General features: G+C 53.8%; 3 protein-coding genes and 1 long non-coding RNA gene across 8 annotated transcripts; 1 reads left to right on the top strand and 3 right to left on the bottom strand.

Moving 5' to 3' along the window:
- Positions 1-5940: 5940 nt before the first annotated feature.
- Positions 5941-9949, bottom strand: LOC125925379 (uncharacterized). The gene is made up of 3 exons (XR_007458818.1): positions 9238-9949; positions 8413-8536; positions 5941-6591 (listed from the first exon to the last, which is right to left on the bottom strand). It is a non-coding gene; the product is annotated as an uncharacterized LOC125925379 (long non-coding RNA).
- Positions 9950-10055: 106 nt separating this feature from the next.
- Positions 10056-56678, top strand: KIF21B (kinesin family member 21B). 4 transcript variants are annotated; one of them, XR_007458816.1, is made up of 36 exons: positions 10056-10408; positions 23619-23841; positions 24171-24353; positions 26713-26862; positions 26946-27080; positions 27479-27646; positions 27986-28101; positions 28617-28812; positions 29951-30140; positions 31623-31686; positions 31793-32011; positions 32349-32430; positions 32882-32999; positions 33877-34068; positions 35882-36081; positions 39283-39390; positions 39856-39924; positions 40337-40569; positions 40940-41087; positions 41333-41527; positions 41627-41728; positions 43012-43177; positions 43388-43439; positions 43625-43682; positions 44450-44655; positions 44734-44808; positions 46571-46684; positions 48418-48456; positions 50425-50561; positions 51503-51683; positions 52848-53012; positions 53348-53465; positions 54312-54482; positions 55022-55221; positions 55743-55926; positions 56362-56678. XR_007458816.1 is itself a non-coding variant. In XM_049634323.1 (35 exons), the coding sequence occupies exons 1-35, from the start codon at positions 10368-10370 to the stop codon at positions 56414-56416; spliced, it is 4869 nt and encodes a 1622-aa protein (XP_049490280.1). In that variant the 5' UTR covers positions 10058-10367; the 3' UTR covers positions 56417-56678. The 4 variants fall into 4 exon arrangements, 2 of the variants coding, with proteins under 2 accessions (XP_049490280.1, XP_049490281.1); XR_007458817.1 differs by lacking the exon at positions 48418-48456 and having other exon boundaries at positions 10057-10408; XM_049634323.1 differs by lacking the exon at positions 55743-55926 and having other exon boundaries at positions 10058-10408.
- Positions 56679-64392: 7714 nt separating this feature from the next.
- LOC125925806 (maestro heat-like repeat-containing protein family member 7) lies at positions 64393-78061 on the bottom strand. The gene is made up of 11 exons (XM_049635055.1): positions 77975-78061; positions 77299-77471; positions 76650-76787; positions 76461-76575; positions 72318-72458; positions 71606-71782; positions 71101-71259; positions 69922-70023; positions 66402-66504; positions 65925-65984; positions 64393-64595 (listed from the first exon to the last, which is right to left on the bottom strand). Exons 1-11 carry the CDS (start codon positions 78059-78061, stop codon positions 64447-64449), a joined length of 1404 nt encoding a protein of 467 aa, XP_049491012.1. The 3' UTR covers positions 64393-64446.
- Positions 78062-98204: 20143 nt separating this feature from the next.
- INAVA (innate immunity activator) lies at positions 98205-117349 on the bottom strand. Of its 2 annotated transcripts, XM_049634322.1 has the most exons (10): positions 117162-117349; positions 110776-110924; positions 109901-110025; positions 109273-109389; positions 108326-108548; positions 103832-103885; positions 102788-102998; positions 102390-102563; positions 99878-100535; positions 98205-98543 (listed from the first exon to the last, which is right to left on the bottom strand). In XM_049634322.1, the coding sequence occupies exons 1-10, from the start codon at positions 117320-117322 to the stop codon at positions 98451-98453; spliced, it is 1965 nt and encodes a 654-aa protein (XP_049490279.1). In that variant the 5' UTR covers positions 117323-117349; the 3' UTR covers positions 98205-98450. The 2 variants fall into 2 exon arrangements, with proteins under 2 accessions (XP_049490279.1, XP_049490278.1); XM_049634321.1 differs by lacking the exons at positions 108326-108548; positions 109273-109389; positions 109901-110025; positions 110776-110924; positions 117162-117349 and having other exon boundaries at positions 102788-102996; positions 103832-103870.
- Between the last annotated feature and the right edge of the window lie 3057 nt (positions 117350-120406).

The raw sequence follows: 120406 nt of genomic DNA, 5'->3' as shown, positions 1-120406 counted from the left end.
TCTCAGCTTTGCTCTTGCTTCCTGCAGAAAGCTTTCCCCGGACACCCTCCAGACCCTCTGGAGGCTGGCCCAGAAACATGGCGGGCCTTTTCCTCGAGTGCAGTGGGGATCAAAACCGCTTGTTTATTGTTACCCTAGCCAGAGGCTAAGCTTCACAAAATCAGGAGCAGGTCCACTTTGTTCCAAGTACTCTACCTGGAGCTGAACACTTTTCAGCACAGACCAGTGGCTCAATAACTGTTAAATAAATGCAGGAAAATGGTGGGAAGTGTGGGCCCGGCCCTTCGCTAGCTCACTGCCCAGTGTCACCTGCCTCAGTTCTGCAACCTCAGCCACCTTGGCTGTCTGTCTAAGCCCCGGGGAGACAGGGAGGAGGTGCTCTGCCTCCAGGGGCCACACGCTGGATTTCACCTCAGCCCTGCCCACACGTAGCTGCCGGGCCACTCCAATAAAGCCTAAAAGGAACAAGTGTGGAAGGATGAGGACTGAGCGGGGAGTGAAGGGGACCAGACAGGTCTGGGGGGGGAGACAAGCCCCTCCTCTCAGCAGGACCATCTGACAGAGACCGGGTACCCATAGGGGCCGGTGGGGCCACCTTCTGTCGCCTGGGGGGCATTGGCCAGAAGCAGTGTCTGCTGGACCCCTATCTTCTGCCCGTGGTTCCCTGCAGACTTGGGGCCCAGCTGCTGGGTGCGGGGTCTGCCAGAAGGGGCGGGGCTGCAGCTGGTGGGAGGGGCTGGTCACAGAGCCTCATGCTGGCTGTGGGGACGAGAGGAGCCCTGCGCTCTGGAAGGTGTGAGGCTCAGATGGAGGACCCCTGGACACCGTGGAGGGTGGGCTCAGTTCCAGTCTATCTGCAGAGTGGGGAGGAGCTCCCTGGCTCTGGTCCGGGTGTACGTGTAGGCCCTGCTCTAGATGTGGCCGAGTGGCCTTTAGTAAGATGCTGTTGTTTTGATCCTGTCTGATGCTGGCTGGTGAGAGAGCTGGGCTTTTAGATGAGAGGACACTGAGCTCAGAGGGGTCCTGAGGCCACTTATTGAAAGCTGGGCGGGGCACCTGGGTGACTCAGTCTCTTGAGCTTCTGATTTCAGCCCAAGTCACGATCTCATGGTTTGTGAGTTCGAGCCCCATATCGGGCTCACTGCTGTCAGCCTGTCAGCACAGAGCCCTCTTTGAATCCTCTGCCTCTCCCCTGCTTGTGCTCTCCCAAAAATAAATAAATATTAAAAAAAAAAAAAAAAAAAAAGAAAGCAAGCAGGCAACTTGACTGCCAACCCAGGTAGCTCTGCATCAGACCCCATCCCCCACAGCCCTGCCAGCTCCCAGGACAGTCCAGCGATGGAGAAGCCAGCTCCTGCCTCTGCAGAAGCCACTAGAGAAGGCCCTGCCAACCCAGAGCTGATCTTGATCCCCATTTTTCTGGCATCTGATCCCAATGACATGTCACTCCTGTCATGAGGCTGACAGCTTATAGTGCCAGGTGACTCTCCCCACCCAGACAAAGAAAACCAAGACCCAGAGGAGGAAAGAGCCATATACACCCAACTTCCTGAATGAGTGGGAGGAGCCAGGAGGAGACCTCAGGCTCCCTGGGCCACACCTTAGAGCGGCCAGTGAAATGTGCAGGGGACAACAAGTCCTGGACGTGGAGAAACTTCCAGTTGTGTATTGTTTTCAAAAGCTCTCTGCCGTTGACTTCCCCCTCTGTAGAACCATAGTAGCCAGTATTTGTCAAGCCCAGGTCCTTAAGTGCCTTGCCTGCAACATCTCGTTTAGTGTTTGCCCTGCCACCTGTAAAATAAGTGTCATTGTGAATCCCGTTCTGTGATGAAAACACAACTTCAGAAAGACTAAGTTACCCAGAGTCACTTGGCCAAGAAGTAGTGAAGCCCAGTGTAGGACAGGAGCCGGGACACCATTCTTGAGCTGCTGACTTCTCCTATCTCTGTGAGCATCTCCCAGCAACGCCCCCTGACCCTCCGCCTCCCCCCTCCTCACCGCATCCCCTTCCCACAACCTGCCAAGCACCGCCCACTGCACTAAACTCAGCCCCACAGGCCACGCTCGTGCCCCCACTCGCCGTGCCTTTCCATGCCCAGTAAATGCCTCCGCACTCGGCCTTGGTCATCCCCGATGGCCTGGCTACACTCAGTTGCCTCTTCCGTAGTGTGTGGTAACTTTTATTATGGCATTTATTACCCTGTAGTGTGACTAGGAGTTTAAAGTTTTTTTCTACCGTGAGTTCTTCAAGGTCAGTGAGTTTCTTTATCAAGTTTGTATCCCAAGCTAGGAGAAGAGGAAGGAAGGGAGAAAGGAAGGAGGTGGGGAGGGAGGGAGGGAGGGTGAATGCACGAGACCACACCAAGTTCACTGCTAAACAACGTGTATTTGGTTGAATCATTTGAAATCACAGATATTTTATCCTTTTTGTCTATGAAACGGAAGTTTGATAATATTTAACCTACTGTGACGAGGGTGGGTTTCCCCACCATCCAGGGCCACCCCAATATCACCACTGCCTCTCTGGGGGGGGCAGAGACCCCACCTTTTGCTTTGGGTTAGTTTATACAAATCGGGATAAGGGTTCACTGAGGGCGGGTGTCCTGTGCAGGGCTATTCTCAGGCAGCGTGCAGACTTGAGGGGGGCCTTTTCTGCATTTGCCATAGGTGAGCTGTCCCCTCTGAGAGGGGGGGTGAGGGGTCACTATAGTGACCACAAGGAGTGGTCTACAGGTGGTGCCCAGGGGCCCCAGTGCCAGCCACTATCAGAGGTTGACTATCTCTCCAGATCACCCCACATCTGGTCTTTGGTCTTGGAGTTTGACCTCCCCCAAGGCCCGGGCCTCCCATCTCCTGGCTCTCCTTGGCTAGCCCCAGGGGCGCTGGGGCAGTCTGTGGTGGGGGAGGGAGGGATGGGAGACAGATTATGGCCTCTCCCTCTGGGTTCTTTCTAATTCGGGTTATGACTGCAAACTCTTCTTTGGCTCCTCCAACCTAGCTTGGGAGTTAAAGAGGAAGACAAAGTTCTTTTCATCGCTCTTTGCATCCTCCCCAGTCTCGTCTAATTCTCCTCAAGGCAGAGTGTCCTTTCTGTCAACTGGACAAGTGTCAGGAAGTACGGGGGTGGGGGAGAGGACACAGATTCATTTTTCAAGAGATTATGTCACCTCAGGCCAATGCAGGCTGTCGTGGTCAAAGGGGCTTTGAAATTCTCCTAAAATCATCCCAAGAGATTCAGCACATATGCACAGCCTGGGGTGCTGGCATTCATTACGGTCCCATAACATTCCCAGTCTGGTACATTGTTGTAAAAGAAGTGTACCTCAGTGGTTAATCTTGTGTGATCTCTCACCACCACCTCTCCAACACCTCTCCGAGTCTCCCAACACTGCCCCCACCCCCATTTTTAAAGTGTCACATGTTCGTTTGCTGACAGTTTGCTCTGCAGGGTCTCGCTGAAGCTAATGTCTATTAAAATCCAAGGAAATGATGCATCCTTGGGGACTGCAAATCAATAGCTCCTAGGCAGGGTGGGGCTTATTTGTTAATCGGAAGGAAGGGCCTTACTAGGGTGGCCCTAGTAAGAGAGAGGACCTGACTTCTCTGGGGTCCTGGCTAGGACTGCCTCGAAGGCCCCCTCCTCACCACCAGGTTTGAGGAGAGGGGTCTGCCCCCTCCCTTCTTCCTTCCTCGTCATCTCTTTTCTTTCCCCCTCTCTTTGGCTTTTCCAGCTTGACTCCCTGCTTGCTCCTTCTCCTTTTGTGTCTACTTCCCCTCTCTGTGCTAATTCCCCAGCACTGTCCCTTCTGGGGGAGAGGGGACCCCCAATGAGTGCACGGTCCACAGGGGGCGGGGCAGGGGGCTCAGCTGCCTTTTAGGTGGCCAAGACTCCAGTTTGCTGTCCTAGTGACGCAGGAAAAGTCACCAGCTATTCTGCATCCCTGTTTGACCAAAGAAGTTGGAGCAAGTTACCTTTTTAAAAGAGTTCATTGAGTTATAAGAAACTGGAAATATTCAAAGTGCACAATTTGATTATTTCTGAAAGATGTGTATACAGCCGTGGAACCAACACCATCATCGAGATAATAAATGTATCCACCACCCCCCAAATTTCTTGGTGCCTAATAGCGATCCCCCTGCCCCCTCTGCCCCTCCAAGTTCTGTTCACCGCCCCTTCCTCCCTTCTCTCGGGCCCCCCACCACCCCTGGTGCCCAGGTCTGGCTTCTTATACTCAGCATAATTATGTTGAAGTTCATCCATGCTGTATCATTGATAGTTCATCCTTCTTATTGCTGATTGTATTCTATTATTTGATATATACCAGCTTATGCATTCATCTGTCGATGGAAATTTGGGTTATTTCCATTTTGGGGCTACGAGGAATAATGCTGCCGTGAACATTTGCGTACAGGTCATTGTGTGGACTTATGAAGCAGGTGAATTCTCAAGGTGCTCTGCTCTTTCTCAGCTCAGCAGCTGCCAAGGTCTAGATCCATCCTTATTCTTCACTATGATGTGACACAGGATGAAACAGGAAATTGGCTTGCTTGGGTGGGTTCGACGCCCCCCACCCCCATCACTTGCCGCATGACCTTGGGCAACTCTTGGTGTCCTTTGTTCATATGGGAATGATAATTGTTCCTACCTCTTAAGAGTTGTTGTGAGCATTACATGACAGTAGGGATCTGAAGCATTTAAACAATGTTAAAAAAAGGGTAGCTCTTATTACTTTCTATGTGCCTCTGAGAAGATCTGTGGGATCCTCAATTGGCTTCCTCTAGGAGCTCTGGGTTGGGGTTAACACAGTTGTGTCCTGATGCCCAACTTGAGAGCTGTTTCCTAGGCAAGCGATGGGCAGAGGCACTGGAAGTCCCTTGGAACTGTTCTAATTACTTCTCAGCGTGGCCCCTGAAGACCCCTGAGAGATAGCACAGCTGACCAGAAGACTCGGAGCCCCCAAGGGGGTGACAGGAAACCATGCTCATTGAGGACCCAGCAATCCGGAAACATGGCAAAATCTTAGTCAAATCATAGGGAGTAGAAAGAAGGGAAGGCAAGACAGGCTCCCTGCCCTCTTCTCCTGCTCCAAAAGTTGTCCAGATCAGAAGCCAAAGGGGGCCTCTGTGTCTTAGACAGGCGGGTAGAGTCCTCGAAGGCACTTGGGCCCTTTGGGATCTTTACAGACCAGGGCTCTGAACTCTGGCTCTGCCCCTTCACTATCTCAACCAGGGTAGGCTAGGCTAGGCCAAGGTAACAAATCCGCCCATAATTTCGGTGGCCTGACACAATAAAAGTTTATTTCTCACGTAAACTCGATCAACAACGTGATGTAATGCGAGGGCGCCAGTAGCTCAGACAGCTTCCACCTAGAAGCGAAATGTGTCCGTTCCGCCCAAACGTCACTGGTCAAAGTCAGTCACGTGGCCACAGCTAACATCAGAGGACACGCAGTCCTGCCTTGTGACGGACAGCGGAGAGCCGGAAATATTTGGTGCACAGCACTAATGACTGCTACACTAGCCGAGTGACCTCTGAGCCCATTTCCTCTTCTGCAAAATGGGGACAATAACCGTGTTTACCTCAGCGATTGTCGTGAGGATGAAATGAGAAATCCTATGTGGCGTCCTTGGCACAGTGTGGCACATGGGGTGAGTGAAATAAAGTTGAGATGCCCTCCAGATAACCCCCAGTGAGGCTGAGATCAGGAGTGTTTGTGCACAGAAGGGATCCAGCATACCCCAGGCCCCTTCCTGCCTCTGTGAACACTCACCCTGCCCACCACCCCCCCACCCTGGTCCCCACCACTGAGTGGCCAGCAGAGGCCTCCAAATAACTGCGAATTGGCTTCCTCCCACCTCCCGCATCAACAAGGAGCACTTGGGCCCCGCAAACCTCCTCACCTTGTCCACACCTCATTCACACTCACCACAGACACTCCCTATCCTGCAGATTTCTTTATGACAGATGTGCCCTTCTGTCCAGTTAGAGGGCAGAGGCCCATTGCAGAAGGGACAGAGAATCCACGGGAAATGTGAAGGAAATTACTATCTATTTTGTGCTGAGCATTATACTGGGTGCTTGGCCCAGGTTACTGCCTTTAACCTCATCCTGGTCCTGCGATGAGGGGAGTGTGATTATCCTCTTTTGGAGGTGAGGGAATGGACTCCTGAGGTAGTTACATAACTTGCCCAGGGTTACGTAGCTAGCGCGTGGCAGGGTGGGAATCTCAACCCGGATCTCTGACTTGGAACACCACACTTCAGCTTCCACCTGTCTCTTGTTATCTGGTACAGTCTTCACTTTCATCCAAGCCAGAAACTCACACAGGGCCCAGTCTTGGATGTTTAGCTTCTGGGTCCTTCCATGCTGCTGTGGAAACCGCCCTGCTCTGGACCCATGAGGACCACCCTGTTGGTCCCTGCTCACTAGTTTATTGTTCAACTGTCGACGAGTCTCTTTACCCGTCTGGGCTTCCGTGTCTTCACCTGAAAATGAAACTGTAAAACTCGATGATCTGAGCGTTCTTTTCAACTCCACAAAGGTTCTGTGACATTGAGAATTTCCCACACCTGCTCTTCCTGCTTTTGGCCCTGATAGGAAACATGGCAGAGCAGAAAGTGGATGAAGAGCCATGTCTGAGGTTATATGGAGTATTCATTAAATTGTCATTAACATTTGAAACCAAAAATAGTTGGGTTTTTTTTTTTTTTTTTTAGGACTGATGGGGTGTTTATAATCCACAGCAGTTCTCTCTCCCTTCTATTTATAACAAATTCTGGTTTCCTCTAAGGCTAAGTCTGTCTCCTTCTGTAACACAGGAAGTCAGGCTGAGCCCGCGCCTGATCTAAGGCCTCTGAATCTGCACCCAAGTAGATCCTTTCAGGGGTTCTGAGCTCCTGTTGGCAGGCAGAGCTGGGCTCCATATCCAGGTGGACACGGGAGGGCATGGCTGGCAGGACGGGCTAATGCCCATTGTCCCATGGAACCAAGCCCAGCTGCTGGGGTGGGGCTGACAGTTAGGCCTGGAGGTCCAGAACTCTATACTTTCCACCCCCGGAACTTTTAGGACAATGCTCAGATCATTTCTTCAAATGCCAATGTCTAGTGCTAACCCTAAAGAAGATAAGAGGGAACAGGTCTCAGGTTCAGACCACCTCTAGAGACATTTCTGGAGCTGAAGGGTATCTCTTAGGTATATTGATTTGTTACCGTAGGGTTGCTATTGAAAGCTAGGCTGTGCCTGAGAGATCTGGGCCAGATGGCTTCCTCAAGTTGCTGCTGGAGTATTTTAACTACAGGAGTGGGAGCTTCCTGCCTCAGAGAGGGTCCTCCACAGCTCCCCCACGTTCCCATCTGCCCAGACGCCCACGGCTCCTGTCAAGAGAAATGATGGAGGCCCCTAGACGCCTGACGGGGAAAGGCCTCAGCTTAGGACAAGAGCTGGGGCTCAAACTCCAGTCCAAGTAGTGGAATTAAGGACCAAACAGGAGGTAGTGTATATGTGTTTGCCCATTTCTGTCAGGCTGAGAGGAAAGGGGTGGGGGTTGGGAGGGCTAGGCATATAGGCAGCTCCTTGAGAAACTTCAGGGTTAGGGAAGGAAAGAGCAGCTGGGAGGAGGGAGAAGGGGTGGGAAAGGGTGGGGGTGGGAACAAGCCAGAGAGAGGAAGCAGAGTCTGTGCTGAAGGCACACAGAGACTGGAGAGGGCAGGGATTGTCCTCAGCCTCCTCTGACCCATCTAACCTAAATCTCCCCACGTCTCTTCCTGCCCCTTGGATCTTCCTCTGACCTCTGTGCCCGGTTTCCCTGCTCACCTCTGGGCAGCAGTGCCCAGGAGTCAAGAGTCTGGACATCTAATGGCCCTGGTGGTCCAGGAGGGAGCTGCTGAAGTGGCTGGCACAGCTGATGTGGGGCCCTGACCTCTAGGAAGCCAGAGTTTCCAGCACATGTGCCTCCCTGCTCCTCCTGGCTTGACATCCTTTGGCCTGGAGGGAAGGGGGGGGGGGTGCTTGCAGCGGCTCTGGCGCCATTTCCCAGCAGTAAAGCTGTGAGTCAGAAGGGTCACCTAATCTCGGAAGTCAGAGGGGACCTCCTGGAGGCAGGAAACCAGAGATGAGCCCCAGAGAAGTCCAGGGTCTAGTGGGCGGGAGAGCAGCTTTGCAAAATGCAGCATTATCATCCAGGAGGGCTAAATCTCCAGCAAAAGCCTGGGTCAGGCCGGCTCCCTTCCCTCTGGGCACTTGCTTGGAGGTGATCTGGGGAGTGTGGAACAAGATGCATAAATTCAAATCCTGGCTCCATTGCTCATATGCTGGGTGAGACTCATTCTCCCCCAACCGCAAAACTGAAAGAGAATAATAAAGCCCAGCTCACAAGGTTATGAGATTCAAATGAGAATATGCATAAAAATACCTGGTTCTCATGGATGGTCCATAATTGTTAGCCACCTCCCCATCTCTTATTTTGGTTGGAAGATGGGGAGAGAATGTCCAGGATCGGACTCAACACTCTGCAGGCCTACCGCTGGAAGGGTGACCTACTGGCCCAGAGAGAGCTTCCTCTAGGTTCAAATGCTAATAAAAGGTGCAGGATCCCACCAGCATCCCCTCCCTCTCCTCCTCCACCGTTGGGCCACTGCTGGTGGTGCCCTGTTTTGAATCAGGTTGGGGGGGAGGGGTGTTGATTTGCCCTTGAAATTATCATTGTTTGGGTTTGACTCATTAAAACCGGAGTGATCTGGACTACTGGACGGAGCAGTTATCTGTGGGGGTGAGTGGGGGAGGGAAGGGAGAGAGGATGGTACCAACAGATACATCCTCAGACCCTAACCCACACCCTTGCCAAAATCTCTGGCATAGTTTCATCATCATTGGAGAGTGATGCAAGAGGCTTGGCGTCTGACTCCCCTTCCCCCCTTCCCCCAGAGAGTATCATCCACATCTGGAGCTGCAGCTGGGTCCTCCTCTTGGGCTCTTTCCAGGGGAGGGAGCTGGTTGAAGTGTGGGAAGGGAGGGCAGCTGGGGAGGGCCCTGGGAATGGCCCCCATGTTGGGAGTTGGGGGACAGGGAGAGGGAGTCTGGGCTCAATGGGAGGGTAGGTAGAGTGGAAAGAGAATTGTGACTTCTCAGGGCATTGCTCTTCTCCATCTCTGCCCTATGTTTAAAGGCTCCGGGGCTCCCCTTGTCCTTTATATCCATGTAGAGGCAGCTGCACTGCTCTGTCTCCTTCCGCACCCACCTCTCCCCTCCAGCCTCTACCCAGGTGCCTGGAGTTGAGTGCGCCCTTTGTTGCCTTCTCTCCCAGTGCAGCCCAGGCCTCCCACGCCGACCCTCTGCCCCCACGGCCACAAAAGAGTGTGAGGCAAGCTCAGTGGGTCATCTGTGGGTCATAAAGGTCAGTGGAACCACTTCGGTCTAGCAGAGGGAGGGGCCCATCTGGGCGAGGAGCCTAGCCAGGAATCAACCAAAAGATGAACTTTAAAATGCTGCAGGATGGAGGTGAAGGGAATTTTGTTAGTCACCAGCAAGAATCTCGTTCAGTAAAGGTTGACACATTCACTGTCATAAATCAGAAGGGAAGCTTTCCTGGTGCTTTCAAAATATAAACCGCTAATCGCTGTGGGATGCTTTGAAGTGAAGCACTCTGCTCCGGAGACCTGGGTTCTTACCCCTTGCTTAGCCACCAAATCTGAGTGACCTTGGGTAGTTCCCCTCTTTGCGTTCCGGTTTCCTCATTTATGAAACCGGGGTCCCATCTAGGTTGAGATTCTGCCACTCGGGCGGCTGGGGGGGGCAGAGGCTCCGGCGTGGTCAGCTTCTGGGCCCTCCTCCTCCCCAGCCCTCCAATCCCGCCCGCCCCCCAGCGAGCGGGTGGACGCGAGCCAAGAGGTCCCTTTAAAGGCTCAAGTCCCGCCCCTGCCGTTGCCCGGGCCTTGGATTGGTGAATGGGGGGCGGGGCGGGGCCCAGTGCGGGCTCGGCGGGGCTCGGGGGCGGGTCCTGGGCCGGGCCGGCCCCCGCCCCCTTTGTTCGCGCTGCGGCGGGAGGTGGCTGCGAGGGTGGGAGGTGTGTGCGCGCGTGTGCCGCGCCGTGGGGAGCGGCGGGTCGCGCCGCGGGCTGTCAGCTAGCTGCGCGCCGTCGCCCGATGGCGCGAGGAGGCGCGCGGGCCCAGCCCCGTGGGGCCACCCCTGGCCGCGGGTGAGCCCCTCTGCTTGCCGCCCGCGAGCATGTCACCTCCAGCCGCCGCGGCAGATTCCGCCAGCAGTGCCCGCGCCCCCGCCTCCCGCAGCCGCAGCCGCAGCCGCTGCCTGGGGCATTGGCCCCCAGACCCCCGCCCCTGATCCACGCCCAGACCCTAGAGCCAGAGGACCATGGCCGGCCAGGGGGACTGCTGCGTCAAGGTGGCCGTCAGGTAGGGACCGGCGGCGGGGTGTGGGGGTGGGGGGGAGGGGGCGTGCGCGGATGGGCTCGGGCTTTGTCTCGCGTGGGCGCCGCTGGATTCGGAGCCCGCACTGCCGGAGGAGGGGTCGGCCTGAGCCGGGCTGGAGGGCGCGGTGAGCTGGACAGGCTGCCGCAGGGGATCGGCGGCCCGCGGGAGGCTGGAAGGTGGCTTTGTTTGGGTGGTAATTTCGGGCCCCTCTTGGGAGCCCTTAATGATCAGAAAATCGAATAAACAAGGAAATCCGGTATTTCACACCCAGCCCTGGCCCAGGCCGGAGCGTCTGTGTGTTTCCTCTTCGCCTCCCCTTGGGGCTGCTGTCTCATACTGGGATACTGGAGGGGGGAAATTTCCCTTCATCTACCCTAGTAGGCTACTTCTGTGCCCTTGGTCCAGCTGAGAAGGCAGCACACCCGGCCCCGGGAACCGGCTTGCAGACAAAGATCGATTGAGTGCAGGAACGAATGGAAGGGCTGGGATGGTGCCTTGGCCTTCCGTGGGGGGTCAAGGGCTTTTGGACAAAACGTGCTGGCCCTGTCCCCAACAGCTGATGGGGCTAGGAGAAGGAAGAGGTGTATCTGAGGTTCTACCTCTGAGAGGGCAGGAGGGTGAGACAATGATACCCCATCTTCAGGCACTCAGATAAAATGGAGGTAAGGTGGTGCATGGACTTAATCTGGGACTTGACGAGACATCCTGACAGAACTGAGGTGTGGAGAAGACATGGCTGGGGGGGGGGGTAGAGCTTCTGTTGGGAGGGGCACACAGAGGTGCAAGGCAGGGAATACTGCAAAGTTGAGCCATCTGTGTCCTTTGTGTTGGGTGGAGATGCTTTACATGAACACCACCTCTCCCTGTTTTTGTTTTACGTCTTTCTCTTTGAGACGGGGTCTGTTGGTGGGAGAGTGCCAATCTGGGACTGGTCACCAAGGCAGAGATGATGGAGAAATAAACCCATCTCTGCCCCAGCTCTGTGTGATGGGGGTGGGGGTATGGAGGCTAAGTCTCCAGGGTGGGTCTCTGAGACCGATCTCTAGATTCCCTAGGTTGTAGGTGACCCAGATTCCAAGAGCCCATGGAAGTCACTCTAGACAGGGCCAGAGAGGACTGTGGAAAAGCTTCTCCCTCCTTCCCCCCCGGGAAGATGCCCCCCAGGCAATCCGGCCAGTCCTCTGCAGCCCAGAGAGGAGGAGTGGACTGCTGATCTCGGCTCTGGGCTCAAGGAAGGGAGATTGAGGTGCTTCCCACCCGTGCATCAGGCAGCCTCAGCATCACTTGAACACAGCCTTGCTGGCCCTGAGCAGCCTGAGAGACAAAGAGGAGCCCTGCAGGTGCCTGGTGGGCTGGCCGGGGCGGGGCCTGGCTGCTGCTGGGGCTGACATTGCTGCAGGATCCTGTGGAGGTCGAGGGAGGGAGGGAGGAAGGTGGGGGGGGGGGTAGTGAGAAATGTAAATATGACATCTGTAGCAGACCGGGAGAGTCCGAGTACATCATAAAAGGGAAATGAAGCCCTGACCCCACTCACTGTGAACCAGGGCTGGGAAGGAAGGGACATAGGGTGCTCGCTCCTCCCATGGGGGCTTTCCTTTAGACTTCGTCTTATAGGAGAGGGCCAAACAAAGCCCCCTGCACCACCACCACGGTCAGCCTCCCCGGGCCAGACTGAGGAATGGTGAAGTGTGTGATTGGCACTTTGTGCAGTGGAGAGAAGAAGAGCTGGGGTTGCCTTCTTAGCACAGCCAACGGAAGGTTTCTGAGACCCTTTCCAGAGAAGGGAGTGTGCCTGCCCACTGCACCCAGTTCTTTATTTAGGGTGATGGACATCATCTCTGCTTCCCACTCAGATTGCTCTAGTAGTGTCCAGAGGCCCCCACTCCTTGCCTCGAGTTGCTGATCTCAGATGGAGGGGTGGGGAGATTTGAACATCAGAAGAGCCAGGCTAATTTAGGGGGCTCAGTCCACTTCTCCCCTCCCACTCCAGTGTGAGCGCCCAGCCTGGCACACGCCAGACCTCAATGGGCAGCCGGCCGTGGAAAGCAGACAATGCCTGGACAGAACCCAGTCTCTAATCAGAGAGCTGAGGGGAGGACCAGACTAGGGCTCCGGCCGGGACAGGGAGCAGATGGTAACCACTGAGGAGCTGTAGGGGAGAGTCCCCCATACTTTTGGATCCCCGTCAAGCTCCCATCCCCACCTCTAGAAGCCACTTGTCCCACCTAAAGGACTGGGTGGTGGGCTGGAGTAGAGTATTGGAGGAGGGCATTGCTGCGAAAGGCCAAGGCTTTGGAACTGCCGAGGGCCCAGCCTGGTGCTGTGTTCTGCTGTCTTTCTGACTTCCTGGAAGTCCTTTCTTGTATCTAACCAAAGTGCTTTCTGAGTCCCCATGAGAATATTATGGTGAGCCCTGGGTCCAACTCTTGGGACAGGGATGCCAAGAATGAGACAGACTTGGTTTGGGGTGTGTGTGTGGGCAAGGGGGGAGGTTCTGGCGGGGCCTTTTAGACTAGGTGAGAAGTGCCAGGCCCAGGGCTCTTGGCCCTATAATCTCCTTGGCAAGAGGATCAAAGCTGGCTGTCTGCAGATCTCTGCAGGGCAGGCCAGGGCTGGGGAAGGGCTATAGGTGGAAACTTTCAGGACCTGGGGCTGTGAGATAAGGGCAGAAGATCTAGGTGTGAGCAGACCCTATAAGCCCTACCCCAGGCCTCCCCAGAGTCTGGCCCATCTGTGTGCCCCTGAACCCAGGCTAGTTTTCTTTGCACCAAGGGATTCCCAGGCCAGCCCCTCCAGCCTGCCCTGTGATCCTTTTATCCATTAATCCCCTGCAGACAAGGACTCAGCTTCCTGGGCCTCTCTCTACCTGGGGATGGGTGGGGGTTGGGAGGATGGATGTCTGGGAGAGGTGAGGCTGAGCTGTGCCCTGCCCCAGGCTGCAACCCAGACCTGACTAATGTGGGGAGAAGGGGAAGGGGTGGCTGTTAAGAAATGCAAGTTGACAAAGTTGAAATTGGGGAAGGAAGCCAAGTCACATGGTACGTTTGTTTAAGACCCTTTCAAGCCCCACCATGAGGGGAGCCCTCAGTGCCCCTGTTATCTTTTCCTGGTTTCCTTTAGTTTCCTTCCTTTAGTGGCTGAGGAGAGGAGGTGCCTCTGTGGGTCCCGCATCCATCCATGGAAACTACAGGGTTGAGCAGGGGCTGGAGGCAGATGGGGGAGGGGGGCACGAGCCAGGGACCCAGGGAATAGTGTTAGATTGCACCCCTGCCCTCTCTCATTTGGGTTCTCTACCTGTCGTTATTCCTGTAGCTTCAGGCTGCCCTGAAATCTTGGTCGATGTCTGTATAAATGTTGAATCACAAGAATTGAAGGCTTGGGACAAAGAGACCGGAGAAGACGGAAAAGACTATGTGAGGGTGCCTTCAGAGTCCCCCTTCTCCACTCTGACAGCCCAAGGCCGTTCAGTGCCAATCAATGCCAGCTGTGTCCCATGCTGCCCAGGTTATAGATCTGGGGAACCCAGGCCCAGACAGGACCTCCTCTGCATGGAGACCTGGGAATCTTAGTGGTGGCCTCCTGCTGCAGAAATAGGGCTTATGTCATCACAAGGAAGTAGAGTGTAGTAACCACAGGCCCCGGAAACCGACCCCCTCCACCACCCAGCCAGCCTGCCTGACTACCTTGAAGCTGACTGGATCTCAGCTTTTGAAAACCTCAGAGCAAAGATGGGGTGGGGCAGGGGCTAAGGAAGTGGCAGAGGTGACATGAGCCTGGCACCCTTACCCTTCCAGTTCTGGGGGCAAAAGGCAGGACTGGGGCCAGTGCAGTTCACCCATTGGCTGGGTCATGGGGCTTTTTTTCTGTTTGTCCTTCTGGGCTTCGGTTTCACCCACTGTAGAACAGGAACAATTTGTTCATTTGTGAAGAGCAGTGGTTTGGATGAAGCAGAAGGCATGTATATAGCCCATAAAGGGTGGACTCCTGAGGAATTTTTCATGTGAATAAAATGTTTTGAAAATAAGTTTTAACTTAAAGCATACTTACGAGGTGTCTGTCTGGTTTGAGCTACAGAAAGTGTTCGGTACAATGAAGGGTTTGCCTCGAACCTCCTCCCCCTCCCTCTCTCTCCCTCCCTCCCTTTCCTTCCTTCCTTCCTTCCTTCCTTCCCCCATCCCTCCCTCCCTCCCTCTCCTTCCTCCCTCCCTCCCCTTCCTTCCTTCCTTCCTCCCTCCCTCCCTCTCCTTCCTCCTTCCTTCCACTTATTTATAGCAGAAAGCACGCCAAGGTGGAAAGGAGACTGAACTGGAAGGTGGCTAAGCATTACCTCTTGAACACATGCCCTGTGCCAGGCAGTGTGCCTACATTGTCCCACTCTCCCCTCCTGGAGCCCCACCAGCTGACTGATGTTTTTCTCATCTTATAGATGAGCGAACGCTCATAGCCAGTGAATGGATGAGTCTGGATCTGAACCCAGGGCACCCTCACTTCCAAGCACATGCTCCTTAGACTGCTCTGAGCCGCCTCCCAACACAGCTCTAATTAGCTCTTTGCCTCAGTTTCTTCATACGCCATACCGCGCCGATTGCCATAACCATAATGTGAGAAAAGTACCTAGGAAGGCATTTGGTACTATGCAGATGTGCACCAAGGGGACATGGTCTGGATTTCCCTTCCTGGGGTTGCTTAGCCTGGGGCTGCCTGTCCCCTCCATGTCCTAGCTGTTTACTCCCTCCATGTCCATGCTGTTCGTGTGTTTGGGGAGCTTCTCCCTTCCTGCTGGGTATGCCTCCATCCGTTCTCTCTTTCCTTAGATCCCTGCAGCGGTCCCTAGAATTTGTTTTCCTGCCTGAGTTCCATCTTGACACTCTCTAGGAAAGGAAGTTCTGGGGGCAGCCACATTGCCTCTTGCTACCCTTATACACCCCCACACCAGTCACAGGGCAGAACCTCAGGTGTCCTGGGTCTCTTCTCTCATTTTGCCTTCTAGACATAGTGGCCTGTTGAGGAAAGCCAGAGGGACACTGAGAGGCTGCTAGGCTGGGTAGGAGAGGATGCTTCCCTGCCCTGGGAGGGGAGCCAGGCTGGGACTGGTGGGCATTGGTCCCAGAGAATTACCGCTCCATCCCTATGGGCGTGGGGGCTGTGGAGCTCTGTGGGAGGGGCGTGGGGGCTGGTAGCCGTGTTCTGACCTCTGGAATACTTTCACCTCTGGCTGTTCTGGGCTGTGGAAGGGAGGCAGTGCCATGGTCCCCTGTCCCCAAATATCTGAGTCCCTATCCCTCTACCTTGCTGGGTAGAAGCCCACCATCAGAGCAGTGGTGGAGGCCACCTGTCCTTTCTCTAGGCTGGCTGGTCCTGCCTGAGACTGGAGTTAAGGTGCACTGAGGAGGGCCTGGCAACAGGGACTGAGGGCTGAGGACCGAGGACCAGGGACAACATGCTGGGGGAGAGGCTCACTGTGCTCCATAGCCAGCTGCTCGGAGGAGGCCAGCCGCCTGTCACTCCGCATTCCTCAGCAGGGGAGGGTCCCCAGGGCCCAGTTCACACTGAGCTGTCCTCCATGTGATGCACATGCCATCACAGCTCTGGGCTCTGGGCACTCCCCACTCAGCCCCACTCTGCAGAGTCTCCTGTCTCCTGGGAGGTCATGGGAAACCCCTGCCAGATGCCCTGAGAAGGGAGTGGACAGGGAGAGCCATGCTGGAGCGCAGAAGAGCAGATGTTCCCTGCGCTGCGCTCACCCCTCTTCCAGGGCCCCTGCAGGGGGTGGGGGCAGACCTGGCCCCTGGCAGGAAGCCCTGGCCACTGCTCACAGCCCAGCCTGTTCATCTCTCCAGCTCAGGACAGGGCCCGGCCCCCTCCCTCAGCTTCTCCTGGCATCTCCACTCCCCAGCCTCTGACACCTCACCCCGCTTCTGCTGGGGCACGGCTGAGATCGTGATGCCCTGGGGGCCATGAACAAGACTCCCCAGGTTCCCTCCCCTGTCAGACTGCCTGCCCCTGGTTGTTACTCAGAAGACAGTGGCCAGGACTTGGATGAACTAAAAGAGAAAGGTCAAGGACATGTGAGGAAGGAGTGGAGGCTGAACCCCAGGTGCCCTGAATTGACACCCCAAGGCTTCCTATAGGTTTTCTTGGAGTGTCGGCACCCTCTCCCTGTGCACTTGGGAACATATTTGGGGGCAGAGGTCAAGCACAGAGGGTTGACAGGCCCATTTCACCAGATCTGCTAGGGCCTCATGCTTTCTGACCCCACAGTACAAAGCCTTCTTGTTTAGGGGTTCCGTGTCTTCTCCCTGAGGGCAGTCTCAGGCAGTGCTGGGGGAGGGTCTGAGAGGCCAGGAGAAGGTCCAGTGACAGGGCGACGAGACCCTCTGGCAGTCGCAGGGCTCTGGTGGCCCCCCACTCGGTATCCCTGCAGCTTCAAGAGCCAGCACCCTAACTTGGGTCTCACCACCCTATTTTGGAGAGGAGTGGCCTCTAGGGGAAGACGCCTTCTCCGGGCTAAGTCAGCTAAAAGCCCCCGGGTGTCTGGGAGCCAGACTCCCCTGAGAGAGCAGGATTTTGCTTCCAGCCGCCTTCCCCAGAGCTGGCAGGCTGCCACGGGGAGGAGGGGGGAGAGGATGCTCATTAGAGTGGGGGTGTAGACGCCCTGTTTCTGCAGCAGAGGGGAGCTGCCTTCCTCTGGCAGGGAAGCAGCCTCCTGGGCTCTTGTCTCCATGCTTCTCCATGCTCTAGGCTTCGGCTTTCTTAACTACAAAACAGGGAAAAATGCTTTCCCAACAGACTGCTCGTGGCGCTGCTGGCAGCTGTTGGTAGGATCAGTCCAGAGATTCTCGGAGGGGATCATTTTTCTCCAGTCCGACCTCTCTCCTGCCCTGGTGCCGGGTTGCTCAGTAGATGCAGTGGGATTGGGCAGAGTCAGCTTTGGTTTGAATTTCATTTCCACCATTATGAATTGTGTGACTTTGGGCTTGTGAAATTTCACCTTCTGAGCCTCAGTAAAATGGGGGGGGGGGGAATGGCCCTTGCTTCACAGGGTGGTCCTAACACATTACATGTGTTCATGTATGTAAATGAGCTTGACACATAGGTTCTCAAAAAATGTTAGGGTTTGTTTGTCCTTATCAGACATGGCACGGAAGAAGCCACAGTGATACCAGTGACTATGATTTCGGAGCAAAAAGATTCCACAGACTCCCAGGCTCCCCTTTCCGGGGCTTAACAATCTTTGCAGGCAGGAAGTTCTTTTTGCTAACTTATCTAAATCCCTCCTGCTGTAGCTGAGGTCCCCTTTGATCTGGCTCTGTCACTGCTGAAGAAGAGCTGGTCCCCAGCAGGTCACAGCATGGCTAAGTGACTCCGTGTGCCAGGCAGACTAGGAGTCCCAGTGCTCTTCTCTGTGCACCCTGCCCCCCACCCACACTTGCACACAACAGCTCAGTTCCAGTTTACCCGTGCTGCCCTGTGGTTGGAGCCAGGCAGACCGCTTGGGGCTGGGCAGAAGGGAGGTTGTGGCATCTGCCCAATCTCAGGCTTGAGGGCAGCACACCTAGAGACCAGGCGATGAACTTCCTCGTTTCTGCATTTCTCCCCAGGCTGTTCCACTAGCCTCTGGGGACTGCTTTTCAGGATTCCAGAAGGGCATTAAGGGTCCTATAGAAGATAAAAGCAGATAGGCTTATTCCCCCTGGGGTCTCTTCCAGAGGGACTACTTACGCTGGTTATTTCGGCCATCTGAGGGGTGATTCCAGTCCAAGACCCTGGTTCTTCTCCAAGCGTTTGAGGCAGAGCCTGGCGGGAGGGTGTCTCCCAGCCTGGAAGTCCCCAGAGTGCAAATTACTCACAAGCATAGCTGCTAACATACTAGTACTCTCCAGCTCTCCTCCTGGACTGAATCTTTGGGGCTGATGGCTAGTAAAGGTAGTCTTCCTAGAAGAGCTTGTTCTTTATTAGCTATGTGACCTTGAGCCCAGTTAATTTCCTCTGAAGTCTCATTTGTAAATTAGGGGCATTAGGATGAAGAATGATCTAATGTGCAAAAGCATTGTGGGTACAGTGTCGAGCAAAGAGGCAGTCTTGCCCCATAGTATGGTGGTTGTTGCTAACTGGAGGAGTTGAGTAAGCGGCGATGTAAAGGGGTTCCAGGTGCCAGCAAAGAAAGGTGTCAGGAATCACAGACCGTACAATTGTAAGAATTTTCTAGCACTCTGGAACAGTTAGTTCTTGATTAGTTATTTTAATATCACCGGCTGTTACCTCTCAGGGACGAGACTCTTCAAATAGAAGGAACCTGGGGCTGCACCCTTAAGAGCTCGGGGGACTGAGCTCCTAACTGGGGGGCAATTCAAGTTAAGAGCCCAGGGAAGGGCCCTAGCCAGCTGATGGGGTGGGACTAATTTCACCTGAGATGCGGAGCCAACCCTTAGGAGCCCAAGGTCACTGGGCGGAGCCCCTGGGGGGGGGTGGTGATTGGCTGGCTCTGTGTGATGTCACTGAGGAAGGGGCGGGGGCGAGGGGAGCTAGCCTCATCCTCCCTCTCCTAAGCCAGGGGGCAGGGAGTGGGGGCTCCGGGCAAGCTACCCTTTGCCGAGGGAGCTTTTCTCCTTGGCAGTCTCTCAGCATCCCCCTTCCCCCCACCCCCTCGCCCGGGGCCTGCCTCCTCCCGGTCTCCTCTGTCCTCCCCTTCCGCCCCGTCCTCCTGGCTTCCCAAAGAGCTGAGGAACCGCTGAGCTCAGCTCTTCCCGCAGCTCCGGGCTCGGGTTCGCGGCCTTTGTCCCGCTGCCGCCGCCGTGGGCACCGACGGGTGGGGGCCCGGCCCCGAGCCGCCTGCGCGTCCCTCGGCCGGTGCACATCTCTCCGGCGGTGGGGGAAGGATATTTAAATACCCTCCCACATCACACCAGTCCCTGCTCAATTGTGAGCAGAGGAAGCCCAGCGGCCACGCGCCCGTGCCAGATCCTGCCTCTGAAAAGCCCTGGGCCCTTTCTCTTCGCTCTCGCGCCCGCTCCCACCGCCGCTCGGTCTGCGGGTTGCCAAGCGGCGAATAGACCCGGCTCTGTTCCGGGAGGTTCCGGGAGCCTTTCTGCGCGGGGCTGTCCGGCCCGCCCCCTTCCCTCCCTGCCCGGACCTTGAGAAGGGATGGAGCGAGGCTTTGTAGGGGTAGGGCCTGGGGTGAGGGGCTCCCTGGGTGCGCTTCTAGTGGTCCCCGGACAGAAATGACGTTGGATGTGTGGTCCACAAACGCAGAGCTGGCCCCGCGGGCCATTGTCTGCCGATTGGAGTTTCTCAAAGATTGCATTAAATTATAGTTTATCTTGATTACTGAGTTTTTTCATACCCCCTTAACTTTTGCACTTGTGGCGAATACCTCACTCACCTCATCCTACTCCTGGATCTGGTCCACAGCTCCTGGAGTCTGTAGTTTACTTGGAAGACCCTAGAAATTGGTTTCCATCCCCGATCCCCCTTCCCAAGCCCGCCAGGAGGAACAGGGCTGTGCCTGACTCCTATCCCTTCCACCCTGCAGTAACTAGAAAGCCTCCTCCTTCCCTTTATCTGGGGCAGGGCAGGGTGGAGTTGGCTAAGGGCAGCCCATAGAAGTGACCTCACCCAGGGTGGGGCCAGGAGGGGAGGCTGCTGGAGGGGAAGGTGATGGAGTTCTTAGAAAGTTAAAACTGGGAAGAGATCTTCTAGGTGACACAGGAGGAAGCAGGGGCTCACGAATAAGAAGAGAGTGGGGGCCGAGCCTTGTCAAGGACCTCGGACTCTATCTCCCAGCCCTCTGGTCTCCTACCTGTGGGATGTAGGTTTGAATGCTACACTGGGTGGTGAGGAGTGAACCCCCAGACAGCTGAGACACAATGTCTGCCCCTGCTGGATTGCAAGCCCTGAAGGCAGGGCCAGCCTGGTGCCTGGCCAGGGGCATGCAAGAGCAGATAGATGTAGCAGGATTCCTTCCAGAGTGCCTCCCTGGCTCTAATGGTGGTGCTGTGGGAGGAAGCTTATCTATTGATTTGGGGATTGAGAGTTTCCCCGGGCAGGAGGTAGAGAAGCAGAACAGACTGCAGGCTTCATAGTCAAGCAGAGCAGAAATTGGTACCCAACTTCACTGTATTTACTCTGTGTGTGACCTAACCACTTCAAGCCTCAACTTTCCTCTCTGGAAAATGGGCATTGAAATCCCTAGCTCATTGCATCACTCAAGTGAGCTAGTCTGTGGCAGGTGCCTGGCCCAGCTAGCATATATAAAATCTTAATTCTCTTTTGCTTCCACCTCTAGCTACCCATTCAAGTCCCATTCCTAGGACCAACACTGTCTCCCTCTTCTGGGTCAGTTGCTTTGGGAGTTAGTGACTCTTTCTGAGCCCATGTCCTCTGTCCTCCGCTGGTACCCTTTTCTCTGAGTAACATTGCTCACCATCTGCACCCTGCAAAGCACCCTGGTGCCTACAGGGAGCCACCCTGGGGCTGGCTGGCTGTCTTGGCCTCAGAGGACCCCCACATCAAGATGTGCTGGGCCTCACATCCCAGGATAAGGACCCCAAGGGAATGCCTCACTGACTCCATAATTCCTGGACCCCAAATTCTGGAACCCCTCTTCCACATCCTCTTTCCCAGACTGCTCTTCTGCTAGCTCTCTTGTTCTTGGCAGGTGGGCTCCCCAGTGTTCTGGGGACTGGTCGTTGAAGGAGAAACTGCCCCCCCCCCCCCACCACTGATGGGCCCTGACAGGCAGGGCTGCTGCTCCCCCTCCCCTGCTCTCACTGTCTCCAGGGATCCTGATTCGATTTCCTCCAATCATCAGCAGTGCCATCTGCCTGGAGTAATTAAATGGTATTTGAATTGGATCCAGAAATCCTATCACAAGCAGCCCACATTGTAGGGAGGGTGTCTTCCGGAGTTAGTGCTGGCCAGCAATGCTAGAGACTCCTCGGAGCCTTCCCAGGCCAGCCCCTGGGCTCACCTGGGAACATCTGGACGCCCTGGTCAGTAAGTGTTTGGTCCTGGGTCCCACGGGCCCAGGGGCAGAGCCAGGTCTGAGGGCCTGAGTCCCAGGGACCTACCCGGTGCCTTGTGAGCAGTGGCACTCCCCTCCTCTGGAGGTGCTATCTGTCTCCCTGTGTACCTGAGCCACTCTTCCCCCACCCCGGCCCTCTGAGCCCTGCCCTTACTGACACCGCAGCACAGCACGGAAGTGTTGAAGAGGCCATGCACACCCATGGTTCGAACCCCAACTCTGCTCCTCGCTGTCTGTGACTAGCTGGGCATCATGTTTCCTCCTCTACAAATGGGGATGGCGGTATTCACCTCGGATGTTCTCTTGACGATCAAGAGGTAGTAAATGTCCATGCTTAGACACCCCCTGGCATAGAGTGAGTGTGAATGCGTGTGTCAAGTGCCACCCTTAGTGGCCGAGGTAGAATCGCTGGCCCAGTCCTCCTCCTGGTGTGGGTCAAGTGCTAGTCTGCACGTCTAGACAGGATGAGCGAGTATCAGCTGCTCCCTTCTCAGTCAGAAAACAGTTCAGTGGGGAGACTGGGAAGCTGAGTTCTAATTTCGACTTGACCTGGAACAGCTGGATAGGGTGGACGAAGGTGGTAACCTTCCATTGCCGGCAGCCTCGGCGAGGGGAGAGCCGCTGGCCTATGAGAACCTGTTGACGCCTAAGGGAAAACACTTCTGAAGAAAACCCAGGCCACCATCTGTGGTGTGGACTGGGACTGGTGTAGCTAACTTCCCCACACCCTCCCCCAGGGAGCTACCCCGCCTCCTCCCAGTCCCCTTTGACCCTCTGGCAGCAAAGTGCAGGCAACAGGCTGACAGGAGCATCTCCCCTGGCCTGCAGCTCTGAGTGGGCCTTGGGGGCCGGGGCAGCCCTAGAAGGGACAGGATGGCGACTTGGTGGCCCTGGCTCTGTGGCTAGGCGCCCCTGCCTGGGCCCTGGATGCATGCTGGCCTGGCCCACTCATTCTTTTCTTCTCTTGGTAAATGTTGGCTTTGGAAAAGGGAGCCTGACAAGCAGCTCATTGTAAGCGCCTGGCTGATAGGGCTGGCTTGTGTGAGCCCATGAGCGACAGCGCCTAACCCACCCCCCTTTTACTTTAGGCATTTGGGAAGTGCTTTTCTGCCAGTCCCTACAGCGCATGCTCACTGACTCACACTTGGTTGCCATGGGGACCTTGCCATGGCAATGGCTGCTTGGAAGAGGGAGAAGAGGTGGCTGGATGGAGATAGCCCTATCTGTGGCTGGCTCCCACCCAGCCCTGGTGCCACTTTTCTTCCTCATTATAAGGGATCCCAGCAGGATCTGGGATTGGGATCCAGGCCTGTGGCAGGTCTAGTATCCCTTCTAGAGGTCTCTGCCCTTCTCAGCGGACTTTTGACTTGGCCTGCTCTGTCAGGGCTGTGTTTGGCCTGTCCCCCTTGGCTCCTGGAGAGGAACCAGAGCTGGTGCCTAAGAATGTTCTGCCAGGCTCTGGCATCTGAGAGGGGGCTCTGCAGCTGGAGGACTGTTGCAGCCCCTGCAGGCCTTGGCAGAGGCTCAGGTTTGCTCTTTAATTCAGTCCTGAGGGGAGCAGCCAGGCCTGTCCCTCCGGTCCCCACCCTGGTGCTGAGCCTTACCTCCCCAGCAGGGGGCAAGCTGTCTTCTCTTCCTGATCTGCGGGACACTAATTCTAGGGCTCTCCGCTCAATCAGGAGTGTGTGCTTTAATGTCGGACGTGGGTTTGGTTCTGTCATATCCCACTGGACAACCTTAGGCAAGTCACTTCAAGTCCCTCGGCCTCAGTTTTCACATCTGTAAAATCAGGCAGATACACACCTCACAGATTTATAGTGAAGAAGACATAAACTCATTTAGGTAAAATACTTTTAACACAGATCCAATATATACAGTGCTCAATAAGTATTAGCAACTGCTCAATAAGTGTTTGGGTGATATTTTTACTGATATTGATATTATATTTGATATAATATTGATATTATTATTACTATTGTGGTATTATTACAAAAGTTGCCTCCATCCTCTGGGGAGGCTCCTAAGCTTCCTTCCTTCTCCTCCAGTTTGTGGGGGCTGTGGGAGGGTCTGGGGGAAGGGGAGGCTTGGCAGGCAGGTGAGGGGAAGCGGGGGGCCACAGCACTCCCCTGCCGGCTGGGTCCGACCTGGGGCTCTCCCCGTCCCCGGCAGGATTCGGCCCCAGCTGTCAAAGGAGAAGATTGAGGGCTGTCACATCTGCACTTCTGTCACCCCGGGGGAGCCCCAGGTCCTTCTGGGGAAGGACAAGGCCTTCACCTATGACTTTGTCTTCGACCTGGACACCTGGCAGGAACAGATCTATTCGACCTGTGTGAGCAAGCTCATCGAGGGCTGTTTCGAGGGCTACAATGCCACAGTGCTGGCCTATGGGCAGGTAAGCCGCCTCCACTCCCACCAAGGGCCATTCTGACCCCCATCACCCCACCCGGTGGAAGAGAGAGCCCTGCCCCTCAGAGCAGTGGCAGTGGAGCCATGGTTTCGTCTGTTGTCTGAGGATGCTGCAGCCTGGCTAGCTATGGGAGGGAGGCTGTCAGAGGAGACTTCCACAGGGTGTGGCTGCGGGAGGAGGGAGGGGCCAGGAGGGACAGGTGACCTGGGCTGGGAGGTGAATCGTAAGGAATTCTGCCCGGCCTGGGGTCCAGGGCTTGCTGATGTCCCCCAGAGGGTGCTGTCTAACACCTCCTTCCATCTTTGCGGGTGCAGACAGGGGCCGGGAAGACGTACACTATGGGCACTGGCTTCGACACGGCAACATCGGAGGAGGAGCAAGGCATCATTCCGAGGGCCATCGCACACCTCTTTGGGGGCATTGCTGAGCGGAAACGGCGGGCACAGGAGCAGGGTGTGGCTGGGCCTGAGTTCAAAGTCAGCGCTCAGTTCCTGGAGGTACTGTGGCCTCATAGGGTTGGCAGGAGGGAGACTTGGGGGACAGCAAGACCATGGAAGCTGGGCTTACCCCCAGGACAGTGGAATGAGCCTAGGAAGCCGTGGCAGCATCTAGAGTTGATAAATATCCTGCTGCTGGAAGTATCCAAGCAAGAGCCAGAAAACCACTTGGTAGGACACTCTTAAGTGGTTTCCTGTATCAGAAAGGGCTTCAGTTGGGGCATCTGGGTGGCTCAGTCAGTTAAGCGTCCGACTTCAGCTCAGGTCATGATGTCACGGTTTGTGGGTTCGAGCCCTGCGTTGGGCTCTGTGCTGACAGCTCAGAGCCTAGAGTCTGCTTCGGTTTCTGTGTCTCCCCTCTCTCTGCCCCTAGCCTACTCTCGCTCTCGCTCTCTCTCTCGCTCTCTCTCTCTCAAAAATAAATGAACACAAAAAAAAGAAGAAGGGGGTTGAGTCAATGAGAACCTTTAAGATCTCTTCAAACCCTGACGGATTCTCAGCTCTGACGCTTACTAGCTGTGTAACCTGGGGCACATCATGTCACCACTGCACAATGGTGGCTATAATATCTATTTCCTTACGAGTTTTGTAAGGATGACACGGAAGCATATGCCTGGCACATAGTGAGAACTCCTCGGCTCTGCCAGGTTGCTCCCCAGTCTCAGAGCGCCTGCCCTATCCCTTTCTGCCCGAGGTCCTTCCTGACCCTCTGAGTCTTGTCTGACCCCAGGCCAGGAAGGTCCAACAGAAGGAGCTTTTCTTTGCAATAGTTCCTGCCTCTCTCTGGGAGAATGTCAGTGTGTCAGGGCCAGGATTTTGGCATCTGGGGGTTTTGGGGATGGAGGGAGGGATCTTCGGCCTATAAAGGGGCCTCTCAGAAGGGTGTCTGAGGAAGCAGGTATACCTGGGTACTGCTCATAGGTGCCTGACTTGACCAGGCACCTCTTTTAGGGCACTTGAACCAGGTGCCTTCAGTTCTCAGCATCTGAAGCTCCAACCCATAGATCCCCCCAACCCCTGGCACTGGGGCATTTGCTGGGTATGGAGCTGCCCTGGACTCTGACTGTACCCAGGTTGTCCTCTGAGGGAGGGATGTGGCTCCAGCCCTCTGTAGGTCTTCCATGGCCCACCCTGCCCACTGCACCACTGCTTCTCCCTCCTGGGCACTCAGAGCGACTACTTTCCCCTTAGAGGACCCTGTATTTTAGACGTGAGAGTTTTTCTTTGTCCTTCTGGACTTTTTGCTTCTGATAAATTGACTGTCTGTGTGTGTGTGTGTGTGTGTGTGTGTGTGTGTGTGTGTGTGTCCTACGGCTGTGTATCTCTATAAGCTTTTCCATCTCTTTGTTTTCTTCTTTCCTCTATCCTATTGCCATGGGAATCCCCAACGAGTAGGGCAGTTCCTAGAAAACTCATGCCAAAGGGGGAACCACAAGGGGTTAAATGATGGTGCGCCTGTCTCAACAGACAGACAGACACCATGGCACCCACCTCTGCACCAGTCCCTTCCGTTTCCCCTTCCCCTTCCTGTGGAGTATTTCTGTTTCTTTAAGGCATCAAAGCCTCGGATGTCAGAGGGCTGCCTTCTGCCCCTCCCCCACAGGATTCTGTTGGCCGCTGACCAAGCTGCCCTGTCCCTTTTCCCATCCCCCAGCCCCAGCCCCCACCCCCAGCCCCGCCCCGCCTGGAGAATAGGCCAACCCTTCAGCAGGTGAAGCTTTCCCTGCAGGGATTCCAAGCACAGGAATCTCCAAGATTGAGAGCATGTAAAATAAGGTGACTGCTCCTGGCCAGGTCACCTCTCCCAGTGGTCTCTGCAGGCCCTCCCCAGGATGCCAGGCCCCAAGGGCATGCTCTCCATGCCCACATTCCTTCCCCATTGGGAGGTAGTCGTCACCTCAACTCCCGGGGACCATCAGTCTCTACTGAGCTCTGCCTTTCCCTCCCTCATCTGAAACCACGTCCCTACCCCCTTTCCTAGCCTAGTAACAAACATAATAGGATCTGCCCAAATCTCGGTCATATCTTCCTCATTTACATCTAGGACGTTGAGTCCCCTTGTCCCCTTTAGGTCATTAGTCCCTTGCCAAGACTGAAAGCTGCTGAATGCTGGTTGCTTGGGCAGTGGAAACAAAACCTCAATATAGTTCTTCCCAGGACCCAGCTGCCCCCCCATACCTGTTCAGGAGAAAGATCATGGAATCTAGAACCTAGAGGGAACCAGCGTTGACAGGTTCACCTCCCAGAGCCTCAGTTTCTATATCTGCAAAATGGAGCTGATTTACAAACATGGGAAAGCCCCTTGGGGCTCCACACTATGTGCCACGTGAACCTAGCAGCTGTTTCTGCCCCTGCCCAGCTCTACAACGAGGAGATCCTTGACCTGTTTGATAGCACCCGTGACCCTGACGCCCGCCACCGCAGGTCCAACATCAAGATCCACGAGGACGGGAACGGTGGCATCTACACCACGGGTGTCACTTCCCGCCTCATCACCTCCCAGGAGGAGGTGAGTGTCCACTAAAGGTCCGGGACAGGCAGGGGCCGACTGCGTGGCTGGTCTGCTGTCCTCACGTATGCCTCCCTCCCCAGCTGATCCAGTGCCTGAAGCAAGGGGCCCTGTCCCGCACCACGGCCAGCACCCAGATGAACGTGCAGAGCTCCCGCTCACACGCCATCTTCACCATCCACGTGTGCCAGATGCGAGTGTGCACCCAGCCCGACCCAGTAAGGAGCCTGCAGAGGCCCAGGGGCTGGTGCATTATGGGGGCTTCTCAGGAGGGCAAAATGAGGAAGGAGCTGTGGATCTGAAACTAGCAAATCTGGGTTTGCCTCTGCCACTTGTTGATTCTTCTTTTTCGTTTTCCTTAAGCCTCAGTTACCCACCTGTACAATGGGGTAACCATGCCTCTATGGTTTTGAAGATTGCATGAGAATCGGGCATGTGCAATTACTGTGCACATTGCCAGATGCTCTGCCTGTGCAAGGGGAGAGGCGCCTGCAGCCTCCCTGGCTCTCGGCCCCACAGTGCCCCAGGCAGCAGTACTGAAGGACGAGGGCTGAGAGCGGAGGAGCAGCAAGGTGGGGCGAGGGCCAGGTGACTCAGACGCCGGCTTCTGCTGCAGGTGAATGAGGCTGTGACTGGGCTTCCTGAGGGCACGGCTCCCACAAGTGAGTATGAGACGCTCACTGCTAAGTTTCACTTTGTGGACCTGGCCGGCTCAGAGCGGCTGAAGCGGACGGGGGCCACTGGCGAGCGGGCCAAGGAGGGCATCTCCATCAACTGCGGCCTGGTAGGCACACGCGGCGGGTCACCAGCCCCAGCAGCTGGCACAGCTCAGTCTCAGCCCCTCTCCAGACCCTATGGCCCATGGCTGCCCCGTCCTCCTTGGGCCTCTTGTTGGTTGCGGCCCAGGGCACGCATATGTCACTACTGTGAGGCCCTTGGTCCTTCACCCTCACTCTTGCCCCAGTTCCTGATTTCACCGAATGATCACATCTGCCTAGAGACCCTCTGAGGGAGCTTGAGGGCTGCTGGGTCATCGAGGCAGGTACAGATGGCTCGGGGCTGTCTTGTCCCGACTCCCTCTCTCTCTGAGTGCCTCCCAAGTGCCAGGGTCTGTCTCCCGCAGCTGGCCTTGGGCAACGTGATCAGCGCATTGGGGGACCAGAGCAAGAAGGTGGTGCACGTGCCCTACAGGGACTCCAAGCTTACCCGGCTCCTCCAGGACTCGCTGGGAGGCAACAGGTACCCTATAGCCAACATCCAGGGAAGGGGCAGGGTAGGCAGGAACCTCCTGGAGAATATCGATGTGAGGGTTTGATTCATGAGGACCTTGTGGATGAGGAGGCCTTCCCATTGTGGGCTGCGGGCTTGGGAGACAGGAGCCTCAAGATGCCGTATGACCTCTAGCCAACATGGTCAGACTCAGCTTCTTTGTCTGTGCAACCGGGAGAGATGGTCTCAAAGTGACAGAGCCCAAATGGGGTAATGGATGGGAACTACTAGGCAGACACAGAGCTGTGACTGGCGGTGACATATCACAACCTGCCAGCCGCCTTCACTGTGGGTTACCACCGTTGGAAGGAAGCCCTTGGCCAGGTGGTCCGGAGCCCCACATCCCAGGTTCTGCCCTGGTGAATGCCCAGGGCCTTAGGGCCTTAGGGCAGTAGAGGAATGGGTTGGGAGCTGCGCCCTGAGGCGATGCTTCTGGGGTCCTGGCTGTGCCCCTCGAACCTCACTCTCCTACTGCACCCTCCCAGCCAGACCATCATGATTGCCTGTGTGAGCCCCTCAGACCGGGACTTCATGGAGACGCTCAACACGCTCAAGTACGCCAATCGGGCCCGCAACATCAAGAACAAGGTGGTGGTGAACCAGGACAAGACGAGCCAGCAGATCAGCGCTCTGCGGGCCGAGATCGCGCGCCTACAGATGGAGCTAATGGAGTACAAGGCGGTGAGCACACTCCTGGGCGTGGCGGGCCCTTGTTCTTCAGCGTCCCTCGCACCCTGCCACCACCTCCCCACCCTGTCCCCACCACGTCCTGAGTATCGGCTCTGTGCCGGTGTGCACAGGGGGTTTCCCCGGGTGAAGTGAGCACGGTCAGAGCCCCCGGGGTTTTAGCATACTAAGAGAAAGGAGGGAACTCAGCTTCTGTTGCATAGCTCTTAAGCACAGGATGGATGCCCTGCTGGGTGTTTTCATGTCCGCTGAAAAGGCTACGTTGGACCAGATGAGACTCCTAGACTTTGGTACAGAAGAAGAATTGATGGGGACCGCATGAGTAGTCCAGTGTGCCTGGGGGCAGGGCAGGGGAGAGAGCTGGCCCTACTCGCTCAGGTGGTCAGTCAGGGAAGGCCGCATGGAGACGGGGGCCTTTTATATGGATTTTGAAAAGTGAATGAGATATCATCAAAAGCAAGTGGACCAGGCGTTCTAGGATGCAAACGAGCCATGTGCAAAGGAACAGAGATGGAAAAAATGGGTGCTTCTTGGGGAAGTGTCTAATTCCACATGACTGAGGCAAAATCAGTGGCTGCCTAGTAGCCCGTGGCTTGCATCTGGTACACGAATGGGTTTTGGTTTGGCTTGCCCTTTGTTTTAAAAGAATACAGCTTTGTTGTCTGCCTTTCTGAAAATCAGGAAATTTCATTTTTTCCTGAAAAAGTTGAAGATCTAATAACAGAGAGCACTAAGTTGGCTGGGGTAGCATATTGCTGCCCCCTTTTAGACTGAGTCTGTGACTCTGTTAGCTCCAGTCCCCACCACTCCCTGTTGTCTTGTACCCAGACTAATTTACTCATATATGCCAACTGCCTGGGCCCTTTGAGGTTTTGGCCCTCGGGTTAGCCCTTATGGTGATATGAAGGTAGGTGCTGGAAAGGTAAGGCAAGGTAGGATTAGGGGAGGCTTGGAATGGCTGGCTATAGAATTTGGACTTTCTGGTTGTCAAGGAGAGTATTGGGAGACAGGAGCTATGTTTTAGAAAACGTGAGGCAGGGGGAGACCAGCAGCACTGCTATGTGCATCATCAACCCCTCCCCGCACTACGTGCTCTGGTACCTGACCACCCCCTGCCTGCCCCTCCTCCCAGGGCAAGAGGGTGATCGGAGAGGATGGTGCCGAGGGCTACAGTGACCTGTTCCGGGAGAATGCCATGCTGCAGAAGGAGAATGGGGCGCTGCGTCTGCGGGTAAAGGCCATGCAGGAGGCCATCGATGCCATCAACAACCGCGTCACCCATCTCATGAGCCAGGAGGCCAATCTGCTCCTCGCCAAGGCCGGTAAGTTGGGGTGCACCAGGCCAGCTCGGACACCAACAGGCTGGGGCTCCTTCTCCCCATACCCACCCTAGGACATTAGGGAGGCTGGGCTAGCCGACCAATCCACACACAGATCGATGCATTTAAGCATTTTTTTCCAATTGATTTTATTTGTTTTTTTATTTATTACTTTAAAAAAATTGTTTAATGTCTATTTATTTTTGAGAGAGAGACAGAGCATGAGCAGAGAGAGAGGGAGACATAGATTCCGAAGCAGGCTCCAGGCTCTGAGCTGTCAGCACAGATCCCAATGCGGGGCTCAAACCCACGAACCGTGAGATCATGACCTGAGCCGAAGTCGGACGTTTAACCGACTGAGCCGCCAAGGAGCCCCTCCAATTGATTTTAAACCTTTTTTTACGACACAAGTAATACATGAATACGTCTTCCTTGCTTAACATGCATGCATAAAGTAGAGGTTAAAATCCCTTCTCACTGAAGTCTCCATTCCATGTCTTCTCTACTTCTTAGAGGTAGCTCTGGGCACATTTTCCCATATTTTCCCATACCTTTGCTCCAAGTGTGGCTATGTATTCATATGGACGTACACACATATGTGTGTGTGAATATATACTGCCTTTTTTCTGTATGTGAGATCGTATGTGTTGTCCTATGACTTCCCATTTTCTTTTTTTTTTTTTTTTTTAATTTTTTTTTCAACGTTTTTAATTTATTTCTGGGACAGAGAGAGACAGAGCATGAACGGGGGAGGGGCAGAGAGAGAGGGAGACACAGAATTGGAAACAGGCTCCAGGCTCCGAGCCATCAGCCCAGAGCCTGACGCGGGGCTCGAACTCACGGACCACGAGATTGTGACCTGGCTGAAGTCGGACGCTTAACCAACTGCGCCACCCAGGCGCCCCTGACTTCCCATTTTCACTTATCCTTATGCTTTGGAGATCTTTTATTAAACATATAAATCTACTTCATTCTTTTAAGCTGTACAGTGTTCCATATGTGCCGATCATCGGCAGCAGCGCCTGCGGATGGCCCTCGGTTGTTTCCGATTTCGTGCTTTTACCAACAGTGCTTGTGTATATCTGTGCACATGTACGCATCTTTCTTTGATGTGGATTCCTTTTTGGGAAAGGTCCGTGTGTGCTGTCCTACCGGACGCACAGGTACAAGACCACCAGCTTTGGGGCACCTGGGTGGCTCAGTCGGTTGGGCGACTTCAGCTCAGGTCGCGATCTCATGGTCCGTGAGTTCGAGCCCCGCGTCGGGCTCTGGGCTGATGGCTCAGAGCCTGGAGCCTGCTTCTAATTCTGTGTCTCCCTCTCTCTCTGGCCCTCCCCCGTTCATGCTCTGTCTCTCTCTGTCTCAGAAATAAATAAACGTTAAAAAAAAAATTAAAAAAAAAAAAAGACCACCAGCTTTGAGCCGCAAGTCCTTACCCTTCCTTGTCTTCTTTATTGCCCTCTCCTTGCCCCCTTCCCCCTCCAGGTGATGGCAATGAGGCCATTGGTGCTCTGATCCAGAACTACATCCGGGAGATTGAGGAGCTGCGGTGAGTGAGCCCCAGCATATCTGGGAACGGCAGAGGGCCTGGGCTGGGCCAGAGCCCAGGGCGATGTCAGCTCACCTGGCCCCGACCACTTACTCTCCCCACGCAGGACGAAGCTCCTGGAGAGCGAGGCCATGAATGAGTCCCTGCGCCGCAGCCTGTCTCGGGCCTCAGCTCGGAGCCCCTACTCGCTGGGTGCATCTCCGGGGGCTCCCGCCTTTGGGGGAAGCCCGGCCAGCTCCATGGAGGATGCCTCTGAGGTGATCCGCAGGGCCAAGCAGGACCTGGAGCGGCTCAAGAAGAAGGAGGTCAGGCAGCGGAGAAAGAGGTGAGTGGGGAGCTCCCATGTCCTGGTGGGCTCTGCAGGAGCCCTGCCACCTGCCTGTGTTTAGCGGGGAGCTGCCCCAGGGCTACTTGGGAAGTCTCTGAGCACTTTTGCTCAGGCTTTTGGGCAGAAGCCACTCTCCTTTCTCTAATGCTGCACCTTCCCCCGGGGAGAGGGAGGGTGGAGATTACCCAGGGTTAATTCTAGATTGGGGGTAGAGAAGAGCAGCCACATTCTCTGCAGAACAGGAACCCAGCCCCATCCTCCTGCCCTATCCTACCCCTACCACCCCCCACCACACGCTCAAAGCTAACCTGGCCCACCCTTCACTCCTGGGCAGTCCAGAGAAGGAGGCCTTCAAAAAGAGGGCAAAACTCCAACAGGAAAACAGTGAGGAGACCGACGAGAATGAAGCTGAGGAGGTGAGGGACCATCCCTGTCCCCTCCCCTCTACGTGCTCACTCCTGCGTCCCTACTGAGCAGAGGGGTCCCCATGGCTACCTTGGCAGGATGGGAGAGGGGCTTAGGTCTGCCTCCGGTTGAGTTGATCCCGGAGCTTCCTTGTATGGCTGACCGGTTGCCCTGGCATTCTCCATCCCTCAGCCCCCCACCTCATTCCAAATGGGTGAGGCCAGGTGGGGAGGCTGTCCCCGAGGGGCTCTGCTCAGGCTTCTGGGGGAGTCGGGTGGTACTCTTTCAGGACTGGGGGTGGGCACAAGGGGCCCTGAGCCTGGTCTGCCCCGTTCCCCACCGTCTTGACACGCCTGGGGCATTGTCCAGACTCCCTCTGCTTCTGGACTCCCCTCCCCGAGGCCAGGCCCAGCCTGAGTGAGGAGGGTCCGCGGGCCTCCCCTAATGGTGCTTGGTGCCCAGGAGGAGGAAGAGCGAGATGAGAGTGGCTGTGAGGAGGAGGAGGGGCGTGAGGATGAAGACGAGGACTCGGGCAGTGAGGAGAGCCTGGTGGACTCGGACTCAGACCCTGACGAGAAGGGTGCGTGTGCCCGGGCTGGGGCAGGGGGAAGCGACACGCGGAGTAGTAGGTGCGTGGGGTGGGCTGCCCGTCAGCCCTGGGCCCAGAGAAACTGCGCGGACCTTCCAGACTCAAGTCCCTGAGCCAGATGCCCCGAGGAGGGCGGGGGGGGGGGGGGGGAAGGGGAGGTCAGGCCCCTCTTAAGGGGGTCAGGCCTTAACTGAGTTCTCAAAGAGTGTGGATGTCCAGCGCCCGGAACTCCCAGACGTGATATCGCCATCACCACCACCACCATCAACAAAGACAATAGTAGTGATTAAGGATGGCAACGCTCATTATATGCCGGGAACTGCTGACCTTTGGCCTGGGTTGTTCAGTTCTCACTACAACCCTGTGCATAGATGTTAGGAGCCCCTCCCCCCGCAAGCTCAGAGGAGTCTAGTGACTTCACCCTCTCCCCGCCCCCCCACCCCCGCGTGGCAGATGCAGAACCAGGCCTTAAATGTAGGTCTGGCCGGTGCCAAAACCCACTCCTCTAAGTGGGGGCACCCACCCTGTCAGCTCTGCCCTGCTGCCATTTCCTGACCCACAGCCTTCCTCCTCCACCCCGGCTGCGTCCCATGCCATCTATGACAGGTAGACGTTGGCCTCTGGGGCACAACAGGGGTGGTGGGATGCCTAGACCACCCCCCGCCCCCAGCTCCTGGGCCAGCCTTGAATTTCTGAGGCTGGTCTTCAAATGTGTCACCCCATCCGGCAGCCCCTATCCACCATGGGACTTATCATTCCCTCCAGCCTCTGCTCGCTAACTGGGCGCGGCTGACCAAAGGAAAGCCCCAGTGCCCCCATCCGGCCCTAAGCCCCTGGAACTGGATCGAGCCTGTCTCTGCCCCCACAGAGGTGAACTTCCAGGCAGACCTGGCCGACCTGACGTGCGAGATCGAGATCAAGCAGAAACTGATTGACGAGCTGGAGAACAGCCAGCGGCGGCTGCAGACTCTCAAGCACCAGTATGAGGAGAAGCTGATTCTCCTGCAGAACAAGATCCGAGACACGCAGCTGGAGCGAGACCGCGTGCTGCAGAACCTCAGTGAGGCCACCACCCCGCCCTCGCTTTCCCCTGAGGCCCCTCCCTCCACTGTCACAAGCCCCGCCCAGCAGCTGGCACCTGTGGGATTTACCTGGTCTCCTGGGCAAGGGCTTCTGACCCGTGGACTGTGCCCTTTGACCCACTGTCATCAATGTCTGAGGTCTAACCCTAGTTTCATGCTACATTTTACATTTATTATTCTTTTATTGGCATCTTTGGTATTAGAATCCTTTATTTCCCTAGGCACATAGACCTGATGCTCCTCAGCTTTTTTTCTGCATTCAGTTCCTGGAGCATTTTCCTTCGAACCTATTTACAAACCTACTTGTCACATTCTGTCTTCTTTATACTGCTTTTTAGCAGTAATTCATTCAATTACTGTTTCATTCATTAATCCACTGATTCAGCAAACATTTGTTGACTCTGTCTTATAGAGCTGACATTGTTCTAGGTCCTAGAGATATTGGGGTGAGCAAAATCCCTGCATCACGAAGTGTACATTCTGATGGGCAGAGACAGACGTAAATACGATAAGTAAACAGAGTGAGTGACATGTCCGATGCTGATAAGTACCAAGAAAAAAATATACAGCAGGGAAGGAGGTCAGGGAGTGTTGGGGAGCGGGTTAGAGTTTTATAAAGGATGGTCATGGAAGACTTCACGGAGGAGGTGACATCTGAGCAGACTTGAAGGAGGTGAGAGAGTGCCAGCGCAGAATGAGCACAGGGCTGAGCATTCCAGGCAGAGAACAGAAGATGCCAAGGCCCTGAAGTGGGAGTGTGCCTGGCATGTTGGTGGAACGACAAGGGACAGACAGCTGGAACACGGTGAAAGGGGGCAAGTGGCAAGAGATGAGACAAGAAAGACGGGACCAGGTCGTGTCCGTCACTGGAAGGACCTTGCTTTATTCTCTGAGGGAGATGGGAGGGTGTGGTGTTTGGAGAGAGCGATGTGATGTAGATTTTAAAAGCATTTTGAGAAGAACACTCTGGCTGACGTGGAGGGGAATGAAAGTGGTAGCTTGAGACTAATTAGAAACTGTTACAAAAGATTCTGGTGAATCATTGGGGCAAAAAAAGCGAAGAAGAAATAAATAAAGACAGCGAAGAAGAAATAAATAACCGTGGTGAAAGAGGATTTAGACAACATGGGCTTGAGGAGTGGTCCAGTTCTGGATCCATTTTTTTGGGTAGAGAAAAAAGTTTTTGTTGACTGACTGGGTAGAAGATGTAAGGTGAGCCAAAAGTGTCTCTAGGGTTCAAGCTTCTGGAAGGATGGTGATGGCATCTACTGAGAAGGGGAAGCCTGCTGGGGTGAGGGGGACAGAGATTGGGAGTCTGGTCTTGTGCCTGTTAAGTTTGAAGTATCTGCTGCACATCTCCAAGGGGACGCCTGTGGGCATTCCGGGCAGCAAAGGTCAAGGGTAGAGAAATCAGTTTATTCCTTCTGCTCTGGCCCGCATCACTGTCTTCTTACTAGCTCTTTCCTTCCCACTGGCCTGGTTCTTTCCTCTAGTTATGGGTCAGAGCCAAGCCAGCAGGAGTGGCCCACAGGACCCTCCCAGGAGGCTCAGAGGTCTCGAGATGCAGACACCCCCTCCAGGTCCAGTAGAAAGTCAGAGCAGGAAGGGGACTTGGCATCTTCCAGTCTGATCCCCTCATTGTTTAAATAAGAAACAGGCAAACAGAGGCGTGTGACTTGCTCAGGGTCCCGCAGTGAAACTAGAACCCGGGCTCCCGCTCCCGCCCCCCACCGCCCACCATCTGAGCCCAAAGCTGACACAGCACTGACAGCCGCCTCTTGCTGCTCTCAGGCACCATGGAGTGCTACACGGAGGAGAAGGCCAACAAGATCAAGGCGGACTATGAGAAGAGGCTGCGGGAGATGAACCGAGACTTGCAGAAGCTGCAGGCCGCACAGAAGGAGCACGCGCGGCTGCTCAAAAACCAGTCCCGCTATGAGAGGGAGCTGAAGAAGCTGCAGGCCGAGGTGGCTGAGATGAAGAAGGCCAAGGTAGGGGCCGAGGGGGTGAGCAGCAGGGCTGAGGGGTGGCCGTGTGACGTCCTCTTAGAATCCACTTACTGTGTTAAAAATAACCATAGCGATCAGCGTGGAAATCTTCCCGACGCACAGCATTGCGTAATTCAAGCCCGTCCTGGCCCTGGACACTGTCATCTGAGCCGGGTTCACGGTGCAGGGTGAAGCCACCTCTCCCAGTAGAGGGGCGGGGGAGGAACTCGCGGGACGCTGCTCAACACTGCCCCCTGTGGTAGGAAACTGCGCCACAGTTGCCCCCAGTCCTCCCAAGTACACGTGAAGGATCTCCGTTGTGCTGGGCCTTGGCCTACAGTGATAATAATCATTACTGTTGTCTGAATGCTTAACTGTGGTCAGGCTCTAGGCTAGTGGTCTAACATGCATGAGCATACTAAGTACTCAGGAGAACCTCATGAAGGAGGCCCTATTATTATTCCCATTTCGTGCATGGGAAAGTGAGGCTCAGAGAGGTCCCTTCCAGCTACCCAGAGTTAGCGCTGGGATTCAAACTCACTTCTCTGCCTCCCAAGCCAACTCGAGTCCTGTGTGGCATGGTGCCTTTTCCACTTTGCCGTCACCCAGAGTACTTAGTCTCTGGGGCCTGGAGTCTGCCCCTGAAGTTCTGGTTTCTTGGCTCAGGTCTTCTGCCTCCGGTGTCTGAGTGTGTTCTTGTTCTGGCCTGCGGCCCGGCACCTCCACGCTCCCTTCGTGTCCTCCCTCCCCCCTGGCCTTCCTGGCCCTGCTGTCCTACCCTGGCCCTTAGCCCCTCGTGCATTCCAGCTCTCCCCAGCCCTGGGCCAGGCCCTGAAGCTAGACCCCCTCGCAAAACCTGGCATTGGCAGCCGTCCCAGCAAGCTGTGGAGGGCTGGCCTCAGAAATGGGAGCATCAAAGGTGCTTCAGGCTGATGGGACAGCAGTATGGACTTGGGGAGCCGTCAGTAACTGTGGCCTCACCGCTGACTCACGTGTTGACCTGCGTGCAGAGGAAAGAGGCCATGCGCTAGTGATGCATTCTGAGAGGAGGTGGGCTCTGAGCCATCGGGTAGTCCTGGCCACCTCTCCCGGGCACGCTCTGTCTCCAGCCTCAGCTGGGCCACAGATCCAGGGGCTCCATCAGCCTGGCCAGGCTGTTGCTTTACTCAGGTTGGCTGGCCTGACCTGGTCCCAAGGAGTGCCCTCTGGTGGTGTAGAAGGGAGTGACCAGGGGGCCTTGGTTTTTCCCTGGGGGAAGCAGCTCACCCATCAAGGTTTGTGTTGTGTAGGCGCTCCTGGGCGGTGTATCTGTGTCCTCACTCTGTGTCTCCCTGGAGGCTCACTGGCTAACGCCCCTGCAGCCTGAGCTGGCCAGTGCACATCCTAGCTGGGGTGACCCTAGATAGAGCCTCATAAGGGAAGCCTGGCGAAATAATATGATGTCCAGGATATCCGAAGGGCCGAGGACCCACCAGTCTTCCTGCATTTCAGTCTCAGGATTGCCAGGGCCCTTCAGCCAGCTGCCCAGATCTGCCCATCTAACTGTGCTGTCATGAGCCCTGGCTAGAGGTAGAAAAGAACCTTCCAGGGGTGCCCCAGCAGGGCCCAGGGTTCTGTTAGAAGGACAGATGGTGCAGCAACCTCGGGTTCTAACCTGATGCCATGAGAGCCAGTGTCTAAGAACCCTCCCGCCTCGGTTCAGCTGCAGTGTGATTCACAGAATTGAACCCATGTGGGGTCCACGGTCCCCAGGGTCCCCTGGGAGATGAGACAATGCCTCCTACTTCAGATGTACAGAGCAATGCTGGTCTCAGGCACTGTGACCCATGTCCGCACTGCCATGTGCCTGGGATATGCCTGCCCCTTCTGAGACCTTCCCCTCTGTGCAGCTTGGCCACACATGTGAAGTTGGGTGGGTGGGCTTCTGTCTAGGGGTACACAGTTCTTCCCCAGGAAGCCTCTGACCCCTGACCCCAGCAGGTGCCGTCTCAGGTTTGCACACAGCTTCTAACATGCTTCTAACATGTTCTCAGGTCAGCCTGGGGCTGTCTGCTCAATGCCAGTTCTTTGGGAAAAAACTCATTCTTGACCTTGAAGACCCAGCAGCTGCCAGCCTTCCTCTATAGATTCACCCCTGCAGGGCCTGCACTCTGAGGGAGAAGCCAACCTCGTCAGCCCCCAGCCCCCTTGGAGCCTCCTTCCTTCCCTCCCATGCCTTTTCCACTCGAGACTGTCCTCAGGGCACTGCAGGCTGGTGACATTCCTGAAGATGTCTGAGACCTCAGTGGCAGAGAAGGATCAAGCTCTGTGTGACTTTCATTACCCTGTCACTTGGAAAGTGTCTAAAACCCTGTGTACATTGCCCTGTCCTTCTTTGGCCACCAGCACTTGGCAGGAGGGGGCGGATGCCGCGAGGTCCCAGGCACAAGCTCTCTATCATGTTGGGTCATCTCTGGCCACTATGATGATGCTCTCTGTGCCTTTGCCACAGCTCTGACAACCCCAGGTTCTAGGCTTTCCAAGCTTTGATCACTGGCTTTGCTCTGAACTGGCATGTGGTCCTCCCTGGGGCTAGAGTAACAGCTGGAGTTTGGGGACAAAATGACCGGGGCCAAAACTCTGACTGTTCATTACCAGTTTTATGACTCAGTCATTGGTCTCTCTGGGGCTCACTTCCTTATTTATAAAACGAGAATGGTAATGCCTCTCTCATGTGACTGTCACAAGAACAATGTCTGGTGTATTGCATGTTCTCGATAAATGGTGGTGGCTTTTATAGTTGTCACTGGGAGCCTGGCCCTGATATGTGGCCTTGACCCCCACCTCAGCCCTGTCTGCAGCTCAGTTGTCAGTGGGAGAGAGGAATGTGCCCCACCCAGGTAGGATTACCTGCCTCCAGCAACCTGGGCTGGGTCTCCAGGGGCCAGACCCAGGACCCGGGTTTGGGTAAAAGCCACCAAGAGCTGTGACATTTGGAAGTGGGGGGCCAGGATTAGACCTGGCAGAGTCATTGCACCTGCACATCTGGGCTGGCAGCTTGCCCGGGCATGGGGCAGCTTCAACTCCCACGGAAGAGGAGGGGCAGACCCCTGAGCCCCGGGCCACCACCCCTGCCCAACATCCCCAGAGCCAGCTGCTCCCCGGAGGGTATGGGCCCCCCACTGCCCAGACCCCCCTCACCCCTGCCATGCCTGCCCGTCCCAGGTGGCCCTGATGAAGCAGATGCGTGAAGAGCAGCAGCGGCGGCGGCTGGTGGAGACTAAGAGGAACCGGGAGATTGCTCAGCTCAAGAAGGAACAGCGGCGACAGGAGGTGCGGGGCAGCCCTTGGGGACCCTCAGCCTCCCTGTGTGCCTGGCTGCCCCTCGGTTCCCACAGCAGGGCATGGAAGGGCCAGGGCACGGCAGGCTTCTGGTCCAGCCCCTCTAGTGTCTGGGGGTGGGGGGTGCAGGGCATGGGGGACCCGAGCCCCAGATGGCAGGACCCTGCCCAGGGTCACCACCAATCCAGAGCCAGAACTGTGCAGTGTCCAGCCCCAAGCCCTCTAGTCCCGGATCCCTTGCTGTGCAGTGGAGAAGAGGCTCAGGGAATTGCCTGCACGGAGAGAAGGGTCTGCACTGTGACCTCCGGGAAGGGGAACCAGACTCCGTGTCCACTTTTGTCAATAAGTTTTGGCTACACAGGAATCAGCCCGAAAGCCAGGCCGTCACCTACAGAGGTGGGCAGACCAGGCTGCGGGGCTGAAGTGTGGACCCCAACCCCCTTCTCTCACCCACAGTTTCAGATCCGAGCTCTGGAGTCCCAGAAGCGGCAGCAGGAAATGGTCCTGAGGAGGAAAACCCAGGAGGTGAGTGAGACACAGTTCCCCTTCTCCTGAGTTCCTCCAGAGCCGGGAGGGAATAAGTGCCCGCTGGCAGTGGCCCTGGCTCTTCCCTTTTCTCTCAGCAAACACGATGGAGCAGAGCCTGTGCGAGGCCTGCTGTAGGGCCTTGCTCAGCAAGAGGGCCGAGGCCTGAAGGCAGGCTGCAGGCTCTGGTCCCAAAGGCCTGAGACCTTAATTCAAAAGGTGGAAGTCTCTTGTATTCATTTCATATCAAACAGAGAGCCCTTGGCTCTTTCTCAGTCCCAAGCTCACGCTGGATGGAGCAGCTCCTGTAGTCTCCCTTTCTGGCCCCTCCCCCCCCCCCCCCCCCCCCTTTGGGCCTTTTCCCAGGTCCCCGGGTGCCCTGCTCACTGGGTTCCTCTTTTCTTGGCCACAGGTTTCTGCACTGAGGCGCCTGGCCAAGCCCATGTCTGAGAGGGTGGCGGGGCGTGCAGGACCAAAGCCACCCATGCTGGACTCGGGGGCTGAGGTGTCAGCCAGTACCACCTCGTCTGAGGCCGAATCAGGGGCCCGCTCTGTCTCCAGCATCGTGCGCCAGTGGAACCGCAAAATCAATCACTTCTTGGGGGACCACCCCGCGCCTGCCGTCAACGGCACCCGCCCCGCCAGGTGAGCCGGGCGGGCAGTACCCTGGCTTCCGTGGGCAGAGCGGGCAGAAATAAGGGGGCAGGAGCAGAGAGAGGCAAGCTCAGGGGAAGTGTGGTCCTGTGACAGGTCCCCATGGCCGTCGGCTCAGGGCTGAGGGGGACCACGGAGCTACAGAGGCTGAGAGTGCTCCCTTCCAGGCGGTGGGGGGATGGGGATTAAAGAGTACACTTTTCATGATGAAATAAAATGATAAAAAACATGCATTTGCCCTCAAAAGAACATATTATTAACATTGTTCAATTACAAAATACTATAGAGAACCTGGGATGGGGGGGAGGGAAATGTAGAAAGGGGGTGTTCCCAACCAATTCCCTTGGCCTCTGTCTCCCAGAAAGAAGTTCCAGAAGAAGGGGGCCAGCCAGAGCTTCAGTAAGGCTGCCAGGCTCAAGTGGCAGTCCCTGGAGCGGAGGATCATTGACATCGTCATGCAGAGGATGACCATCGTCAACCTGGAGGCTGACATGGAGCGGCTCATCAAGGTGGGCCTGACCACAAGGAGCCTGGGGCTCCCGTCTCCCCTTCCTTCCCGTCTGCACTCCTCCGCCTGTCCTCTGCCACTTCTGACTCCTCCGGCTCATCAGACCTTCTCATCCCCATTCCGCTCACTCCTTGTGCCTGCTCTGGAATCCGGAGGTGCAGGGGGACCCAGGGACCCCACCTGGGGGGAGCTGTGGGCAGGGCTGGGCAGCAACCTGAGGCTTGTCCTCCATCACCCTCCCTGCAGAAAAGGGAGGAGCTGTTCCTCCTGCAGGAGGCGCTGCGGAGGAAGCGGGAGCGGCTGCAGGCTGAGAGCCCGGAGGAGGAGAAGGGGCTGCAGGAGCTGGCGGAGGAGATCGAGGTGCTGGCAGCCAACATTGACTACATTAACGACAGCATCACCGACTGCCAGGCCACCATCGTGCAGCTGGAGGAGACCAAGGTGCCCACAGGGCCTGGCCTGGCCTGGGCGGAGGCAGAAGGGATGAGGGGGGGTGGGGGACAGTCTCAGTGACAAGGGATCTCTACCTCCCCATCGTAGGAGGAGCTGGACTCCACGGACACATCGGTGGTCATCAGTTCCTGCTCCCTGGCCGAAGCCCGTCTCTTGCTGGACAATTTCCTCAAGGCGTCCATTGACAAGGTGGGCCAGCAGCTCACCTCCCAGGTGGGGGGCCCAGCAGTCACAGGCGCCTCCGTGACCTACCCTCATGGTGAAGCACACAGGCCTGGCTCCTGAACTGCGTCACTTACAGGCTAGGGCAAGCCGCCTCACCCCCGAGCCTCTGATTCCGAAGCTGTAAAGCTGGGGTGATGACAATAGCAAGCTCTTAGCTTGCTGCGTGGCTTTAACAAGATGATGCATGCAAAGGGCTTGGCATGATGCCTGGCACATAGCAGGGCCTCCATTAGAAGTGACCCTACGTGTCTGGTCCAGGCCCATCCACAGCAGGGCTCGAGTCTGCTGGGAGAAGCATGTATCTGTATGTCAGGACAGGGGCAGCGGGAAACAGATAGACCACATTCCACTCAGGAAGATTTACACTCGGACATCAGATCAACCTGTCCTGTGCTCCTGTCCTCTCTCCCTGACAGCTGGCCAGGGGATGGGCCTCCTTCCCCCTGGGGCCTGTGGTCTTTGGGGACAGACACCATGTAGAGTGTCTGGCAAGGTGGTGGGGAGACCCGCTCTGCTCGCACTAAGCTCTTAGCTCTACTCTGTGTTTTAGGGGACTGTGTTAGTCTCCTAGTGCTGCCATGACAAAGGGCCGCAGACTGGGTGGCCTAAATAACACAGATTGATTTTCTCTGTTCTGGAGGCTAAAAGTCCAAGATTAAGATGTCGGCAGGATTGGTTGCTTCTGAGGCCTTTCTCTTTGGTTTGTAAGCGAGTGCCTTCTCGCCTCGTGCAGTTTTCCCTCTGTGTGTGCCTGTGTCTTAATGTCTTCTTATTAGAAGGCCTCCAGTGACACTGGATTAGGGCCCACCCTAAGAACCCCATTTTAACCTAATTACCTATTTAGAGACCCTATCTCCAAATACAGTCACATTCTGAAGTCCTGGGGGTTGGACTGTCAGCATGTGAATTTGGGAGGGTGGGGGCACAACTCAGCCCATAACAGGGGAACATATCTAAGGCGACCTCTCCTGACATGTGTACATGGGGAAAGTTAGAAGGGTGGGGTTGCATCTCTGGTCTGGGGCAGGTACACGGGTGATGTCTGGGAGTTAGCCCAGGTCTGGGACAGCAGGTACACAGGTGATGTCTGGGAGTTAGCCCAGGTCTGGGACAGCAGGTACACGGGTGATGTCTGGGAGGGCCACCCTCCAAGGTGCCTTGGGAGCAGGTTGTCTGAGGGTGGTGATGAAGGTGCCCACAAAGCCAGGCTGTGAATGGTAACCCCTGGCCTGGTTCCTTGCCCACAGGGGCTACAAGTGGCACAGAAGGAGGCCCAGATCCGGCTGCTAGAGGGACGGCTGAGGCAGACAGACATAGCGGGTTCCTCCCAGAACCACCTGCTCCTGGATGCCCTGCGAGAGAAGGCTGAGACACACCCTGAACTGCAGGCCCTCATCTACAACGTGCAGCAGGGTATGGTGGGTGTGGGAAGAGGCCTCGAAGCTCCTAGATTCTTCTAGTGCTCCCTAGCTCCATCCCCTGGGTGGGGGGGACCTTCACCTCCCCAGAACTCCTCCAGAAGTCCCAGTCTGATCCCAGTGGGTAAGGTGTGGGAGGGAGGCCATCCCTTCTCCCCTCACTCTGTTGGGGCCTCTCATTACTCATCCTTCCTCCCTTCCACAGAGAATGGTTATGCCAGCACAGATGAGGAGATCTCAGAGTTCTCTGAGGGGAGGTGAGTTTCCAAGTCATGAGTGAGAGGACAGCTCATAGCATGAACCTGGGGCTGGGGGTGGGGGTTGCCATAGGGTCCCAGGGCTAAGCCTAGATTTGGGGGCTCTTTGGAATCCACGAGTCTAAGGCTCAGAGAGCCAGAGGATAGGCTCTCAGTATCCTGAACTCCCTCTGCTTCTTCCTTAGCTTCTCCCAGTCATTCACCATGAAGGGCTCCACCAGCCATGATGATTTCAAGTTCAAGGTGAGCCCCTATAGGAAGGCAGACAGGTTGCAGCAGGGCCAGTCTCCCTGTAGCCTGGTCTCCCATCTTTCTGTAGCTCTGCCCCCACCCCCCAGCCCTGACCCAACAATATTGCCTCCAGCTGGGATGGAGATGCCCTGGGTTGGAATTGGGAGGTGCTCAGATATGTAACCCCGGTTACAACCCAACCCTTTTTGAGATAGGTGGAAGGTGGGAGAAATGGCTGGAGTCACAGCCTAATGATGTCACCAGAGCCAGAGGCCCTGCTTTCAAAAATTGCCCCGTTCCCCACCAGACTCTGCCTCATGCTCTGAGTCAAAGACTAACTTGAGACCTCTAGTTATTCTGCATGCAGATTATTGATTCAATAATATGGGAGTCAACAATGGGGGAGTTCACCTACCAGTGAGGGGTCAGTTATTAATCTGAACCAAGAAAAAGAATTTATTAAAGAGAGAAGGGTGGGGACTGCAGACTGGGAACAGTGAGTTGTGCATAGTTTTTGGATAAACTGATTAGCTGGTGACCAGGAAAGAGGTCAGTCTGGGCATTCTGTGTGTGCAGAGTCCAAATAAGGGCAGTAAAACCCTTTCAGTTGCTTTGGATTCTCTACAAGTCTTGAGAGATGGTCTCTGAGTGGTGTTCACCTGGATCTTCCATTAGTGGTTTCACCATCGGCCAAGTGGCACTATTTCCTTCATTAGAATTCTCCCAGCTCTCCTGTTATGTTTGGGCAAGTTGGTTCACCCCCGTCCTTCTGTTCCCAGGGTGAGCCCAAGCTGTCTGCCCAAATGAAGGCTGTGTCGGCCGAGTGCCTGGGTCCCCCACTGGATATCTCCACCAAGAACATCACCAAGTCCCTGGCCTCCCTTGTCGAGATCAAAGAGGATGGAGTGGGCTTCTCCATCCGAGACCCCTACTACCGGGACAAGGTCTCACGCACCATCAGCCTGCCCACCAGAGGCAGTACTTTGTAAGGAGGAGGGCCAGCCATGTGGGTCAGGGTGGGCAGGGAGTTAGGTCTGGGCCTCACTGGACTCTTCTGTTCTAGCCCCCGGCAGTCTCGAGCCACGGAGACATCACCGCTGACCCGAAGGAAGTCGTATGACCGAGGGCAGCCCATTAGGTGAGAGCATGTTCCGGAACCTGCACCAGAGTCACTGCCGTCCTTGGATGCATGAATCGCTGTGATGTTCTACTCTGTAGATAATCAGGCATACTTTAATCTGGGCTGGTCTGACTAAGTCATTCAGCTTCCCCCAGTGGCCCCTTCCCCATCCTGTCAGGCATGGGCTCAGGAAATATCATCTCCATAAGCACCTTGAACTGGATGGCTAAGCCTGCTCCCCAAAACTGTTGGCTGATATGAGCTCAACATTGGTGGCTTTGTCGTGGCTTCAACTAGTCATTGTACTGATATGCTTCAGCTCCTTTTCATAACCACGGGTACTTGGGAGGTCTCAGCCCTTTCTAAAGTCTTGTCATGTGAGGAGCGTAGAAGTTTAAAGAAAAACCAGGAGATGATTGCAGAATGGTGGCCAAGTCTCTAATTGGTTAGCCATTCATAGCACTATGACCCACAGAACTTCTGCTGGTCACCAGATGCCTCCTGGGGTCATCTGGCATGCACTTAGTTTTCAGAGAGCTTTGATGCTTTCTCCAAGTCATACAGCTTTGTACTAGAAGGGCAGGGGCTCAAGATGACCTCTTGCCACCACACGACCTGATGGGAGGCAGGAGGATTTGCTCAAGCTCCCAGCCCTCCCTCCAGTCCAAAGCCGGGGCAGATGCCCATACCAGTGGCTTGTGGTCGGGGCCTTCAGTGGGGAGGAGTTGCATGGATATCTGTATACTAGGGGCCTCACAGACCGTCATCACTTCACCCAGGAACTGAGAGAACACACTTGAGCTGTGGTCTGAGGGCTTTAGGCTGAACTCATGAAGACCCTTCAAAGGAAGGGAGGGTGTAGGCCAAACCCGATGACAGCTTTCCAAGGAGAGGAAATGTTGGGCTATTGCAATGGGGCGGTACAGTGAAGTCTTGGACCCTTCCCTGACGATACAGTCAATCCTCAGTATTCATGGTACTTACGTTCTATCTAGTCACTGTGAACATGGAATCAGTTCACTGAACTAATACTCAACCACTGCTCGTGGGGAAATTCAGGGGTAGGTTCCTGAGAGCTTCCGGTCATGACATTTTTGTCAGCCAGTCGATATAGAACCTTGTTTTATATGTGTTTCTGTTTCAAGACATCCCATTTAATATATATTGTCAATTCATTAACATTGAACTTGCAGCCAACAGCACTGTAACTCACACCTGAATGAAGCTTTCCTAACACATGTATTTTCTCCATAAGACACATTTCAGCCTTCATGTGCTTAGACATCTGCCAGACAGCCCTTCAGGACTATGCTTTGGGGGTATTTTAAGCAGTGAAATCACCAACGAAAAGCACAAAAATGCAAAAAACATGGCCCTAAATAGACCACAAGAAGGCCACTTGTTTACGGTAGGAGAGCAAGAAGGCAGAGGGATGCCTCATTTGACCTCTGCTGAGAAGGTGTGCATCTGAGGACTTGAATTTTTGGCTGCTCTGCTCCATGTCTGGGAATGACCCCAAAGCACTGTGAGAGTTAATTTGGGATCACAAATCCGTTTTAATGCACAAGTAAACTCCCAGATACAGAAGCCATGAATAATGAGGATGGACTGTTTCAGAACGGCAACCAGGAGCTTAACCCGGAGGGGATCATTGCACAGCAGGCCCCGCCCTGCAGGCCTTAGAACCAAGACAGAAGGTGGTGCAGGAAACAGTGCGCGTGTGAGGCTGTGGGCTGGGGGTGTGGTCACTGACAGATGCTGCTGTGTCCCCACTCGCCAGGTCCACAGATGTGGGATTCACGCCCCCTTCGTCCCCTCCTACTCGGCCCCGCAACGACCGTAACGTCTTCTCTCGTCTCACCAGTAATCAGAGCCAAGGGTCAGCACTGGACAAGTAAGAGCCAGGGGGGGCCAGGGAGGGCGCTGCAGAGGTGGGCTGATCCTTGACGCAGGCAGGGTTGGGGCAGCTGGCAGACCCTGACCACGCTGCTCCAGCCCCTCTGAGAGACGAGGCTCTGAAGCTCTTCTGCTGGTGTCTCTGTTCTTTCTATTCTAACTGTGGACCCTTCCTCCCCCCCCCCCCCCCCCCCCAGCATGCTGGGACCTCAGGAGAGGGCAAGAAGGAAGCCACAGAGACAGGGGGCAGTCAGGTGGGGATGTTCACACAGGTCAGACCCCCCCCCCCCATAGGGCCTCACCAGAACTGTGCCTTGAATCCTCTGCTGATTCTTTGACTCTTGGATTCTTCTCTGAAGCCCCTTCCTGGCACTTCAGCCACTCCCTCCCTGCCACACATGCTCAGACGAGGTCCCAGTGGCCCTTGTGCACTGTCCCAGCAGAAAGGGACTCCCTAATTGCCTTCACATGGCAGGATCAGCCCGACTCATGTGTTCAGCTCCCATTGGGCTGCTGTGACTATGGATAGTCGAGTGGGTATTAACAGCAATCCTGTGCGTTCAGAAGGTGCCTTCACTGTGCACCCTGCTTTCATATATGTGATTCACGTGGACTATAATCAACCATGAGAACTCTCTTCCCTATTTTACAGAAGAGGAAATGAGGTTTAAAGAGGCCCAAGGACATTTACCTAGAAGGTGGCAGGCTTGGGCCCAGAACCTGGGGCCTCTGACGTGCTCCAGCCTACGTTCCTCCCAGTGGGACTCTGCCTTGGGAGAGGGGGGACCCTGTCCTCCCCGTGCTCCTCTCTGTGCTCCCTACACTCTGGACCTTGCCCTAGCCGTCTCCAACTCTCTGCAGCCTCTGAGAGGGCTCTTCTCTTGGCTCCCTAAAAGCATCTGTACCCTGGCAGGGAGGAAGGCGGCAGCGCTGTTGTTCAGGGGAGCCCAGGCTAGAAAGTGCTAGGTCTTGCACCTGGTACCTGACATCAGCCCTTCTCCACAGAAATGTCTCTTGCCGGGTCAACATACTGCTCCCTCCCCAAACCCACCTTGGCTCAGTTTCCGTTTCGGAAGGAGCATACCGAGCCTGGACCAGGCCCACCGGGGTGCCCCCACCCCCACCATACCTTTACAGTCAGCAGGTCCCTTTTCCGGAAGCATGGAGGTGGGACTCTGGCCATTCCAGCCTGGTTGTCTTGCAGACCTTGGCCCTGTCCAGTGGACCAGATCTTGGGGCCCAGGCATGGTATAGACTCAGCTCCTAGGCCCATCCCAGCGGGCTTGCGGGGGACAGTGGGCTTTGTAAATAAGTCCCTGAGGAATCGCTGGAAGAAGCCAGCTCCCGGGGGTGGGGGGTGGAGGGGGTGGATAGGATCAGGCATGGCTTTTGGCCTCAGGCATGTAGGAACGTTGCTGGGGCAGGGCAGGGTGTTCCCAGCTTGTACGATGGGGCAGCCAGGGGCTTGGAACCGGCAAATGACCCACGAGCTGAACGTCGCCCTGGAGCGTGGCCCTCTCCTCACTCCTACCCTGTTACTGAGGGACCCCTGGCGGCCGGCCCCTCCCCACCTCCTCTCCTGCTTCCCTTAGCGCCCTTGCCCTCTGCCTCTCCCCGCTGCCCTTGAAGAGAATAACCTGCCCTCTGACCTTCCACGCTGCTGCTGCCTCTGCCATCCCTTCGTGTGTTTTCCTCTCTCCCCTAATCCAGCTAATTTTCTGCCCTCCCCAGGTCTGATGACAGCGACTCCTCTTTGTCGGAGGTCCTGAGGTACACACAGAATGTCTCCCGTGTTGGCTTCCCAGCTCTCACTCTCTACTGTCCCCTCTCTGCCTCTTGCTCCACCTCCCCTCCCGCCTGCACACCTGAGTCCTCAGCATGCCGCCCTCCCCACTGGCCTGCCTCTCCCTCCCCCGTGGTTCCTCCCTCTCAGGGTTGCTGCGTGGCCTCAGACTGGCCAGGCCCGGCTGGAGCTGGGGGCTTGGGGAGGGGTGCACAGTTGCTTGCCACAGGCACTGTTCTCTTCTTATCACCTGGGCAGGGAGGGGGAGAGCATGGGAGCCCGGGGTTGTCTGGGGCTGGGACCGAGCTCTGCTGAGGGGCTAGGGTGAGGGGGCAAGGCCGTGGAAAGCCTGGGGGCCTGTAGGGCCCAGCTGGGCAGGTGTTGGTGGCCGTCGCCAGCGTCCTTGTGACTTGCTCAGCTTGTGCCAGTGAGGTGCACATTTCAGACCTTGGCTCTGAGAAGAGCAGCAAGGGGGGCGGTGCCTGCTGCCCACATCTCCTGGTACGTGGACCTGGGGTGCTAGGAGACCTCCTTTCCCAGCTTTGGGATGACCAGTGGCCAGTTTCTCCAGCTACCCCAGCATAGCACCCTACCACGAGGAGCATGTCCTAGGACCTGGTGGGCCTGAGCTCCTGCCGGGCGGAGAGCTCCCTCCGGCTCTCCCAGTGCCCACTGCTCACTGCACCTGCTGCCCGGGCTATTGATGTCTTTGCAAACCTGCCTGCAGGGAGCGAGGCTTTACCACCGTGAGAAGCTAGCCAGACTACCAGCCTCTCTCATAACCTTAAGGAGGGTTATCCTTGTGATATACTTTCCACAGCAGTCTTGGGCTTTTTTCCCCAGCCACACAGCTGGGCCCAAACCAGTGTCCGAAGCAGGTATCTTTGGGGGCTCACGTGTGTGACATCCAGGTGGCACCTGGCCCTGTCTGATTGCCATCCTTGCAGGGGGGCCTGGCTGAGTCCATGGGGGCTATGACCAGCACTGTGGGAAGAACACTGATCACTTCAGTAGCCCACAGGCCACGGCATCCCTGTCAGGAGCATTGTTCTCTTTGGAAAAGAACTAGAACATATTTTTAGACTTGCACATAACTTGGCCAGGGTCTCATTCCAAAAGACCCTCATTGAGAAAAAAAAAAACATCCCCAGAACCTCCAGCAGGCTGGCGTAGCAAAATCCTCTTGCTCACTGAGGACAAGCCTTATTCTCCCTCCCAGAATGTTCGTGGGAAACGAGGAGGTGCTTCTCCAGGTGTATGTGGCCTCATTCCCCAGGGGGCCTCGACATCCCTAACCCAGAGCTGAGCTGAGGACCCCTAAAGGGATCAAGTTAGGCCGTTGTAAATGACAGTCACAGGTCTGACCATGCAGGTCCAAAAGGGGCTCATGGGTGGGCGGGAGTGTATGTGTGCACACTTGCACGCACGCGTGCATTTATCAGCCCCAGAAGTCGCTGACAGATGACACCGAGATGCTTGGGGGGTGACAGCCCGAGCATCCTCCCTCTCTGCACCCCTCACCTCACCCTGGGTTAACTGCAGCAGCAGGGAGGAGTCATAGTTGCTGCAGGAGCCAGTGCAGCCCTTGGGCCTCTGCCCTGCCTCGACGGGGCGTCCGTGCATTTACGTCTCAGGATCTGGTCGGGCGGGCATCAGATGGCAACTCCCCATGGGCAGGGCCCACGTCTCCTTCCTGCTGTGCCTAGCACACAGTTTGCTCCCAGAAGTGCTCAAGATGGTGACTGACAGGCTGTTGTGCAGACAGGCCCTCCCCACCTGCACAGCCTATTCCCAGCTCTCAGGCACTGAGGGCATTTGGCCCTGGTCTCTGGGGTCTCCTTCATTAGGCCTTAGTCCTCTCTCCGTTCTGCCCCCTCTTATCTGTGTACCTCACTCAACCCGGCCTCAGTCTTCCCGGCTGACAGGTGCTCCCTTTCTCCCTCTCTCCTGGGAAGGGGCATCATCACCCCCGTTGGAGGAGCCAAGGGTGCGAGGACAGCCCCACTGCAGTGCATCTCCATGGCCGAGGGCCACACCAAGCCCATCCTCTGCCTGGACGCCACGGATGAGCTGCTGTTCACCGGATCCAAAGGTGAGTAGAACCCAGACTGGCCTGGTAGGGTTAGGTCTCACACCCATCCCTGCTTCCTTTGCCAGAGTGGGCTGTAAAGATGAAAACACAGAGCCCCCAGGAGTTGAGGACGTGGGGTCGGCTTGCTCGCTACCTTGTCTCATGGCTCTTGCCTTGGCTCAAGGATCCCCGGCCTGGGTGCCCCTGACCAAGTCTCCCCTCATAGCTCATCCTAGTGGCTCCATCCAGCATTTCCTTCCGAAGCTTCCTCGGAAATTCCAGGAAGCTTCTCAGGTGCCCCACCCTGTTTCCTCATCGCAGTCCCCCGACACTACTACCCCCTGACATCTACCCCAGCACTTTCATCTAAGAAATCCCTATGATCTTGGCAGTGGGACCTCACACAGTCACGATTACTTAATCACAGCAACAAAATCAGAAAAGTCTTACCAGCAGAAAGAACAGTTCTGCAGTAGACCTGTCAATAGAAAGACGGTCATACACATATGTATTTGCACGGTGAGAAGGGGCCGAGTTGTCAATCCAGGTGTGATCTGTTGATTCCAGGTTTTCTCCGTAAGATTTGCTCGCCGTTTGTTCATTGATCATGTCAGCTATTAGCAATTGTAGGAATAGACACCAAAAGCTTAAGAATTTTATTTTAGCCCAGAGCACCTTGGCCACACACACAGAACTCTGGTCTTTATGTATAGAGTTTGCTTGAGAAACCCTGGCCTAAAGTTCTAACGGGCTTCTCGCCGGGGTTTTTCTGTGCGCACACACACCACGTGAGCATGCACGAGCCCATCTTTCTCTCCCTTAGACCTAGGGCTCCTCCCTCTGGATGTCTGTGGACCGTCTCCCCCATCCTCCACAACCCCCGTGCAGGGGGAGCGTGCATGACCTGGCCCCCGCTAACGGACACCTGCCCTCCCCCCCGCCTCTCTCCCTGTCCTTTCCAGACCGCAGCTGTAAGATGTGGAACTTGGTCACGGGCCAGGAGATCGCGGCGCTCAAGGGCCACCCCAACAACGTGGTGTCTATCAAGTACTGCAGCCATTCCGGGCTTGTGTTCTCCGTGTCTACCTCCTACATCAAGGTGTGGGACATCCGGGACTCCGCCAAGTGCATTCGGACCCTCACGTAGGTACTCCCCCAGTTGGCTCGTGGTGGTGGGCTGGGTGCCAGCACTCAGCCGTGGTGACCTACTCAGTATAGCCGAGTCCAGCTCCTTGGACACGGAGGCCCTTATAGTCACATGGATTTGACCTGAATCTGGGGGGCAAAGTGAGATCCCTGGGCTAGGGGACAGCGTCCAGGGCAGCAACTTGAACGAGCCTTTGCACTGTTTGGCCCCCTCGCTTCATCTCAGCCTCCCGGGCCCTGGCCCTGGGGTGTGCTGGGCGGCCCCCTGTGAGTCTGAAAGGGGAGCCGGGAATCAGGGTGGCCCCAGCAGACGGCAGCAGTCTCCAAAGCCGCGCCGGCCACCTAGCTGCCTAAATGAGGCGCCAGAGCTGGTCCTGATCCCCGACCCTGACGGTCTCAGGTGGACAGACATGCGGGAGACAGAAGTGAGACAAGGGCTCCTGCAAAGTGAAATTGTTTCCTAACAGAAGTCTTGCTCACCCTTGTGTTCACGTTACAAGCTGTCATCTGTGATTTAACTTGATCCTTTCAAAAGAGTAAACACAGAGGATTTTTAGGGCAGTGAAACTCTGCTGTGTGAGACTGTAATGGTGGATACGGGTCATTACACATTTGTCCAAACCTCACACCGTGAGTGAGCCCTCAGGTCAGCTGTGGACGGCGGGGGATTATGATGTGTCCATTTGGGTCCGTCGGTTGTAGCAAACACACCCTTCTGGTGGGGATGTTGGTAAGGGGGGGAGGGGATATGGGAAACCTTCCCCTCAATTTTGCTGTGATCCTGTAATTTCTCTAAGAGTAGTCTTTTTAAAAAACCAAAGAAGCGCAGGAAATAGAATGGGTATTATCACCTCTTTTTAAAGAGGAGGAAATTGAGACTCGGAAAGATTAAGCGTTTTCCACCAGACCCCGGTTCAAACCCAGTCCCCTGACTGAGTCTTACCGTCTTTTTCTGCTGGGCGGGGAGTGGCACTATCACCATTGGTCTCCCCCACGTCAGACTAGAAACTTCTAAGAGGAGCTTGGCTCCTCTCCGTCGGTCAGGGAAGACTTCTTGGAAGAACTGGGTTACAGGCCTGGTCTGAGTGAGGTTTGCTCGGTTTCCTGCCTGTGTGGATGGACCGCTTTGATCTCTGACCTTGCTTTCCTTGCTTGTGGCAGGTCCTCGGGCCAGGTGACCTCAGGTGACGCCTGTGCTGCCACATCCACCCGCGCTATCACCAGCGCTCAGGGGGAGCATCAGATCAACCAGATCGCCCTCAGCCCTTCAGGCACCATGCTGTATGCTGCCTCGGGCAATGCCGTCCGCATCTGGGAGCTCAGCAGGTCAGGGAGATGCGTGGGGGGCAGCAGGGGGCTTGGCGTGGTGGAGGTGGGTACGCTGGTCGCGGCTCTGGGTGCCACACTTCAGGGCTGGCAGGACCCGGGGGTCCTCTGCTTCCCCGTGCTGTCGGCCTTGTGTCCCTGCTCTGAGATGCAGGTCCCGTGTTCCCCAAGATCCCTGGGACCCAGGACAGCTTATGTCTAGATTGTTCATCTTGTTTTGAGGGAGGGAGAGTGCCCTGGCCAGATCTATTCATTCCAGGATGGACCCGGCCACCACAACCCAGGGTTCCCTCTGATCTATCTCCCCCCACGGGCGGGCCTCTCCCCACCTGCAGGTTCCAGCCCGTTGGCAAGCTGACTGGCCACATTGGCCCTGTGATGTGCCTGACGGTCACCCAGACCGCCAGCCAGCACGACCTGGTGGTGACGGGCTCCAAGGACCACTACGTTAAGGTACCTAAGAAGACCTCCCTCTGCAGCCTGGGGCAGGGGGTGGGGGGCATTCTCTGCGTTTCTTCTGCCTGCTCCCCCCACCCCGTCGCCTTGGAAATACTCATGAAATATAATGAGACTTCTGGGGATTTATGCTGAAGAAATCACCCCAAAGAAGCAAGCAGGTGTGTGCAGAAAGTAGATGGCAGCGATATTTTGTAAATGGTGAAGAATTTAAAACCACTAAATGTCCAAGGGTCGAATAGCAGTCACATAAATTAGGGAAAACCTGCTGAATGGGCTGCAACGCACCTTCTAAAATGATAAAATGAGAACAAAACACAAAGGATACAAAACAACACTAATTCCGTTTGCTCCCCGATTACATCATTGAAAGCTATATGTACACGGTCAGAAACTGGGAAGCAGTAGAGAAGCAGAGGGTGGTCGGTGCTATGATGAATGTTTCTATTTAAAGTACAAGTAATATTTATTATAAAATAAAAGGAATTTAAAAGGAGGTTCACACCCCAAACCCACCTTTCTCCAGATCGGCTGCATGTTGAGCTGTGTTAATTTCAGCCAGTCTCCCCCTACCCCTTGCCCCAGGCCCTTAGGAAGGGTCAAGACCCGAGCCTTCAGAGGCCTCTGTCCTTGGAAGAAGCAGTGTTCCTCTGGGACCCCTTTCCTGCTGGGGACACCTGTCTCCCCCAGGACAGTGGCTACTGCCCTGGGCCGGGCAAACTGGGTCTCTGGGCTCCTGGGGACCACAGTGCTGTGTGATAGCAGGGGGGTGACCCTGGCCCTGGCCCTCCTCCCTCGGTCTCTACTGCCTCGGGCCCTCCCTACCAGCCTCTCCTCCTGCAGATGTTCGAGTTGGGCGAGTGTGTGACCGGCACCATTGGCCCCACCCACAACTTTGAGCCCCCGCACTATGATGGCATCGAGTGTCTTGCCATCCAGGGAGACATCCTCTTCAGTGGCTCCCGGGATAATGGCATCAAGAAATGGGACCTGGAACAGCAGGAGCTCATCCAGGTATGGAGGGTGGAAGGGAAGGGGGGGGGGGCGCTAGGGTGGGGCTGTTCCCCAGTCCAGGCAGGGCCTTGGGGACCCAGGGTCTTGGGCCAGAGTCTCCTCAGCTTTCCTGTTGTCCACCCTCTTCCCCTTTGTGTCCACTCCCCTGCCTCCCTACAGCACCGCCCCCCCCCCATTTTCCCCATTACGCAGCGGCTTTCAGGAAAGGGGGCTGCTCTCAGCCGCTAGGTTTGACTCTAAAGCTGAGTCACCATGTTCCCTTTCCTGAGCATTTAACCCTGGGAGAGCTGAAGAGTTCTCCACCAGTGCAGGATCTTGGGTTTGTCCCGGAATGGGGGGCCACCAAAGGACCCATCTCTGGGCCCCTGCAATCCCTACTATGGGCCCGCCTGGCCTGCCTCCTGGACCAGTGATGCCTACCTGGGGACCTCAGAGGCAGAAGGGATCCTGGTAGCTGTCCTTCGTGGCACAGGGTCCTCTGCTGGCTTCTGCCCACTCAGCACTGGCCCCAGCCCTCACTGGTGCTGTTCCTTCCGCAGCAAATCCCCAATGCACACAAGGACTGGGTGTGTGCCCTGGCCTTTGTCCCGGGCCGCCCCATGCTGCTGAGCGCCTGCCGCGCGGGCGTCATCAAGGTCTGGAACGTGGATAACTTCACGCCCATCGGAGAGATCAGGGGTCACGACAGCCCCATCAACGCCATCTGCACCAATGCCAAGCACATCTTCACTGCTTCCAGGTGGGTGCTGGGCAGAGAGGTCTGCTTTTGTTCCCCACCCCGGTCCCCGGTGTGGGCAGGGCAGGCTGGGGAGCCTCGGGCCCCCCTGCAGCTATCCTAACAGGCTCGGTTCGTGGAGCAGACCCCACAGCGCCTGCTAGCCTGTGCTGGCCTTCAAAGAGTGCCCAGCGGGGGCAGGGGAGCAGGAAGGTGCTGGGCCCCAGGTCAGGACTCACCCCCTTATCTGCAAGCCTTTCCTGCCCCTCACAGAGCAGCCCCCACCCTGCTGTCTTTACACCCCCCTCCCCCATCCACGAATCTCAGACCACGGAGCAGGCCTGCCACCCCCTGGACTCGCCCCTCTCCCGCCCCAGCTCTGGTCCCCATCCAGGGGATGGCCAGGCCCTCTGTCCCACAGGGGAGCTCCTCAGAGGGGTCTCTTCTTTTTCCTTCTCGTCCGACCATGTCCCTTCTCTCCCCTCTTTCCCTCCCCATGTCCTCTTGCCTCTCCTCTCTGCCTCTCTGCCTCTCTCCCCCAACAGTGACTGCCGGGTAAAGGTGTGGAATTACGTCCCCGGACTCACCCCCTGCCTTCCTCGCCGGGTCCTGGCCATAAAGGGCCGAGCCACCACCCTGCCTTGACACTCCCCTCCCGTCTCCTCTCTCATTCCCCCCTCTTTCCTTTTCCCTCTCTTTCTCCACTTCGGTCTGAGCTGCTTCTCAACGGTATGAGATTATTTTACTCCTCCTCCCTACTCTCCCTTCACGCCCTGCCTGGCCTGGAGTGAATGCCCTGCCTGCCCCTCTTCCTCCCACCCTCCTCTTCCGAGCATGACCAGTGGGACAGACCCCCAGGAGAGGGGTGCCAGGTGGCAGAAGGCAGAGGGGGGAGCAGCCAGGCCTGGACAAAACAAAACAACACAACACCAACGAAAACCCATGATGAGAATTCTGTTGGGGACGTTGAGAGCACAGGCCCTCTCCCTCTGCCCAGCAGCCACCCCTCCACCCCTGCAGTCCGCCCTCATCCTGAGCAATGCTTGCCCTTTGGCCCCAGCCACATTTGGGGAGTTTGGGGAATCTGGCTCATCCTTTGCTTTGGGGGTAGCCAGCCAGGCCCCCTTCGATCACTGACCAGTCCCTCTCTGTCCTCCACCCCAGTGACCTGACGGTGAAGTTCTGGAGTGTTCGGCGGTTACCCGGTGGCCCACCCTAGGAGCACACAACAGTCCTCACCCTGGCTGTCTTTCAGAGGATGGCCCCCAGACCCTCGGCCCCCGGCAGCCTGGACAGCACAGAAGGGAAGCTGTGGCCTGACGGGGCCAACTGCCCTAGGGACAGAGGGTGTGGGCATCGGGTGTTGCCCCTCTCCTGTTATCCTTCCCCTCCCTTGACCTTCCTATGGAATACTATTCCCCCAGCCCCTGCCTCTTGGGGAGAGAGGGAGGTTGGGGGGGAATTTAAGCTGTGAAGCCAAAGGGCATTTTCCCTCTCATTTCTCTCCCTGCAGCCCCTCAGGCTCCCCTTGCCCTCCCTCTGGCCACATTTTCTCCTGCTGAGCTGGCCATGCCCTTCCTCAAGTCTCTGGCCCAGTGGTGGGGCCCCGTAGGGGAGGTGAAGCGTCTCCAGCCCCTGCTGCGCCCCCTCCGATGAACAGGCCTCCCCCTACCTCCCCTAATGCAGCCTCTGGAGCCACCACACCTGCCTCTGAGCCCAAAATGATAGTCCTCAGGTAACCATGGAAACCAGGTGGAGGCAGCTGGGCCCTGCGGCTGACCCTTAGCCCCTTGGCCACCAACAGCCATTCCCAGATGACCCCAGCAATTCCTTGGGGTCCCTTTCCGACGGGGCCAAGGTTAGAGCTGCTAGAAAAAATTCCTTTGGGGAGATAGTCAGAAATACTTCAGCTATTTAATTTATTTTATTTTTATTTTTATTTTTTGCTGTTGCCTCCTGGAAACTGACTTGAAGTTTCTCCCCACATGTTCTTTCCCTCTGCTCTTGGGGCTCGGGACTCCCAAAGGGAATCCGCCCTACCAGCCCCTCCAGGACCACCTCCTCTGTTTGCTTTGCAGCTCGGGCCTGTCCCCAACATTGCCCCCAGGGACCATTCTAGTGCACCCCTGACCTCTAGGCCGCCTGACGCTTCAGTGCCTTCCTCCACCCCGGGGCCTGGCACCCATGCTGGGCAGCCTTACACCAGCCATGCCCGCGGCACCACATGTGTCTTTTCACTCGCGGGGTCTCATGCCCGCTGCCCCCCAAAGGCGGGGGAGCTCCGCCCCACAGTCCAGGGCCAGGGGTCCCCCGTTCCCAGTGTCCCGTGTGGGCCACGTAGGAAGCAGCTCAGAGGATTGTGTCTACCAGGAAGTGGCTTGGAAGGTGAGGATGGCCCAGCCCCTTCCCCAGCTCACCTGTATTTTCACCCCGACTGGGCAGGGAGTCCTTCCAGCCTCTTTCTCTCTGGTTATTCAAGAGAGACATTTTCAAGCCTTAAAGCTGGCATGGGGCAAGAGGTCCTCCCCTTTAGATTAGCAGCGAAGAGGGGAATTCCTAGTTTCTTTTTGCCCTGCGGCTGTGGAGTCAAGGCTCCAAGGACGTGGTTAAATCCGTGTTCCAGCGCCCCCTGTTGGGGCAGTTCTGAATTTACAGGACTGGGCCTTGGAAGGAGTCGCAGGACATCCCTCCATTCCTGGGCCCCAACCCGTCCACAGTGTTTTTCCAATGCTTAACTGGTCTTGTGCTTCCTGTCCTCAGTGAGGGGGCCAGGAGCCCCCACTCTGTTCTGAGATATGCAGTGACTTTTAGACTTTCCAGAGGTAGCTGTGTTTGTCCTCTGTGCCTCTCCCTATTTGCCCAGGGGATCGGAGCCCTCTCTGTGTGGTCCCCGGCATGGGAGTATGCCGGTGCACTGGGCAGAGGAGGCGGTCTTAGCTGTGAAAGGGAAAAACACCTGTGGGGGCCTGAGTCCCCAGCCCAGCCTCTGCCCTGTTCAGAGCTACCCCCGGGACTAAGAAGGCTGTCCTGCTGTTAGTGGCCCCTGCTGGACACGCTGGTGGAGTCTGGGTCAGCTGAAGCACATACCCTTGAGTACTGGCCTCCCGGAGGAGCCGGGGACAGTCTGTCTTCAATGGCCAGAAATCCCTCCTCCTCCAGTCGTCACGGGGGTGACCGGCAGCTCCCTCAGCCACTTGGAAGTAAGCACCTCTCCCCCTCCCCAACCCTCTCTCCACCCGATCAGAAAGCTTCAACCTTGCAACCTGTAAGAAAGAATCTGTCTGCATGACTGTTTACAAACTGTAGAAACACAAAAGACTGCACTGTCCCCATGGGCCAGGGAGGCCCCAGCCTGGGGCGACTGTACTGTAGCTGCAAGGCCCGTTCTTGCGCCAGATACGACCTTACGGCCTGCGAGAGGTGCTCAGCGTCGTTGCCCGTTTCCTGCTGTTTCTGATGGCTCAGCTACCTCATGGCGGGCTGGCTCTGCTGTCCTGGCGAGTATCACTGATTCGAAACTTGAAGTCCCCCGGGAGCCCTGAGCCCTTCCAAAAGCTGTGCTCCAAGAGCATTGGAGTCTCTGCCTACTCCTTCAGGGATGTCCAAGGTACATAGTTAGGGGGCAGGCCCCCAACATCCTAAAGGTTGGAAGCACAAAATGGTTGTGATTTGAGCACAATAGCAAGGCTTGTGGCAGGTGGCCTGGGCAGACCCGAGTCCGGGAGGCTCACCCCAGCTTGGTTCTGTCCAAAGGTAGACTGGGTATGTCTGTGTCTGGAGGGGCCTGCCCTCACTCAGACCAGGGCTCAGCCCATGGCTTGTCCTGACTCTGGGCTCATCATACTGCTTCTTACTTTTCTTTGCCCATCTGCAGCCCTGAGTCTGGGCCAACGCCGGCCCAGCCACATCAGAATGCGTAGCTCCCTCACTCGACCCCACGCCCCAGATCTTTAAACGTCTGAGCCCGGACTGGGTGCCAGCCCTATTGAGCCTAAGGAGCCCAGAGCCACAGTGCCTGTCATCTAGGCCGAGCCCCCTCGAATGCTTTGGAAGCTGACCGCCCGTGGGCCTTCTCCGCACAGTCCTGCGCCGGGCTCTGTTCTCAGTATTAACCAGTTCGGTGTTTGCTTTCATCTGAGTGGCCGATTCGTCCATGACAGCCAAAATTCCCCAGGGGAGCCCCTGCAGCTGCCCTTGGAGATTGCCAAGGAAGAGGAAAGGCACACCCAAGCCTTTGACGTGGTCACGGCGCCACCTTCGGCCCCTTGGGAGGGGACATGTGTGGATCTGGGAGTGGTCTCCGTGCCCACCCACCATCACTACAGCATCAACCGAGGACAACCCTTGGTTGTCTGGCCCCGCTGCCCGCCTGGGGCGGTGTCGCTTGGGCAGAGGGCAGCTTTAAAGCACAAAACCACCATAGGGAAGACTGTTGCTGGGACTTTCTCACGCCACCCAGTGTGGTGGAGACGCAGGCAGGCCGCTGCTGTGAAGTCAGAAACGCCCTGCTCTCTTCCATCGCGCGGACAATGCCGACTCTTGGAGGCATCCTCGGACGCAGCCTGGGCTGGGTGCAGGCACGGCCCTGGCCTCTTCAGCGCCTGCCTGTGCCTGGTGTGTCCACTGTCGTGTTTGTCTGGACAGGGCCTGCCCTGCAAGAGCGGTGAGTCTCTTCCCGCCAAGTGGCCCAAATCTGTGGCATCTGTCCGCTTGCCATCCCAAACAGGAAACTGCTTACTGCTCTCTTAGCTTAGCACAGCCTCCTGGCCCAGCCTCAGGAGCCAGGGCTTGGCCACTGGCCCCACAGGCCTCCCTGGGCCTGGCCTTCCTCTCCTGGCTCCCAGATCCCTCACTGCCCTCTTATGTGCGAGGACAGAGTCTACAAGGAAAGTTCTGTTTTCTGTGGCATCTTTGTTCTATCCCCCACCCCCTACCCATCCCCGGCACTCAGATGAGCTCCCAACCCTTACCGTACCCCAGTCCAATTTTTTGAACCCTTGTCCCGAGAGCTTTGCAGGGAAGTGGGAACTACTCCAAGAAGAGCCAAGGGTCAGAGAAGACCCCTGAAGTGAATCAGGGCCCTGCCCTGCCCACCAGCTCTTTTCTAGTGATCACCCCCTGCCCAGGCTGCAGGGTTTCATTTGGCTCTGGCCCTCCTCGCTATGTGGCTAGCACAAGATGTATATATGTTTTGTACCTCTGCCGACGACTGTACATAGTGTATGAAAGTTATTTAAGCCTCATGCTGTACATTTCTGTTCCCAGACTGGATGTGTGTGTTCAAAGAAGTTGTCCTCAATAAAACCCGAATGACCATCATCTGTCGTGATGTGGCCCCCGAGAACTGCCCGCTTTTAGCTGGCGGCCCTTCTCTGGGGTGGGAGGTTGGTGCTAGGCAGGTGGGGCAGGCCTCTGGGTGAGAATTCCTGGGCTGTGAATGTGGGGCTTAATTAAAAAACGGTGTTGAGGGTGTTGCATTGCCTGCAGACTCCGTATGTTGTCTCCTGGGATGGGTACATTAGCTGCAAAGGGGGCACCAGCATTTAATGAGCACCCGCTGTACTCCAGGCAATATTTCGGGCATTTTTCCTTAGATCTTCGCTCCCCTGGGTGACAGGTAGTGTTCTCATTTTCTGAAATGGGAAAGTCTCCGAGAGGAAGTGACTTGTCCAGGATCTGAGCTAGGAAAGACAGCGCCAGGATTGGAACCCAGACCTTCCCGACCACAGCACCCGTTTTCCTTTCACGCATGCATCGAGTGCCTTTCCTAGAGCCTGGAGGCTGCCGTGCGTGACGCATACAAGACATCTTTCCTTCCCTTGCCACTTACGAAGGGAAGACAAATATTCAAAGCTCGTATAAGAAAACAGCTCCACAGTGGTCTTGATTTTTGTTTCTAGATCAGTGCTCTTCAATTTTTAAAAACTAATGTTCCCTTTTTTTCCTAAGGTCCTAAAATCCTGCCTCTGCCTATTAGCCTCATTATTTTCAACATAAAAAGGAGTGTGAGAAGATGCCAAGCAAACCTGTGATGGGCTCTTCCCCCCGGGAGATGCAGGGTCGCTGCTGTGCACCCGAGATACTCGTGTGCTTATAACTCCATGCATTCGCCCGTTACCACTGATTTTCAGGAGCCCAGGGCCCCCATATAATTTTAGATTGCGCTTCACTCACTAAAATTATATGGCACCGGTGGCCCTATGTTCGCTCTGTGTGCAATTATCCAGTTTGCCAGGCTCAGTTCTCAAGAAAATATTTTTAATACAAGTTTTATTGAGATATAATTCCCACACCATAAAACTCACCCTCTTTTCTGTTTGAGGCTAATGATTTTATTCTGGTTACTTCCATATTCCCTGTCAGTGCCTCGCGGCGACAGATGCCAAACAGGCCTTGAACGAGTGGGTGAGCCAGTGAACGAAGGAAGGGCAGAAGTGGCATATTTGGGAGCGCTGAGTTATGGAGTGTCATGAAATACCTTCCCCGAAGTTTTCCTTTGCTTAACGGTCACCTTCCCTTTCGATAACCACAGATCATGCCACCAACTCCTGGAGATTCTGGCCCATCCCCTGGGCATGGTGGCCCCTGGGGGACGATCTGCATCTTCGTCACCAGCCAAGATATTCTGAAAGCTTTACTTTCTGATTCTTGCATTGTGAAGACAATAGGGTCTCTCTCTGCTGTGTTTTCCGAATATAAAACCGAGTTTGTCCTGTCAACCTACACAGTCCGTGCTGCTTATCTAGACCTATGGCTGTTGACAGGTGATCCAGCCGGTGAGTTCTGTGGGTCTGTGGGAGGCAGAAGTTATCGTGGGTTGGAGGTGGGAGGCTCCCTGAGGGGGGACGGGGGGTGGGGGAGAGATCCACCCAAGAGGCTCCTGGTCCTCAGAAGGGTCTTGGCAAGCAAAAGGGGACCCCGAACCACAGAGGGGGACCCAGGTGGGCAGAGTTGCCCTGATTTCCCAAGGCCGTCCAGCAGGCACAGGAGCCTGGCCACCCTGGGAAGCAAGGGTAGCTTCTAAGGATGATTGTTTTTGGCCGGCTGACCAAGCTTTCCCCATGCCACCCGCCCTGCCCCACCCTCCCACCTGGTCTTGTCCCACCCTTGCTCCCCACAGGCCCTTCTTTTACAGAAGATCCCACCCTATGGGACAGAGCCCACTGTTGACTGTGGGAGGTGACGATTGGGTGTGGCCAGCTGCAAGCCTGGGGGGTGTGGGTGAAACCAGAAAATGGAGGCCCAGGAGCTGCTGAACTTGTCAGGAGCAGGGCCCTGGAACAGACTCCAACCAACTGGTTCTACCTTGTGACTGTGCCGCTCCCCTCACCCTGCAGAGGCTTTGCCTCCAAAGGTGGTTTTTTCAAACTCAGGTCAGCCTGTGTCTTGAAGATGCCAAAGCACTTAGGGGTAGGGAGGCAGGAACACCAGGTGAAGGGACATTGTTCTTTTATTCTTTTAATGTGGGATTTGCTTCCCTCCCCCGCCAAACTGTAACAGTAATATCTGCTTATTATAGAAAATTTGGAAAGGAGAGTGTGGAGAGAAATACTATTTAGGATGTAATAGCACTTCTCAGAATTTGATAGGAGCCATTCATTGTCAGGCCTGGTGGCATCATCAAAGAGGGTTTTTTCCAACGCTCTCGATTTACAGATGAGAGGGATTGAGGCCCAGAGAAGCCAACAGAGTTGGCCCCAATCCTACCAGGACAGAGATGGCCTGATGGACTTCCATTACTTCCCCCATGTGGTCTCTTCCCGTCGTGCCTGTTAACTTGGCTTGACCAACGTGAGGGGGTGACTTGGGGAGGGGGGGCGTCAGAACAGTCTCTGAAGTGGGTCCCGTACAGACACACTTGACCTGATTGTGCTTTGGAGGTCAGGGAAGGGAACGTGAGTGTACCACTGTCTTGTGCTATTCTCTGCTCACCTCCGTCTATAAAAGGTGCAGCTGATAAGGCCCCCAGCATCAGCCGGCGGCTGCTGATGTGAGAACCAGAGACCAGGCCAAGGGTAGTACGTGAGAAGAGCCCTCCGGCCAACGCAGACCTTTGTGTGGGCTTTAATGCTGCCTCCCTCTGAGGTTTGTTTGCCAGCAGACCCAAGCGACTCCAGTGGCTGCACCGGGGCTGAGAGAATGCTATGAGGAGCATGGCCACCACCGAGAAGGAGGCCCGTCGGGGTGGAGAGGGTGAACGAGGGCAGAATGCCACATGTTCCTGGGGGCTTGGATGCAGGTGACAGTAGCTGAGCACTGCAGGACGAGAGCCTAGGAATCTGCTTCACTGTGGCCCGAACTTCTTTCGAGTCAGAGCAGGTATGGCCAAGGGGGAGCCCACATTTTAGGACATTGGGTTACTGTCCTTGTGCCCAGAGCTTTGGGACCCGGCTGACTGAAGGTCAGGCACAACAGGTGACGCCTGGCTCAGAGGTGGGAATGGGCAATGGGGGGTTGGAGGTGGCAGGGGAGCATCCAATGACCCTGTGTAAACCTAAAGATAAACTCCAGGGACCGTGAGACGGCGCTGGGTTAAGACGGATTCTAACAGGAGCCCCGGGAGATCGCGCTCACCCAGTTCAGCCCTGGGAGCGGGAGGAGGAAACATCCGGCTCTTTGCACAAATGGTGGCGGAGCTTCTGAGAGCCGGTCCTGAGTGTTGTCACCTGGGCTGTGGTTTGGGCTGCGCAAGGGGGCAGCCCCACTGGTGTTTTTATAGAGCCGCCCTGTTCCTGATGGGTAGTCTCCAAACTCTCTGATCTCCGGGGATATTTTATGAGCTGACTAATGCCCTTTAATAAATCACTGCCCTGCTTAAACCTGCCAGAGTGGACCCTGTGGCCTGCCGCCGGGAACCCTGCCCGGTGCAACCAGAGCCTAGAATACCTCACGTGTCCCAGTATCACTTTCCTCCCACTTTGTAGTTCAGGCTGATGTTACAGGAACGTCCCATGCTCCGGCCTCCGATCGCCGGGCTACGTGGGAGAGGGGCAGGAGGGGCGGGGCTGGGAGAGGCCAGCCTGCACCAGGTGTTCAGGCAGAGGAGACAGCTCACAATGAAGGGCTCTGCCCCCAGAGAACCAACTGGAAAGGCCAGGAAACACTCCACAGAAATTCATGCGTCTTCCTTTTATTACAGAGGTCCTGCAGGGACACATACCCACTTCTAGGACAGGGCTCAGGAGCCAGGCCCCACTGTCACCGTTGTCACAGTCTCGATCGCCCTGGCCAGGACCCAAGGACGCAGGCTCAGGAGTAGGTCTTTCGTGGCCTCCTGCTGCAGAAGCAAGAGGTAGGGGGGTTGACCAGCAGCTTCTCCTTGGCTTCCAGGATGTAGAGGGTCTGAGCGGCGAGGCAGCTGACCATGGAGTCGGGGTCTTCCCGCAAGTACTTTAGGGCTGTAACACAGAGACCGCTAAGGTGCTTGGAAAAAGTAATGCCGTGGAGCTGGACACAAGGTCTGGGCCTGGCCGGTGGGCTCACCAGGACGGCTGTGCAGAGAGGGGCAGCACAGGGGGGTGGGAACTGGCAGGTTTTAAAATCCGAGAAGAATTCCCGCTGGGAGGGAGTCCACACTGCTCAGTCACAAGCAGGATGCCATGCCCGCCCCGGGCTCAGGGAGCCGACCACTGCTTGTCCTGCATCCACAACCGACCTATTTGGCCCCCTCCGCCACCCCCTCCTGCCCAGCTGTGCTGTCCTCTTTTCCAGAGAGTACCTCCGAGTGAAGTCCTCTGACTTCAAAGGACTTCGGGCAGTACCAGGGAACCCAGCGGTGGATGAGATATGGGACTTGAGAGAAACAAGGCAGAGGAAAAGAGAAGAGCATGGGGTGGGGTGGGGGGGAGGGGTCGTGTCTCAGAGGCATGGGTGGAGAATACGTGGACCATAACTGGAGCAGTCCTGGGGGCTCCACAAGGGAGGGGCTGGAAACCCCTACATCCCTAAGTGAGAAAATCATCATCATCCAATGATGGCCCTTTTTATCAAGAGTTGAAGGAACTGGGGCGCCTGGGTGGCTCAGTCGGTCAAGCGTCCAGCTCTTGATTTCAGTTCAGGTCATGATTGGGCCCCGAGTTAGGTTCTGCACTGACAGCATGGAGCCTGCTTGGGATTCTCTCTCTCCCCCTCTCTCTGCCCTTCCCCCCTGCTTGCCTGTCTCTCTCTCTCAAAATAAACATGAAGAAGAAGAAGAAGAAGAAGAAGAAGAAGAAGAAGAAATGAAAGAGTTCAAGGAACTGTCCTGGCTGATGAATGGCCTGGAGTTCAATGCAGGTGCGGGTCAGTGAGTGGACATGAAAAGGAGGACGACTCTGGCCAATGCCCCAAAGCTAAATGCCTTTAAGATGAACCTACCTCGGGGGCGCCTGGGTGGTTTCAGTTGGTTAAGCGTCTGGCTTCAGCTCAGGTCATGATCTCATGGTTTGTGGGTTTGTGAGTTTGAGCCCCACATCGGGCTCTGTGCTGACAGCTCAGAGCCTGGAGCCTGCTTTGGATTCTGTGTCTCCCTCTCTCTCTGCCCCTCCCCCTCTTAGGCTCTGTCTCTTTCTCTCTCAAAAATGAATAAGCATCTAAAAAATTTTTTTTTAAAGATGAGCCTACCTCTTCATTCTTCCCAGTGATACTTTTCATGAACTATCTGCCCATTCTCCCTCATTTCTGAGACTTCCCCACCAACACCACTGCCCTTAAAAGATTCAAGAAATAGCAAGCGGATTGCTACTCACCTGTATATACTTCCGCAATTTCATTGGCCTCTTCCGCATCCAGGGTTTGGATGATCTGGCCTACAGGGGCACACACAGCACCTCAGGGGCCCCACAAAGACCCACAGGACCCTGGCTGCACCTGCTCTTTTGTCCCTTCCCAAAACACACACTTCCTTTGGTCTATATTTCCCTCCCCCTAACTGGCCTTGCCTGGACTTTTTCCGCAAGTAGAAATTACTTCCCCTTCTTCTGTCATCAGCGAATGGAGCTGGGGCAGGGGGAGGGTATCCCTCTGCACTAAAGACGCCTTCCCTTGGGGTGACATGAAGCAGTCCTCACCAGTCTCTGAGTTTTGTAACAGAGCAGCACCCACACCCTGACGTCCCGCCCCTTGGGAGCTTTGCTGGTCTGGCCTGGCCTGCCAGGACCTGGCCTGTTCCACTGGGAAAGGTCCTCAGGCTGTTTGAAGGAACTAGGACACACGGAAAGTGGTACCTGCAAATCGTACAGCTGTCTGGCGAATGGGGGCCTGCGGGCTCTTGAAGAGAGCCAAGCACTGCTTCAGAAACCAGAGGGCTCTGTTTCCCTCCTGCTTCAGCTGTAAGAACAGGAACTGCGTTAAGTAAAGAACTCATGGCCAGGTCTTCTGCCTGCCCCTCCCCCGCCCCGACAATCTGGAGACATCTTCTCAGTGCCAAAGCCCATCACAGCATTCTAGGGGTGCCTGGATGGTTCAGAGCGTGCAACTCTTGATCTTGGGGTCATGAGTTTGAGCCTCCCGTTGGGTATAGAGATTACTTTCAAAACATAAATAAATTATATTTTAAAAAATTCTACATCTCCGTCCCCTCCCACCCCAGCTCCTGAAGTCTTGTTTCCTCTATATAGCCTTCCTGGATTGATATGGGGATCGCTTTCCCTGTGGGAGGCGTGAAACCTGAATAGATTTACCCCAGTCTTTTGCTCCCGCATTTTTTTTTTTTTCTCCTACTCCCAACCATAGAGGATTGAACTCAGTTGTTGCAATATTGTTTATTTACGGCTTGGCTTAAAATCTGCAATCTCACCGTCATCCACGTTAAGCTGCAACAGAAACAATCATGTAACAGAAACCTTTCTGTTTAAACACAGCCTAGCAGGGCCACATATAATTAAGTGTTTTAAGACCTTCCCCTGCCTAGGCATGCACCTACTTCTGGGTGCATCCAGACTCTCTCCCTTGAAGGTTCTGGGGGATGGACGTGTCCTGTCTTTTGCAAAGACCACGAACGGTAACCCCATCCCCTGTGTGTCCTTCCTAGCGACTCTTCTCCTCCCCCTTTGCACTGGAGCCCCAGTTCTTAAATGGGAGGCTCTATCCATGGTGTGTCGGACTTTTTTGGTAAAAAAACAAAAACAAAAACAAAAAAAACTTTTCTTCAAATAAAAATCCTAACTGGAAACGTAATATTCCGACCCAGCAGAAGAGGGCCTGTTCTGGTCCAAGGTGGTGTGGGCGGAGCCCCACCCACTCCTCATCTTCCCCAGGTTCGAAGTTACCCTGAGAAACCCTTGGGTTCTTTGTGTGCTGGTCTCCATCTACCCTCCCACTGATCCAGGTCTGGCTTCCATGGTCCCAATCCAACAGGCACATCCAGTCTTTATCTCCCTGGACGTGTGCTATTGTCACTGCACTGTTAACCACTCACTGCTTCCTGAAACTATCTCCTTCCTAAGTGACCGCCACCCTCCTCTCCTAGCCTGGTTTCCTTTCCTAGTCTCCTGCATGGGATCCTTGGAATTGATGCTTCCTGGGATCCCAATATTGAACCATGTGCGTCTCCCTCTATGCCATTTCCCTAGATGGGTGCAGCCAGGCTCGTGGTTGCAGCTCCCATCTACAATTCAGCCGTGTGCTCAGTGTCCACAAATCTGTATCTTTAGCACAGCTCTGTTCTCCAAGCCTCCGTGGTTCAGTGAGCGCATCTACTTCCAGGGGGATAGATCCCACAAGCTCTGCAAACTCAACCCGTGCCAAATCAAGCCACTCTCATCTTCGCCTCCACACCTGCTCTTCCCTCTGTATTCCTGACCTCAGTCCATGACACCAGCATCTGCTCGAGTCAGAAACGCAAGAGGTGACCTTTACCTTCACACACTCCCCATCAGATGGCTCTCCAGCACCGGCCACTCACTCCATGTCTTTGTCTTCATGACCTCATCTTCTCCCCCTGGACCCTCTCAACTACGGACCCCAATCCTGTCCCTTGTGAACTTATCCTCCAATCTGCAACCAGGTGGTCTGTCTAAAACACGCAGCTATCTAACCATGTCATCCCCTTGCTTAGAGCAGTTCGGTGGCTCCCCATTGCCTACAGCATCAAATCCTGTTCCTTATTGTGCCCAAACCCCCACTACACGGTACAGCCCCGACGCCTGCTTCCTGCTTCCCATACCAAGCCCGCACACTGCCAGTTCATGAGCTAAATCCAGCTTGCAGATTTTTTCTGTCTTTTGCTCCACACAACGTTTTAAATATCGTAAATTATTTGCCAATAAAATGTAGTAAATATCACCTAAAGTCAGGATTTCCTGCTTGTCTTAAGAAAGTGGAAAATCTAGCAACACTAAACTCACTCTATGTCATAGAATCAATTAGTTGGTTCTCAACCCTCTCAAATGGGGACTGTACTGTCCCCAGGGGAATTCAGAACTTGGGGGGGGCATGTTTTTGGTTGTCAAAATGATGAAAGGGGGTACACTAATTTCCAATTCCCCACTGCATATTTGTCTCAAAGATCTGTTTCTAATTATCTGTGCCTAAAACCCAACCCTGTCTTTTATATAAACGCAATATTTTTTCACAGTTCAGATACACACTGGATTTCCTAGGGATGCACCTACAATATGAAGCAAAGAAAGACTATACTTCATTGCATGTAGATCTTCACCAAACATTGTCCCTCTCTTTGAAAGTCATGTCACCAACGACAGCACTTCTTACGGCATTTGAGTCCCCAGCACAACAGTCCAGTACCATTCTGCATTTGTAATAGGTCAAGTCACAGAGGTTCCACACAGAGGGACAAGGAGCCAACTCTTCATCGTGTCTTCCGGGGGAGCATATACTATTTATGTTCCATTCCATTGCTGGACCTTATGTTATGTTATATCCTATCATGTCATGTAGTCGCATCATTTATGTTACATTGTGTTACATACGTACACATTATTTCATTTAAAATTACTTTCTCCATTGGAGTTAGGGCATTATATCGATTTTGGAAATCCATATAGGTAGACGGTATCACCTATGAACTTCATTTTAGGATAGCAAGGGAGGCGTTACTGAGGACGTACTAGAACAAGGCTGTGCGGTGTCTGACCATTCTACAAGGCACTGCCTTTGCTGGACCCCAGGACCTTCGATTCTCCTCCAGGCCCACCCAGTCGGCTTCCCTCATTAGTGTTCCCTGCACAGCCTTGTAGGCCTTTGAGTTTTCTGCCCCTGCTCTCATTATTCCAAGTCCCTGATAGCCGCCCCGCAGACCAGGCTCCTCTACCCTTATTTCCCAGGATCAAATTATATAAGGTGACATATGCAAACTCCCCGGAACAGAGTGAGTGCTTTGCTCCACATCCCTGTGTATGGCAGCACTTTGGCCTGCACGACTGATTGCTTCTCTTTGCCTAAGTGAGATCCTGCTTTCCATTTCCCCCTCTTCCCAGATGACACCTCCTCCAGGAAGCCTTCAACTCCCAGACTGGGCTGGGCACCCCTCCTTTGTACTATGAAGTACCTTCCTCTCTTTTAGCCCTCACCACTGAAATCGTCCAGTGGTGTGCCTAGCTCCCCAACTTCGATAAGGAGCAACGGGAGGGCGGGAACCAGGTTTAGGTGCTGGGCTCAACTAGATGCTCCGTGGCCATCTCGTTATTGAACTACAGCTGCTGCAAATCCCAGACGCCTCAGGGAACAGCGCAGACTTGCCGACCACCCCGCAGCCGCAGAACGGTGAGTAAGCTGCCGCCTTACCAGGGCTCTGAGGATAGTCCACACGTCTTTCTCGGCAAATATCGCTTTGAGTCTCGACCAGCCCAGTATGGTGGCCGTGTGGCAGAGGGCAGGCCGGCAGAGCTGGAGGGACAGGAAGGCGCCGCGTGAGGAGTTACGGGGGTGGGGCTGGGAGGGGACACGGAGGGACACAAAGAGGGGAGACAAACAAGCAGTGAGCCCAGCCCTGGAGGGATGGAAGTCTCCAGTGAACCCAGAGGGACCCAGGGGTGAGGAGGAAGGCCGGGTCTTCTAGAAAGTTTGGCTTTGCTTACACCTGTTTCCCACTAACGAGCAGGTCAAAACATGTGGTTGCAATGATTCTCCCAGTTGCTATGGTGCTGCCCCGAGAGCCAGCACAATGAACCTGTCCACCTCCTAGCCTCATGCACCCACCACACGGCTTCCCACCCCCCCCCAAAATAGTCTCTCTGAAACAGATCTCCCCAAGTGTTGATCCCTCCACTGGCGTGGTCGCTCCTCTGAATCAGGGTGGGTGCTGTCAGAACTGGGTTCCCTGGGAGGGGCTCCACCCCACAAAGGTAACATCCCAACGTCATCGCTGGTTCCAGCAGCTTCGTCACATGTGCCCATCAGGGGCCTCGCCCTGGCAAAGTAGCCCCATCTGGAAACTCAGCGTCCTGTTACCAACCGCATCGGCCACTTTGCAGCATTCCCCAGCGGCAGCCCACAGCCCTGGCCCCCCAGAACACGGGCCAGTTCCGGGCTCGCTCTGTCCCGCCCACCATGCTACCTCACGGGAGCCTCTCTGCTCAGGGAGGCCCCTCTCAGTTCAGCGCGAAGGAGGGTGCGGGGAACAGCGTGGAGGGAAGGCCGCTGACGCCAAGGGCAGAGAACCAGGGGGAGGCCCTGTGCCTGACGGTGGGATTTTCCTCCCTGGAGTCTTTACACCCACTTCACATCCCACTGTGTGCTGCGGGCCAGCTGGAGAGAGCCAGGAGCTGGAGAAAACCCCGGCGCAAGCATCTGGTCACATCGGGCCTCTCACTGCAACTCTCCAAGGTCAGAGACAAAGCAACTCCTTCAGCAGCACCTTCCAATCTTGCTACAGCCCCTTCCTTAGCATCTAACACCGGTTAGCATTTACCTCCTGCGACAACTGGGGATGGAAGACCAGGCTCCGTGGCCTGGCCCTCTCACCTGAGCCACGTTGACATTCCCATCCTCCAGGTGGAGCACAAGGAGGACTATCAAGTTGAGGACCTGGTGCTTCAAGGGGAAGACAAGCACTGTCCTCTTGACCTTAGCCAAGAGAGCCCCGTAGATCTCAAAGGCCATCAAGCGCAGATGCTCTGACTCCTGGGTGAGAAGACACACACGTTCACCCACCTCTGTTCACCCACCACCTCTGTTCACCCAGGAGGGACAGGTGGCCCCCGAGCTCGCCCCTCCCACCACATGCCCCTATGCACCCTCCTGTCTCCCCAGGGGTCTGCTTTGACTGTGCAGCATCCCAATCTTCCCCTGTCACTGCCGTCTGCTCTCGCTGCCGTTCACCCCTTTTACAGCCATTACCCAAGAGGACGTACACAATCAGACCATTGCAGAATGGCCTCGCAGAAAGGCCAGAAGGGCCTTTCAAGATAATTCTGCCCAACTCCCTTGGATGCCCAGAGATGGGAAATGGCCCCCCAAAGGGCTTCACCTCCTCAAAGAGGGGCCCCAGCATGAAGGTGAGCTGAGTAAGGAATGAGGAGGAATGCTTCCAGGTGAGGTGCTCTACGAGACACTTGAGCACCGTGAAAGTCTCCATCACAATGTCATCGTCCAGTGAGTAGCAGCAGCCCAGCACGTAGGGCTCCAGGATGCGGAACTGTTGCACCTGCCGAGGGAGAGCTGCTCAGGAAACGAGGAGTCAGAACAATTCCTGCTACATCAAGGGACTTGCATTTCCACTCAGGCTGACCCACAAGAGCCAGTGCTGACGCGCTCTGGGACTGGGACCGGGCCGGTAAAGGGGCGGCAGTCCTTTGTCCTCATGGAAAAAGGGGAGAAGGCAGAGGAGACCCTTCTTCCCACTAGGCCCATAAGCACCCATCTCCATGGCCTTTATCATCCCTGGTGATGACATCTCCAGGACACCAGGATGGTCTGGGATCTTGGAATTGGCTTGGTCTCTACCCAGAAATGACCCATGGAAAACCCTTCTCTTTCCTTTCCTGGGAGAGAGAAAGCACGAATGGCTCAGGTCCTTGACCCCTGTATTCAGTGGCCTGGCTTCACGAAGGTTCTCTCTGTCTGATCCTGAGAGTTTGGTCCACCCTCTATGTAATGACACACCGGACCTCTGGACCTCTCTATTGCTTCCCTGGGTGCCATCTCTTGAGAGCATGCCCTTGGTCTCTGCCTCATCTCACCATGTTCCCGTGCTTTGCGAAGGTCTCCACCACCCGCAGCAATAGCTTTACTATGGCCGGCTCCTCACACTGGAACCAGTTTGCCAGGATGTGCACAGTGACTTCATCCACGGTGGCTACCACATCTGGGCACCGAAGCAGCTGCAAAAGGAGACCAAGAAAGACTGGAATGGTGGGCAAGGAGAACAAAACTCTCCAGTGATTTTTTTTGAATCTGGGTTCCTATTATTCATAAAGAAATGTTCTTAAGGATTTGGAAAGACAGGTAAAGAAGCCAAAGCTTAGTTGAAAGGTAACGTCGCACTCCATGTGAGAAGGCATTCACCCATTCTGCAGGTTTTCCCTTAGGCATCTTTGATGAGGGGAGCTGTTGGGGATAAAGTAAGAAGTGTACCCGTGTGTGTGTGTGTGTGTGTGTGTGCGCGCGCGTGCATGTGTGTGTAATTATTTGATTACTTGATTTTGATTATTTGATTACTTATTAATTATTTGATTATTTGAGCATGGAGAAAAATATGGAAGGATACATATTTGGTTGCTTGCATATGAAATACTCAGGAAACGAAGAGGCGGCATGTGAAACTGATATAGCAGAAGGGAGGAGGCAAGATTGGAAAGAACAGGGGCACCTCGGTGGCTCAGTCGGTTAAGCATCCGCCCTTGGCTCAGATCATGATCTCGTGGTTTGTGAGTTCAAGCCCTGCGTCAGGCTCTGTGCTGAGAGCTTAGAACCTGGAGCCTGCTTCGGATTCTGTGTATCTCTCTCTCTGCCCCTGCCCTGCTCATGCTCTGTGTCCCTCTGTCTCTCTATAATGAATAAAGATTTAAAAATTGGGAAAGAACAAAAAGGCTACAATAAAAAAATAGCATGCATGACTTCCTTTGTATATTTATGTAAAATTATATGGGTCTATACGTTATTTGAAATAGAATTTTAAAAGACAAAAGCTAATCAGATACATTTAAACGAGGGGAACTTGTTTTGTGTGTATGCACACATGCACAAATGTATGTGTATCTATCTATGTTCACAGTGTGATCCTACTGGCAAAAAAAGTTGTCATGGACAGCGCAGTCTTTGGCCGGCTGCCAGGCAGACCCACTAATTTACCTACTACCTGAGCAAGTTTCTTAAATTCTCTGAGTTTCAGTTTCATCCTCTACAAAATAGAGATAATAACACCTTTTTCACAGACTTACAATGAAATCAAAATAACTGAGGTCTCCCCTGTTCCCTAAGTACCCTGAAGACAAGTACACAGCCCTGTCTGTTTTCGATGTTTCTACTTAACGATCCTCCCAGGGAAATGGCCGAGGGTAACAAAACAAACAAGGGCGTTGCAAAAGGCTGTGAAATATTAGAAAGCTTTCACAGCTGTGGTCTCTTGTTTATAGAGTTTGATCAGCTTTTTTAGCCGGTACATCAAATCCTGTTGGCTCTCCACCTTTTTTTTTTTTTTTTTTTAGTTTATTTATTTATTTTGAGAGAGGCACAGCGGGAGTGGGGGAGGGGCAGAGATCCAGGGAGACAGAATCCCAAGCAGGCTCCCTGCTGTCAGCATAGAGCCTGATGCAGGGCTCGAACTCACGAAACCGTGAGATCATGACCTGAGCCAAAACCAAGAGTCGGATTCTTAACCGACTGAGAGCCACCACGTGCCCCGGGTCCCCACTTTAAAACTGGGTCTCTGTTTAAATGTCCAAGAGTGAGTTTCACCTAGCTCCTTACTCAGGGGCAGTTGGGAGCCTTCTCCCCAGCCTACTGACGCCTCCCTCCCCTCTTCTCAGCCCGAAATTCCAGTAAGGGTGGCAGGTGAATAACTGCCATTCACGTGTCCGCTTGTTTAGTTGGGTGTTATATATTTGGGGGAACTTCTAGAGTGGTTCTCAATACTGTATTTCTAGAATAGAGCTTTAAATTCGGGAACTTCTAAAATAAACCAATGCCTGGACTTCATCCCAGAGCAATTCAAACAGAATATCAAGGCAGGGAGTAAGACGAGGGAGTGGAGTTGTGGTTTGGCATTAGCCTTTTTAAAGCTCTCCAGAGGATTCTAACATGCAGCCGGAGGTCAGAACGACTGCTCTGCAGAGAGTGCCGTCCACCTTCCGGTGTCCCACCCAGGCTTGCACCTCGTACTGTTCCTCAAAGCTGGGGCCAAGGGCCACCTGTACTGCATCAACCCCGGGAGTGTTTACAGAAAACTAAGACTTCCAGGCCTTACTCCAGAGCCACTGAACCCAGGTCTCTGGGGATGCGGCTCAGGAATCTGCATTTAAACAGCTTCCCTAGTGACATGAGGTCCACTAATGTTGGACACCCACTGAGCTAAGTCACTCTCTTCCGTGCAGAGTTCTGCACCTTGCATGCACATCCCCACATCCCCACATCCCTAGCAAGAGTTCTGCCAACATGACATACATCCTTGAATGCATATATCAGCACTCCTGCCACTGTGCACATATCAGCTCATGGCAGTGGGCACCTTCCAGCAGGACAATGTCCCCCAACCTAAGTAAGGACACATTATGACACACTAGGAGAACATCTGCTTATATTCCAGTATTAGCACTGTAGTATCTTCAGTTATGTTGAAATGTAATCCTGCTCCTGTAAAAAAAAAAAAAAGTCAGGTGGCTTGAATTTTAAAAGGAGCCTATTTAAAAATATTGTGAGCCAGAAATCCCAAAACCTTCCCCAAACACTGCTGGCGGAAGTGTGATTTGGCCCAACTTTACTGGAAAGGAATTTGGCACTCATGCCAAAATCATAGAAGACATTCGTATTTTCTGAGCCAACACTTGTACTTACATTCAATATTTAAAGAAATAATCTAGAGTATGGGCAGAGTCTTTTGCACAGAGATGTCCATTACAGTGATACTTATAATAGTATAAAATTAGAAACAAAATGTCCAATAAATTATAGAACAGCTTTGTGATGAAATATTACATCACCATTAAATTCTGGTTTGAGGAATGCCTGGGTGGCTCAGTCGGTTAAGCGTCCGGGTCTTGATCTTGGCTCAGGTCATGACCTTGGAGTCGGTGAGATGGAGCCCTGAGTCAGGATTCTCTCTCTCCCTCTCTCTCTGCCCCTCCCCTGCTCACATGCATGCACATTCTCTCTCTCTCAAAAATAAAATAAAATTTGTCTGAAGATGCTTGAAGAGAGCAGGATACAGAATATTAATAGGAAATGATGTCAACCCTGATAAAGAAACACACACATGGGAACACACACACATGCCCCCCTCCATTCAGGCCAAAACCTGAAAGTGCTTTCCCCTGGGTATTGTGATTAGTAAGGGCTTTATAATTTTTTGACTTAGTTTTCATATTTTCTAAATTTTCTACACCTTTTTTCTGTCAAATGGCTGGAACATACTGACTCAATCAGCGGTGCTTAGCAAAAATTAGGCTTTTTTCTTAATGTTTATGTATTTTTTTCATTTTTAAATGTTTATTTATTATTTTGAGAGACACAAAGAGGCAGAGCTCAAGCAGGGGAGGGGCAGAGTGAGAGGGAGACACAGAATCTGAAGCAGGCTCCAGGCTCCGAGCTGTCAGCACAGAGCCCGACGCAGGGCTCGAACTCACAAACCATGAGATCATGACCTGAGTCGAAGTCGGATGCTTAACCGACTGAGCCACCCAGGCGCCCCTTTATTTATTTTTGAGGGATGGGGGCAGAGAGAGCAATAATCCCAAGCAGGCTCCGCACTGTCAGCATAGAGCCCGACGTGGGGCTCAAGCCCACGAACTGTGAGATCAAGACCTGAACTGAAACCAAGAGTCAGATGCTTAACGGATTGAGCCACCCTGGCACCCCACAAAATTTTAGAAGACTGATGAGAGCTGAGGTGGCTGAAGGAAAGAGCTATGTTTTCCCATGAAGTTGGGACAGAGTTGAGTTGCCTTAAGATTCAAGGAGGAATCACACCATGTACATTCAAAGCCTGTGACTCAAGGTAACCTCACCGTCGTTAACAATGTCCCTCAACCCTTCTGTGAGGCGGGGAGCCACAGGAAATTAGGCCTCCTCCTCCTCCACTGGCCATCCCTGGAGGTGTCCCCTGGGACACCTCTGCTTTCCAGAGGAACTAACCCTCACCTGCCCACCTCCCACCAAGAACTGCTCACTTCAGTCAAGAACATGAAGGCCGTTAAGCGATTTTTGTGGTCTCGTTCTTGGAGAATCCTGATGAGGAAGCTGAAGAGGGGGCGGTTGTGCCAACAGTTCTTGATGACCATGGCCCTGCCGAGGAGAGCGGAACGCTCAGGATCGGGCCCGGGCCCCAAGAGAGAGCCAACAGGATAGCACAGACCTACCTGGCCAGTAGAGTGACACCCTCGTAGTGTCTTTCAGGACTGGTGAGCAGCTCCCAGCCTCCAAGTTTCTGAATGTAAGACACATAGTCCCCATACCCGGTACTTTGCATCAGCGTCTTCAGGGCCTCCACGGAGGAACTGGGTGGGGGCGGGGCAGAAAGCAGACAGGAAGCCATCCCCCACCATCTGGGCTCCTCTCCCGTCTACGGGAGCCTCCCTTAGAACAGTGAACTGATAGAGGTGGGGCAGCCTGTAGAGACAGACCCAGGCTAACATTTTACAAATGAGAACCGAGGCCGAGAGAGATGCGGGGTTCCCGTGGTGCTGCAGGAAGCCAGAAGGGTAGAGAGTGGAGCGCAGGTGCACTTCTTATCCATTATACTGATTTTACTTTGGAACAGAATCTCTGTGTCAGGCCAGTGAGTCAGAAGGAGAGAGTCCTCTCTAAAAAGTCCAGTAAGACTTGTGGAAATGATGTGTGGGGAGCACACGCAGTGCCCTGCCCAGGAGGTGCAAGAAGGGTGTCCAGAACCAGCAGCCTGGGACCAGGCCAGGCAAGTGGCAGGGAGATACCTGGACACACATGGGAGCCGAGCAGATGGGCCCTGGGGCACAGTGGCTAGAACTCTGGCCCAGAGGCCAAGGATACCTGACAGGGTCCATCCGTTCGGTTGCATGCTGCTGATCCTGAAAGTCAGTGTCCCCTTCAACCACGAGAAAGGAGATCTGGAACAACAGGGCCATACACAGGGAGGGGAAGAAGGTCTGCACCTCCGTCCGCCGACTCGGTTCCAGAAGGAGTTCCTGGATGGCCCTGGTGGCCTGCGGGTGGGGAGGAGAGCAGGGGCATTATCATTTTATATTCCAACTCTTGCGTCCTGTCATCATGAAATCCCTGCCCATAACCTATCACCATGAAGGGCTGGCCCCGAAAAGCCCATACTGCCAGGGCAGGTCAAGACTAAATTAGTGTGATCCAAGAAAATAAGGGGAAATTTCCAGAATGTTACTACTTTAAAGTGCTCTCATCATCGTGGTGGCTGTTTCATTCTCTTATCATCCTTGAGAGTTAAGGAGGGGTTGGGGGGGTGTGTCTTACCTAAGCTCACCGGGGGAGAACGAGAAGCTAGTTTTTCTGTCTCCCTACAAGGCAGAGGCAACTAGAAAACCCTCCCTCCAAGCACCCCCAAGACTCTGCCATTAAAATGTTCAACCAAACACGGATATGTAAAAGGGAGAGGCTCCAAGAGCTCAGGACAGCCTGGGACAGGGCACTGGGATGTCCCCCACCCAGCCCCCAGCCCCCTCCGAGGGTCCCTCCATACAATCAATGGAGAGATCTCTGTACTGTGGCTGGGCTCCTGGCCCTTCGATTTCTGGTATGGAGTCAGCTTCTGCAGCAGAAATTCCATGATGACTTCATAGCCTTTGGGGAACGATGCCAGGATTTCCCAGGGCTTGCAAACCCCTCTGTAGAGGCAGAACCCCACCAATGTGGTCACTCTCCACAGATTCCCCCTGGAAGGGACTCTAGACTCCTTTGCCCAGTGTTTCCAGCCCCCCTCTTTCTCCCTTCTTCTTCCTTTCCTCTGTCTTCATTTTCTTTTTCTCCTTTCACTCCTAATTTTCCTTCTTCTTCACCTCCACACCTCCCTGTTCTCTATCGTCTCACACATAGGTAAATCTGAAGATGTTCCCTTGGCCTAGGAGCCTAAAATGAGAAAGCATCTCAGGCCACACTTCGATGTTGCAGATCAGTCAGAAGAGCCCCCTGTGGTGTCCTCTCTATTGCCTTGTCCAAGCTTTTGTTTCCTACTCAGTACTCATTAGACGTTAACAGGCAATCTTAATTTCCCCAAGATTAAGAGTCTCTCAATTTCCTTAATTTCTTTGCAAAGAAATTATGTCCTTTCAGGGCTGCGCTGGCCAAGACAGAGCAAGCACATTGCATTTGATCTCTTCCTCTGATTAACGCTAAAAGTGCTGGTCAAGTACGAAAGCAACTACTTGAAGATTTTGAAAATGATTCATAGCAAGGGGACTGGGTGATGAAAGCCACAATTTGAAAAGGAACCCTTACTGGATGAGTGTCCCAGATTTTCTTCTTTCTCTTTTATCTCCCAACTTTGACCGGAAGCTGGCCGCAGTGTTAAACTTTGCAGCAGGCACATGAAACAAAATCTCTGAGTAAAACCCTGTCATTCTGCAGAAGATCTGGTAAAATGGGAACCTAGGAGTTGTGACTCTATGAGAGGATGGGTGGAATCTTTCTTTCTTTGTCCCTGTCCTGGGGATGGTTCCAGATGCAGAGCTGTGTAGTGGAAATGGAGGTGGCCACAGCAACAAAAGGGACTAATGACCTAAAGAGTATGTGTGTATGGCAGGGGATCCATATTTGCTCTCTCTCTTTTCTAATTTTACTGCCTTAAATGTGGACCCAGTTGTGCAGTTGTATTTTTTTAAATGTTTATTTTTGAGAGAGAGAGACAGAGTGCAAGCAGAGTAGGGGCAAAGAGAGAGAGGGAGACACAGAATCCAAAGCAGGCTCCAGGCTCTGGGCTGTCAGCACAGAGCCTGATGTGGGGCTTGAACTCATGAACCACGACATCATGACCTGAGCCAAAGTTGGATGCTTAACTGACTGAGCCACTCAGGTGCCCCCATGCAGTTGTAGTAGCACAAGCGGTAAAATTCTAAGAGAAAGCCCAACTTTCTAGACAGAGGACCTGGAAAATGCATTTCTGAAAGCCGGAAAATACATTTCTGAAAGCCAGAAAATAGGAGAAGTCTCCAAGAGAAGAGAGAGAGAGAGAGAAATTCCTGTAAGTCCTGGGATCACTCCAGAGCTGCACGTATGGGACAGACCCAACAACCCCTGAGAAGCACATGCGTAAGACAGACCCAAAGCAGTATAGCAAAGACTTTAAAAATATAACAGACACTGAAACTACGTCCAACAGAAGGTGAGACAGAACTTGCCGTCTAAACCATACACCAGACTGCTTAAAAAAGAATCAACGTTCTCCAGGAAAATTTAACAAGACTAAGAGTCTCACAACATCATATTAAAAATGTCCAGACTACAATCCAAATTTACTTGACACACAAAGAAGCAGGATATGCAATCAATTCTCAAGGCAAACAAAAAATCAGCAGAGGCCAATCCTGAGATCACCCAGATGCTGAAATTAGCAGTTGATAAAGACACTGTGTAAATTTCAGGTGTATAACATAATGGTTTGACCTACACATATTGTGAAATGATTACTGCAATAAGTGTGGTTAGCATCCAGCACCTCATATAGATAAAGTAAAAATAGAAAGAAAAGAAAAAAAATTCCCCTTGTGATGAGAACTCAGGATTTACTCTTTTAATGACTTTCACATATATTATATGGCAGTATTAGCTACAGTCATCATGTATATTGTTAGATCCCTAGTATTTTTTTATCTTGTCACTGGAAGTGTATACCTTTTGGCCACCTTTCTCCAATCCCACCCTCACCCCACCGCCTCTGACAACCATCAATGTGATCTTTTTTTCTATGAGTTTGTTGTTGTTGTTTAAGAGTCCACATATAAGTGAGTCCATACACTATTTGTCTTTCTTTGTCTGACTTATTTCACTTAGCATAATGCCCTCAGAGTCCACTCTGCTGTCACAAATGACGGGATTTTCTCATTTTTTATGGCAAAAGAATATTCCATTGTATATAGATAGATAGATCGATAGGTATGGTTGGATTTAAATCTACCGTTTAATGATCTGTTTTCTGTTTGTCTCCTCTGTTTTTGTTCCAATGTTTTAGGATTTCAGTGGGTCTTAGGATTCTTTACATACCTAACTTTTCATAGTCTACATAGAGTTGATATTTTACAAAACTGTTTAAGTTTAGAAAAGGAAATTATAGGGCACTTGGGTGGCTCAGTCAGTTAAGCACCCAACTCTTGGCTTCAGTTCAGGTCATGATCTCACAGTTCATAAGTTCAAGCCCCACATTGGGCTTCATGCTGACAGTGCGGAGCCTGCTTGGGATTCTCTCTCTCCCTCTCTCTCTGCTCCCCCCACCCCCCGCTTGTGCTCTCTGTCTCTCTCTCAAAATAAATAAACTTTTTAAAAAAATTATAAAGGAAATTATAGTGTAGTAGATTCATACCATATAATATTATCCACTAAAATTATGTTTACAAAAAGGTTTTAACTTAGGAAAATTCTATGATTAAGATGTTAAATGAAAAATATGCAAATTGGCATGTACAATATGGGCTTGATAATCCGTTTTTAAAAACCATTTTTAAAATTTTTTTATTGAGAGAGGGTAGGGAGAGAGAGAGAGAGAGGGAGAGAGAAAGAGAGTCCCACAAGGGGCAGAGAGAGAGAGAGAGAGAGAGAGAAGTGAGGCTCACCGGAAGAGGGCCTCATGTTCACCTAAAGCAGAGCCTGAGCTCACCTGAGGAGGGACTCGAACTCACGAACCGTGAGATCATGACCTGAGCCAAAGTCAGACACTTAACCAACTGAGCCACCCAGGCGCCCTCTATAAACCATGTTTAAAAGGTAGACCAATTATAAATTATACTTAGGTGATAAAAGATTTTTTTTTTCTTTTTCAAAAAATTTTACAGGCTTTCAAATATGCTGCAAGAAGTCCATATGACTTTTACAATCACCCTGCTCCCAAATAAAATATATAAGGAACTGACTTGTATTGAAAACTGGGTACATTTTAAGAATAAGCAAATTAAAAGAGTGTTGGGGGCTTGTCCGGGGAATTGATAGGGTCACCTACCTCTGTGACCCGTCTTCCATGTTGAGTAGTGTCAGGATAACCTCTTCCGTGTAGGTCTGAGCCAGCAGGTAGAGGATCTTCTTTATGGTCTCTTGGGCTGTGGTTTCAGTAATTCTGTTCATATTGTGGTAAATGTACTGGATGATTTCTGGCACCTGAAGTTGGAGGGGGGCCAAGGAGGAGCAAGGTTCTTTCTGGACACTCAATGCCAGCTCATTGGGAGGCATGTAACCTAGCGCCCACGTAAAGTCTGTGGATGCACACAGATCTAAACCTGTCCCCAGCAGTCGCTGTCCCGTTCTGGTTAGGCCACACCTGTGTGGCTGGGGGCTGTCCTGTCCCCATATGTTAAGAGGGGCAAAATGGAGAGCATCAGGGAAGGGTGACTCAAGTCATGTCTGGAAAGCATGTCATGAAGAATGAAGCAAGTGTCTGGGATGAGCAACTCGGAGAAGGGAGGACGGGAGACATAAGGCCTATTGTAGCAGTAAGGGGAGGGCTCAGGTCTCACCATTTATTGGCTACATGGACTCAGCAGTGTGCCTAGTGGCGAACAGCATGGGCCCTGGAGTCACACTGCCTGAATTTGAGCCTCACTTCCTTACCTACCAGTTGTGTGACCTTGGGCAAGTTTTCATCCTCTCGATGCATTATTTCCTCATAAAGAAAATGAGAACAACTTTACCCACCTCCATGGTTCTGAGCTAATACATCTACATTGGCTGGAACAGGTCTGTCACATAATAAGTGCTCAAGAAACTTCAGCTACTAAGGCTCATAGCCTTCTTGAGCCTTTCCCCCATTTCTAAAAAGAAAACCATTACTTCCTCGCAGACCTGTCGTAAGAATTCAACAAAATAACATGTGGATGAGGCTAGGACCACACATGGCACCTGGTTTTAGTAAAGTGTGAATATTAATTGATTTCCGCATAACTCCAAAAAGTAAACTAGGGCCAGAGTCTGGAAACTATGGGGATGCAGATTTCAATCCACAAAGTGGAACTTTCTTATAATGAAAGATCCACAAATTAGAATGAGCTATGGTTTAAGGTAGTGAGCTTCCCAAAAGTGCTTTCAGCAGAGGCTGGCTGCTCAGGGGTGTTCTGGAAGGGGTTACAGGCATCGAGTGGGAGGTTGCAGTGGCTGACCTCTGGGGTGGCATTCAGCTCGAAGAGCGTATTCCTAGTCTATCTGAGGCATTCGGATGAGTGTTCAGGCCAGAGAGAGTGGCAAGGGTAAGACTCAGGTTGCTAATTGGACCTATCATGGAGGTGTCATTAGCATCATAGAGGAGTGGGTTAGGCCATTAAAATGAGAGTGAATCTATCAATCCATGAGACCTTTAAAAATGGCATAACAAAAAGACAAAGATAAACTATGCTGTCTTAATTTTACTAAGAAACAATCCCACCTCTGACAAAAGAGTCTCTGTATTCCATTTCTGATTCAGGTCAGTGTCTCATAAATTCATATACATATAATATAGATATATGAGATCGATCGATCGATAAACAGACCTCTGTCTTCACTTTGTATTCTCCCACCTGAATGAAGATGAAGGGGCCCACAGACCTAACATACTGTCTGGAAGCAGAAGAGATAACTGAGTTCTCTTCTGGTCCTACGCCCCCACAAGTAGCCTCCTGCTACAACTTTATTCTTCCCTTTCTGGTAGAAGTGGAGACTGGGAGGTCACCTTTTCCAATGGAATGGCCTTCCACACAATTGCAAACAACTCCTCCTTTAACTTTTTCTCCTCTGGGCTAAAGGATTGCAATTCCTTGAACCCCAACCAGAGCAAATCAAACAGAACAAGATCCAAAACAGAGTGGAAGAATCCTTAAGTTGACCTTGAACCATTAAGTCCCTCAGAGCTGGTACCTTCCCAATCTCTGGCATAGGGTGCTTCAGGATCATCTTTAACATCTTGGAAGCTGCACAGACATCATGCCTGCTGGCATTGGTCAGGGCCTCCATTGGCACCATTATCACATCTGCTCGTTCTTCGGGGGTCAGGTATTTCCTGAAGAACTGAAGAGAGAACAACAGTTGTCTCTGCAATGTCAGCATCCCACTCTGGGAGTGCCCGAAGCCTCTGGACTCCAAAGAGACCAGTCAACCAGGGTCCAGTGGAGGCAGCCCCTGGCTACTATCTGGCTGTTCCATGGTGTGAGGCCAGGCTCCCGAGTGTCATTAGCTCTTAAGTCCTCAGGTAACAACAATGGTCCACACAACATGATACTGAGAAAAATGCAATAAGGCATTTCTATTTTGAATTTGGAACATAATTAGGTGATTCCATTTGGAAATAAGTTCTGATGTTTAGTGAATTTGCAGCATTCCAAAGCAAGCAGTGACTGCCAGGGTCTAAAACAGATGTGCCTCCTGTCTCTAAATGTACACACCTCAGTGAAGCTCATGCACTCACACAAGAAAGAGAGTCTCAACTCTGTACCTGGTTCTACGCTGGGAGCTGGGGAAGCCCACACACAAGGCACTGTCTGACTTTGCCCTCAAGGAACTTACTGTCAGGGCAGGGCAGGGAAATAGGCAGTCGTGGTGCCATGTGAGAAATGCCAGTGAGGGACACAGTGTGTACAAAGCTAGACTTGCAAGATTAGACAAGGCTTCCTGGAGGAAATATCTCCGAAATCCATACTTGGTGAAAGTGGGGGAAAGAGTTCCAGGCAGGGAACAGACTCTGCAAAGGCCTAGGGAGGAGTTTTGTGTGGTCACTGTGTCCTGCAAGGGACCTGGGCCAGGTGGGAAAGGGGAATCAAGACAAGATGAGGCAAGGGAGTCAGACAGGAGCCAGATCGTGCAGGACCTCATTGGCTATATGAAGTCTGGCCTTTAGGATAAGAATAATGGAGAGTCAGTGCAAAGTCCAAAGAGGAATAATATGATGATATGTGCATTTTAGAACTAATTCTCTGATGACAGTACAGAAAATGGTGTGACAAGAAGCATGGTTGGAAGCAAGGCAATCGACAGGAGGCTGTTGCAATAACCCAGGCAAGAGATTGATGGTGGAATTGCTGTGGTGGGGCCAGAGCAGAGTGGATGGATTCAAGAGCCACTCAGGGTGAGGGTGGACAGACATGGGATTAAATTGGATGTGGAAAGTGAGGAAAAGAGGGAAGGACGACTCTTGGATTTCTGGCTGGCATGTCTGAAGTAGATTAAGCTTGAGGACACCATTGTTAGGACAAGCAATACACCCTTGCTGATTGAATAGGGTTAAAGCTAGTCCACAAATAAAGGTACATGAACACAATCAGTGAGTGGAGGATAGGGTCGGCTATGCCCCTATTTTAAAACTCTCTCAATAACCTCAAACTTCAATCAACTCAAGTGCAGCTAGGGGAATGGGCCTTACCCCTCCAGCATGCTGTCCATGAGACCTTGATTTGGGGGCAGTTCCCTGTGTGGGGGAGTGCTCCTCTGTGACCCCAGCCAGGCTCTCTGTAATCTCTACTTGGCCATCTTTCTCCCCTGTGAACGCTCCCCATCTGGGCATCCCATACACTCATGGAGAGCGAGGGTTACCATTGCGAGATTCTGTATGTTGGCAAACCATCCTCCGCGGAAATTCTTCTGCAAATCCTTCAGGATGATCTCTGTCTTCTGTTTCATACCTCCGATCCAAAAACAACAATTAAGGGGCAGGGCCTTCACTGGGAGAAAGGAACACACCCTCCCTCACTTCCCCTCCAAACCTCAGAGAAGATCAACAAGGTTCAACAGGTGGAGTAATGTTTGCCCAGCAGAATGGGGAGAGTTCCCTAGTGCCAGGTTGATGGGTGGAGGGAGATTGTAGTTGGCAAGGTGGTCTGGTCCCCTGACCCCTGCTGTCCCCGTACCCATGCCACAGTGAGAACTGTTCCCACTCCCCACCCCCACAGCTAGCAAAACAGGAAGTACATCCTACTGAATCATAAAAAGCTAAGGTTTCTGAAACTCCCTCTAGGGCACATTTGCAAATTCCTCTAGCACCTCTGTAAGTGTGTGTGGCTGTCTGTATCTTTGGTTTTTCTGGGACAGAGAAGGTCTAGACCAAAGATTCCCAAGTTTGTTCCCTGAGAAACAATGCTCATTTTCTCAGTCCTACACCCAAGCAGTAGCGACAGGACAGTGGGAAGTTTTGGAGATGCAAGCTGATCTCATAAGCGGCTGCAAATCTAGGTCTCCCTTTTTGCCAGGGATTTCCTAGAATCTTTTATAACAGGGCATTTCATCAGCAATGGGTTTGGAGTTCATTTAGATAAAGCAGATTTATTCCAGCACCCCCGCACGAGAGAACTGCCCTTTGGTGTGCCTGTCACAAGGCAGGCACTCAGTGACTGGTGCTTGTATGCTCCTGCTACTCAGCGGGTCCCCCAACTGCAGCCACATGATGGTCCAGGCTCATATCACTTACTTCTATGAAGCACAAGGATTTTGAAAAAGTAATGCAATGCCTCCGATGCCTCTACGCTGATCTCATGGTTGGCGTTCATGCAGGAGAGACCTAAAATGCCCATCATCTTCCCAGTCATCGAGAACTCCATCATGTGCTGCTGGGAAGAGGAAACCATTACCTCCTCACTGTCCCCAAAGGAGCTCCTCCCCACCATGACCATCATCCACCTCCAACCTTCCCTTTCTTCCCACATCACTAAATTATTTGCTTGTGTGTGGCCTCTCACCCCCCCCCCCCCCCCCCCCCCCCCCCCCCTTTCCCCCCCCCCGGCACTATTTTATTTTTTTGTGTGGGCCCCCCCCCCCCCCCCCCCGCCGCCAGTGCCATGTTCTGTCCTGGCATGGGGAACCTTCCAAACTGACACCTAGGGAAATGGGACAGCCAGGCACCTGAAATACGTTAGCCGATGCAAAGCTGTGGACCCATCCCAGCTCTCTAGGACAAGTTGCCCCACCAAGACTGAGATGTGTCTGGCCAGTTAGTTAACTAGTCTGAGGGCAATATCCCATGGAAGCAGAAAAGGCACGAAGGCTAAATAAACAAATAAATAAATAAGGTGCTCTGGTTAACCCTTGCAGAGCCTCAGGCTCAATCAGGCACCCCAGAGAGGCAAGGCCCATCGGGTCAGCCTTTCCTGCCACCCCAGGCACTCACCGACAGTCTAGGGAAATTGCAAATAAATCTCAGCATCCGGGAAATGGTGCCCAAGGCCCGGATCTGTTGATGCACTTTCTCTGACAGTGTTAGCCAAGGCAAGATGATCTGGAAAGGCAGCATAGAGACACCAACAACGCCTTCGATGGGAAACATCCCTCCTTGTTTTGAGTCTACATCTCTAACTGCCGAAAAGACAAACAGCTGCTCGCTCTGGCAGCGCATATAACCAAAAAGACAAACAGGAGGGAGTCGCAGCAGGTGACAGCTCCATGAACTTGGCAAAGCAAGGGTGTCTTTGGCCCTTCACCTATTACCTTCTGAGACTCTTCCTATAGAAACGGTTAAAGACAGTGATGCACTTGGAGGAGGAATTGCAAAGCAGAAGAGCTGGGAGGGACGAGATGCCGTGGAGAGCAGGGGTTCTGTTCACATCATAAATGCACAAACTCTTCCCCGCTAAGCCCAGGCCAAGGTGGAAATAGTCTCTGAGAGATGAGATTTGGAAGCATTAACTTCTATTACTAGTAGTAATACTCCTAGTGACCAAACATATAAGTTGTCTGTGTATAATAATTCACTTTATCCTCCCAACAACCCTATGAGACAGGTTGAGACACCATCAGGTGGGAGAGACCTGTGTCCTGTTCGGCACAAACCTTTGGAAAAGTGTGTCCTGCTTGCATAGGAGCTGGACAGATGCCCTTCAGGGTGGCCTTTCTGCCAGAACATTAAATCCTATCGTGAACATTCAGAGGCAAAAAACAAATAAAAATAAAAACAAATGAACCACCACCCATACATATCTGACACCCAATCCAAATATTAATTCAGAATTGATCACAGGCATAAATCTAAAACCTACAACTATAAACTTCTAGGGGAAAATAGGAGAAAATATTTGAGATCTTAGGTTAAGCAAACAATTCTTAGGTAAGACAATAAAAGTATAACCATAAGAGGAAAACTTAATATTTGGGCTTCATCAAAATGCATACCTACTTTTCGAAAGACCCTGTTAAGAGAATAAAAGACAAGCCACAGAATGGGAGAAAACATCTGCAATTCACATATCTGACAAAAGCCTTATATCCAGAATAAAGAACTCTCAAAACTCAAAAATAAGATAATAAACCAAATTTTTATTTTGTAATGTTTATTTATTTTTGAGAGAGAGAGATAGCAAGCTGGGAAGGGGCAGAGAAAGAAGGAGAGAGAGATCCCAAGCAGGCTCTGCTCTGTCAGCTCAAAGCCTGACACAGGGCTCAAACCCATGAACTGTGAGATCATGACCTGACCTGAGTCAAAGCCACAAGTCAGATGCTTAGCCAACTGAGCCACCCAGGTGCCCCAATAATACCCCAATTCTTAAAAATGGGCAAAAGATATGAATAGACACTTGACCAAAGCAGATATACAGAGAAAAAATAAACCCACGCAAGGTGCTCAACATCACTAGTCATTAGGAAATGTGAGTTAAACCACAAGGAGATACCACTACGCACCCATAAGAATGACCATCTTTAATAAAACACACTAACAATACCACGTGCTGGCAGGGATGCAGGCTGGCTACAGTTCTGGTACATTGTGGCTGGGATCACAAAATTATACAGCTACTCTGGCAAAAACTCTGGAAGTTCCCTATAACAGTAAAATATGCACATACAATTCGGCAATCCCGCTCCTAGGTATCTGCCCAAGTGAAATGAAGAATCTATGTATGTACCCATTTGCAACTACGTGGATGGAACTGGAGGGTATTATGCTAAGCAAAATTAGTCAGAGAAAGACAAATATCATATGACTTCACTCATATGAGGACTTTAAGACACAGAACAGATGAACGTAAGGAAAGCAAAAATAATATAAAAACAGGGAGGGGGACAAAACATAAGAGACGCTTAAATATGGAGAACAAACAGAGGTTTACTGGAAGGGTTGTGGGAGGTAAACAGAGGGGTTAAATGGGTAAGGGGCATTAAGGAATCTACGCCTGAAATCACCATTGCACTATATGTGAACTAATTTGGATGTAAATAAAAATAAAATAAAATAAAATAAAATAAAATAAAATAAAATAAAATAAAATAAAAATGTATTAAAATCTTCTAAAATATGAACAGTAAAAAAAAAAATCTATGTATGTACAAAAGCCTGAATGCACATATTTATTGCGGCTTTATTCATAATCACCCCCAACTGGAAACAAGCCAAATGTTCCTCAACTAGAGAAGGGGTACACAGCTGTGATCCATTGGGACAATGACAAAATAGAAAGGAATGGATTAGTGATATATATATAACAACATGGGTGAGTGTCAGATACACTGTGCTATATGAAAGAAGACAGACATAAGAGGCTATATGATTCTGTTTATATGGCATTTTGGAAAAGGCAAAACAATAGGGACAGAAAACAGATCATTTATTGCCAGGGTGGGCAGAGGGGTTGACTACTGAGTCATGGGGGGATTTTTGGCATTGGTAGGTCTACTCGGTAGCTTGATTATCGTTGTGGTTACATGACTGCGTTTGTCAAAACCCGTAGAACTATATGCACTAGGAAGGGTGCATTATACTATATGTAAATTATACCTTAACAAAAATATGAAAAATAAAACAAAGACAAAAAGAGAGAGGAGCCCTTTGGAAAACTAAATAGGCCTTAAATGTTTTTTTTTTTTTTTCAAAATTAAAACTCTTTCTGATCCTGCTGTGCAAAGTCAAACATGAAATAGGTGAAGTGTTATGCAATCATATAATTTTGTAGGAAAAATTATGTCTAAAATAGCCACACTTGGGGCGCCTGGGTGGCTCAGTCGGTTGGGCGGCCGACTTTGGCTCAGGTCATGATCTCATGGTTTGTGGGTTCGAGCCCCGCGTCGGGCTCTGTGCTGCCGGCTCAGAGCCTGGAGCCTGTTTCCGATTCTGTGTCTGCCTCTCTCTGACCCTCCCCCGTTCATGCTCTGTCTCTCTCTGTCTCAAAAATAAATAAAATGTTAAAAAAAAAAAATCTTAAAATAGCCACACTTGATTTTTTTTGTTTTCAGAATTACCTCGAAGTAGCAAATATAATCCAAATGTTGTTGCATATAATAATATCTATTTTTCTCATTTAAATTTCATTTATCAAGATAAATCAATAAATGAAATTTTGGAAACTATAAGCGGTGCCTTTGGGGGCACCATTTGTCTTTGGATAATGAGGACCCCAGTAATGGATTTCCTGAGGACTCCACCCCGATGGAGAACCAAAGTTCAGCATCTCCATTCCCCATAAACTCAAATTATAACAGTGCATTTACTAGTTTGCTTACAGTGAAGGTACCCACAAAGCACAGAAACACATCTCAACAAACGTACCAGAAAGGATACATTTCAAAAAAAATCACGTCACTAATCCCAATAGGATATGTTTCCTCTCTAGACACAGCCCTCATCAAAGTTGTTTTTATTATTTCTTATAATGTTTATTTATTCTTGAGAGAGAGCGAGAGACAGAGTGAGCACGAGCAGGTGGAGGGGCAGAGAGAGAGGGAGACACAGAATCCGAAGCAGGCTCCATCCAGGCTCTGAGCTGTCAGCACAGAGTCCGACGTGGGATTCGAACTCATGAGCTGTGAGATCATGACCTAAGCCAAAGTCAGACACTTAACCGATTGAGCCCTCCAAGCACCCACAAAAAAGTTTTTTAAAGATATCCAGGCGATCCTGTCTCTGCATTTGTAGTCACACGTAATGTTTTATCCAAAATTATATTATCCTCATTAATTACCATCTTGTTGATGAAAGTAGGTTTCATGCGACTCTGGGCTACTTCCCCACTTCAAATTCAACCCCGAGAGATGACAACGTATCATAACTAAGAATATTTGAAAAGCTCTAAAGACAGTGAGAAGGAGACAGGAAGTGGTCTCCAAGTCATTGTGATTGCTCTCTGAGGTTTGAGAACTGATGGCCTCTGTGCTGAAAAGACGCCCAGACTATCCCCATACTCCTTATCTTTCCTCCCAAAGATCAGACTTAAAATAGGGCTTCCGTTTCCCCGATTTCTCCAGCCACTTACCTCCAGGAAGTTCTGCAGCAGGGACATGTCGGGGTCCATATCCTCCATTACAAGAGCTTGTAACATGTCATCTAAGGCCTGGACCGTCTGACAAGTGAGGAAGCATGGAGCGTAGGTGGACCGACAGCCGCTGTGCTAGCTTGGCTCCCTGGGGCACTCCCCCCTGTCCCTCAGATCCCACCTCAGGAGGAAGGAAAGTAGGGGCTGGGCTAGCCCTGCTGCCACACTCCCATCTTCCCAAGTGCTGACCTTTCTTGACCTCACTGAAGGCTGGGCCAAGGCCAGCCCAAATTGCAAACCAAGTAGCAAAATGTAGGCATTGGGCAGTTCTCCCCAACAAATATAGCCCCCATGATATTCTCACCCTTAGAGATTCATTCTGGTAGATTAAGGAAAGTTCTATTTTTAAAACTGAAAACTCTTGAGAAGATTTGGCAGTCCATTGGCCGGTTAAGTTATTCCATAAAATTTGTGGGTTTTATCATTAGACTGTCTCTTCCTAGAGAAATAGGAGACTTAGTGAGAGAGGACACAGGTAGTGTGGCAGCATGGGCCAGTCCTCGGGGAGACAGGTGATGATGAGGCAGAGGGGTTACTTCGAGCAGCACGAGGGCCATGGAGCTATGAGCTCCCGAAGGTCAGAGAGGAGGGGAAGGGGGTCTGGGAGCTAAGAGGACCCAGGAAGCCTCTGAAGATAAATCCTCTCCTGTGGAGACCTCCACCAGGAGGCGATGGTGGGGATTACCTGGAGGTAGAGACTAGCACTCTCTTTTCTGTCTAGACTAGGCATGATGAGAGGCAGAGAGAATATGCTAGAGATGCCAGCATTCACCAGATCCAGTTTCTGGGATAAGTAGAATGGTGGATTCACCTGGCTGGGGTGAGAGGGGAGGAATGACAAGAGAGCTTTGGAGGATATCAGTGGCAGGGTGGGATATGTTTCCAGGACCCTGTGGCAGAACCTTCTCTGCTGCCCCTTCTGAGGCACAGCAAACAGTAAGGACCGGGGCTCCCAAACACCTTCCGATGACCTCCTTGCCAGGAAAAGAGCTCCTGGCCTCTTGGGGAGCCTTCCCTACACTGGATGTCCTAATAGGCTTCTGATAGTGAAACTGGGGGTACGTCCACCACCCCAGGATGCTGGTAGATGAGGCAGCAATCATGGGGCCCTGCCACCCACAGCGCAAAACTCAAGTCCCCAGACCTTGCCCTTCCTCCCAACCCAAATGTTCACAGCATCAAAGGCCCAGGGGCTCAGAGGAGGTAACAGCAAGGAAGGAACCTCAGGGCCACGATGCAGAGCATGGCTCGCTGATGCACACTGCTGACCAAGACCTCGGTGGATTCTTCGAGGATTAATACCTAGAAGGGCCGGGAAGGAACAAGAATCTCCCTCAGGGAGAGATGCCAGCCCTTGGCTCTGGGACTTGGTCATCCTCATCCCTGGATGACCAACTCCCAGAAGAGCTTGGGTCTTTCTCACCTCAATTTTCTTGGCCAGAATGGTTTTGGGAAAGTAATCATTCATATTGCCATTTGCCTGGGCCTGAACGGCGGCACTCAAGGTTTCCACAGCCCTCAGGAACTTCAGTTTTTCCGACTCTGACTAGGGGAAAAAAACACAGAAATTTCTTGCCTGTGAACCAGGCCTCAGCCCTTCACTTCTCCTACAGGCTGCACCCAAAACCTGTACCCCAGACCCTGCCCCACACACCCAGCCCAGACCTCAGAGCAGCCAGGATGGATAGCTCACTTGATTTCCTCAACACAGTTCCCCCATCCCCTAGACTGACACTCATCAATGTCCCGGTCCCCTCACAGCCCTCTGGGGACAGTGGAGCTAGGGGTCCCCATGGAAGATTCTTTCAGGTCAGATTGTCCAGGTCAGAAGGCAAAAATGGGCCGAATTTCAGGTGCTTTTCAAACCAGGGCTAGTATCCAAAACCCAAGGAAACGTGAGTTCTCATTTTTTTCTACTTTCTCCTCAGCTCTCAAAAGGTCCAGACAATTTCCTTACCAGTTGTCCTTCTTCTAGAAATTCGTCGATGAACTCACAAGCTTCTCTTTCTGACTGGCGCAGTCCTGCAAAGGGATGTGGTTGGGAGGAGGCTGGCTGATTACCTCAGATGGAACAAGAAAGCAGGGCCATCCTATCCCCCTATCGTCTGCCAAGAAGGTTCAAAACCATCAGGGCCTGGGCGGGTATCTCAGCTCCAAGAACCAGCTTCTCCAGATCCAGGGCCTGGTATGGATCTCTGAAGACTAAGTGGAAAAGCAATCATGTGGGGAATCAGGTAAGACTCCTGGCTTCTCACAGAGGCAGGTCTGACAATGGACAGATGTCTGCATCACGAATGGCCAGATATAGAAGGGTAATTATGAAGAGAGAGATCTTCAAGTCACCCCCAGTGGCCACGAATTACTGGAGCTCTCCTAGACAGGCTTTGAAATCCTGTGAATGGACTTGAAATCTCAAATGAGCCTTGGAACCTCCCTTGTCAATTGGGCTGGTAGAGCCCTCTGGGAAAGCCTCCCCGAGGAGGGCCCCAGAGGCTGGGGGGGAGGGGGGGCCACGCTAAGAATGCAGACTGAGCACCCCCAGGGTGTCAGGAGGGGTGAATCAAGAGGCTGGAGATAGTAGCAGTTCTAGAGCAAGAAGCAACAGAAGCAACCAGACCTGGGTTCAGGCCAAGTCACGTTCCCCGGCCAGCAGAGCGCACTGAGGGTGGGGCTTAAAGCCATAGCACAGCCGTCAAACCCTAAACTGCCTGAGTTCAAAGCTCAGCTCTTCTACTTTATTGGCTCCATGAGCTTCCGCAAAAAAAACCCTCTCAACTTGTATGTCCCCATCCATACGATGGCAAAGATGATGGTTAACTATTACCGTTGTAAGGCTTAAATGGATGAATGCATGTAAAGAGCAAATTGAATGTCCCCAGCTTCAGTTCTGTCATCTTCACATGGGGATGATAATCACAGTAAGTATTATTGTGGTGAGGTCTGAATTCATTCATTCATGTAAAATATCAGGAGAATCCCTGGCACATAGCAGGGAAATCAATAAATTCATTCTTTGGCATCTGTTTATTGAGCATCTTCTAGGGAAAAGGCCCTCTTCTAAAGTAGAGCTTACAGGCCAAATGGCTCCTTCACGGAAACTCTGGTTACTATTGTTTTAAAGGTATTCTTTTTGTATTTGCTCATATAGGTTTTTATACAGAGAAAAGCTCACTGACTCAATTTGAGCAGTCTTGAAGGGCTGGTCCTTTACATGAGGACCAAACCATACAGATATCTAGGGAAAGAGCATTCTAGGCCCAAGGAACAGCAAATGCAAAGGCCCAGAGGCAGGATCATGCCTGGCATGCTCATGGAAAGCAAGGACCGTGTGCCTGGAGTGGAGGGAGCAAGGAGAATGGTAGGTGACAGAAGCGGAATGGTAACGGGACACGTCACAAAGGCCTTTCAAGGCCTATGGAAAGGGCTACTGTAAGGACTCAGGCTTTGGCCCTGAATGGGACAGAAGCCCTGGATAGGCTTTGAGTAAAAGAGTGGTATGGTCTGACTTTTGTTTAACAAGATCAGTCTGGCTGTTCAGCTGAGACAGGCATAGAGATGCACAAGGCTGGGGGGCATGGGAGTTGGCTCCCTGAACGTCTGTGAGCTGGGTGAGCTTTAATTCAAAGCCCCAGCATCCTGTTCCCCGCCTGGCTCCAGGCTCCTCACGGAGGCATTTCTGAAGACCGACACGAGCCCAGAGCTGTGAAGGAGGCAGCCGGAAGTGGGTAGGTTCGTGCCCACCAGGTGACATCTCGAGCAAAGGCTGGGCCTATCACCTTCACCTCTGGAACTGCAATGAGTTGAAACACAGCCCGGTCTGGGGCCAACTGCTCACCCGTTAAGTCAGGATTCCAAGAGACTTGGTGAGTTGATCGCAAAAAGGTGACTCTGCCTAATCTGTGCTTGCGAGGATATGGATTCATCTGCATCCTTGGGGCAGCAGCCTGCAGCCTGTGAGGACAGTAGCCAGGTCAGGCGTTAGACGCTCCTTCCTAGGGATACAGCTTCTCCACCGAGGGGTGAAGCTGTGCGAGGCAGGACATTTACAAGAAAAGAACTGGCTGAGCAATGCCAGTGTCAGCTTCTCACCGTCAGCTCCCTTTCCCTCCCCCATGGGAAGATATGCGACCCTCGGAAAGGGCCCTGACTCATCCCGACTTGTTTACAAGTCTTCCATTCAGGGCGTGACCTGCAAGGGCAAATTTCAGCTGCAGACGTGGTCTCCTGGGGGCCTCATCACTACTGTCTAAAATACAGAATCAGGCACCAATGATGTCTGTCCCTCTGCCTCTGGGTCAAATTGACTCTGGGAATCTTGTTGCTAAAATCCTAAAGCTCCCAGGGTGCCTGGGTGGCTCAGTGGGTCAAGCATCCAACTCCTGTTTTCAGCTCAGGTCATGATCTCACAGGTTCAGTTTGTGAGTTCGAGCCCCACCTTGGGCTCTGCACTGACTTTGCAGAGCCTGCCCAGGGTTTTTGGTCTCCCCCTCTCTCTGCCCCTCCCCCTCTCGCTCTCTCTCAAAAATAAACATTAAAAAAATAAAATAAAATAGAATAAAATCCTAAAGCTCCCTTATACCAGAGACTTCTGCCCCCCTTCCCCAATTCATCAATCCCATTCTGCCCTGTGGTAGGGGAGCTAAGAGCCCTAAATATCTTTCCCCGCCCCCAGACACTGCTCAGGAAAATCTTCTCCTGGACCAAGAGACCGCTGCCTGAGCCAGTTCTCTCACTGCCCTGCCCTTGGGGTCCCCAAACTTGTGTATCCCATTATGGGCTGTTCTTAGAAGAGCCTTGACAGAGGGCCTGCCCCTGCCTTCTTTTGTGTCCCCATGTGTTAGCTGGTCTCTGTCAGTCCTGTGGCTGGGGAGCTTCCTCCTCTGACTGGTTGCCCCCTCAGAACTCCCCAGCACTTGGTCGCTTTCCCTGGGCCTAACTCATCCCAGTTGTCTACAATACAGAATCAAGTGCCCTGTTATGAGCAGTTCGGTTAAGTTGAAGATCCTTAGGTCCACAATTAGGACGCTCACTCCTCCAGAGACCCCTAGAGACCTGCTCCACCCACGCACCTCTACCCAGAATGGAGTCTCCCCCAAGCCTGAGAAAGCCAAGCCCCTGAAGCCCACAGATTCCCCCGGTCCCCAGGGCTCAGCACCCAGGGCCAGGCTGGAGTCACCCCTACCCGTAGCCATCGGCCCTCTGTGTGCTGTGGAGAGGGACAGGCAGGCAGGGACCCCTTTACCTGACACACCGGGCACCTCAGATCCAGGGCACGCGCTTCTCCTGGGCATCGTGGCTCCAGGGGGCGCTGTGCCCCGGGTCCTATAGCGGCCCCTGCAGGGCCGGCAGGGAAGTGGGCTGAATTGGAGCTTTCCTCCCCCTCCCCTCCCCCTCCCCGCGCAGGTCCCCAGGTGGGAGGGGCTGTGGGCAACCCTGCCCAGATGTGGGGGAGGAGACCTTGTGGAAAGCACCTCCCCCACCACCCCAAGGAAACTCCTGCGTTGTAGAGCTTTGGAGAAGCTCCTATTTCTCATGGAAACCTCCACTCTGGGCAGGCCAGAGCTCCTAGAACCGCTTCAAGGAATAGGAGACTCAGCCCCACTCATCGCCATCCACTGCCTAACCTGGCCTGGGGGAAGCCTTCAGACTTCCTGGAGCGGAAGTCCCTGCCGTTGAGAAAGTGGGTCCCAGAGCCCATCTCCTCAGGCCCTGGAGACCTAAGGAGCTCTGGCAGGGACTGTTCCTCATTCCATCCTGCCAGGGAGCAGAGAACCTCTACCACCCCGGCCATCCCCCTGCTCCCCAGGGACCAGGCCAGACCCGCTGGAGACCAGGCGACTCTGCCTCCCTGGGCAGGCATCTTGAGGGCTGGGCAAAACCTCTGCTCAGAAAACTTGGCACAAAAGAACCTTTCATCAGCTCAGGCCAATCACAAAGAACAGACTTTATTGACATATTTGGCACTAAAACCCACACAGTTCCAGCCCCGCAGCCAAGTATGCAGCCACTTCGCAACTGCACCAGGCATTACACAGGACCAATAAGTTAACATAAAGGACCCTCATGTGGGGGGTGGGGGGGGGCGGTGCTGGGATGTCTCCTGGCTCAGCCTAGGAGCTCTGGGCTCCCAGGAGGACACGGGGAGGGGAGATAGCTTTACACCAGGGACAGGCACTCAGAGATAAAATGGAAGAGAACAGCATCCGAACTAGGACATTCTAACATAATGGGGCCAGAGTCCACCCAAAAAGGAGGGAGCTGCAGGATGTGGTAAGAGGGCAGTGACAGAAATGCGGGTGCTTCCCCTCAGGCTCTCCTCTCCTCCCCCGGATTCCTGACAGGCCACCTAAGTTCCTCCCTCGGCACCCTTGTGCAGTTGGCTACACTGCCTTCTGTCCAGTGGGGAGAACTGTGTTTCTTTGGGGTCAGGCCTCAAAGTGATTGGGGGTTTAAGCTGTATTTGTAGTTTCTGTCCAAGTCCAGGCCACTCAGAGGGGAATGGGGTCTGCATGGGCAGAATCAGAACTCCGTTCTTCCTAACACCACCAAGCTTCAACTCTGTGCTTTCTCCTTGAGGCAGGAGATCGGAGTATGTGACCAGGCAGCAAAAAGGCCCTGGGACGAGAACCCAGAGACTATCGGATGGTCTTAGCACAGGAAGTGTCCAGGCCTGCTCAAGTCTTAGCAGATGGGATGATTAAGGAACACCCTTAAGAGTGAGTATTCCCATATTGGTAAAAACAAGGACTTGCCCTCTTTCAAGGAAATCCAGTCTCAAAAGCAGAAGCACAGCTGGGTGAGGGGTAAAAAGGGCAGGGACCCCTACCCCCTCCTAGGAGAACATGCCACAACAGTGTGCCTCTCCAAAGATATCTGGAAGGTTTTCGTTTTTAGGACGATAATGAAAAGATGACAGAGAAATGGGTGGGGTTGCAAACTCTCACGATGCCCGGAGACGGTGGTCAAAGCGTGGGCTGCTCTCCACCAAACACCACCACGGGCCAGCCCCCAGCCCGGGCCTCCTAATGCTACGGTCTGGTGAAGCCTCAAACGTAAGGCTCAGAGGTCTGGGTAGATGTGGGAGCCCACACGGCACAGAGAGCATATGGTGAGTGACTGGGGGCCCTCCAGAGGGGGTTATGGAGTGAGGAAAATAGGGCCCAGGAGACAATACTCCACCAGGATGTGTGGTCTTTAACCTACCACTTCGTGTGTGCATCACAGAGCACATTATAAAGGGGGAAGAAGATTCTCCCCCTGTCAGGCACCCCTACAGTACCCAGAGAGCTGGGAAATGGGGGTGGTGAGGCGCACTAGTGTGCCTCCAGCTGCAGTGAGACAGGAGCTGTTCTCCGGGGACGTGCTCTGAGCCAGAGAATAGTCTGTGAGGAATCCCGACATGGCCCTCTCTGCTCCACGTGTCCCCTGCCACTTGTCTTGCAGAAGGAAACAAATGCTGTCAGTCAGACAGGCAATGCCTCAAGTCCAGTAGACCAAGCTCTGGGGAATAAAGCATCATCATATTATTGGGATCTTGAGGACAAATCACAATATAAATCCTAAGGCCAGGGTTTCTGAACAAAAGACATTAAAAAAAAAAAAAAAAAAAAAAGGCTCAGCTCCAGGTCATCGACCCGCGATGGGGTAAAGGAGCCGAAGAAGGCACTCGAGGCAGGGAGGTCTCGGCTCCAGCTCTGCTGTGGAACAGTCTTTTCCGGCAGCCAGGTCGAGGCATTCAGGGCACACGGTGACACCCGGCCTTGGTTACACCTGGCTGATGATCTCGCCATTCTCAGGCACAAAGACTTGCACAGGGGCCCCTTCGGGCGATCTCCGGGGCACATACACTGTGGTCACCTGCCGGGGTCAGGAAGAAAGGAGAGATCTGTAAGCAAACCAGGTAGAAATGTCAAACAGCAAACACAGGTACACCATCCCTTTCCCTTAAGGACACTGACTGGCAGCTACAGGGGCCCAGGCACTCAGCCCCTGCCTTTCCAGGAGGTTCTATGTCCCCCAGTGATCACCCTTTATCCATTTTCCACTCCACTTTCTTTGGGGTGTGCCAGGCGCCCTGCCCTCCTCCTCCCCGCATTTCCTGGGCTCACTTCTTGTCACCCTCCCTGTCTGGCAGGTTGGGATAGGCTGGGCCTGGGCTGAGGACAGGTCCAAGCTGGCAGGAAGGGAAAAGCAAAAGCACGTCAGCTGGAGGGTGCGGCCTGGGACCCAGGCCAGGCCGCTGCCAGGCCAGGATGCCAGCTGCAGCCCAGAGACCAGTGGGTGGGGGAGGGATGTGCAGCTGGGCCTGGTAGGGATCTTGGGTCTCAAAGAAGCAGCCTGTTGGTAACTTCTGGAGGCTGCAGAGCCCTCCATGCCAGGGAGAAAGACAAGACACATATGTGTTATCCCTACTTCCAGAATGAAGAAACTGGGTCACTGAAACCAGAGTGGGCAGCCTTACCTCACGTCTACCTTACCAATCTGGTCCTTGGCGAATAAGAATCCCGCTTACTTATACTTACTCTACACTGTTCTGATCATTTTACACATAATAACTCATTTAAAGTTCATGGCCTTCTGACATAGTTGTCCAAACATTAATATCCCTTCCAGGGAGCAGGGCTGAGATTTGAAACCCCCCCCCCCCCCCCCCCCCCGCGTGGCCTGGCTTGAGAGGCTGATAAGCCTGTGCACTTAACCATTAGCCACCCTGCTTCTCAGCCCTGCGGCCAGGAGGGCCGCCGGAGGGGACGTGGACCCACAGGCAATCACAGGTCCTGGCTTCTGCAAACACGTGTCCAGACTCTCCCTTTGTCCTGGGCCTTCACATCAGGAAACTTGGGGGTTAATTCGGATTGGACTTCTGCTTCTGAATACAGGCTTATCTGCTTTGCGGATCATCTGTGGAGCCCGTAAGGAAAAGAGTCCCCGCTCTCTTCCAGGATTACCTCCACCAGTGCACGTGGGTGAGCGCTCTTGAGCCAGAGGCAAAATTGGGAGGTGCGTGGGGGGAGGGGGGGGTGTCACGAGTGCCTTCCAAAGCCAAGAGGAAAGGTTCTGTGGCTTGTCCTTCCCAGCTGGGGACGGCGCGGCCACCAGCCTAGTGGCATCAAACCTCTCTACTCTGGGGCCCGCTAGAATCGCAGTCCGCCCCCAGCTGGAAGGCCCCGTGACCCCGGGGCCGCCCGTACCTGTGTCCGGGGAGCCGGGGCTCGCGCGAAGCCCTCTCTCCCGGGGGGCAGGCTCCGGACGCGGAAAGCCCCCTGGCGGTCCAGCGAGTGCGGGCGGCCGCTCCGGAGGCGCGCGCGCTCGTGCCACGACTTGAGCTCCTCGGACACGGCCGCCTTGCTGAGCGCGCGGCCCGCGGGGCTGTCCTTCAGGGAGGGCGTCCGCACCAGGCGGCCGCGGGAGGCCACCAGCCTCTGCCAGCGCAGCGCGGCCGCGTCCTCCTCGTAGGCGGGGCCCAGGGCGGCGCGGCCCAGCTCCCACTCGCCTGGCGGCGGCAGGTGACTCTCGGCCACCAGCACGTAGCGCCCGGGCGGCGGCAGCAGCTTGGGGTAGTGCGCGCCGGCCGGGACCCAGGCCCCGCGGGGACGGGGCGGCTCGGGCGGGGACAGGGGCCGCAGGAAGGAGATGTCGGGGCTGCTGCTGCCCGGCGACGTGGGGTGCGAGATGCTGGAGACGTCGGAGCCGCTGTCCTCGGAGCAGGAGTGGTAGGCGGGGTGGGGCAGCGGGGGCTTGGTCGGGGGGAAGCAGGAGTCGGGCACCGTCACCGTGTAGTGAGTGGGGCGGCGGCGGGGGAAGGCGCTGCGGCCTCGGCCCTCGGGACCCGCCCGGAAGGAATCCATCCTGAGGGGGGGAAGGGGAGACGCACTGAGTCAGGGAGGCCGAATCTAGTCCTTTGGGCCTTGGGGGGGGGGGGGTGAAGATAAACAGGTGAGGCAGACGCTCTACAAACCTCCCCCGCCCCCCTCCAGGAAGCATCCAGACGCCCTCCTGGCCTGGTGTGCCATTCAACGTATCCCTCCTGCTGCATTCACACTTCTGTGCTTTGTGCAAAGTGTGCCACGGCCACGTGGGCTATTTTCAGCTGCTTTAGGGACCCTGTGTTCAGCCACATGACACCCACAAAATCCGTGGTCAGGTATCTAAGCTGGACCTGTAAAGCTGTCATGTGGTAGAGACCGTGTGAAGGAAGTAGATGGCCATGCACAAGCCAAGGAGAAGCCTTAGAAGAAACCAACCCCACCCTGATCTTGAACTTCCAGCCTCCCGAACGGTGAGACCATAAATCCCTGTCATTAAGCCACCCACTCTGTGGCATGCTGTTCTCGTGGCGCCACCAAACTACCATAGGGGGACTGCACGCAGGTCGACCCTCCACAAGGGGGCAGCCCAAGACCCTCAGGGGCTGAAACCCAGCCCCTTTTCCCAGTTTGCACAAAGGCACTGTTTGTAAAATAGCCCTGGGAGTATGTAAAATATAAAATTCATGGCCTGACTTGAGACCAGTTGTCCCAGGCTGCACCCAGTCCAGTGCTGCCTGATGAGTGAATTTAAACTGACAGAAGAGCCCAGCACTGGTGCCCAGGGCTTTCCGTGGGGTGTAGCTAACAGTGCCTTTCATAACGCTGTCACTGAAACTATCACCAAGAATACTGATAAAGCACTTGGAAAATAACATACAACTGACTCTCATTATTTGCAGATTCTGTATTTGCAAATCCCCCCCATAGTCAAAATGCATTTGTAGCCTCAAAGTCAACACGCACAATACTTTTGCGGTCATTTGTGGACGCACACACAGAATGGTGAAGACTTTGACATGCTCAATAGGCACATTCCCAGCCGAGACCGAACAAGGCAATGCTCTGACTTCTCGTTTCGGCTTTCGTACCATAAACGAGTATTCTTGCCACAGTCTATTTAGTGTCACGCGTTTCATATTCTTGTACTTTTTCTTGGTGACTTCACTGTTTAAAATGGCCCTAAGCATAGTGCTGAAGTGCTGTCTGGTGTTCCTAAGGGCAGGAAGGCTATGAAGGTGCCTTCAGTAGAATATACATAGGAGATGAGTTTTATTCGGGCATGAGTGACAGTGCCATTGGCCAGTTCAATGTTAATGGGTCAACAGCATATATTAAATAAGGTGTCTTTCAACAGAAACACACATAAAACAAGGTTATGGACTGATCGACTGACAAAAATGTTGTGACCAGAAGCTCTCGAGAGCCTCACCCTGTGCTTTCCCTAGGAGCAATGGTTCAGTATTGCTACTTTACTGTCTGCAGTGACTTTATAGGATGCCAGACTCCCACAAATAATGAGAATCGACTGCACATCAATTGAGAGAGTGAATCATCCGCTGTCAGCGACCAGTAATACAACAATCTTAAACAGTTGCAAAAGTATCTACCAAGGCACATATTCTTGTGCCATAGGAGAATATAGGTGGGGGGGGGGGGCGGAACTTGAATTGGGTTGTGCAGAAAACAGCTTGCTTCACAAGTGACTTGCCTCTGGTTTTGCTGATTGTGGCAAAGCCTCTATTGAGAGGTGCCCCAAGAAGGGATGGAGAAGCCACAGCACTAGCCATGTGTCACCCAGTCCCACCTGTATCCTAGAAGCCACCACCCTCCAAATGTAAGCTCTCAATAGTGGGTCTCGCCTCCCCCTGCATCTCTGGGGTGACCTGTCTCTTACCTCAGAGACTGCGCCTGGCCCCTCCTCCCCTGCATCTCAGGGGTGGCTGGGGCACTGGTGCGGCCCTGCCGCTGGCCAGGAACGCTGCGGATGGGAACCACATGGTAGGAGGCGGGCTCCAGCAGCCATAGGCTGGAGGCACCGGGCCCGTCCTGTGGCGTGGTGGCTGGGCTGCTGCAAAAGAATTAGGGACAGGTCAGCGGCAAGAATGCCTCCATTCAGGGCCTCAAGCTGTGCAGAGGAAGGGGGCACAGTGGAAGGGGGCCCCAAAATTCACACCTCTCACCATCACACAGTTAAGGAGAGGGGCAGTCTCCCACGCCTTGCCCTGCCTGTACCCCCCTGGCCAAGCACAGTTCCCACCCACTTCCAGCCCTCCCCTTCCTCCCCGTCCTGACCTGGACTCGCTGTTGGGTTCAGAAGATTTTCTGGGCTTCTCGTAGGGGTGGTCCAGGCTGGTCTCCTTCCAGGGACTGTTCTGGATGGGGGCCCGCTCCAGGCCCCCAGTCTCAGGTCCTGCTGGCTTCAGCCCCTCCAGGCTCTGGGGTGGGAGAGGCCGGGAAGGTGGAGCTGGGGACTCTGGGGGAGGTTTTGGCACTTGGGATTCCTCTGCGGGGAGTGAAAAGAAACCTGGTGAAGGCAGTGGCTAGGAAATCGGCCCAACAAGAACCTCCGTGGCCCACGCCTTGCTCTCCCTCCCACGGCTGCTTATCTGGCTGTTCCAGGCTGTGGCTCCAGGCCCAGATGCTCAAAAATGTTTTGTTCTCCTTTGGGACTTCCTCACCCATAGCTCTATTTTACACCTGCCTCCTTCAGGAAACCTCCCCAGATTGACTGCCTTTAGTTCACATCATTCCACCTTCTAACCTTTGCTCCTAGTATTATATCTGCAGCTACTTTTCCGCTTACCTAATTTTCTTGTTCATGCTGTGCCCAGGTGCACTATTTCCTTATTGACCTGGACACTCCCCTACATAGGACTGCGCTACCCTCTTGGTCCACCTTGACCCCCAGCATCCTTAAGGTTTATAAACAGGGTTCTTAATCGATGGACAGTGTTTCCTTCCCCAGTGCCATCCTCTATTCAAAGAGGGCAAGGATTGTGGCCAGATGGCTCTTAGGGTCCCAGGGCAAAGGCAGGGACCCCAGAGCCCATAGGCTCTGCTAGAATTCACCTTTTCCTTCCCTGTCAAAATGATTGAACTTCTAGAATGGCAAAGGGTCAGCACATCCCCACCCTCAAATGAACGTGTGCAAGGGCACACAGAAATTAGCATCAAGTAGGAGCAGAGACCTGGAGCCCAGCCCGGCACTCCTGCCTTCACTAGTTCAGTAAATCTCCACTCCCCATTTGAAGTCCTCAGCAGTGAACTCTGCCAAAGCCCCACTGTCTTCCGTTATGAGCCTAATCCTGACAATAGGCCCTAAACTACCCCTCTCACCTTCCTCCAGGAGCAGCCCATCTGATAGAGAGCTGTCATCTGAGGCGCTGAGCTCTGGAAAAGTTAAAGAGGAGAGAAAGAGGTGAGGAAATCAACTCCTAGATCTGGCTTATCCGGCAGTATTGACCCCACCCCCTTCCCGATAGCATCCCGTATCAGGAAATACCAACTGTGTACTAAATACTATGTTAGATATGAATTTATTACTCAGAAGTGGAAAAAAAAATCAGAAGCTAGGAGGAAACGGGAAGCCTGATTTCAATCCTAGCTCTTCCATTAGCTACACAACCTTGAATAAGCCATTGCAATGCTCTAGGCCTCAGTTTCCCTGTCTGTAAGAAAAAAAAAAAAAAAAAAAGCCAGGGCTTTTTCTGACAGGGTTTCCCAGCAGTGGAAGGGAAAGGCGAAGTGTCATTCTGGAAGGGCTTTGGGATGGAAATAATTTGCCTAATGTTTCTATAGTCTTCTGAGATCATGAATACAACTCAACTCAAAGACCCCAAATCTGAGAAGCCCTGCATTACCAGTACCAAGAGCAGCGCAAAGTGGCAGTTTGAGTTGTGGAGTTGTGGGATCAATTCACAGCGATCTGATTCTTCAATTGGTGATATGGCAAGTCACTTGCATGAAATGGGAGTGTGACATTTCTGCATGGCGCAACAGCAGCTGTGACCCAGGAAATCAGAGGGAACTTACATTTGCCATTGCCCTTGAACAAACTGAAACATTTAGACCCTGAGAATACTCTACTGACCTGGATGGAATTCACAAAGTATTTTCAACTATGTTTGATAACAATGATGAGGGGAAATTAACAATAGCCAATATTTCTGTTGTACCAGTAGTTTTCTAAGTACTTTATGTATATTAATTTATGTCATCATAACCACCGTGTAAGGTAAACACTATTATCATCATGTAACAGCTAAGAAAACCAAAGCTTGCAGGAACTGAGTAACATGGCTTAGGCCAATCCACCAAAAGGTGGATTGAGTCAGAATTCATACCCAGACAGTCTGACCAGAGTCTGGCTTGTCACCGCTACCTACCATTTATGGGTTCTCCTGTTAGCTAGCATCTAATGCATAAGTCATTATCCAGAAAGTTCTAAGACAGTTAAACAATTCCAGCCATCTTAAAATCCTTTGTACCAGGACTGGTAAACTATGGGCCCTTGGGCTGAATACAGTTAACTAACTGTTTTTATAAATAAAGTTTATCGAAACACAGCTACAGATTTATTTACATAAGGTCTGGCTGCTTTTGCACCACAATGGCAGAGTTGAGTAGTTGTGACAGAGACCTTATAGCCCATGAGGCCTAAAATATTTACTGAGCCTCTATAGAAGTTTGTCAACCTTTGCTCCACAACTTAAATGAATTAAAAAACTCTACCCAGAGTAGTTCTTAAACCACGTAGGGCATACTGCCCAAGGAGCTGGGCCGACTCCCAAGTAGCCAGCTAGGCCATGCTGTGCTTGGCTCGTACTAGCCTTTGCTTTGGGGTTCAAGTGAGGCTACACCCTTTTACTGAATTCTGGTTCTCTGCCTCTGATCTTTTACAAAACCTCGTAGAATAAAGAGTGTTCTTTTTTACAGATCTGTCAAGTTGAAGAATTTGTGGGACTGTTACTATCGTGGTCCCGTGATGCAGCTGGGGTTAGTGTCATGTGTTTTGGTTTGACTATATGATCTGGGAAGAGAGACATCATCTCCCATCATCCCTAATCTTCATAAAAACAAGCATGTCAGAGACTCATTGGCCAAACAAATGCAATGCAAAGAGGGTGATCTGGAGACCCGCTGCTTTTGTAGAGTTAAGACATGGAGGGAGCACATCTATCTGCCAGCCAAACACAGCGGTTCCTGAGGGCTGCTCACTATCTCAGCCACACTGCCCCAACCCAGCCCCGGATCAACCTCACCCTGCCTTCAGTGCAGCACTGGCAGCTGGACCCCCCAGGTGAGGAGGTAACTACAGAGGTCACACCCACCAACTCTGCACATTCTCAAAGGCCACACTGTTCAACGGGTCGCCACTAGCTGCATGGGGGTTATGTTAATTAAAATAAAATAAAATTAAAAATTCAGTTCCTCGGTCAAACCAGGCACATTTCGTATACTCTAGCGGCTACTATAGACAGCACAGATATGGAACATTTCCATCACCGCAGAAATTCCAATAGACAGCATTGCTAAAGGAAGGTATTGTCAGTCCACAAACGCATTCCAAGCACCTACTAAAATTAGAGGTGTGTGTCATGGGGGTGTGGGGGGATTTCTCATCAAATTCACTGTGGTGAATTAGTTTAACACCTGACTGCTCCCTGCCACCTGCAAGGTACTAGCTAATTACCCCCACTTGGCATAATTAGTAATTATCCTAAATTGAATAAGCCTTGTGTGGAGACCAAGGGGGCAGGGTGGCTTTTCCTTTTCTTTTTTTTTGTTTGCTTTTTTTTCCTTTTTAATTCAAAACACCTCTCAGCTACTAACTAATTATTAATCCCTTTCTACTTCCTCCTTCTGGGGAAAGCACAGCTGGGCCGAGGAGCCAGAGAAGGAATCACTTGTCTAGAGCTGCTTCCTCCTGCGCTCCCAAGGCAGGACATTAGAACCCAGGACCTCAGGCCCACCGGCAAGACAGGGTTTGAAGGTGGAGGGTGCCGCGTCTTTTTCTCTGATCTGGAGGGTGAAAGGCGCCCGCTACCCCAGGTTTCTTCTCTACAGCTGAGTGCACCGAGGTTTCAGAACCGCCTGTCTCCCATGGAAGGTTAACGAAAGCCCCAGGCACGTCCTGACCCGCTCATACCCCCAACGAGAAGCATCACTGGTCACAATGGCAGCAGCAGTGTGATATCCCCCCACACCCTCTGCCACCCCAACATCTGCAGGCTGCCGAGCAGTACGGGGCTGGAGAAGACACAGGAGGGGCTGAGGCAAACTGGGACAGGGGCACTTCTCACTCCCCCGCCGGCTCCCTACCAGCACAGCGCAGGTAAGCCCCTTAGGGACTTCCACACCCAAGTCAGTGGCTGCCTTTCAAGGGGGGGGCTCAAGTCCTGGGGATCCTGTCGGAGTGGAGGGAGGATGGAGAACTTCTTTTCCATCTGAGCCTGGGAGACCACGAGTATTGTCTTGCAGCCAGGCCAGAGCCAGTCAACCCAGAGAAGTCTGGCCATCTGAGCCTGGGTCAGGTGCACGGTCTCCTGGGTTTACTGGGTCAACTGTCACACGGAGGTACCTCCTCCCTCATTCTCTGCTTCTGCTGGAGGTGACCTGGGAGGTGTCTGGTCACACCCTTTCTCACCTACATCAGAGACAACGTGCGGCAGCGGGGACTCTGGAGACCTGTACTAGGAGCATCCCCTTGCCCACAGCATGGGCCACTGGGCATGGGGGTTTCTAAATACGAGCGTCCCCAACCAGAAGAGGAGAGCAGCCTCTGTGAAAAGCCAACCCAAGGTGCAGGGGTAGGAGCCGGAGGGTGTGGGAGAAGTAAACAATTCCCCAAGCCCAGACCAAGGCCTTGGTCTCCAGTTCCAAGGATGGCCCCAGGTCACCCCTCCCTTCTTCACCCCAGGTCCCTCCCCTACAACTGGGCCCCATGAGAGGCCAGGGGTTGAGGCAAGCGACGGGCATGATGCCCTGAGAAGTAGAAGGTAGGGCTGCGAGTGGACTTGACAAGCTGGGTTTGCGTCAGGAGAGGGCAAAGCCGGCACAACCGAGGGCTCAGAACCACTTGTTGGAAGGTAACCCGGGCTGGGTGCACCGGTGTCCAATAATGGCAGGTCCTGGGCAGGGACGACTTTCTAGGTGCCCCACAGCCCCAGGTCTCTGGGCCACGGGGCTCAGGGACGAGACTAGAGGCACAGTAAGAGCAAAGAGCAGAAGTGGAGGGATTCCCCTTGACCAGGGTGGTTCTAGATGCTTAAGGGATGGTGGGGTGTGGCACTGGTGGTGCTGGATTTCAACCTAAACATCCCACGAGTAGCCCTGGGTCCCTGAGCAGCCTCGCTCAGGCCGGGGGACAGCACGTCAGCTCAAGCCTCAGGCTCACGTCAGCCTCACGCTTCCTGACCATATAAGCCAGCCCCTGGGGCCTGGAGGGCAGGAGGGTGGACCTGGCGGCTGCATAGACCCTGGGAAGAAGCTCGAAGTCAGCCTGGGGAGCACCTTTCTGCCTAGAAGGCCTTCTTGAGGGCTGTGGGTTTTGAGGCGGACGTGGAAGGAATGGGACGCTTCCTAAGGAGATTGGGGGAGAGGGCCTCACGGGATGGAGAAGCCCTGGGCCACAGCTTGTCGGGGTTGCAGAGGGTCAGGATGGGGTAGAGGTGGACCGAGGAAGCAGGTTTCCCAGCTAAAGCCAATCTGGACTATTAAACACAGTGCTGGGCACGAAGGCGAATGCAGTGGCCCTGGCCCTGCCATCCCACCTAAGCTCACACGAGGCCCGCGTGGCCCGGGACGGGACTCTCAGGGCGACCGGCTCACCTCGGCCCAGGGGCAGGGCAGCGGCGGGAGGGGGCCCACTGGTGCGCCGCTGCTCGCCCAGGCAGCGCTCCAGCTCCCTCAGCTTCTTCTCCTCCTGCAGCATGGCATGCTTCCGCTGCCGGCGGGCCTGCCTGCTGAGGTTCCCCTCCCGGCACAGGCGGCGGGCCGCTTCGGCGATCTGCAGCTGCAGGGCTAGCTCCCGCTCCAGGCCGCTCAGGGGGTCCTGAGGAGTGGGAGGGGCAGGGGGCTCAGTGGCCGTGGGGACCCAGGGAAGGGCCCCGACGGACCCCCAGGCCGGGAAGCAGACGGCAGCACGGGCGGCCCTGGGGCCCTGGGGTGGAAGGTGGAGCGGTGGGAGGTGCCGGAGAGCAAACTTGTGGGCCCGAAAAGCCGGCCTGGGGACCCACCCGCCAACCTGCCCACTGAGCCGGGCAGAGCGGGCACCAACGTGGGCCTCTCTCCCTCCTGACCCCAAGGGCTGGGCAGGTGAGCCCAGGGGACACTTGCCACCTTTCGCACCATGGGGAAGGGATCCCGGGGCCCGAGCCGCCCCCTCACCACCTGCCTTCCCCCGCTGAGAAAGAGGACAGCCCTAGGGGCCAGAATAACCTGTTTAAATGGGCCATTGCCTCCCTGGGCTGGTGGTTGAGCTCTTAACTGATCTTCTGCCTACTGGCCCAAACAAACCCAGGGTCCTCTCGTGAGTCCCCAGCTCTTACACACCTTCCCCATGGCCACTGGGCTACATGTGAGTGGGTGCCCCTCATCGACACGGAGCCGAGCACCCTGACTGGGTGTGATGGCGGGGGGCGAGGGGTGGTGGAGATTGCCAAAAACCAGGAGAGGGCCCTGTGCCTCAGAAGCTGCCCCTCCAGACGGTGAGGCCTTGGCTCAGGGATCAACATTTGGGGGGGGGGGGTGAGAGACAGCCCCCTGAGGTGCCTCACCTCTCTGTGCAAGGCCCGCTCGTCCAGTTTATAAGCTGCTCCAATCCTGCGGCGGACCTTGGGGGCCTTTTCCCCTGGTTTGAGGGGATACTCGGCCGGCAAGACACCCGTCAGCTCCTGCAGTGGAAGCAACGTCAGCCAGGCCCCGCTCCAACTGCCCAGCCCTTGGCCAACCAAGCATAGCCGGTACCCCCTTTGCCTGTGCCCACCCTTCCCCAGAGGCCCCTGCCCACTCCCCACCCCATCCCGTCCCCCAGGCCTGTCTCACTGGCCTCTTCAGGGCACCCTCCACATTCCCTCCTCTTTCCCTTCTACCTTCTGCTCACCCCCGCCAGAGATCTACTCTGGCCCTGGTTACATTCCCACAGGCACCTCTGTCAACTCCCTCTGTAGCCCCTCTGTCTTTCCCTCCCGGGTCTGGGGGCCCCACCTTGGCTACTTCCTTCGCTCAGGGCGGCTCAAGGCCCAGGTCAGGGACTCCAGGCACCACACCCCCATCTGATTTCCAGAACTCTCTCACAAACGGGGTTCCCTTCCCTCAGCCCAAACATCCCCAGATGTGGCTCTAGGGCTCCTCCGGTTAAACCCAAGTTATTGGGAGGAACCGGGGGCCGGCCGAGGCTCTCACCGCCTCCCTGAGGCAGAGTCTCTTCAGCTCCTCCAGGTCTGCCTCCAGCCGCTCTTCCAGGGCCCTCTGCTGCTTGCGCACCGCGTGGGTCAGCTCCTTCACTGGGGACACCGGGCTGTCAGGGCCTAGGGGGGCCGCAGGGCACTGGCTCAGGGAAGCCGAGGTGGGTAAGCCCCTCTCAGACACTCGTTAACTATCCCAGGCCCACACGTGTACACACACACACATACACACACACACACAGCCTCATGCCTGCCCGCTGATCGCAGATCTCAGGTGCTGCGGCCTGTGTCATGACCACAAACGCCACATCTCCTGGCTGTCCAAGGTGGCAACATGACAGCTCAAAAGGAAGGGCCGCCTCACCAGGCCATCTGCAGGTGGTGGGAGGGCTACCCGGTCAGGGCTCCGTTCTCACCCTTCCCACCCTCCACCCACACAATTCACTGCTGCCTCCTCCTCCTTCTCCTTTCTCCCTCTCCCTCTCTCTTTTTCTCTCTCTCATTCACACACATGCTTCTTTCTTCTCTTCTGTCAGGACCAGACCCACAGACTCAGGCCAACCAAAGAGACAGGACCTTTCCATCAGCCAGATAAGATTTTTCTACTTCTTAGTAATCACTAGGGCCAGAGTTGCAGAGACCTGTTCCAGATAGGATCACACCTCCAGGCCAGACCATCCAGGAAAACTGCAGTCCCTCTCATATTTAGCCCCCAGCAGAGACCTCTCCCACCCCTCCTGCCCTCCCCCTACTCCAGTCTTCCAGCTTCTCAGCCTGGCCGGCCCTGGGGCCTGGGGCCTGGGGCCTGGGGCCTGGGGCCTCAGAGAGGCAGGGCAAGGGGGCCCACGTGGCGGGATTCCCCAAACCACTCACCAGACTGCAGGATGATGCCGCTGTCAGTGTCGCTGACCTCATCCTTACTCTCCATGGTGGATTTCTGGGAGGAGGGGGCACAGAGTAGGGAGGGGTGACACCGTTCCCAAGCTGAGCCAGGATGTGTCAGTGGCCTGCAGTTTCCCCAGCTTTTAAGAGAACAACAACAAAAAGATAGATGTGAAACCCCTTAGTTCCAAACAGAGCCCAAGGATCAGATATCTGAGGGCACGGGGAGTGGAAGTGAGGGCCATATTTCTGGAACAGTCTGGCCTGGGGTGTTCTCAGCTCTGGGGGTGCTACCGAGAAGGCTCTGTGGGCCTCACCAGCAAAGCCGCTCTCGGGGGCTCTCTGGGCCCATCCTAGCCTCCTGCCTCCTCCTTCTGAGAGGGGCCTCTCAGCCCAAGAGAGTCAACAGCAGTGGTGGCCACAGGGACCACCGAGACTGGGGACAAGGACAAGGAAAAGAGCAAGAAAGAGAATGAAAAGGAAAAAGATAAGAAAAAATGGGTGGGAGGACAAAGCAAGGAGGAAAGGAAAGCAGGAAGGGGAAGATGTCTTCTTGGGGCACAGCCGTCGATCGCCATGGGGCTGACTGTCCTCAGCCCAAGAACCCAGGAGGCATGAGACCCATCCCGCTGCCCCAGTGGGTGACAACACTTCAAAACTGGCTGGGCACTGGGTACCCACCCAAGCCTGTGCTCTCGGGTCCTCAAAGCCCAGGCTGCCCTGCCCTCTGGACCAGGGTATGCATCCAAAGGCAGGTGCCAGAGAGCTGTCCCAAAGTTCTGAAATAATTCCCAAGCCACTATGTCTAGGAGACCCCTCAAGGAGGAGTCAGCTGAGATCCCCTATCCCCCACAGCCAGAGGAGACCCGGCGTGTGTGTGTGTGTGTGTGTGTGTGTGTGTGTCAGGGTCACGGGGGAGGGGGAGGGGCTGTGTGACTAGAGTGGAAGCCGCCCGAGGACAAGAAGTCCACCCACTCCTCTATCTCCCTGGAGCACTTGGGTGGCACAGGTACAGTCTCAGCGTGTGTCGGCCCAGCTAGGGGTACCAGTCTCCAAAACAACACCTGCTCCTCACTGAGCCCACATCCCTGGGTCAGGGTCTCAGCTGGCCGCGGCCTGGTAGCTGTTGGCTGGAGCAGGGGTAGGGAGGGGCGGGAGGAGCCCAGGCAGGCCGTCTGGAAGGGGAGCCCAGCCACCTCCTCACTGAGTCAGCCCATTGAGCAACAGTCCAAAAGTCCTTCTGAGTTTCTGTCTGGAGCTTATCCTGCCTCCCCACGGCACAGGGCCACGGGGTGGAGGAGGTGGGCTCCACCCCTCTGCCACCAGCCAACAGCAGAGGCAAGTCAGCCCTGGGAAAGCCGATCACAGCGCAAGGCCAGGAGAGGGAGAAGGGACTTCGCACAGCCAGGTCCCCAGTAGGACCTCTGCCTCTCGAGACTGGAAGAGCAGGACCGATGGAACGCTTTTATAGACCTCCATAAATGGCACAGCCCAGCGAAGTACCGTGGGCAATAGCAATAAAAAGGTGGCCCTGATAACAATATGTACCTGCACTGTGAAATTTCATTTTTCCCAGAAAGTCCAGAGAATAGATGATAGGATGAAAGAAAGAAAGAAAGAAAGAAAGAAAGAAAGAAAGAAAGAAAGAGAAAAAAGAAATGTTTACGTAGGGCCTTTGTAAACATGCCAAAGAGAGAGACCAGCCCGTGTTCTAGAAACCCAGAACAGGGTAATTAGTGTGAGAGTTACCTCTGCATGGCCCATCCCTCCCAAACCTTCATGCCCCCTGGAGATGAGAGCAGGACAGAGGGGCAGGCGGCTCACCCACCTCCCACCCGCCGCAGGCAGCCTCTGACCTTCCCCAGAAGCCAGGGCCAGGGCCCGGGCCCAGCCAGAACTAGGAAGCAAGGGTGTCTCAGCTAGCACGGTGAGCGTTCTGCTTTGCACAAGGGAGGAGGTAATGTGGGAGAAAAGCCATGAATTAGTCACACTTGCTAATTAATTATTAACCACGAAGGAGTTGCCTTGGCAAGTTACGATAACTCAGCCCCTGCTTTCCTCCTTGACTGGTGCGGTGTGTAGGGTTACGCGGACAGAGGGGTGGGTATGAGAGGAGAGCCCCCTTGGCACACCCCCTCTCCTCCAGTGTTCACCGCCAGGGTCAAGGGCACACTCTGGGCTAACTCACGGCTCCAAGCGAAGCAAAGAGCACAGGACCCAAAGTTGAGACCTTCAAGTTGTAGTTCGGCTACTGCTTGTGTTGTCCTGAGAAAGTTACCTGGCCCGGCCAGCCTCCTTTCCTCGTGGACACAAAGACTAGACAGTGTCCAGGGAAGGCCCTTTCCAGCTCCCCGCTCAGAATCTGGACCTCTTGGACAATGCCGGGCTGAGCAGGAACCCCAAACAGCCATGTAGCAGTCGCCTTCATGTGCCCTGCCAAGGCAGCCCTCCTGGCCGTGGGGACCCTGCCCCGGGAGCCCAAGGGATCTGCTCAGCTCCCGCCTCCACCAGCACCACAGGAGTCCCTTGAGCCTTGGATATTTAAGGCATTGCTTTCAGATAAAGGCAGTTCAGGGAACATGCCCAACCCCTTCCCAACGCAGGAATCTCTCCCTGCCCTCCAGACCCTCAGCTCTAAGCGGCAAGCCCCAGGGCTGGGTCCTAAGAAGCAGTCCACCTGACTGAACAATGTCCCCAGGAAAAGGCAGACAGGAAAGAAGAGGCATAGAGGAAGGAAGGGAAACACCAGTGCTGCGTCCCTCAGGCTGAGCCACTGAGGACCCTCCTCGATCACCCGTGTGCCCCCAAAACCAGGTGCTGGGCCTCTCGCTTCTTCCTGTGGAGACGGAGGCCTGGGGACTACAGCAAAACTGTAGCAAACCTACAGCAAGGGGCTCCTCATCTGGGCCCACCAGCACCCCCCCATCATCCCATGCCCCAGACACAAGGCGGAGGAGGAGGTGGTGACGAGGGCTACTACAGGGGCTCCCCCCACTCCTGGGCCGGCCTGCCCCCCAGCCCCAAAGACCTGTTCCACCCTGCCCTGCTCTCACCTGCTTCTGGGGTTTAGTCCAGGATTCCGGGAAACACCCCCGTTCCCAGGTCAGGGGGCCGAGGGGTGTCGCATGTCGCCTCAGGGTGTCCCAGGCCACAGGCCAGTCTCCCTTGTGCTCTCCTCTGACCTGGCTCCAGCTCTCTACTTGCCGCTGCCGATGGCCGCCCCTCCCTCTGGTCCCGCCTGCTGGCCTGCCTGCCTTTCCTTGTAGGCTGCCTTTCCTCCTAGGCTGCCTGCCGGGCCAGGGGAACCAGGTTACTTGTTACGACTTGAGTCAGAGGGGAGGAGCAGGTGAGCAAGTCCTTCCCTGAACTAATCCTGCCGTGGCTGTTGCCAGCAGGCAGCTCCTGGGCCTCTAAGCTTCCGGGGGTGGGGTGAGGAGGGAGAGAGGGGCTCCCCGTGGAGGAACCCCAGAAGAAGGCAACGGGGGTCATGTCTTCATGGCCTCAAGGGACTCCAATGCAAAAGTGGTGAATGGTTAGGGCGCACAATTGCTCTCCTAACCCTTAGTCTCCCTAGCAAGGAGAGAGGTCAAGGCATTCGAGACCCCCAGAAGCAGGGTGAAAGGCCACTGTCCATGGGGAATACCAACAAGAAGTTGACAGAATGACAAGAATAGGTCATGACTCTTTCCATACACAGTCATGGAAAGCAAGGCCTGGGTTTTGTCTCTCCCAAATCAGGTTTAAGGAAATTTCAGGCAAGGCAGTAACTATGGAAGTCCGTATGGGAAGGCTCTAGGGTCCCTAAGAAAGCAAGAGTGGTCTCTCTTTTCATCCTACTCATTTCCTCCCAGGATCATCAAGGCCTATTTATTTCTTACATCCATCCCTCAACAGGGTCCACGGTGCACTAAGCTGAACCCCAGTCCTAGCCCCTACGCCACAGGAGAGCCACTGGACCCCAGGCTCTAAATCCACTCCCCAAACATGAGGGACCAGGGACCGAAACGGAACTTGTTTTCTACAGAAAACAAGCCTCCAGGTCTCCCACCCCACTGGTCCTCAGACAAACCCAAAACTGTTTAGAATTCAGCCCACTTCATTGGGCGAAGCAAGGGCTAAGGCTACCTGTGGCTCCACGTGGAAAACACACAGACGTGATACAGATTAAGGACTACATCCCTCAAGGCTTACATCGCACCACCTCCCTTTCTCCCACTCTGATGTTCCCACTGTGTCCCTTCACGCTGGGGTATCAGCACCTCAGCATCTCTCTGGATTGCTCCCCTCTCCCAGCCCCATCTCCAAACGCCTTCCCCTTCCCCGTGGCTGGGCAGGTAGAAGTGTGCTCCACCAAGTGTCCCCTGTAGAGCAGAGCTGTGTCACCGACGGAGTTCCTGTCTGCCTTCTTCCCTTCACCTGCATCCCCCACAGTCCCTACACACATACCCAGCTCACCTTCGCATCCTATACACACCCTCTTTCCAAACAATGCTAGTCCCAGAGTCCTCCAGGCTGACCACTTCCTCCTCTCCCCAGGCTGAGGCTACGGGGGCCCCCCCCCAACCGGGGGCAGACCCCTCCCATGATGTGGAGGCCAGCTTTGGGTGTCCCAAAGAGCCTGCAGCCCTCCCCTCCCCCTATTGGCTTGTCACATTCTTCCAAAGAAGACAAACACAGAGAGATTGACTCTGAGTGGAACTAGTCCCCTTCTTCCACCTTGCCCATCCCCCAGCTCCAGGTGGGGGGTGTTGGAAATCTCTGGAACCAGTCCATGGCATGTTTTTTAATGCACAAAAAAGAAATGAAGAGAATCACCAGGAGAACGAATTATATTAAAATACAGTTCTAAAAACAAACACATAGTAATATATAATGCTTCTTTATTAATGTTAAACGGGATGTGGCAGTGGATAGTTTCATAGAAGCGATGAATGTAAACGGTGCTTCGAGACAGAACAACTGCGACGTGACCGTACACTATCTGTGAATTCTATCAACGGCAAAGCCACAGCTACTGCCAATGGTTTCTTGCCTTCATGATTGAAGGCAATGCTAAATTTTTGTTAAAGGTTGGTGTGAAATAAAGATATTTCTTCCCATCTAAGTTCACAAACCCTCTGAATTCTATCCACAGATGCTTTGGTGCCCGGGACCCAGTGAAGAACCCCACTATCAGGTAATCCCCCCTCTCTGAGTTCAGAGGAGAGAAATACAGATAATCAACTCACCGCATTGATCCTCTGGAATTTTTGTAAACCCCCTGCTCCCTCAAACTCACATGCAGCATTTCCTGACCCAGCAGAACGTGAGGTCTGGAATGCGACGAGCCAACCAATTCTCCCAAGAACCCTAGATCCAATGGGTTGGATCTCACTGTCTGCCAGGCCACTCAATGCAAAATACCAAAAGGGAGGTGGGTAGTACCCCCAGGAGCTGGCTGGGGTTCAGTGCCCTGCTGCCCGCTGGCCTAAGGGATCAGGGTTCTCAGATCAGTGCCCTGCCCCAACCCCCAGAGCATCAACACCCAGAACACAAGTTGGTGAGGACGTGGAGTGTCCTTGAATAAAGTCAGACTACTTGGAATCTGATTGTTCAAAGGAGAAAAACTGCATCTCTTTAGGATTTTCACTTCCCAAGGAGAAGTGCTGCATCAGGAAACTTCCACACTCTGTGGCCATCCACTCCCACAGTTTCAAAAAGTCCCTTTAAGTTTCTTCTGCTACACGAGATTAGAAGTTCTTGAAAGCAAGAGCCTCATCTACCGTCATCACATTGCCTCCAGCACCCAGCAAAGAACAGTCTCAGGCACTCCTAAGATCCCACTTAATGAATTAACAGATCAATGGTCAGCCGCCGGAGCCAGCAGTGCAGAAAGAAGGGGAATAGCCCGGGACCCTCAAGGCGAAGGAGGGTGCAAGAGGGTCCCTTAACTGGTTTCTTTCTCCACTCTTCTCCGTCCCCACTGGGAAAGGTGTTCGCCTCCAGCAGGCGATGGTGGAGTGGGTTCTAGCCAGGAATGCGCCCTGAAATCAGACCTCTCGGCTTTCCTTAAAAAGCCCCTTTGTCCGGTCCACCCTGCTCCCCTCCCCCACCGCGCCCCTCCGCATCCAGGCGGCCCGAGACTTTGCTCCTTTTGTTTGGCTGCTTTCTGGCTTCCCGGAACCTGGCCAGGGGATCCACAGGCGTGGGGAAGGTCGAAGGAGAAGGGTTGAGGAGTCGGAAATGTGCACTTTGGGTAGGAACTTGAAATTCCCACCCCCTTTGTAAATCACTCCGTTCCTGGTAGGGCCAGCTCCGCTTAGGCCACGGACCACGGGTTCAGGAGCTTGAGCCCCCCAGTTCACCCGCGCTGCGTCCCCCTAAGTTTTCCCCCTTACCTGTCCCATGGAGCTCTGGCGCCGCCCGCCTGTCCCCGCGCCCCCCGTTCCTGCCTCGAAGCTTCAGGACCTGTTTGTCCAGGCCATCTTCTCTCTCCCCGACCCTCCTCCCGGCCTTCCCTCCCGGGAGGTATTTCATTTAACTTCGGCATTTGCAGCATCCCAAATGTTAAAGATCCCAAGACATCTGTCCCCTGGGGCATACCAAGGCCCAGAGGAAAGAGGGGAAAGACGCAAGAAGGGATTCGAGATTCCGATCCAAGAGTCGGGGCGGGACCCCATGGCGGGGTGGTAAGATGCCAGCGAGAATGGGTACCCTTTAGGGACCCCGGCCCGGGGGGGCGAGACTGCCCCCTTCTCCCGCTTTGGGACGCCGGTGCGGCGGGACACCCCCGGCACTACCAGTTTCCTCCGCCCAGGCGGGAGGAGGCTCCTCTCTCCGTCCGAGGGCCGCCTTTCATCCGCGCGCTCCGGCCTGGCCGGGGGCCGTTTCCATTCCTGGAGACCCCGGGGTGAAAGAATGAGAGGAGCCGGCAAGAGGGCGCCGCGCCCCTCCCCCGCAGGCCCCGTCCCCCCTCCCCGCGAGTCGCTTCCCCCTCGCTGGGCACCGCGGTGCTGCCGAGCCACCGCGCGCTGGCGCAGCCGCAACCGCCTCCCCCTCCCCCGGCCCGAGCCCAGTCCTCCTCCTGGGCGCCGGCTGGCCGGGCTCCGCCGCGCAAGGAAAGGAGCCCACTCCCGGTGAGCGCCTCCTGCTGTTACCGCTAGCCTGGTGCCCTCCCTCCCTCCATCCGTTCACTCACTCTCTCACTCACACGTCCCTGTTTTCATTTGTGCGAGAAGTTTATGGAGCACCTACGAGTGCCCAGCACGGTGGATCAAAGTTCAAATTCTTCCCTGGATGATTCCCCAACCTAGGCCAGTAATCAAGTAGCAATAGCATCAATGAAGCAAGGGATGAAACTCAGAGCAGCGAGAGAGAGAGGGGCCGTGCGCGCGGCTGGGCCAGGCTGAGGGTCGCAAAGTCTGGCGGGAGAAGGCATGTGCCCGGGGAACAGGCGGGAGAATGCAAGAAGGATCTTGAGGCAGCTATGACGGGATATACAAACGCATAGTGGCAAAGAAGCACGGGGACCTAGGAGCTGCGCGGACCTTAGGGTGTCGGATGAGGAGGAAGGAAAAGAATGAAAACAAAGACAAGGCTAAAGTGCCAGGCAGAGGTTCATCAGGAAGCAGGGCAGCTCTGTCTGGTCGTCCAGGTTTCCACCATACTAAGAGGGAGGACTCACCCGTGTTCCACCCACCAAGCTGTGTGCCCTGCCTAGAGGTGGTGACTTTTTCTCATTTGTCCAAAGGCACTATATGAGCTAAATTGACTGAAGAGCCTTGTGGGCTAAGTAAGGATTTAAGGTTTTTATCCTGAAACTGAAGAGAAGCTAATTGTATTAGTCAAGGTTCTCTAGAGACACAGAATCAATAGGATATATGTGTATAATACATATGAGAGAGAGAGAGAGAAATGGAGAGAGAGATTTATTTTAAGGAATTGTTTCATTCCGTTGGAAATGCCGTCGAGTCCAAAATCTACAGGGTGGCCTGACATGCTGGAGACCCAGAGAAGATAGCAGTTCGAGTCCAGAGGCAGTCTGCTTGCAGAATTCCTTCTTCATCAGAGGTCAGTCTTTTTTCTGTTAAGACCTTCAACTGATTGGATGAGGCCCACCTACATTATGGAGGATAATCTGTTTTACTCAGTCTACTGTTGGTTTAAATATTAATCTCATTTAAAAGTACCCTCACAGGGGCACCTGGGTGGCGCGCAGTCGGTTAAGCATCAGACTTTTGATCTTGGCTCAGGTCGTGATCTCTCGGTTCAAGAGTCGAGTGGAGCCCCGCATCCAGTTCTGCACTGATGGTGTAGAGTCGGTTTGGGATTCTGTCTCTCCTTCTCTCTGCCCCTCCCCCACTTGTGCTAGCTCTCTCTGCCTCTCTCTCTATCTCTCTCTTAAAATAAATACATTAAAAAAACTAAAAATAAAAATACTTTCACAGAGGGGCACCTGGCTGGCTCGTTTGATAGATGAGTGTGCAACTCTTGATCTCGGGCTTGTAAATTCAAGCCCCACATTGGGTGTAGAGATTACCTAAAAATAAAATCTTTAAAAAATATATAAAAATAAATATACCTTCACAGAAACATCTAGAATAATGGTTGACCAGATATCTGGGTACCACGGGCCTAGCCAAGTTGACACATAAAATGATCCATCACACTACTGAAAACTGTCGATCCGGAACCTAGGCAGACTCCGTTTTAGATCACTTTGATGAATGAGCGAATGGAGTGGGGAGCATTCAGAAACAGCTTTTTAGGAGGTAGACCTGGCCTGACTTCACAGTTGACCGGCTACAGACGTGGCAGGGAAAAAGAGGGAAGAGTCTAGGGGTTCCCAGGTTTTTAGCTTGAGGGTTCAGCGTAAGATGTGTTCACCTGAGGACATTGAAGGTGATGTCCTGTGAGCAGCCTGGCTGGGGGTTCTAAAGCCCCAGGAAGTTTGGAGAAGGGGGCTTGAGAGCCACTACAGAGCTGCAGCTCTGGGAGTAGGTGAAATCACGCAGGAAGGGTGTAGACAATGAGAACAGGACAGGGAAGGGGGTGGGATCCTGGGAACGTTTAAGGGGTAGACAGAGGGGAAAGTGCCTTTGAAGGTAAACATTATTGGGGCACCTGGGTGGCTCAGTCGGCGTCCGACTTCGGCTCAGGTCATGATCTCACAGCTTGTGAGTTCAAGCCCCGCGTTGGGCTCTGTGCTGACAGCTCGGAGCCTGGAGCCTGCTTCTGGTTCTGTGTCTCCCTCACTCTCTCACCCTAACCCACTCACATTCTGTCTCTGTCTCTCTCAAAAATAAATAAACATTAAAAAAAAAAATGAAGGTAAACATTATTCTTATTACTCATGCAATGGGACAATTTGCTGAAATATTGATTTGCATTCCTTTTCCCTTCCCATTCACCCCTCTCTTTTGTCTGGGTGGAAAGTGGAAGCTTCCCAAAGGCCTTAGCCCTAAGCCTGCTGAGACAATGGCAGGGGTCCCCAGGGACAAGGGCAGCGAGGTGGCTTTTGAGAGCCAGGAAAAAGAGGTGCGATGGCCTGGGAGTGCGAAAGAAAATGGTGTGTGTCCTGAGCAGCAAGGACCTTCATGCAATGCCCTTCAGAGGCGGCAAGACCTCAGCAGGGCTGGGAGGT

Source organism: Panthera uncia, chromosome F1 (assembly GCF_023721935.1).
Source record: "Panthera uncia isolate 11264 chromosome F1, Puncia_PCG_1.0, whole genome shotgun sequence".
Lineage (NCBI taxonomy): Eukaryota > Metazoa > Chordata > Mammalia > Carnivora > Felidae > Panthera > Panthera uncia.
Note: the sequence above shows the minus strand (reverse complement) of the source record. Positions and strands in the feature narration are given on the sequence as shown.

Bases quoted from the DNA above. Each gene is read 5' to 3' on its own strand.
- LOC125925806 (XM_049635055.1), bottom strand. From the start codon at position 78,061: ATGGAATTTCTGCTGCAGAAGCTGACTCCATACCAGAAATCGAAGGGC. The intron at 66,505-69,921 runs GTAAGGCGGCAG...CTGTTCTTACAG, and splicing joins GGACTATCCTCAGAGCCCTG to CTGAAGCAGGAGGGAAACAG. The intron at 65,985-66,401 runs GTACCACTTTCC...GTGCCCCTGTAG, and splicing joins GACAGCTGTACGATTTGCAG to GCCAGATCATCCAAACCCTG.
- INAVA (XM_049634322.1), bottom strand. From the start codon at position 117,322: ATGCTGCAAATGCCGAAGTTAAATGAAATACCTCCCGGGAGGGAAGGC. The intron at 110,026-110,775 runs GTGAGTGGTTTG...CGGCCCCCCTAG, and splicing joins CGGCATCATCCTGCAGTCTG to GCCCTGACAGCCCGGTGTCC. The intron at 100,536-102,389 runs GTAAGAGACAGG...TCCCCCCCTCAG, and splicing joins GGCCAGGCGCAGTCTCTGAG to GATGGATTCCTTCCGGGCGG.
- KIF21B (XM_049634323.1), top strand. From the start codon at position 10,368: ATGGCCGGCCAGGGGGACTGCTGCGTCAAGGTGGCCGTCAG. The intron at 46,685-48,417 runs GTAAGAGCCAGG...TGCCCTCCCCAG, and splicing joins CAAGGGTCAGCACTGGACAA to GTCTGATGACAGCGACTCCT. The intron at 55,222-56,361 runs GTGGGTGCTGGG...CCTCCACCCCAG, and splicing joins CACATCTTCACTGCTTCCAG to TGACCTGACGGTGAAGTTCT.